Source organism: Bufo gargarizans, chromosome 4 (assembly GCF_014858855.1).
Source record: "Bufo gargarizans isolate SCDJY-AF-19 chromosome 4, ASM1485885v1, whole genome shotgun sequence".
NCBI classification, from domain to species: Eukaryota; Metazoa; Chordata; class Amphibia; order Anura; family Bufonidae; genus Bufo; species Bufo gargarizans.
The window spans coordinates 189300002-189444180 of NC_058083.1; the positions used below are offsets into that span (position 1 = coordinate 189300002).

Here is a 144179-nt window from a genome sequence, read left to right on the forward strand (position 1 = left end):
GAAATCGAATATTCGTCATTATTCTTGTTATCGCGATTAATATGCGATTTAAATAATGGAGCGTCCCCATCACCATGGGAACGACTCCATATACTAGAATGTACTGTCGGATTTGAGAATTACGTTGAAATCGCAATTCGATTATTTCAAGTTATAATAATCGAATTTCGATTGTAACTTAAAGGCTACTCTCCTATTGAAATAGCAATGCGATTAATTCAAGTTATAATAATCGAATTTCGATTTTAACTTAAAGGCTACTCTCCTATTGAAATAGTAATGCGATTAATTCGTTATAAAAATCGAATTTCGATTTTAACTTAGCACTGCTATATTCCATATTCGTTAATTCTAGCCTAATATGGAATATAGCAGTGCTAAGTTAAAATCGAAATTCGATTATTATAACTTGAAATAATCGAATTGCGATTGAATTCTCAAATCCGACAGTACATTCTAGTATATGGAGTCGTTCCCATGGTGATGGGGACGCTCCATGAGCATGGAATATAGCATTACTAAGTTAAAATCGCCATGCGATTACTTCGAGTTATATTAATCGCATGGCGATTTCAACTTGGACCTGGTTTACTATATGGTTGGCTTCAATGGATTGGTAGAATTAGCGAATATGACGAATATATTCGTTATATTCCACAAAACGAAGATAACGAAGTATTCTGCATCTTCGTTTTAGCTACCTATTCGTCAACTTCGCTAATTCTAGCAATCATATAGGAAAGTTGACTATAGAGACAGCTAAGTTTAATTCGCTATGCGATTATATTACTTTGCTTTTTTTAAAATAAATAGAATAATTATAATACCTGCAGAACAGTAGGTTAGTTGGATGCACAGGGTGGCTGATACACCAAAAAGGGTGCTCTCAAACTTGCAGCGTCACCCCGCTGCTAAAAAGCAAAAGTATAAATAGGAATGATTGGGCACACCTAAGATACTTGGTAACCAATATTTATTGAAGTAGTTAAAATAATTGAAATAATTGGACAGTAATAAAAGACAGTGATAAAAGGACAGCAGTACGAATTTCGCAGCAGTGTGGATTTATAAAACTGCCACGTAATAGGACAACATTCAAAATAGAAATTGAATATGTTTGTGACCGAAAGGAGGCTCAAAATGGTCCCTAGCAAGCAATGCTGGTGATTGTGAGCCTCGTTGCGACCACAGTGGACGGAAGATGTAGATATTACAATAGCAATGAATCAGATTGAATGCTTTATATATTTAGAATGCAGTGTGGGTAAAAACATATATAAATATTAAAGTCCGGATATAACAAGTCGGGATCCCTCTGGTATTGTAACCCACTTAAAGCAGCATGGAAGTGTTTAAAAGAAATTACAGTGTTCAAAATCAAAGTTAAAGTTGCTCCGTCTCTGACCCGGCGGCGTCCCGCTTACAGTCAGAGATCGATCCAGCAGTGAGACAACAGACAGTTCAGGAACAGTCTTACCAGTGTTGGAGGGTTCTCCTGATTCGGAGATACCTCGGCCGTCTATCGAAACCCTCTTTCAATTTTATCTTTATAGTTGGATGGATCCAGCGGTAGTTTATGTGCGTCACTTGTGTGGTTGCTGCACGCGGTCCCGCTTGTTTGGCTCCAAAGATGCTGGGTTTCCAGGCTAGGTTTCAGATCGGCTCCGTTCGATACACTGGCTCAGATTGGTCCTTAAGTTAGTTAGATGCGGTGCACTCGCATAAAATTGGGGGGTCAGACCAGACGCGTTTCGGGGCTATGGTGTCCCCTTCCTCAGTGGCACTGAGGAAGGGGACACCATAGCCCCGAAACGCGTCTGGTCTGACCCCCCAATTTTATGCGAGTGCACCGCATCTAACTAACTTAAGGACCAATCTGAGCCAGTGTATCGAACGGAGCCGATCTGAAACCTAGCCTGGAAACCCAGCATCTTTGGAGCCAAACAAGCGGGACCGCGTGCAGCAACCACACAAGTGACGCACATAAACTACCGCTGGATCCATCCAACTATAAAGATAAAAATTGAAAGAGGGTTTCGATAGACGGCCGAGGTATCTCCGAATCAGGAGAACCCTCCAACACTGGTAAGACTGTTCCTGAACTGCCTGTTGTCTCACTGCTGGATCGATCTCTGACTGTAAGCGGGACGCCGCCGGGTCAGAGACGGAGCAACTTTAACTTTGATTTTGAACACTGTAATTTCTTTTAAACACTTCCATGCTGCTTTAAGTGGGTTACAATACCAGAGGGATCCCGACTTGTTATATCCGGACTTTAATATTTATATATGTTTTTACCCACACTGCATTCTAAATATATAAAGCATTCAATCTGATTCATTGCTATTGTAATATCTACATCTTCCGTCCACTGTGGTCGCAACGAGGCTCACAATCACCAGCATTGCTTGCTAGGGACCATTTTGAGCCTCCTTTCGGTCACAAACATATTCAATTTCTATTTTGAATGTTGTCCTATTACGTGGCAGTTTTATAAATCCACACTGCTGCGAAATTCGTACTGCTGTCCTTTTATCACTGTCTTTTATTACTGTCCAATTATTTCAATTATTTTAACTACTTCAATAAATATTGGTTACCAAGTATCTTAGGTGTGCCCAATCATTCCTATTTATAATTATAATACCTGATAATTATTATAATTATACTATTTATAAAAAAAAAGCAGTCATATAATCGCATAGCGAATTAAACTTAGCTGTCTCTGTAGTAAAATTTCCTATATGATTGCTAGAATTAGCGAAGTTGACGAATAGGTAGCTAAAACGAAGATGCAGAATACTTCGTTATCTTCGTTTTGTGGAATATGACGAATACATTCGTTATATTCGTTTTGTGGAATATAACGAATATATTCGTCATATTCGCTAATTCTACCAAGCCAACCATAGTAAACCAGGTCCAAGTTGAAATCGCAATTCGATTAATTCAAGTTATAATAATCGAATTTTGATTTTTAACTTAGCACTGCTATAGTCCATATTAGGCTAGAATTAACGAATATGGAATATGGCAGTGCTAAGTTAAAATCGAAATTCGATTTTTATAACTTGAATTAATCGCATTGCTATTTCAATAGGAGAGTAGCCTTTAAGTTAAAATCGAAATTCGATTATTATAACTTGAAATAATCGAATTGCGATTTCAACGTAATTCTCAAATCCGACAGTACATTCTAGTATATGGAGACGTTCCCATGGTGATGGGGACGCTCCATGAGCATGGAAGTCGGCAGAAGCGGCAACGGGCACTGACTGGAGCAGCCAGGAAGCCAGGAATCCAAAGGACAGGTAAGAACAACTTTAGGGAAGTGGGAAAGAAAAAAATATAACAATAAAAAAAAAAAAAACAATATTCAAAATATCGAATTTATATCACTATATTCGAAATATTCGCGAATTAGCGAAGTGCCGATATTCGCGAAAAAAATTTGATATTCGAATATTCGCGCTCAACACTAGTCTTCACCCCTGCTTTCCTTGTCGGTCTGCACACTTTCGAAAGCCCCAGCAGTTGGCACCTGTGTTTCGTCATCATCCGAGACGTGCTGCGATGGTCCTCCCATGTACTCATCTTGAAAGATAAGTGTTTGGGCATCGGTGAACTCAATTTATTCCACTTCTGGGGCAGGGATAGGTGGCTGTCCCTGGGAAACTCTGCTAACAGAGTCATCAAAAAGCAGAAGAGACTGCTGCATGACTTGGGGATCAGACTGCTTTGCTGATTTGCAAGGGGGTGAGGTGAAAGACTGATGGACATTGGCTGCAGGTGCCAACCCTGATCTTTCAGCAGGAGACTGGGTAGGAGACAATGTGAATGAACTGGAGCCACTGTCAGCAACCCAATCTACTATCGCCTGTACTTGTTCAGGCCTCACCATTCGTAGAGCCGCATTAGGCCCGACCAAATACCGCTGCAGGTTCTGTCGCCTACTCGCACCTGAGGAAGGGGTTTCACTTGTGCATGTAGCTGGCACAGATCGACCACGTCCTCTCCCTTCAAATACCTGAATAGAACCTCTGTATTTAAAGGGTGTATCTCACATGCCCTGACCCACACTAGGCCGCAATTAAAGATTTGTGCCCTAAATGGCTGTATTTCAAATACCTGAATAGAACCTCTGTATTTAAAGGGTGTATCTCACACGCCCCGACCCACACTAGGCTGCAATTAAAGATTGGTGCCAAAAATGGGTATTTGATTAATAACTGAATATGACAGCAGTATATAACCCTGGAATTTCACACATTCTGATGGTGCAAGGCCAGGAAATTTGTGTATTTTGCCCAAAAAAGGGTGTTTTATTAATAGAACAATATAACCCCAGTATATAAAGGGTGTATCTCACACATCCTGACCCACACTAGGCTGCAATTAAAGATTTGTGCCAAAAATGGGTAGTTGATTAATAACTGAATATGACAGCAGTATATAACCCTGGAATTTCAAACGTCTTGATGCTGCAAGGCCAGAAAAATTGTGTTTTTAAAAACCCAGAAAATTATGGCTGTATTTCTAGCTCAAATTGCATACTGACTAATCCTGCAAATGCACCAGATGTTGTATATTGTCAAAAAAGGGTGATTTTTTACAACCAGATTATTAGTGCTGTTTTTGTAGCTTGGATTTCAATGTCACAAAAACTCTGATGCATGCATAAAATGGCCGCCGCCGCCCACCTAACTGACTTGCAAAAGTTATTTTTTTTTCGGTCACTGGGCTCAGGGCAGGATAAAAAAGTTGTGCCCTGCACCCACACAACAAAATGTATGTAGATCGCTGAGTTAGATTCACGTTTTGAACAAAGATTCTCTCCCTGAAATCACCAGCCGCATCCATCTCCCTACACTAAGCACAGCAGAGTGACGTGCAGCGCTACATGACTCCAGCTTATATAGAGGCTGGGTCACATGCTACACTGGGCAATCACAGCCATGCCATTAGTAGGCATGGCTGTGATGGCTTCTAAGGGCACACAGTTAAACGCTTGTTGAATTGCAGCCTTTCAAAAAGCACCAAGAAAGCGCAGAACACCGAACTTTTACTGAAATGTTCGGGTCTGGGGTCCAAAAATCCTAAAGTTCGATACGAACCCGAACTTTACAGTTCGGGTTTGCACAACCCTAGTGGTTAGCTCTCAAAGATGCCTGGAACAGCCTCCCTGCAGAGGCCCTTCTCTTTGTTCATTCACTTAGCATTTTGCTAATTGATCAAAATAGACTAACACTTCTTTTTTCAAAGCATCCTTACTTTACAAGATTTTTCCACACCTGCCTAAAGGTCCTTTTACATTGCTCAGTTGAGCAGACGATTGTCGGGAAGGAAGTGTGCCTTCCTGGAATCGTCTGCTTGTCAATGAAGGAGACTGCTGCATTTACATACAATGATCTCCTTCGCTGTATTTTGAGAGGAGCGATAGCTACTGTAATGCCATTGCTGTTCCCCATACAGAATCATTGTTTGCCGGCAGCAGAGTGCTATTTAGACGGCACGATCTGCTTCTAGCAAGCGATGATTTAGGTGACCACACAAACTTTCTTATTACCTGATAATCAAACGTTTTGTTCGTTCATTGATAATTGTCTAGACCTTTACACCGGCAGATCATCGCTAAAGAGCATTCATACAAACGCTTGCTAATGATTATCTGCCTGATGCCCAGGCAAGGAAAAGGAACCTTAAGACTTTTGCACAGTACTGTACACACACACACATATATATAATACAGCATATACCACTACACCAGGCAGCCCTTTGGTAGTACATGATGTAGTTCAGGAAACACAGAAGGGGAGGGGGGGGGGGGCAGAGCAAACACAGTAAGGCCTAGTTCACACGAACGTATGGCTTTTATAGTTTTTTGCGGTCCGTTTTTCACGGATCCGTTGTTCCGTTTTTGAGTTCCGTTGTGTTTTCGTTTCCGTTCCGTTGTTCCGTTCCGTTTTTCCGTATGCCATGTACAGTTTACAGTAATTACATAGGAAAAATTGGGCTGGCCATAACATTTTCAATAGATGGTTCAGAAAAAACGGAACGGAAACGGAAGACATACGGATGCATTTCCGTATGTGTTCCGTTTTTTTTGCGGATCCATTGACTTGAATGGAGCCACGACCCGTGATTTACGGCCAAATATAGGACAAGCTCTATCTTTCAACGGAACGGAAAAACGGAAAAACGGAAACGGAAGGCATACGGAACACATTCCGTTTTTTTTGCGGAACCATTGAAATGAATGGTTCCGTATACGGACCGTATACGGAACACAAAAAAACGGCCCGTACACCCGCAAAAAAAACGTTCGTGTGAACTAGGCCTAAGGCTTGGCATTGATTGTCCTTATTAGCTTCTCCTTCACAGTGTGACTGCCACACACTGAACTCCTGTGATCTGTCAAGTCCTGACCAGGGGTGTAACTAGAGCCCTATGGACAAATATAGGACCTGGTCCCTCCTTTCCTATAAAACTCATTAGCATTGCTAGGATCCACAAAGTTAAATGTTCCTCTTTCCAATATTTTTTTTTCCTATATATGATAATGCACCTCTAATTCATACAGTGATACGGTTACAAATAATAACACTCTTTATGTAACAAATGTTTTTTTTATACATTTATTTTCCTGCCTAAGCCTGAAATGCAGTCTAGCAGGTGTTCTTTACAAAAATAGGAAATACAAGAGTGTGTTATCAGAATCATTTCTATCACATCTACTTTGGAAGTGTTGTTGATTCTTGAACAACTTCTACAATAGGAATATTTTCAGTAATTGGAATATTCATGGCTGGACCAGGGCATTGGTCTGATACCGAGGCCTTCTCAGGGAAAGGGCGAATAAATGATTTAGATGGTTTTCTTTCCTGCTTCTTATCTGGTTTTGCTCCTTCAACCTTCTTTTCTTGATCTGGAGTAGCATCCGTAGTTGGTGCTTCATTTCCAGAAAGATATGTAATTGTGCCAACTGGTTTAGGTGGATCTGATGGAGGACCATAAGGCCTTTGTGGCTGGCCATGATGATGCTCATAATTGTGTAGATTCTCATGATCGTGCTCATGCTCGTGACTTTCACTGTTATGGTCATGATCATGTTTGTGGTCATGTTTATGTCCATGTTTGTCCCCATGCTTAGTGTGCCCATGTCCATGTCTGTGGCCATGCTTTTTTCCTCTTTCCCTGTCTCCTTTCTTTCCATGATCTTGTTTGTCTGCACCATGGCCTTCATTATGTTTCTGCTGTTCCACAACAGCCACCTAAACATAAGGACAATATTATTTTCACATAAAAATACTGTTCAAAAGTCACTCTAACCTGATGACTTGTATTATTTAAAATACAGATATGATGTAATAAGATCAAAGTGAAATACAAGCTAAAATATGCACTGTGAAGTCTTGATTACATTTGGTTTTACAGGCACCATAGTGAACTTTAATAATGGATGAGCAAAGAGTTATTGATCATATTAACACAATAAATTGGCCAAACACATGCAGAAATGTTGCTTGGAGCCTAGTGTTTTAGTAGTAATAATTGAACAGAATATGCATGTCCATAAAAGTGCCCCCAACTTATTGTCACGGCCATGGCTATGACCGTGACTCTCAACCGCATGCGATTGTCAGCGGTTTGGTTTTGTTGTCAATCACAGGTGAGGGCAGTGGTATTTGCCTCACCTGTGGTTGCCGCTGACAACGTATGTATGTGGCAGCTTTCCTGCTGTGCATGCGGTTGCACCTAGCAACCTCTATGTTAGGTATGAGTATTGTGTTCACTGTGTTGTATGTCTGTGTGCACTCTGTGTAGTGTGTTGTGTGCACTGACACTCTTCCTGCACTATGGTTGCCCGTGGCAACGTTTGGTGATGTGTACATGTGGTGGCAGTGTCCCGGCCTTTGGGCTGTCTCCCAGGACACGGTTGCCACCCATGTCGTTGCCAGCGGTAACAACCACACAGTGTGTTGCTACAGTTGGACACTTCCTCTTTAAGTTGGTGTTTTCCCTTCTGTGGTGTTGGAAGGGTTAACTCCCTTCCCAGTGTGTGTGTGTGTGTCACTGGGTGTGTCTGACTGTGGGGTGTGGCTTCTTGGCCTATAAAGCCTCACTGTTAGCATGACTCAGTAGGTTGCTTCAGCCATGCTTGCTGGAGCAGCCTCCTGTGACCTCCATCTACCTTACCAGTGAGAGCCACCCCTGTGGTCATAAAGTATTGTTGCTATGTTTAAGTTTGGCTGTGTGTTTATGTAGTTTGTTATATTCTGTTGGGACCTTCCTATGTATTTGGTGCAGCGTACGGTTCTGGATTCCTGTCTGCTCAGGGATCCAGTCAGCAAGGCTGTGGCAGGTTGGCGGAACTTCTCATTCGCCTGCCATTCCCGTAAGGCTGTTTATGTCCCCCTTTTCCCAACAGCTTGGCCATTGAGACTCCTGCTCCTCCGTGCCTAGGAGGAGTAGGTCGTCTTACCCAGCTCCTAGCTCAGGGACCTGCGGAGGGTAAGTCAGGGCGCCGAGGTTCCTGCGCATGGGTCCTCCTACCATCAAGGTCGGCCCATGCAGGTAGGAGTTAGGGTCAGGTTAGGGATGCGTGAGGAGGTGACCTGCTCCCTATCCTGTTCTCATGGCCGAGTAGCCACTACATCATCTGGCATCACACGGCTGAGGGTTTCCCCCATCCTCAGCCGTGACACTTATTTACTGGTATACTGGTTAATAGGACAAAACTGAAAAATACCCTTTACCACCACTACATGGGCTGATGTAAATAATGAAGAGATGGCAGTGCTTGTGCAAGTTCACCAATCTGATATTGCCGTCTACTCTATTCCACTGAATTACCAAAGTCTTTTCTATGTAGATCAAGATTATAAGAAAAAATATATATTGTTCCATCAATGACTTCTTAGTTCTTTTCCATTCAAGAAGAACTGGATCTTTTGTACTGCCGTGGAGTTAAAGCACAGACAGTCTGCCCTGAATATCTCACAATCTTACTGCGCTCAATACTTGTTTCATATTACTGATACATTGCTTTATTTCATATACCTCTGGTTCAAATATTTCACAGGTCACTTTTAGCACATTCTTTTCATCTGGAGTGCTCCAGTGTGCTACAGCCATACTCTTACAGTAGCCAGTATGCTAGAGAAAAAGGAAACAAAATAAATATATTAAATCTAGCAGCTAACAAAAAAAGAAAACACACTAGTAGAGTTGAGCGAACACCTGGATGTTCGGGTTCGAGAAGTTCGGCCGAACATCCCGGAAATGTTCGGGTTCGGGATCCGAACCCGATCCGAACTTCGTCCCGAACCCGAACCCCATTGAAGTCAATGGGGACCCGAACTTTTCGGCACTAAAAAGGCTGTAAAACAGCCCAGGAAAGAGCTAGAGGGCTGCAAAAGGCAGCAACATGTAGGTAAATCCCCTGCAAACAAATGTGGATAGGGAAATGAATTAAATTAAAAATTAAATAAATAAAAATTAACCAAAATCAATTGGAGAGAGGTTCCATAGCAGAGAATCTGGCTTCCCGTCACCCACCACTGGAACAGTCCATTCTCAGATATTTAGGCCCCGGCACCCAGGCAGAGGAGAGAGGTCCCGTAACAGAGAATCTGTCTTCATGTCAGCAGAGAATTAGTCTGCATGTCATAGCAGAGAATGAGGCTTCACGTCAGCCACCACTGCAACAGTCCATTGGCATATATTTAGGCCCAGCACCCAGGCAGAGGAGGGAGGTCCCGTAACAGAGAATCTGTCTTCATGTCAGCAGAGAATTAGTCTGCATGTCATAGCAGAGAATGAGGCTTCACGTCAGCCACCACTGCAACAGTCCATTGGCATATATTTAGGCCCAGCACACACACAGGCAGAGGAGAGAGGTCCCGTAACAGAGGATCTGGCTTCATGTCAGCAGAGAATCAGTCTGCATGTCATAGCAGAGAATGAGGCTTCACGTCAGCCACCACTGCAACAGTCCATTGGCATATATTTAGGCCTAGCACACAGGCAGAGGAGAGAGGTCCCGTAACAGACAATCTGGCTTCATGTCAGCAGAGAATCAGTCTGCATGTCATAGCAGAGAATGAGGCTTCACGTCAGCCACCACTGCAACAGTCCATTGTCATAAATTTAGGCCCAGCACCCAGGCAGAGGAGGGAGGTCCCGTAACAGACAATCTGGCTTCATGTCAGCAGAGAATTAGTCTGCATGTCATAGCAGAGAATCAGGCTTCATGTCAGCCACCACTGCAACAGTCCATTGGCATATATTTAGGCCTAGCACACAGGCAGAGGAGAGGTTCATTCAACTTTGGGTAGCATCGCAATATAATGGTAAAATGAAAATAAAAATAGGATTGAATGAGGAAGTGCCCTGGAGTCCAATAATATATGGTTATGGGGAGGTAGTTAATGTCTAATCTGGACAAGGGACGGACAGGTCCTGTGGGATCCATGCCTGGTTCATTTTTATGAACGTCAGCTTGTCCACATTGGCTGTAGACAGGCGGCTGCGTTTGTCTGTAATGACGCCCCCTGCCGTGCTGAATACACGTTCAGACAAAACGCTGGCTGCCGGGCAGGCCAGCACCTCCAAGGCATAAAAGGCTAGCTCTGGCCACGTGGACAATTTAGAGACCCAGAAGTTGAATGGGGCCGAACCATCAGTCAGTACGTGGAGGGGTGTGCACACGTACTGTTCCACCATGTTAGTGAAATGTTGCCTCCTGCTAACACGTTGCGTATCAGGTGGTGGTGCAGTTAGCTGTGGCGTGTTGACAAAAGTTTTCCACATCTCTGCCATGCTAACCCTGCCCTCAGAGGAGCTGGCCGTGACACAGCTGCCTTGGCGACCTCTTGCTCCTCCTCTGCCTTGGCCTTGGGCTTCCACTTGTTCCCCTGTGACATTTGGGAATGCTCTCAGTAGCGCGTCTACCAACGTGCGCTTGTACTCGCGCATCTTCCTATCACGCTCCAGTGCAGGAAGTAAGGTGGGCACATTGTCTTTGTAGCGTGGATCCAGCAGGGTGGCAACCCAGTAGTCCGCACAGGTTAAAATGTGGGCAACTCTGCTGTCGTTGCGCAGGCACTGCAGCATGTAGTCGCTCATGTGTGCCAGGCTGCCCAGGGATAAGGACAAGCTGTCCTCTGTGGGAGGCGTATCGTCATCGTCCTGCCTTTCCCCCCAGCCACGCACCAGTGATGGACCCGAGCTGCGTTGGGTGCCACCCCGCTGTGACCATGCTTCATCCTCATCCTCCTCCACCTCCTCCTCATCCTCGTCCTCCTCGTCCTCCAGTAGTGGGCCCTGGCTGGCCACATTTGTACCTGGCCTCTGCTGTTGCCAAAAACCTCCCTCTGAGTCACTTCGAAGAGACTGGCCTGAAAGTGCTAAAAATGACCCCTCTTCCTCCTCCTCCTCCTCCTCCTCCTGGGCCACCTCCTCTTCCATCATCGCCCTAAGTGTTTTCTCAAGGAGACATAGAAGTGGTATTGTAACGCTGATAACGGTGTCATCGCCACTGGCCATGTTGGTGGAGTACTCGAAACAGCGCAACAGGGCACACAGGTCTCGCATGGAGGCCCAGTCATTGGTGGTGAAGTGGTGCTGTTCTGTAGTGCGACTGACCCGTGCGTGCTGCAGCTGAAACTCCACTATGGCCTGCTGCTGCTCGCACAGTCTGTCCAGCATGTGCAAGGTGGAGTTCCACCTGGTGGGCACGTCGCATATGAGGCGGTGAGCGGGAAGGCCGAAGTTACGCTGTAGCGCAGACAGGCGAGCAGCAGCAGGATGTGAACGCCGGAAGCGCGAACAGACGGCCCGCACTTTATGCAGCAGCTCTGACATGTCGGGGTAGTTGTGAATGAACTTCTGCACCACCAAATTCAGCACATGCGCCAAGCAAGGGATGTGCGTCAAATTGGCTAGTCCCAGAGCTGCAACGAGATTTCGCCCATTATCACACACCACCAGGCCGGGCTTGAGGCTCACCGGCAGCAACCACTCGTCGGTCTGTTGTTCTATACCCCGCCACAACTCCTGTGCGGTGTGGGGCCTGTCCCCCAAACATATGAGTTTCAGAATGGCCTGCTGACGTTTACCCCGGGCTGTGCTGAAGTTGGTGGTGAAGGTGTGTGGCTGACTGGATGAGCAGGTGGAAGAAGAGGAGGAGGAAGCCGAGAAGGAGGAGGTGGCAACAGGAGGCAAAGAATGTTGCCCTGCGATCCTTGGCGGCGGAAGGACGTGCGCCAAACAGCTCTCCGCCTGGGGCCCAGCTGCCACTACATTTACCCAGTGTGCAGTTAGGGAGATATAGCGTCCCTGGCCGTGCTTACTGGTCCACGTATCTGTGGTTAGGTGGACCTTGCCACAGATGGCGTTGCGCAGTGCACACTTGATTTTATCGGATACTTGGTTGTGCAGGGAAGGCACGGCTCTCTTGGAGAAGTAGTGCCGGCTGGGAACAACATACTGTGGGACAGCAAGCGACATGAGCTGTTTGAAGCTGTCTGTGTCCACCAGCCTAAATGACAGCATTTCATAGGCCAGTAGTTTAGAAATGCTGGCATTCAGGGCCAGGGATCGAGGGTGGCTAGGTGGGAATTTACGCTTTCTATCAAATGTTTGTGAGATGGAGAGCTGAACGCTGGCGTGTGACATGGTTGAGACGCTTGGTGACGGAGGTGGTGGTGGTGGTGTTGGTGGTACATCCCCTGTTTGCTGGGCGGCAGGTGCCAACGTTCCTCCAGAGGCGGAGGAAGAGGCCGAGGCGGCAGCAGCAGAATAGGCCGAGGCGGCAGCAGCAGAAGAGGTAGCAGGGGGAGCCTGAGTGACTTCCTTGGTTTTAAGGTGTTTACTCCACTGCAGTTCATGCTTTGCATGCAGGTGCCTGGTCATGCAGGTTGTGCTCAGGTTCAGAACGTTAATGCCTCGCTTCAGGCTCTGATGGCACAGCGTGCAAACCACTCGGGTCTTGTCGTCAGCACATTGTTTGAAGAAGTGCCATGCCAGGGAACTCCTTGAAGCTGCCTTTGGGGTGCTCGGTCCCAGATGGCGGCGGTCAGTAGCAGGCGGAGTCTCTTGGCGGCGGGTGTTCTGCTTTTGCCCACTGCTCCCTCTTTTGCTACGCTGTTGGCTCGGTCTCACCACTGCCTCTTCCTCCGAACTGTGAAAGTCAGTGGCACGACCTTCATTCCATGTGGGGTCTAGGACCTCATCGTCCCCTGCATCGTCTTCCACCCAGTCTTGATCCCTGACCTCCTGTTCAGTCTGCACACTGCAGAAAGACGCAGCAGTTGGCACCTGTGTTTCGTCATCATCAGAGACATGCTGAGGTGGTATTCCCATGTCCTCATCATCAGGAAACATAAGTGGTTGTGCGTCAGTGCATTCTATGTCTTTCACCGCTGGGGAAGGGCTAGGTGGATGCCCTTGGGAAACCCTGCCAGCGGAGTCTTCAAACAGCATAAGAGACTGCTGCATAACTTGAGGCTGAGACAGTTTCCCTGGTATGCATGGGGGTGATGTGACAGACTGATGGGGTTGGTTTTCAGGCGCCATCTGTGCGCTTTCTGCAGAAGACTGGGTGGGAGATAATGTGAACGTGCTGGATCCACTGTCGGCCACCCAATTGACTAATGCCTGTACCTGCTCAGGCCTTACCATCCTTAGAACGGCATTGGGCCCCACCATATATCGCTGTAAATTCTGGCGGCTACTGGGACCTGAGGTAGTTGGTACACTAGGACGTGTGGATGTGGCAGAACGGCCACGTCCTCTCCCAGCACCAGAGGGTCCACTAACACCACCACGACCATGTCCACGTCCGCGTCCCTTACTAGATGTTTTTCTCATTGTTATGGTTCACCACAACAACAAATATATTATTTGGCCCAATGTATTGTATTCAAATTCAGCGGGATATAAATTTGAGGCCTAGTATTTAGGCGCTGGGTGACCGGTATGGATTTAGTGACAGAATTAGACTTGGAAATGCACAGAAGCGTGTGTGTGAAGTTATTCTGAATGACCCTATGTGCACCTTCAATATGATCTACCCTTTTAGGGATAGATTTCAAATAGCTCTGATATAGCAGAAACGACTAAATTATGAAATTGCTAAATTGGGAATTGTATTTCAACCCAGAACAAAAAATGTGCTTTGACGGACACTAAATAACTTTCCCAGCCACAACAGGACAGCGGTAACGAGAGATTTAGCGGGATATAAATTTGAGGCCTAGTATTTAGGCGCTGGGTGACAGGTATGGGTTTAGTGACAGAATTAGATTTGGAAATGCACAGTAGCGGGTGTGTGAAGTTATTCTGAATGACCCTATGTGCACCTTGAATATTATATACCCTTTTAGGGATAGATTTCAAATAGCTCTGATATAGCAGAAACCACTAAATTATGAAATTGCTAAATTGGGAATTGTATTTCAACCCAGAACAAGAAATGTGCTTGAACGGACACTAAATAACTCGCCCAGCTACAGCACTAAGGACAGATTTAGCGGGATATAAATTTGAGGCCTAGTATTTAGGCGCTGGGTGACAGGTATGGGTTTAGTGCCAGAATTAGACTTGGAAATACACAGTAGCGGGTGTGTGTGAAGTTATTCTGAATGACCCAATGTGCACCTTGAATATTATATACCCTTTTAGGGATAGATTTCAAATAGCTCTGATATAGCAGAAACCACTAAATTATGAAATTGCTAAATTGGGAATTGTATTTCAACCCAGAACAAGAAATGTGCTTGAACGGACACTAAATAACTCGCCCAGCTACAGCACTAGGGACAGATTTAGCGGGATATAAATTTGAGGCCTAGTATTTAGGCGCTGGGTGACCGGTATGGATTTAGTGACAGAATTAGACTGGGATATGGCCAAAAAATAAACAGACTATTGCTGTTTAAATGCACTTGGTGTGACAGCTTCACCCTGATGTAGGCTTTAGCCAAAAAACAACCACACCATTGAGGGTTAAATGCACTTGGTGACAGGCGCAGCTTGCCCCTGATTTAGTATATGGCCAAAAAATGAACAGACTATTGCTGGTTAAATGCACTTGGTGTGACAGCTTCACCCTGATGTAGGCTTTAGCCAAAAAACAACCACACCATTGAGGGTTAAATGCACTTGGTGACAGGCGCAGCTTGCCCCTGATTTTGTATATGGCCAAAAAATGAACAGACTATTGCTGGTTAAATGCACTTGGTGTGACAGCTTCACCCTGATGTAGGCTTTAGCCAAAAAACAACCACACCATTGAGGGTTAAATGCACTTGGTGACAGGCGCAGCTTGCCCCTGATTTTGTATATGGCCAAAAAATGAACAGACTATTGCTGGTTAAATGCACTTGGTGTGACAGCTTCACCCTGATGTAGGCTTTAGCCAAAAAACAACCACACCATTGAGGGTTAAATGCACTTGGTCGCAGCTTGTGCTGGCGCACCACAAGACACAAAATGGCCGCCGATCACCCCAGAAAAATGTGACTGACAAACGGTCTGTGCAGCCTAAAAACAGTGAGCAATTGAGGATCAGCAGCTCAATGATCCACAGCTGCAGATCGATCAGTTAATCAAGTCCTTTGGAGGAGTTAATCTGCCTAATCTCGCCCTACTGTCGCAGCCGCAACCTCTCCCTACGCTAATCAGAGCAGAGTGACGGGCGGCGCTATGTGACTCCAGCTTAAATAGAGGCTGGGTCACATGGTGCTCTGGCCAATCACAGCCATGCCAATAGTAGGCATGGCTGTGATGGCCTCTTGGGGCAAGTAGTATGACGCTTGTTGATTGGCTGCTTTGCAGCCTTTCAAAAAGCGCCAAGAAAGCGTCACAAAAGCGCGAAGAAAGCGACGAACACCGAACCCGAACCCGGACTTTTACGAAAATGTCCGGGTTCGGGTCCGTGTCACGGACACCCCAAAATTCGGTACGAACCCGAACTATACAGTTCGAGTTCACTCATCCCTACACACTAGTGCTAGTACAAGTAATCTGTTATTAGGCTTTTTTCACACTTGCACAAGAGATCCGGCAGGCTGTACCCTGATGGATCTCTGTGCATTCCAGCATTCCCAGAAGATTGAAAGTCTCCGTCTGGCCCCATTAATATGCCGAGCAGCTGTTTTCTTCCGTCCGAATCTCTGCATATTTGCCAGAATATGGCTGGATCTCTGGCAGTCCCCATTATATTTAATGGGGCCGAACTGAGACTTTCAAGATTCCGGCAATGCCAGAATGCAGAACGATCTGGCAGGATGTTCCCTGCCAAAACAGCCTGCAGGATCTGTAGCACTAGTGTGAAACTAGCCTTAGCTGATGCATCTGCTCATTTTGCATGGAGCACTACAAAGCATTACATGGCATCAATTGAAATCAAAATGACTCAGTGGATTTCAGTGGACAACTATTAATCCAATAGAACCTCGGGTGCCACAGTTGTTAAGAGAGGCATCGTAGACCTGCAAGATTTCTTATCAACACTGACACAGAAACCCCAGTCTACCAAAACAGTAGCCTCTCATACAGAGAAGCTTTCTATTCTAGCACATAGAGGGGAACATATGAACATAAAAGAGCATATGTACTGGTATTGTCCTGATAGCTCAATCCCCTTTAGCCCCTTTTTCGACTTGTGCCATAAATCTACAGCGCAAATTGGGGCTTTAATGATGGTGCAGGCTCAGAAACTGAACGGCACCACAGCCACTAGATGCTTACTATCAGTTGTATTGTGCGGAGGTAGGATTAGTACACAGTTCCATTCAGTGTTTAGCCCTTTTATTACTGTTCTAATGCACATTATGGCAAGAAACACTCAACTAAGTAAAGTCAGTCCAATTAATAGTCCAGAATTACTTAAAGACATGAAGCACGGTGGCTCAGTGGTTAGCACTGGTGCCTAGCAGCACTGGGGTCCTAGGTTCAAATCCGACCAAGGACAATATCTGCATGGAGTTTGTATGTTCTCCCTGTGTTTGTGTGGGTTTCCTCTGGGTACTCCGGTTTCCTCCCACACTCCAAAGACCTACTGATAGGGACCTTAGATTGTGAGCCCCATTGGGGACAGTTGGATGTTAATGTCTGTAAAGTGCCATGGAATATAGTAGCGCTATATAAGTGCATAAAATAAATTAATAATGAAGGTCATTTAATCTGGAAAATTTCCCAAACTTCGAAGGTATCCTCATATGCAGTCATGAAAACCTTTAAATTCTATGATGAAATGGGCTCTCATGAAGACTTCCCCAGGAAAGGAAAAAGTTCATTAGAGTTACCAGCCTCAGAAACTGCAAATTAGCAGCACCTAATCTACAATACAGACCAAAAGTTTGGACACACCTTCTCATTCAAAGAGTTTTCTTTATTTTCACACTGAAGGCATCAAAACTATGAATTAACACATGTGGAATTATATACATGTGAAACAACTGAAAATATGTCATATTCTAGGTTCTTTAAAGTAGCCACCTTTTGCTTTGATTACTGCTTTGCACACTCTTGGCATTCTCTTGATGAGCTTCAAGAGGTAGTCACCTGAAATGGTTTTCACTTCACAGGTGTGCCCTGTCAGGTTTAATAAGTGTGATTTCTTATGGGGTTGGGACCATCAATTGCGTTGTGGAGAAGTCAGGTGGATACACAGCTGATAGTCCTACTGAATAGACTGTTAGAATTTGTATTATGGCAAGAAAAAAGCAGCGAAGTAAAGAAAAAACTAGTGGCCATCATTACTTTAAGAAATGGTGACACTGTTGGGGATTTATTCAAAATTGAAGGCATACTGAACCAGCATGGCTACCACAGCATCTTGCAGTGGCATACTATTCAATCCGGTTTGCGTTCAGTTGGACCATCATTTATTTTTCAACAGGACAATGACCCCAAACACACCTCCAGGCTGTGTAAGGGCTATTTGACCATGAAGGAGAGTGATGGGGTGCTGCGCCAGATGACCTGGCCTCCACAGTCACCGGACCTGAACCCAATCGAGATGGTTTGGGGTGAGCTGGACCGCAGAGTGAAGGCAAAAGGGCCAACAAGTGCTAAGCATCTCTGGGAACTCCTTCAAGACTATTGGAAGACCATTTCAGGTGACTACCTCTTGAAGCTCATCAAGAGAATGCCAAGAGTGTGCAAAGCAGTAATCAAAGCAAAAGGTGGCTACTTTGAAGAACCTAGAATATGACATATTTTCAGTTGTTTCACACTTTTTTGTTATGTATATAATTCCACATGTGCTAATTCATAGTTTTGATGCCTTCAGTGTGAATCTACAATTTTCATAGTCATGAAAATAAAGAAAATTATTTGAATGAGAAGGTGTGTCCAAACTTTTGGTCTGTACTGTACATCAATGCAGAGATCAAGTACCAGACACATTCTGGCCTTTATGGTCTGCAAAGAAGCTTGTACTAAGAAGCAAAAACAAGAAGGAGAAGAGAATGTCTTCACCAAGAAACACAAGGAATGGACAGTAGACCAGTGGAAACTGTACTCTCCATTTTTGATGAGTCAAAATTTGGGATTTTTGGTTCCAATCACCAAGTATTGGTGTTCTGTGAGATGCACTAAAGGTGAGTGGATGGTTTCTACATTTGTGGCTCCCACCATGAAGCATGGAGGAGCAGGTGTGATGGTGTGGGGTGCTTTCAAAGGTGAAACTATTGGTGATTTATTCAAAATTAAAGACACACTTAACCAGAATGGCTACCACATACCACAGCATTCTGCAGTAACATGCCATGCCATCTGGATTGCGCTTAGTAGGACCATCATTTGTTATTCAAGAGGACAATGACCACAAACAGATATAAGGGCTATCTGACCAAGAAGGAGAGTGATGCAGTGCTGTTAGTTTACATGGCCCAAGGGAGATGGTTTGGGATGAGTTGACCCACAGAGTGAAGGAAAAGCAGACAAGTGCTCAGCACATTTAGGAAGTCCTTCAAGACTATTTGAAGACCATTCCAGGTGACTACCTCATGAAGCTGATTGAGAAAATGCCAAGAGTGTGAAAAACTGCCATCAAAGCAAATGGGGTTACTTTGAAGAATGTAACAATATTTTTATAATAATATTTTTTTTTTTTGCTTACTACAAAATTCCATTTGTTCCTTGGAATGTAGAAAATAAAAAAATAAAAACCATTGAATGGAAAGGTGTGTATATATAGTGTGTGTGTGTGTGTGTGTGTGTATGTGTGTGTGTATGTGTATATATATATATATATATATAACAAAAGTAAAACAGCAGCACTCTTTAGGTTGCCAGCTGCAAATCCCACTTGAATTCCTGGACCAGGAATAGTAGAACATTGAATTCCTGGACCAGGAAGAGTAGAACAAAATCGGTGAAATGAGGGCAAGCTTGACAAAGGCTCCATTGAGAGAGCTGAAATGCTGCATTGCTGTTAGGTGTAATAAAAGCCACCTTTTTCACCACAAAACTGGAGTGCTGCCCTCATTTCACTGATTATATTTATATATATATTTATATATATATATATATATATATATATATATATACACACACATACACACACATATTCCATATTCACTGAAGAGACGGAGCTTTGTTGTGGTACTAATTATGTATTTTAAATAATATTCTGATTATTTTCTGTAATTATAACTTAGTATTAGTTAAAATTAGTTAACATTCTTAAGATCTTCCCATTATTGACCCTTCTAATTCTTTAGTGTATATCAGCACTATTGTTTGCATACCATTTGTCTTCCAGTGATGGAATGAGGTCTCTGCACATAGATGTAAGGTTAAAACAAAGTATTTATTAAAGATGGAATAGAATCACTATGGGTCGTGATGGGGTTAGGAACCGCAGCATCTCATTTCCCAATAGATTTGGCACTTTCCAAGTTGTGAGGACAGCTCCTGTTGTGCGGTCGACCACATGTAAAACATGCCTGTTCACTTGTGTCTTCTGACCGCAGTGGTTATACAGTTGATCAGCTGCTGTATATGTTTAATATATTTTACCATGGATATCACTATTTGAAGCTAATCAGAATGCTAAAGAACCACGAAAATTCACCACCGTGCTAACAATAGTCCATGAATGATGGCAGACAAAAATCACATCGTAAACACATGACAATACATGTGGTAACCACATGCGGGCAGCCACATGCAGTCCTTAACTGCAGGATGACCACATGGCAGTGCCATTAGGTTGTACCCCAAGAAAGTTGATAGAGATGACAAGAAAACTAGAACCTAACTTGTATTACCATTTTATTTGTTATATACTTACTGCAAATTCACAGTCCAGGGAGTTACACAGGGAAAAATCTTCAGCTGATTTGTTACAAGTAGACTCAAGAATTGTAAATTCCACATGGTAAGCTGTTCCTGCAACTACCTAAGAAGAAATAGTGAACATGAGTATGTATGTCATTAGAGGATGGGACTTGATGCAAAACCCTTGAAATGTAGAAGTATCTAACGCAATGACCAAGTTTAGACTTGTTATGGGGAACAGCCCAAATGGCACAACCATCATGCACATGCAATCACATTAAAAACACATGTTAATGCATATAGATTTATGGTGATTTATGGTTTTCCATTTTAGCTGTGGTTGAGCATGAGTGCTGCTGCTCGATTCTAAGCTTCTTCTGTCATCAATGCCCCATAAGCATTGAATGAGGAGCAGTGCTCCTTCTTGACTGCCACTCAAACTCCTCCTCGCTGTGGTCATGTAGTGAGGAGGAAGAGGAGACTTGAGACCCCCATTCTAGTGATTGTTGGGGTCCAGCAGGGGAGCCTGGAGCAGTCATACATTTTTTACCTCTCCTGTGGATAAGTGATAAATCTCCTTAAGGGGAAGAAACTGTTACATTAAAAGGTTGGAAATGTCACAATGATACCAACACTTATAGAAACCCAATCCAACATCTAGAAAACACGGAGGTCTATTTTACAAGGTAACAACCAACCCAAATAGCTAGAAAAAAACTGAAGACATTTTAAAAAGCCCCAAATTGCTATGGACAATTATATTACTAAAGGACAAAGATCAGTATGCGAAAATGTACCTGTTTGAGATAGATATGTGATTACAACCTATATTACAAGCTGGTCATACTTATATATATAATGACGCCCAAACTAAATAGAAGCTAAATTGAATAATGGTACATCTTAAAAAGATATGTCTTTAATGATTAAATTTAAAATAATTGGCTCAACAGTAAACATTGTATCAAAAAACCTCTCTTGGAGGACAAAAATTATTCCCTGCCAACCTCGGTGAACTGGTCAGGTTTGAAAAAATTGTGGAGCCAGGCGGTGTGAACACTGGCCCACTCGGAGCACACATCACTGTGAGTAGTGGGAAGACAGTTTGGGACTTGGTGTCACCCTTATTCGGCAAGGGGTACCATCTTTATGTGGACAATTTCTACACAAGTGTGGCCCTCTTTAGGCATTTGTTTCTAGAACGGATTGGCGCCTGTGGTACCGCGCGAACTAGTCGCGCGGGCTTCCCCCAACGGCTCGTTAGCACCCGTCTTGCAAGGGGGCAGAGGGCCGCACTGTGTAACGAAGAACTGCTCGCGGTGAAATGGAGAGACAAGCGTGACGTTTACATGCTCTCCTCCATTCACGCAGACACGACAATACAAATTGAGCGAGCAACCCGTGTCATTGAAAAGCCCCTCTCAGTCCACGACTATAACCTCCACATGGGAGGGGTCGACTTCAATGACCAGATGTTGGCTCCGTATTTAGTTTCCCGACGCACCAGACGCTGGTATAAGAAGGTGTCTGTATATTTAATTCAATTGGCTCTGTACAATAGTTTTGTTCTCTACAGTAAGGCTGGGAGAACTGGATCCTTCCTCAAATTTCAGGAAGAGATCATCGCGAACCTCCTGTATCCAGGAGGTTCCGTGGCCCCATCCACCAGTGTAGTTAGCCGTCTACACGAGCGACACTTCCCCAGTGTCGTTGCTGGTACCTGAAACCGACCGCCACCCCGAAAAAAATGTCGTGTCTGTAGCAGGAGTGGAATAAGGCGTGACACCCGCTATTTCTGTCCTGACTGTCCCGACCACCCTGCCCTATGCTTAGGGGAGTGTTTCCGAAAGTACCACACACAGGTACACCTAGCATAGGGATCATATCACCAGGATAGGCACACAGGGCTATTAGGGCCCATTCACTCACAGCTGCTGCAAACGTCTCCTTTCACATGGGACAAAGTGCATAACGCACTTCGCAACATCTTTGGGCGATTTGCGCTTTGCACATTGACCCATGGGGAAGGAGAGGTTTGTTCTATAGAGGTAAAAAAACAAAAAACAAAAAAAAAAAAAAAAACAGGTAAGCAAACAGGTTAATGTTTAGTTCCAAAAGTTAAAGTTACATGTTCTGTTCCAAAGTTAATAAAATTATTGCGTTGTGGCCTGTTTTTTTTTTTTTTTTTTTTTTTTACCTTCCAGGTGGACCAACCGATCTACTAGCTGCAGCACCGATGTGCATTCTGACAGAAGCATTGCGCTGCTGTCAGATTACACGCAAGTCGGTGTATGCGGCGCTGCAAGACGGGATTTTCTCCTCTGCAGTGACAGATACGTTTGCCGAGGCATACGAGCTGAGGAGGAGGCGGCGTTCCTATGCTTTGGCAAGCACTTTGTATATATATATATATATATATATATATATATATATAAAAAAAAAATCCCGGCAATGATTTATTCATCCACATCGATTGATGCGAATGGAGAAATCTGGTTTGCCAGGGCATACGAGCTAAGTGGGTATGGATGTAGGGCGGAGCTCCTATGTCCTGGCAGACGCCTTTCCCCTCCATTTTTTTTTTTTGGCAGAGATTTTTTCATCCACATTGATCGATGCGAATGAAGAAATCTGTGCCGTTCATTTTTTTCTTTCAGCCCAGAGGCTGAACGGAAAAAAAAATCTCATTACCTGTATGCTCAATATAAGGAGGATAGCAGAAACTCCTAATGCTGGCCATACATGTAATGATTGCGGAGACCCTCAAATGCCAGGGCAGTACAAACACCCCACAACTGACCCCATTTTGGAAAGAAGACACCCCAAGGTATTTGCTGAGGGGCATATTGAGTCCATGAAAGATTGAAATTTTTGTCCTAAGTTAGCGGAAAGTGAGACTTTGTGAGAAAAAACAAAAAAAAAATCAATTTCCGCTAACTTATGCGAAAAAAAAAAAAAATTCTATGAACTTGCCAGGCGCCTCATTGGATACCTTGGGGTGTCTTCTTTCCAAAGTGGGGTCACATGTGGGGTATTTATACTGCCCTGGCTTTTTAGGGGCCCTAAAGCGTGAGAAGAAGTCTGGGATCCAAATGTCTAAAAATGCCCTCCTAAAAGGAATTTGGGCACCTTTGCGCATCTAGGCTGCAAAAAAGTGTGACACATCTGGTATCGCCGTACTCAGAAGAAGTTGGGGAATGTGTTTTGGGGTGTCATTTTACATATACCCATGCTGGGTGAGATAAATATCTTGGTCAAATGCCAACTTTGTATAAAAAAATGGGAAAAGTTGTCTTTTGCCAACATATTTCTCTCACCCAGCATGGGTATATGTAAAATGGCACCCCAAAACACATTCCCCAACTTCTCCTGAGTACGGCGATACCAGATGTGTGACACTTTTTTGATGCCAAGGTGGGCAAAGGGGCACATATTCCAAAGTGCACCTTTCGGATTTTGCAGGCCATTTTTTTTACACATTTTGATTGCAAAGTACTTCTCACACATATGGGCCCCTAAATTGCCAGGGCAGTATAAATACCCCACAAGTGACCCCATTTTGGAAAGAAGACACCCCAAGGTATTCTGTGAGGGGCATGGTGAGTTCCTAGAATTTTTTATTTTTTGTCGCAAGTTAGTGGAATATGAGACTTTGTAAGAAAAAAAAAAAAAAAAAAAAACATCATCATTTTCCGCTAACTTGTGACAAAAAAAAATAATTCTAGGAACTCGCAGTGCCCCTCACGGAATACCTTAGGGTGTCTTCTTTCCAAAATGGGGTCACTTGTGGCGTAGTTATACTGCCCTGGCAATTTAGGGGCCCATATGTGTGAGAAGAACTTTGCAATCAAAATGTGTAAAAAATGGCCTGCAAAATCCGAAAGGTGCACTTTGGAATATGTGCCCCTTTGCCCACCTTGGCAGCAAAAAAGTGTGACACATCTGGTATCGCCGTACTCAGGAGAAGTTGGGGAATGTGTTTTGGGGTGTCATTTTACATATACCCATGCTGGGTGAGAAAAATATCTTGGTCAAATGCCAACTTTGTATAAAAAAATGGGAAAAGTTGTCGTTTGCCAAGATATTTCTCTCACCCAGCATGGGTATATGTAAAATGACACCCCAAAACACATTCCCCAACTTCTCCTGAGTACGGCGATACCAGATGTGTGACACTTTTTTGATGCCAAGGTGGGCAAAGGGGCGCATATTCCAAAGTGCACCTTTCGGATTTCACCGGTCATTTTTTACAGATTTTGATTGCAAAGTACTTCTCACACATATGGGCCCCTAAATTGCCAGGGCAGTATAACTACGCCACAAGTGACCCCATTTTGGAAAGAAGACACCCCAAGGTATTCCGTGAGGGGCATGGCGAGTTCCTAGAATTTTTTATTTTTTGTCGCAAGTTAGTGGAATATGAGACTTTGTAAGGAAAAAAGAGAAAGAAAAAAAAATCATCATTTTCCGCTAACTTGTGACAAAAAATAAAAAATTCTAGGAACTCGCAGTGCCCCTCACGGAATACCTTGGGGTGTCTTCTTTCCAAAATGGGGTCACTTGTGGCGTAGTTATACTGCCCTGGCAATTTAGGGGCCCTAATGTGTGAGAAGTACTTTGCAATCAAAATCTGTAAAAAATGACCGGTGAAATCCGAAAGGTGCACTTTGGAATATGCGCCCCTTTGCCCACCTAGGCTGCAATAAAGTGTCACACATGTGGTATCGCCGTACTCAGGAGAAGTTGGGGAATGTGTTTTGGGGTGTCATTTTACATATACCCATGCTGGGTGAGAAAAATATCTTGGTCAAATGCCAACTTTGTATAAAAAAATGGGAAAAGTTGTCTTTTGCCAAGATATTTCTCTCACCCAGCATGGGTATATGTAAAATGACACCCCAAAACACATTCCCCAACTTCTCCTGAGTACGGCGATACCACATGTGTGACACTTTTTTGCTGCCAAGGTGGGCAAAGGGGCACATATTCCAAAGTGCACCTTTCGGATTTCACCGGTCATTTCTTACACATTTTGATTGCAAAGTTCTTCTCACACATTTGGGCCCCTAAATTGCCAGGGCAGTATAACTACCCCACAAGTGACCCCATTTTGGAAAGAAGACACCCCAAGGTATTCTGTGAGGGGCATGGTGAGTTCCTAGAATTTTTTATTTTTTGTCGCAAGTTAGTGCAATATGAGACTTTGTAAGAAAAAAATAAAAAATAAAAATCATCATCATTTTCCGCTAACTTGTGACAAAAAATAAAAAGTTCTATGAACTCACTATGCCCATCAGTGAATACCTTAGGGTGTCTACTTTCCGAAATGGGGTCATTTGTGGGGGTTTTCTACTGTCTGGGCATTGTAGAACCTCAGGAAACATGACAGGTGCTCAGAAAATCAGAGCCGTTTCAAAAAGCGGAAATTCACATTTTTGTACCATAGTTTGTAAATGCTATAACTTTTACCCAAACCATTTTTTTTTTTTGCCCAAACATTTTTTTTTTATCAAAGACATGTAGAACTATAAATTTAGCGAAAAATGTATATATGGATGTCGTTTTTTTTGCAAAATTTCACAGCTGAAAGTGAAAAATGTCATTTTTTTGCAAAAAAATCGTTACATTTTGATTAATAACAAAAAAAGTAAAAATGTCAGCAGCAATAAAATACCACCAAATGAAAGCTCTATTAGTGAGAAGAAAAGGAGGTAAAATTCATTTGGGTGGTAAGTTGCATGACCGAGCGATAAACGGTGAAAGGAGTGTAGTGCCGAAGTGTAAAAAGTGGCCTGGTCATGAAGGGGGTTTCACCTAGCGGGGCTGAAGTGGTTAAAGGACCAGTCACCTCTAAGATCAGTTGATAGAAAAAGAAAAAGAAAAAGAAACAAAGAAACACTATCCCAACGCAGGCACCAGATCATCAGGGGACTCAAGTATAAACTGGACCACAGGTAAGTAACGACAGGCAGTATGTGCCTATATCAGCATTTCATGTGAGGCTGAAGCAGCATGAGACACAATCCTATACAGTATACAATAGGCAGTACTTAGCTTGCTGGAACTTCAAATTGGGTCCATGGTCCGCACCTATCCTGCGTATGGCAGTGGCAGCGGGTTATTCGCGCTGGCGTCCTTTTTAAAGGCGCGCGCGTCAAATAGACTCCTCCCCCCCGTTCCATGTGATCCGTCACGTGACCTGTGACGCATCGGGTCGCGTCACTCGCTACCGTCACGTGATCAAGGGCGGTCCATGCAGATGCGGCAATAGCACTCTCAGTGATTGGTCGCATAGTCGGAGGGGGCTGAGTCATCTGGGTTAACTATAGGTGGCGATACGGAGGTGAGCCACTCCTACTCCCCACCTTACACCCACATTCCTGACAGGTCAGGTAAGGGTGCGTCACTCCTTAATGTCATGGGAGGCGCAACCCAAGGTATTTAAAAACAGGAAACATGTTGCGATTTGAATGGCCAATAAGTAGGTGGTATAGAGATGCTTGACCCAAACATACAGTGTGAACAGGAACATAAAGGTATATTTAGACAGCTCTACAGCTGTAGTTAAGAGTCGCAATAATCAAGGTCCCCATGTGTACTTTCAAGATGTCGCACAGATGGAGAGTTATGAGAACTGCAAATGTATGAGTGAAATTCCAGTATGAGGGGTGACGATGGATTAAACCTACAAACGCTCGACTAGACCTATTACCCAATTAAATATGTCTGTATGCTCAGTGGACTACAAGTCTCATACTTATAGACATAGTGGGTATATAGTGATTATAGTAGGTATGTGATGAGGGGCACTGGAGGTAGTAAAAGACTAGTGCGTGGATCTAGATTCCTCAATGAACGAGCTGAATGAAAGCTGCTCATTGAGCCCTGTAGGATGGGAAGTCTTTAGCTCAAAGATCCACCACGTCTCCCGCTGTAATATCCTCCTGTCCCAGTTGCCTCCTCTCTTCGGCCGAGGGACTGATTCAATACCCATAAAGGTGATGCCTTTCGGGTTGCCATTATGGCTGATTTCAACGTGTTTGGCGAGGGGGGTATCCCTTTTGTTCCTAATGTCTCCGAGGTGTTTCCCCACCCTCCTACGAAGTTCCCTTGTGGTTTTACCCACGTACTCTAATCCACAATGGCAGGTCGCCTTATAGATGACACCCTGAGATCTACAGTTCAAAAAATTCCTGATACTGTAGGTCTTATTGGTGGTATTACTTTTGAAGGTGCCTCCTTTTTTAATGAACGGGCAAGCTACGCAGCCACTACAGCGAAAGCAACCCACCGGCGGTTTTAGCCAGCCGTCTGTGTGGTCGTTGGTCTCACTGAAGTGGCTGCGTATAATTCTGTCACGTATCGACCGACCCCTACGATACGTAATGTTAGCACGGGGTGCAACCACATCCTTAACATCTGGATCAAGTAACAAGATGTTCCAATGTTTTGAAATAACATCTCGTACCTCTTTGGCTGCCCCATCAAAGGTTCCAATCAGACGTATCTGTTTGTCACCTTTGTCTGTCTTATTGGGGTGCAGCAATTCACATCGACTCCTGGAGCATGCCTTCTGATATGCTGCCCTCAGGGTCGAGTCAGGATAACCCTTTTCCTTGAATCTTGTCCGTAGGTCGTCGGCTTGTAGTTTAAAATCTCTCATACTGGAACAGTTCCTCCTCATTCTTAAATACTGTCCTGTGGGGATACCTTTTTTAAGGGGGAGAGGATGATGACTATTCCAATTCAGAAGAGCATTGGTGGAGGTAGGTTTTCTGTAAGTTTTAGTATGAATCTCCCCTCCTCTCCCTCTCATGATAACCACATCCAAAAAAGGTAAAGTGTCCTTTTGGACCTCTGACGTGAATCGTAATCCCACTTCATTAATGTTGAGGCTGTCAACAAAGTGTTGTAGTTGATCAGCCTCCCCATTCCATAGTAGGAATATATCGTCGATGAACCTGACCCACGTCCCCACCTGTGTGACGACGTGGGCCAGCGAATCACCGAAGACAACATTCTCCTCCCACCAGCCCAGGAACAAGTTGGCGTACGATGGGGCACACGGACTCCCCATCGCCATGCCCCTGAGCTGGTGGTAGAATGCCCCATTAAACAGGAAGTAATTCGATGTCAATGTGAATTCCAAGAGTTTGATGACCAAATCATTATGAGCATAAAATTGTCGGCCCCTAGTCATAAGAAAGGTCTCAACTGCTCTCACACCCAGATGATGTGGGATTGAGGAGTACAACGCCTCTACGTCTATAGAGGCCAACCAAGTGTTGACATCAATGCACACACCCTCCAGGCGCCCGAGAAGGTCGCTAGTGTCCCTAATGTAGGACGGTAAAGTCTTCACAAAAGGGGCCAGGATGAAATCAAGGTAGATACCCACATTTTGTCCCAAGCTATTCACTCCAGCAACTATGGGTCTCCCCTTGAGAGGTGTTGTTCCCTTGTGGACCTTGGGAAGACTATAGAAGGTCGGGATTGTGGGATACTTTTTGAATAGAAAATCAAACTCTTCTCCTGAGATCAAGCCAGCAGATCTGGCCTCCCCCAGGATGTTTTTAAGTGTTGTTTGATAACCAATTGTGGGATCACCTTTAAGTCTTTCGTATGTGTCTTTATCCTTCAGCAAATCAAGGCATAGATTTTTATAGTCTGAAGTGTCCAGAACCACCACATTGCCCCCTTTGTCAGAGGATTTAATTGTGATGGTCTTGTCACTAGCCAGATTTTCTATCGCCTTGTATTCCTCTTTGGAGCAATTGAATCTGGGTTTCTCCAGAGTCATTTTCTCCAAATCTCGCGACACTTGGTTAAGAAATACATCAATGCAGGAAGGGTCCCCAGTTGGTGGTATTCTAGTAATTCTATTTTTTAAAGTAGTAAAGGGTCCTTTATCCTCCTGCATAGTGCAGTCACTCAGGTTAAACAGTAATTTGACATCCTGTAGAATATCAGAGGGAATTCCCAATTCTTTGCTCTCCCGTCTACTGATCAAGGAAAAGTGTTTATGCCATTTGAGTTTTCTGGCAAACAAACTCAAATCCTTGATCCAATTGAACAAGTTAAAGAAAGAAGTGGGTACAAATGATAAACCTTTGCAGAGAATTGCCATCTCTGCTTGTTCAAGTTTACGTGATGACAGATTCAATATCTGCCCACACTGTTTTGACTCGATGTTGTTGGGGTTACAGGTTCTTTGCGGTTTCGCAAGTAATAGGGAATTCCTTGGTCTCGTCTGTGTGGTCGTTGGTCTCGCTGAAGTGGCTGCGTATAATTCTGTCACGTATCGACCGACCCCTACGATACGTAATGTTAGTAATAGGGAATTCCTTGGTCTAAAAAACGTGCACCACTGTTGTCATATGAACCACGTGACCCACTATTTTCATAGGTACCCCGTGGTCCTCTACCCCTTCTGCGTCCGCGACCTCTCCCTCGATTTGGTTGACCACCCTCCTTTTCACCTTCAGAAATGTCAGTTTCACTGGAAGAGATATCAGAATCTAGTTTTCCTGTTCCTTTTTGGGGACCGCGTTCAATAGTGATATAGTCCACAGCAGGCTTTAGGGGGCCCGTTTCCCCAGTGTGCAGTTCTCAGCCCTCCTGCACGGCACAAAGCCTCAGATCCCAAAAACAGAGACATCTCTGCTGAGCCCAGCTGCCTATTTAAAGACAGCCAGGTGCTGCCAAAACCTGGACCGGCACTTAAACTCGGGTCCGGTATTTGACCTCACCTGGCTGGAAACCAGCCCAGCCGCACATGCTGGTAGGGAAATGCCTTGTCACAATTTTATCATATTACTGTGTAGATGCTATCATAAAATGAATGCACCCAATACGAGCACCCAGATCATGGATTTAACTGGGATTTAGGTGACTTTTACATGGTCAGTGTTTCTTTACTTGGTCAGTATGCATCAGTAGCTGTTAGCCAAAACCGGATTTGGAACCCCCAGAGATAGCGTATAATACAGAAATGTTTTCCTCGTCTGTGTTTGGGACACATTCTTGGTTTTGGTTTCCAAATACTGATAAAAATTACTGACAGTATGTGCTAACTTTTTCCTGAACCTGCTCACATTGTGGTCCCCATTGTGTTGTATAAAATGCACCATTCAAAAAAGAAATGTCAGTTGTAAATGTCATCTACTACAACAGAAATATAATACACATTATTTTACTTATTCCAAACCTACACTTATATATTACCATTACATGCTACTAGGGTTAAAACCATATTAGTGGCGGTAAAAACTGTATCATTGTAATTCTTACATTTTGCTGTTCATTGTGGCTCCATGCCATCTGTCATATTTGAAAGTGACATGTGAGCTGCAACATTTGGGGATCACTGTTCTTATGAAGAAATAGATATTCACTTAAATATGTATATGAGGTGATATCTTCTTGCATATTTTTACCTGTGCTTGAGTGACAATTTAACAGTATATCCCTGATTTCTTCATTTGGTGTCACAAACACATCGGTAGTACATTGACCTCCTTGCTGAAAAAAATACATTTGATAGAAAAATGATTAAATATCCTTGCCCAAAATCCTTGTCACAAAGCATTTTCTACATCTTTCAAACCAGCATCTAGATCTGAATACTTTTGGAATTGCATATAATTAAATATTTAGTATAGACAGTGAGCTATTCAATAAAATATATCCACATATTGCAACTGCTGTTTTTTTATTTATTTTTTGGTCCAAAGTGCTCAGTTAAAACCTTCAATTGTCACCAGCGATATGTTCTGTTAGAAGCTGTGGCAGCTGCAGAGAGAGAGCTACAGCAGAAAGGACACATCCCCTGAGCTGCCCGGCTGAAGATAATCTAGCAGAGCAATTGGAGAAGTGAATATGGAGATCTCTGGATCCATGTGATGTACAGGGCTGGTTGTAGCTTTGTTAGGGTACTTTAACACTTGCGTTATTCTTTTCCGGCATTGAGTTGAGTCCTAGGGGCTCAATACCGGAAAAGAACTGATCAGTTTTATCCTAATGCATTCTGAATGGAGAGCAATCGGTTCAGTATGCATCAAGTTGTCCTCAGTTCAGTCTTTTTGCCTTTTCAGGATGGAGATAATACCGGAGCATGCTGCGGTTTTATCTCCAGCCAAAATTCCACAACACTTGCTTGCATTGAAATGCATTAATGCCAGATTCAGCCCCGAGTGTTCCAGCAAAACGGATCCGGCATTGCGGTCTGCGCATGCTCAGACCGCAAAAAGAATTTTAAAAAAATTATTGCCGGATCCGTTTGTCCCCGGATGACACCGGAGAGATGGATCCGGCATTTCAATGCATTTGTCAGGCGGATCAGCATCCTGATCCGTCTGACAAATGCCATCAGTTTGCATACGTTTTGACGGATCCGGCAGGCAGTCCCAGCAACGGAACTGCCTGCCGGAATCCTCTGCCCCAAGTGTGAAAGTAGCCCTATTATCACATACTATTTGATGTCTGATTTTTTTTTTTTTACATCAGTCATGGCATAACCCCTTTAATGGAACTGCCAACTTGCAGTAAATAGATAGATGTTCTGTCACACGCCACAGAAGAGTAAAGAATGATAAAATAAGGCAAACTGGACTGAGGTCCCCTAAAGCTGGCCGAACCCATTGATTTCTGCTACATCAGTAGAGGATCCAATGTCCATGGGGCAATATCATGGGGCTGTTCTGAGAAGCTACAGTACAAGAGCAGAGACATATGTGGGGGTTGGGATTAGATGTAACCACCATTCTTCCACTCTGCTTTTGATTTTACCCAGTAATCATCATGGAGCGGCCTTAGGGTTCAGTATTTTCAGTGTCACATTATTCTGGTACATTTCTTTTTCTTTCATATTCACATTTGCTTTAGAGATTTTGCACAGGGTTAGAAGGATACTACTGCTTGGGGCATGGTTAGGGCAGAAGGGGGCAACCAGGGCATGTGCTCTGTATGCTGATTGACAGGAGAGGGACCAAGCTACTTTGACTGGGTCAGGGTGAGGGCAGTGAATGGAACCTTTGCCCCAGATTATGGAAAACCTAGCCCAGCTCTACTATTTGTGTTACATAGCTAAGGATAGGTGCATACTGCATTTGGGCATTAAGCCCACCTGATGTATACATCTAATGTACCATAGACTTCTGTTACAAAGTAGAGAAAAAGTTAAATTAGCATTACCGCATAAAAAGATTTTATTTAAAATTCATTAAAAAACGTGTTTCGATATACACTGAAAAAAATATATAAACACAACACTTTTGGTTTTGCTCCCATTTTGCATGAACTGAACTCAAAGATCTGAAACATTTTCTACATATACAAAAGACCCATTACTCTCAAATATTGTTCACCAATCTGTCTAAGGCTCCATTCACACATCCGCAATTCCGTTCCGCATTTTGAGGAACGGAATTGCAGACCCATTCATTTCTATAGGGCCGCACGATGTGACATGTCCGGTGAGTATGCTGGCCATGCAAGAACTGGGATGTTTTCGGCTTCCAGGTATTGTGTACAGATCCTTGCAATATTGGGCCGTGCATTATCATGCTGCAACATGAGGTGATGGTCATGGGTGAATGGCACAGGATCTCATCACGGTCTGTGCATTCAAAATGCCATCAATAAAATGCACCTGTGTTCGCTGTCCATAACAGACGCCTGCCCGTACCTTAACCCCACCGCCACCATGGGCCACTCGATCCACCATGTTGACATCAGCAAACCGCTCACCCACACGACGCCAAACACGCTGTCTGCCATCTGCCCTGAACAGTGAAAACCGGGACTCATCCGTGAACAGAACTCCTCTCCAACGTGTCAGGCGCCATTGAATGCGAGCATTCGCCCACGCAAGTCGGTTACGACCTAACTGCAGTCAGGTCGAGACCCCGATGAGGACGGCGAGCATTCAGATGAGCTTTCCTGAGACGGTTTCTGACAGTTTGTGCAGAAATTCTTTGGTTATGCAAACCGATTGTTGCTGCAGCTGTCCGGGTGGTTGGTTACAGACGATCATGGAGGTGAACATGCTGGATGTGGAGGTCCTGGGCTGGTGTGGTTACACGTGGTCTGCAGTTGTGAGGTCGGTTGGATCTACGGCCAAATTCTCTGAAATGCCTTTGGAGAGACGGCTTATAGTAGAGAAATGAACATTCATTGCACGGGCAATAGCTCTGGTAGACATTCCTGCAGTCAGCATGCCAATTGCACGCTCCCTCAAAAGATAGGTGTGGGTCCCACCCCTGAGACTCACTCATATCTCCATAACAGGGCCTTGAATTGAATAGGGAGCAACTGCACATGATGTACTCTCTATACACTTTCATTGGACTTCCGAAAACGGCCAAGTGGGTACACTCGGATATTTTGAGATGATCCATAACAGGGAATGCAGGGTAAACACGCATATGTGCCTTCTCTGTTCACTTCGGGGCTCCATTCTGGAGATAGGAGCAGGTCCCAGAGGTGGGACCCACACCTATATGACAATTGTGGTATAGCCTAATAAATGATATCCCATATAGGTGCCATACAGGAATACCATCTTATGGGCAAGTTAGACAGGATAGGAAAAGCTTCCTGTGTATCTAGTTTTTTATTTATTAGGATGGGTGTTCCACAATGATACTGTGAGGGTGAGAATGTGGTGTAATATCGCCAGACAGGGCTGATCAGGCGCCACTGTTCAGTGTTCTGGAAGGAACAGTTACATCCTATAATAGTCAGCAATACATAGCTCTGGAAAATAAAGAAACGCTTACTAATGAGGTTTTAAATAACACACATTAAAGGAGTTTTCCGGGGTTTTAATACTGACGGCCTGTCTTCAGGATTGAAGTGAATGGAAGCAGCACTGCAGTTAGCAGCTCAGCCCACTACAGAATGGGAGGAGATGTGTAGTTCTGGAGCTGGAGCAACTCTGAATCAGCCGGTTGGTGGAGGATCAGCTGGAGGATACGCCATCAATATTAAAATCCCAGAAAACCTATTGCTATTCACTAAAAAGTGGATGTGAGTAAGAATAAAATCTAAGAACTTTATTGGTATACACTAAAAGCCCCAAAAAAGTCAGTGATAATTTAATTCATTGAAAAAGTCACTGGTCCTCAGAGGGGAGCGATCATAGTATGGATACAATAATATCAACAAGCTGCATGAAACACAACTATGTATCAAGAAGCAATAGCAGCATCTCAATTACAATTGTCATGTATCCCCATCCATATGCTAGCTTTTCTAGTCTACTGCTGGATTGTTGCTCCTCATAAAGGATTGTTCTATATATGGGAGAAATGTTGATGCTTTCAACCTTCCAATGATGTCAAGATACAAAGCGCATCGTGGAACAGTTGTTACTCACCTGTTGTTTGGCCGTTATAACATTTTCAAGGTCAAAGTGGAATTGGTGGTTTCCTATTCTGTTAATTTTTTCGATTGCCGACTTCATTATTGGTACCAACAACTCACTGTTTGTGTCTATGACTAGGGATGAGCGAACTCGAACTGTATAGTTCGGGTTCGTACCGAATTTTGGGGTGTCCGTGACACGGACCCGAACCCGGACATTTTCGTAAAAGTCCGGGTTCGGGTTCGGTGTTCGTCGCTTTCTTCGCGCTTTTGTGACGCTTTCTTGGCGCTTTTTGAAAGGCTGCAAAGCAGCCAATCAACAAGCGTCATACTACTTGCCCCAAGAGGCCATCACAGCCATGCCTACTATTGGCATGGCTGTGATTGGCCAGAGCACCATGTGACCCAGCCTCTATTTAAGCTGGAGTCACATAGCGCCGCCCGTCACTCTGCTCTGATTAGCGTAGGGAGAGGTTGCGGCTGCGACAGTAGGGCGAGATTAGGCAGATTAACTCCTCCAAAGGACTTGATTAACTGATCGATCTGCAGCTGTGGATCATTGAGCTGCTGATCCTCAATTGCTCACTGTTTTTAGGCTGCACAGACCGTTTGTCAGTCTCATTTTTCTGGGGTGATCGGCGGCCATTTTGTGTCTTGTGGTGCGCCAGCACAAGCTGCGACCAAGTGCATTTAACCCTCAATGGTGTGGTTGTTTTTTGGCTAAAGCCTACATCAGGGTGAAGCTGTCACACCAAGTGCATTTAACCAGCAATAGTCTGTTCATTTTTTGGCCATATACAAAATCAGGGGCAAGCTGCGCCTGTCACCAAGTGCATTTAACCCTCAATGGTGTGGTTGTTTTTTGGCTAAAGCCTACATCAGGGTGAAGCTGTCACACCAAGTGCATTTAACCAGCAATAGTCTGTTCATTTTTTGGCCATATACAAAATCAGGGGCAAGCTGCGCCTGTCACCAAGTGCATTTAACCCTCAATGGTGTGGTTGTTTTTTGGCTAAAGCCTACATCAGGGTGAAGCTGTCACACCAAGTGCATTTAACCAGCAATAGTCTGTTCATTTTTTGGCCATATACAAAATCAGGGGCAAGCTGCGCCTGTCACCAAGTGCATTTAACCCTCAATGGTGTGGTTGTTTTTTGGCTAAAGCCTACATCAGGGTGAAGCTGTCACACCAAGTGCATTTAACCAGCAATAGTCTGTTCATTTTTTGGCCATATCCCAGTCTAATTCTGTCACTAAATCCATACCGGTCACCCAGCGCCTAAATACTAGGCCTCAAATTTATATCCAGCTAAATCTGTCCCTAGTGCTGTAGCTGGGCGAGTTATTTAGTGTCCGTTCAAGCACATTTCTTGTTCTGGGTTGAAATACAATTCCCAATTTAGCAATTTCATAATTTAGTGGTTCCTGCTATATCAGAGCTATTTGAAATCTATCCCAAAAAGGGTATATAATATTGAAGGTGCACATTGGGTCATTCAGAATAACTTCACACACACCCGCTACTGTGTATTTCCAAGTCTAATTCTGTCACTAAACCCATACCTGTCACCCAGCGCCTAAATACTAGGCCTCAAATTTAAATCCCTCTAAATCTCTCGTTACCCACCGCTGTACTGTTGTTGCTGGGCAAGATATTTAGTGTCCGTCAAAGCACATTTTTTGTTCTGGGTTGAAGTACAATTCCCAATTTAGCAATTTCATAATTTAGTGGTTTCTGCTATATCAGAGCTATTTGAAATCTATCCCTAAAAGGGTATATAATATTGAAGGTGCACATAGGGTCATTCAGAATAACTTCACACACACGCTTCTGTGCATTTCCAAGTCTAATTCTGTCACTAAATCCATACCGGTGACCCAGCGCCTAAATACTAGGCCTCAAATTTAAATCCCTCTAAATCTCTCGTTACCCACCACTGTACTGTTGTTGCTGGGCAAGATATTTAGTGTCCGTCAAAGCACATTTTTTGTTCTGGGTTGAAGTACAATTCCCAATTTAGCAATTTCATAATTTAGTGGTTTCTGCTATATCAGAGCTATTTGAAATCTATCCCTAAAAGGGTATATAATATTGAAGGTGCACATTGGGTCATTCAGAATAACTTCACACACACCCGCTACTGTGTATTTCCAAGTCTAATTCTGTCACTAAACCCATACCTGTCACCCAGCGCCTAAATACTAGGCCTCAAATTTAAATCCCTCTAAATCTCTCGTTACCGCTGTACTGTTGTAGCTGGGAAAGTTATTTAGTGCCCGTCAAAGCACATTTTTTGTTCTGGGTTGAAGTACAATTCCCAATTTAGCAATTTCATAATTTAGTGGTTCCTGCTATATCAGAGCTATTTGAAATCTATCCCAAAAAGGGTATATAATATTCAAGGTGCACATTGGGTCATTCAGAATAACTTCACACACACGCTTCTGTGCATTTCCAAGTCTAATTCTGTCACTAAATCCATACCGGTCACCCAGCGCCTAAATACTAGGCCTCAAATTTATATCCCGCTGAATTTGAATACAATACATTGGGCCAAATAATATATTTGTTGTTGTGGTGAACCATAACAATGAGAAAAACATCTAGTAAGGGACGCGGACGTGGACATGGTCGTGGTGGTGTTAGTGGACCCTCTGGTGCTGGGAGAGGACGTGGCCGTTCTGCCACATCCACACGTCCTAGTGTACCAACTACCTCAGGTCCCAGTAGCCGCCAGAATGTACAGCGATATATGGTGGGGCCCAATGCCGTTCTAAGGATGGTAAGGCCTGAGCAGGTACAGGCATTAGTCAATTGGGTGGCCGACAGTGGATCCAGCACGTTCACATTATCTCCCACCCAGTCTTCTGCAGAAAGCGCACAGATGGCGCCTGAAAACCAACCCCATCAGTCTGTCACATCACCCCCATGCATACCAGGGAAACTGTCTCAGCCTCAAGTTATGCAGCAGTCTCTTATGCTGTTTGAAGACTCCGCTGGCAGGGTTTCCCAAGGGCATCCACCTAGCCCTTCCCCAGCGGTGAAAGACATAGAATGCACTGACGCACAACCACTTATGTTTCCTGATGATGAGGACATGGGAATACCACCTCAGCATGTCTCTGATGATGACGAAACACAGGTGCCAACTGCTGCGTCTTTCTGCAGTGTGCAGACTGAACAGGAGGTCAGGGATCAAGACTGGGTGGAAGACGATGCAGGGGACGATGAGGTCCTAGACCCCACATGGAATGAAGGTCGTGCCACTGACTTTCACAGTTCGGAGGAAGAGGCAGTGGTGAGACCGAGCCAACAGCGTAGCAAAAGAGGGAGCAGTGGGCAAAAGCAGAACACCCGCCGCCAAGAGACTCCGCCTGCTACTGACCGCCGCCATCTGGGACCGAGCACCCCAAAGGCAGCTTCAAGGAGTTCCCTGGCATGGCACTTCTTCAAACAATGTGCTGACGACAAGACCCGAGTGGTTTGCACGCTGTGCCATCAGAGCCTGAAGCGAGGCATTAACGTTCTGAACCTGAGCACAACCTGCATGACCAGGCACCTGCATGCAAAGCATGAACTGCAGTGGAGTAAACACCTTAAAACCAAGGAAGTCACTCAGGCTCCCCCTGCTACCTCTTCTGCTGCTGCCGCCTCGGCCTATTCTGCTGCTGCCGCCTCGGCCTCTTCCTCCGCCTCTGGAGGAACGTTGGCACCTGCCGCCCAGCAAACAGGGGATGTACCACCAACACCACCACCACCACCTCCGTCACCAAGCGTCTCAACCATGTCACACGCCAGCGTTCAGCTCTCCATCTCACAAACATTTGATAGAAAGCGTAAATTCCCACCTAGCCACCCTCGATCCCTGGCCCTGAATGCCAGCATTTCTAAACTACTGGCCTATGAAATGCTGTCATTTAGGCTGGTGGACACAGACAGCTTCAAACAGCTCATGTCGCTTGCTGTCCCACAGTATGTTGTTCCCAGCCGGCACTACTTCTCCAAGAGAGCCGTGCCTTCCCTGCACAACCAAGTATCCGATAAAATCAAGTGTGCACTGCGCAACGCCATCTGTAGCAAGGTCCACCTAACCACAGATACGTGGACCAGTAAGCACGGCCAGGGACGCTATATCTCCCTAACTGCACACTGGGTAAATGTAGTGGCAGCTGGGCCCCAGGCGGAGAGCTGTTTGGCGCACGTCCTGCCGCCGCCAAGGATCGCAGGGCAACATTCTTTGCCTCCTGTTGCCACCTCCTCCTTCTCGGCTTCCTCCTCCTCTTCTTCCACCTGCTCATCCAGTCAGCCACACACCTTCACCACCAACTTCAGCACAGCCCGGGGTAAACGTCAGCAGGCCATTCTGAAACTCATATGTTTGGGGGACAGGCCCCACACCGCACAGGAGTTGTGGCGGGGTATTGAACAACAGACCGACGAGTGGTTGCTGCCGGTGAGCCTCAAGCCCGGCCTGGTGGTGTGTGATAATGGGCGAAATCTCGTTGCAGCTCTGGGACTAGCCAATTTGACGCACATCCCTTGCTTGGCGCATGTGCTGAATTTGGTGGTGCAGAAGTTCATTCACAACTACCCCGACATGTCAGAGCTGCTGCATAAAGTGCGGGCCGTCTGTTCGCGCTTCCGGCGTTCACATCCTGCCGCTGCTCGCCTGTCTGCGCTACAGCGTAACTTCGGCCTTCCCGCTCACCGCCTCATATGCGACGTGCCCACCAGGTGGAACTCCACCTTGCACATGCTGGACAGACTGTGCGAGCAGCAGCAGGCCATAGTGGAGTTTCAGCTGCAGCACGCACGGGTCAGTCGCACTACAGAACAGCACCACTTCACCACCAATGACTGGGCCTCCATGCGAGACCTGTGTGCCCTGTTGCGCTGTTTCGAGTACTCCACCAACATGGCCAGTGGCGATGACACCGTTATCAGCGTTACAATACCACTTCTATGTCTCCTTGAGAAAACACTTAGGGCGATGATGGAACAGGAGGTGGCCCAGGAGGAGGAGGAGGAGGATGAGGAAGAGGGGTCATTTTTAGCACTTTCAGGCCAGTCTCTTCGAAGTGACTCAGAGGGAGGTTTTTTGCAACAGCAGAGGCCAGGTACAAATGTGGCCAGCCAGGGCCCACTACTGGAGGACGAGGAGGACGAGGATGAGGAGGAGGTGGAGGAGGATGAGGATGAAGCATGGTCACAGCGGGGTGGCACCCAACGCAGCTCGGGTCCATCACTGGTGCGTGGCTGGGGGGAAAGGCAGGACGATGACGATACGCCTCCCACAGAGGACAGCTTGTCCTTACCCCTGGGCAGCCTGGCACACATGAGCGACTACATGCTGCAGTGCCTGCGCAACGACAGCAGAGTTGCCCACATTTTAACCTGTGCGGACTACTGGGTTGCCACCCTGCTGGATCCACGCTACAAAGACAATGTGCCCACCTTACTTCCTGCACTGGAGCGTGATAGGAAGATGCGCGAGTACAAGCGCACGTTGGTAGACGCGCTACTGAGAGCATTCCCAAATGTCACAGGGGAACAAGTGGAAGCCCAAGGCCAAGGCAGAGGAGGAGCAAGAGGTCGCCAAGGCAGCTGTGTCACGGCCAGCTCCTCTGAGGGCAGGGTTAGCATGGCAGAGATGTGGAAAACTTTTGTCAACACGCCACAGCTAACTGCACCACCACCTGATACGCAACGTGTTAGCAGGAGGCAACATTTCACTAACATGGTGGAACAGTACGTGTGCACACCCCTCCACGTACTGACTGATGGTTCGGCCCCATTCAACTTCTGGGTCTCTAAATTGTCCACGTGGCCAGAGCTAGCCTTTTATGCCTTGGAGGTGCTGGCCTGCCCGGCAGCCAGCGTTTTGTCTGAACGTGTATTCAGCACGGCAGGGGGCGTCATTACAGACAAACGCAGCCGCCTGTCTACAGCCAATGTGGACAAGCTGACGTTCATAAAAATGAACCAGGCATGGATCCCACAGGACCTGTCCGTCCCTTGTCCAGATTAGACATTAACTACCTCCCCATAACCATATATTATTGGACTCCAGGGCACTTCCTCATTCAATCCTATTTTTATTTTCATTTTACCATTATATTGCGATGCTACCCAAAGTTGAATGAACCTCTCCTCTGCCTGTGTGCTAGGCCTAAATATATGCCAATGGACTGTTGCAGTGGTGGCTGACATGAAGCCTGATTCTCTGCTATGACATGCAGACTAATTCTCTGCTGACATGAAGCCAGATTGTCTGTTACGGGACCTCTCTCCTCTGCCTGGGTGCTGGGCCTAAATTTATGACAATGGACTGTTGCAGTGGTGGCTGACGTGAAGCCTGATTCTCTGCTATGACATGCAGACTGATTCTCTGCTGACATGAAGCCAGATCGTCTGTTACGGGACCTCTCTGCTCTGCCTGTGTGCTAGGCCTAAATATATGCCAATGGACTGTTGCAGTGGTGGGTGACGTGAAGCCTCATTCTCTGCTATGACATGCAGACTGATTCTCTGCTGACATGAAGCCAGATTGTCTGTTACGGGACCTCTCTGCTCTGCCTGTGTGCTAGGCCTAAATATATGCCAATGGACTGTTGCAGTGGTGGGTGACGTGAAGCCTCATTCTCTGCTATGACATGCAGACTGATTCTCTGCTGTCATGAAGCCAGATTGTCTGTTACGGGACCTCTCTGCTCTGCCTGTGTGCTAGGCCTAAATATATGCCAATGGACTGTTGCAGTGGTGGGTGACGTGAAGCCTCATTCTCTGCTATGACATGCAGACTGATTCTCTGCTGACATGAAGCCAGATTGTCTGTTACGGGACCTCTCTGCTCTGCCTGTGTGCTAGGCCTAAATATATGCCAATGGACTGTTGCAGTGGTGGGTGACGTGAAGCCTCATTCTCTGCTATGACATGCAGACTGATTCTCTGCTGTCATGAAGCCAGATTGTCTGTTACGGGACCTCTCTGCTCTGCCTGTGTGCTAGGCCTAAATATATGCCAATGGACTGTTGCAGTGGTGGGTGACGTGAAGCCTCATTCTCTGCTATGACATGCAGACTAATTCTCTGCTGACATGAAGACAGATTCTCTGTTACGGGACCTCTCTCCTCTGCCTGTGTGTGTGCTGGGCCTAAATATATGCCAATGGACTGTTGCAGTGGTGGCTGACGTGAAGCCTCATTCTCTGCTATGACATGCAGACTGATTCTCTGCTGACATGAAGCCAGATTCTCTGTTACGGGACCTCTCTCCTCTGCCTGTGTGTGTGCTGGGCCTAAATATATGCCAATGGACTGTTGCAGTGGTGGCTGACGTGAAGCCTCATTCTCTGCTATGACATGCAGACTGATTCTCTGCTGACATGAAGCCAGATTCTCTGTTACGGGACCTCTCTCCTCTGCCTGTGTGTGTGCTGGGCCTAAATATATGCCAATGGACTGTTGCAGTGGTGGCTGACGTGAAGCCTCATTCTCTGCTATGACATGCAGACTGATTCTCTGCTGACATGAAGCCAGATTCTCTGTTACGGGACCTCTCTCCTCTGCCTGTGTGTGTGCTGGGCCTAAATATATGCCAATGGACTGTTGCAGTGGTGGCTGACGTGAAGCCTCATTCTCTGCTATGACATGCAGACTGATTCTCTGCTGACATGAAGCCAGATTCTCTGTTACGGGACCTCTCTCCTCTGCCTGTGTGTGTGCTGGGCCTAAATATATGCCAATGGACTGTTGCAGTGGTGGCTGACGTGAAGCCTCATTCTCTGCTATGACATGCAGACTGATTCTCTGCTGACATGAAGCCAGATTCTCTGTTACGGGACCTCTCTCCTCTGCCTGTGTGCTAGGCCTAAATATATGCCAATGGACTGTTGCAGTGGTGGCTGACGTGAAGCCTCATTCTCTGCTATGACATGCAGACTAATTCTCTGCTGACATGAAGACAGATTCTCTGTTACGGGACCTCTCTCCTCTGCCTGGGTGCCGGGGCCTAAATATCTGAGAATGGACTGTTCCAGTGGTGGGTGACGGGAAGCCAGATTCTCTGCTATGGAACCTCTCTCCAATTGATTTTGGTTAATTTTTATTTATTTAATTTTTATTTTAATTAATTTCCCTATCCACATTTGTTTGCAGGGGATTTACCTACATGTTGCTGCCTTTTGCAGCCCTCTAGCCCTTTCCTGGGCTGTTTTACAGCCGTTTTAGTGCCGAAAAGTTCGGGTCCCCATTGACTTCAATGGGGTTCGGGTTCGGGACGAAGTTCGGATCGGGTTCGGATCCCGAACCCGAACATTTCCGGGATGTTCGGCCGAACTTCTCGAACCCGAACATCCAGGTGTTCGCTCAACTCTATCTATGACATGAAAGCATCCCAAGCAAGGGCGATTGACAGCCGGCACAATCGGCTCTATAACTGCAAGTATTGTAAATACATGAATTAGCTTATAAGAGTTAGCTGTCTTCTACACTTCCCCATGTACCCAATACAGCACTTGACATTACTTATAATTAACAGGGCTGGAGAAAGGCTTTGCATGGCCCTGGAAAACATGTTTTGTTCAAGCTAGCTTCCACATGCCATAAAATATCTAATATTAACACCTACATATTGACACACAATGCCCACATAATACTGGCACGAAACTATAATGATTCCACTGCATAATGTCTTAGTAACAGACCTATATAGTGCAGTGTTAAATATCCAAGTGTAACTGCCATTCTGTTTTTATTTGTGTAATGTATAGGGGCAGTGATACTGACCATTTTTGTAATATACTTTAATTACTGAAATCATACATTTCTATTAGAAAAATAGCTCTAAAGCGTCCCATTTTGAGCCTTAGGGCCCTTTCACACTTGCGTTGTCCGGATCCGGCGTGTACTCCACTTGCCGGAATTACACGCCGGATCTGGAAAAACGCAAGTGTACTGAAAGCATTTGAAGACGGAGCCGTCTTCAAAATGCGTTCAGTGTTACTATGGCACCCAGGACGCTATTAATGTCCTGGTTGCCATAGTAGGAGCGGGGAGCGGGGGAGCGGTATACTTACAGTCCGTGCGGCTCCCGGGGCGCTCCAGAATGACGTCAGAGCGCCCCGTGCGCATGGATGACGTGTTCCATGTGATCACGTGATCCATGCGCTTGGGGCGCCCTGACGTCACTCTGGAGCGCCCGGGGAGCCGCACGGACTGTAAGTATGCTGCTCCCCCGCTCCCCACTACACTTTACCATGGCTGCCAGGACTTTAGGGTCCCGGCAGCCATGGCAACCACTCTAAAAAAGCTAAACGTCGGATCCGGCAATGCGCCGAAACGACGTTTAGCTTAAGGCCGGATCCGGATCAATGCCTTTCAATGGGCATTAATTCCGGATCCGGCCTTGCGGCAAGTGTTCCGGATTTTTGGCCGGAGCAAAAAGCGCAGCATGCTGCGGTATTTTCTCCGGCCAAAAAACGTTCCGTTCCGGAACTGAAGACATCCTGATGCATCCTGAACGGATTTCTCTCCATTCAGAATGCATTAGGATAATCCTGATCAGGATTCTTCCGGCATAGAGCCCCGACGACGGAACTCTATGCCGGATCCGGACAACGCAAGTGTGAAAGGGCCCTCTGCTCCTCTGTCTTCTGTTTACATAACACAGTCAGTGTTAGCAAGTCTCCTCTGTTATGTAAACAGAAGACAGAGGAGCGCTGCTAAGGCTACTGTCACACTGGCGTTTTTACTGGATCCGGCAGGGCCCAGCAAAAACGCTTCTGTTACTGATAATACAACCATCTGCATCCGTTAGGAACTGATCCAGTTGTATTATCTTACTCCGCATCCCATGATGGAAAGAAGACTGCAGCATTCTGCGGTTTGCTCTCTGATATGAGAACGTAACACAATGCACTTTGGAGCATTCCGTTCTGTTCAGTTACATTTTTTTACCCTATTGACAATGAATGGGACAAAACAGAAGCGTTTTTCTCCGGGAATTGAGATCCTATGATGGATCTCAATACCGGAAAATATAAACGCTAGTGTGAAAGTAGCCTTATGCTCAAATGGGCCATTTTAGAGCAATTTTTCTAATAGAAATGTATGATTTTAGTAATTAAAGTATATTACAAAAATGGTCAGCATCACTGCCCCTATACATTACACAAACAAAAATAGAATGGCAGTTACAAAAAGGGGTATTCCCTTCATTCATATCCCCAGGAGGAGAAAGAATAGAGAGGTAGTGTCACGGCTGTGTCATTGTCTGGTGTAGTGGACCATGACACTTTTGCCGTGCATGCTTGTTGCTGGTGGCAACATGATGTTTTGCATGCGTTGACATTTCCCCTTTAAGTTGTGTATCCCTTCCCATCCTGGTGTGTTCGGGGTTAAGATGTGTGCTTGGTGGAGCTGGGTGTGGCCTCTGGCTCTTCTTATCCAGTGTTGTGAGCCTGAAGGTCAGATGGTTGTTTGCCTGTATATGTGTAGGAGCTCTGCTCCTTTCTGGATGTGTCATCTTACCTGTGTGAGGGCATCCTAGTTGGACATTGTTTGTCTCCCTTTGTCTCCTTTCCCCTCCTCACCTGTTATGTTGTTTGGTGTGGTTTATGTTGGGGTTTAGTTGTTTATGTCATGTCTGATGTTCCATGTCAGGTCGGTTTGGTGTTGTGATCTGCATGGATGATTGATATTTTCCCCTGTCTGTTGTTACCTCCGAAAGGGGGTCCTATTGGTTTCCCGGAGGGGTGAACCTAAAAGATATTTGCAGCCTTGCCTGGAGCCACCTTGCATCGGTGTCCGCATGGGGGTCCAGGTTGTTTTGGTGTTTTTCCATCTTTGCTGCGGCAGGTTAAGTGTTTGATGTTCTATTGTTTCTCCAGGTGCTTACCTGCCATTCAGTTGCTGCTGATTCTATCTTTTCCCTTCTGTTACTAGGCCGTTGGAGACTCCGGTTTTTCTGTTTCCTTGAGGAACCGGTTGTCTCCTATCCCTGACCTCTATGCAAGGGACCGTTAGGGTCAGTAGGATCCAGGTTCGAGTGTATGAGCCCTTCCACCTTTAGGGCGTTCATTTGGTCAGGAGATCAGGGTCAGGATTAGGGCGGCTATAGGAGGTGACCAGCTCCCTATCCCTGTTTTTGGGCTTAGTAACAGCTCTAATTATACGGTGGGGGTTTCCCCCACTCCCCACCATGACAGGTAGGTGCTCTCTCTATTCTGTTCTCTGGGAGTTAACGTGCACATATGTTTCTGCTCCTATAGAAGTAAATAAAGAAAGCTGCACATATGTGCACCTACCTCTTCATTTATCCTATGCCTGGATTTGGGTCAACAGGAGGGTCAGGGTTTGGGGGACCAACATAGGTTTGGCCCCAGAAGTGTGATGCACACTTAGGCCTCATGCAAACGACTGTATGTAGTTTGCGGTCTGCCAAAAATGGATCCGCAAGAAATACAGATGACATCTGTGTGCATTCCTTATTTTGAGGAACGGAACAGCTGGCCCCTAATAGAACAGTCCTATCCTTGTCTGTAATGCGGACAATAATAAGACATGTTCTATTTTTTGCTGAACAGAAATACGGACATACGGAAACGGAATGCATACGGAGTAACTTCCATTTTTTTTTGCGGACCCATTGAAATGAATGGTTCCGTATACGGTCCGCAAAATAAAATGGAACGGACACGGAAAGAAAATACGTTCGTGTGCATGAGGCCCTAGGGATCGAATACTTTTTTACAGTGAAAGGATTACAGTTGTGGAGATCTTTTCTTCACGCTTTAAACACGTCTTGACCTTAAAATGGACACCAATGTGGCCTATACACATAAATGTAATTTCTGCTGGATTATAAAACCATCTGAGAGTTACTAGACTGCCTTTCACTCCAGATGTCGGAGAAAGAAGGATTGGGCATGTTGGATTTCGGTATGCCTGGTTCCTTGTTCCCCTGGGATATAAGCTGCTGCCAGAGATGTCTGTCAGCAGCTTATTCTCTTCTCCATATAGAAAGCGAGGGATGACTAGGATGAACTGAAGTGTATGACCAGCTTTAGCCTCGTACAATCAGCACTCTGTCCCTCTTTGTGACATATGTTTGCAGTCTTTTTGTGATGCATTATATAATCTGTTGGTTCTCTGTACTTAATGTAACCAAACTTAGAATAATAATAAAGATGTTCACCTCGTTCTTCTGGTAGTTTTGGCTGCTCCCCTGAAAAAAGCACACAGTTATCTTCTCACTTGGTAACCAAACTGAATCTTATTTTATAGTTTACTGTGAAATTGCAAGTTATCATCCCATCATGTCTAGCAAGTCTATGGAACTGCCTGAACAAGAAAGCACCAAGGAACAAACTTTCTTTTGATCATCGCCCACTCCAAACAACCCACCGACCAGCCAGCAAACCAGCTTGTCTGATCGTATCTTTTATACACACATAAAAAGCTCTCTGGTTGGTAGCACATAGCCTTATGAGAAATCGTGCTGTCAACAGTATGCAAACTAAACGGTGACGAATGCTTGTACTTTTAGTTTGCATCAACTTCTTATATTGGCACTCATTTAGGGCCAGGATCAGCATGTGTAAAACCACCCTAAAGTAAGGGCCAGGGTTATCTGGGTAAGGCTGGTGAAGCCACTGCTCATCTCTGGTTGCATATACTGTCTTCTTCAGTGAATAGACAGAGGAGAGCTGGACCACCAAGGAGGTAAATAGCACAAAATGCATAAATATGATGTAAAAAAGTGAATTTGAAGAAAAAAAAAGATGAAAGAAAATGTCAGAGTTGTGTAAAGGGGTATTCCCATCACAGACAATGGGGGCATATTGCTAGGATATGCCCCCATTGTCTGATAGGTGCGGGTCCCAACTCTGCTCCCATTCATTTCTATGGGGCAGAGTTGGGATCCGCACCTATCAATGGGAGCATATCCTAGCGATATGCCCCCATTGTCTGTGATGGGAATACCCCTTTAACTCCTATTTTGGGATGTCAGGATGCAGTGATTTTTCTGTCAATGTAGCTGTAAGAGAGATTGTTTTATTGTGGGAGGGATCATTTACTAACATTGTTACCATAAATAATAGGATAAAGGGGTTTTCAGGAAGTACAATATGGATGGCCTATCCTCAGAATGGGTCATCCATATCATATGACTCCTGGCACCCCCAACAATCAGCTGTTTGAAGAGGCCACAATGCTCTGGAGAGTGCTGCTGCCTCATGCTAGGCCAGGGACATCATGTACAGACGTGGACAAAATTGTTGGTACCCTTTGGTCAATGAAAGAAAAAGTCACAATGGTCACAGAAATAACTTTAATCTGACAAAAGTAATAATAAATTAAAATTCTATAAATGTTAACCAATGAAAGTCAGACATTGTTTTTCAACCATGCTTCAACAGAATTATGTAAAAAAATAAACTCATGAAACAGGCATGGACAAAAATGATGGTACCCCTAGAAAACACAGAACATAATGTGACCAAAGGGACATGTTAATTCAAGGTGTGTCCACTAATTAGCATCACAGGTGTCTACAACCTTGTAATCAGCCATTGGGCCTATATATATGGCTCCAGGTAATCACTGTGTTGTTTGGTGATATGGTGTGTACCACACTCGACATGGACCAGAGGAAGCAAAGGAAAGAGCTGTCTCAAGAGATCAGAAAGAAAATTATAGACAAGCATGTTAAAGGTAAAGGCTATAAGACCATCTCCAAGCAACTAGATGTTCCTGTGAGTACAGTTGCACATATTATTCATAAGTTTAAGATCCATGGGACTGTAGCCAACCTCCCTGGACGTGGCCGCAGGAGGAAAATTGATGACAAATCTAAGAGACGGATAATCCGAATGGTAACAAAAGAGCCTAGAAAGACTTCTAAAGAGATTCAAGGTGAACTTCATGCTCAAGGAACATCAGTGTCAGATCGCACCATCCGTCGTTGTTTGAGCCAAAGTGGACTACATGGGAGACGACCAAGGAGGACACCATTGTTGAAAACGAATCATAAAAAAGCAAGACTGGAATATGCCAAACTACATGTTGACAAGCCACAAAGCTTCTGGGAGAATGTCCTGTGGACAGATGAGACAAAAATCGAAGTTTTTGCCAAGGCACATCAGCTGTATGTTCACAGACGAAAAAATGAAGCATATCAAGAAAAGAACACTGTCCCTACTGTGAAACATGGAGGAGGCTCTGTTATGTTCTGGGGCTGCTTTGCTGCGTCTGGCACAGGGTGTCTTGAATCTGTGCAGGGTACAATGAAATCTCAAGACTATCAAGGAATTCTAGAGAGAAATGTACTAGCCAGTGTCAGAAAGCTTGGTCTCAGTCGCAGGTCATGGGTCTTGCAACAGGACAATGACCCAAAACACACCGCTAAAAACACCCAAGAATGGCTAAGAGGAAAAAATTGGACTATTCTAAAGTGGCCTTCTATGAGCCCTGACCTCAATCCTATTGAGCATCTTTGGAAGGAGCTGAAACATGCAGTCTGGAAAAGGCACCCTTCAAACCGGACACAACTGGAGCAGTTTGCTCATGAGGAGTGGGCCAAAATACCTGCTGAGAGGTGCAGATGTCTCATTGACAGTTACAGGAAGCGTTTGATTGCAGTGATTGCCTCAAAAGGTTGCGCAACAAAATATTAAGTTAGGGGTACCATCATTTTTGTCCATGCCTGTTTCATGAGTTTATTTTTTTACATAATTCTGTTGAAGCATGGTTGAAAAACAATGTCTGACTTTCATTGGTTAACATTTATAGAATTTTAATTTATTATTACTTTTGTCAGATTAAAGTTATTTCTGTGACCATTGTGACTTTTTCTTTCATTGACCAAAGGGTACCAACAATTTTGTCCACGTCTGTATGTTCATTGGTCACATGGCTTATGTGTAACTCAGTTTCATTCAAATGAATGGGCCTGGGCTGTAGGACCAAGCACAACTACTATGCAATGTACGGGGCTATGCTTGGTGTGCTATGAGGAGGATGCAGGTGCTCGGCTTCTTCAAATAGCGGGTGCAGGGAGTCAGACCCCACTGATTGGATACTGATGAGCTATCTGGAAGATTGGTTCTTAATGTTGCACTCCCAGAAAACACCTTTCATTTTATTGTATGGGCTGTTACAATGGCAGTAATTATGTATGTTTGTATTTTCAGGCAAAAAAATAAACTTGCAAGAGGAAGAAAGTAGTTTTTTTTTTCTTTGAATTTGTTTTCAGTACACTTAAACATAAGAAAGCCACAAATTATGGCAAATGCACCTCCACTGCTTGCCAGATTTGCTATAATTTTCAAACCAAAATTTGTATACATGAAAGCTCAAGTCTACGCCAAACTCAAGCTATCGTAGATTTGATTTTCTGGTGCACGGAGAAGAGACACGGCTCTAAGGTGCATCTCGTTCCAGTGGTCTTGAATGGATCCCCTCCCCACTTGTGTAGTCATTCATAGTTAACTGTCTCTGTGTACTAGGAATGGAGTTGTTGGGTTTAAATAAAACCCTTGGATTACCCCATTAGAGCATCTGTGATAACTGAGGTGTTCTCTGAATTAGCGATGACTGCAATGTTTCATGAGCAATTATTTTATGGCTGCCCTGGCTAGCACCCCTGATTATGGGGACTCTCAGAAGCAGGACCCAATTATCCATATCATGGTTGATGCCGCATTGTACATACCTATTGTATCAGAACAATGGTGGTTAAAGATACCCCCACGTTTTATTTCCGTGTTGACTAGAACATGTGCTGAGCATTCACGATAGTCCTAGACAGAGAAGAAAAGATGCCTTAATGAGACTGTATGTGATTAGTCTTGTCTGTGGATGGTGCCTGCTATTGTCTCACCATCCCGCTGACTAAGGCCCCTTTTACACGAGTTCCACGCGTCGGACTCGCAGCATGTGTCAGTGAGAGCGCCCCCTCGTCCTGACCTCCCAGCACTGACTGTGTCGCATAGCATTATATTGATTTATGATGCTAAATAACCCTTAGAGGTCTGGAATGTATTGGATAACACTGACAGCATTATGTCAGTATTATCCAATACATTCTAGAACGGTAAGGGTTACATAGCAACATAAATCAATATGATGCTATGTGACGCCATCAGTGCTGGGAGGTCAGGAGCTGCCGCATACTCGTGCTGCAAGTCCGGAGCGTGAAACTCGCTCATGTGAAAGGGGCCTTAAAGGGGTTATCCAGGAAAAAATATTTATGACTTAGGATAGGTCATCAGTATCAGATCTACAGGCGTCTGAAACCCGGGACCTTCACCGAACAGCTGTTAGAAGAAGCCTTGAGCGCTTCAGTCTCTTCCTAGGCCAGTGACATCACTGTACATCGGTCACATAGCCTGGTTGCAACTTAGCCCTACTAAAGTCAATGGGGCTGGGCTGCAATACCAAGCAATGCCACTATACGATGTATGGCGGTGTCCTTGGAAAGCCTGCATCACTCACCAGAGCTCCGGTAAGCGCAGTGTCGCCCTGAAACAGCTGATCGGCAGGGATGCCAGGACTTGGCCCCCACTGATGTCATAGTGATGACTGATTAACATTATCCTGGAAAAGTTAATCCCTTTAAAGGGATTGTGAGGTTGAGCTGCAATAGGAGACATATCCAATGGATAGCAATAATACGGTTTGTGGAAAAAACACACATCATTTTTCTAATCTTATACGACTCTTTTAAATGTGCTATAAATTATACAAATATTCATATTTTTTACTTCACATAAAATGTGTATGGTTGTTTTATTACATACATACAATATATATTCTGATAATCTGAAATCACAAATAATAAAAAAAAATAAAAGCTTGTGAAGTGATCCAGACTTACCGCTCCATTATCTTTGAAGGCACATATTTTCCAATTTATACCATTATTCACTTCACACACACTTTCCTGTATCTTGAATTTGATGAAAATGTGTATCTGGCTACCTTCCTCCTATATGTTCTTTCTTTATACTGAAAAAAGTAATACAGACAGATGCCGCTTTCTGCTCCCTGTTCTGACTGTAACACAACTCCCATTTTCTCACTTAAAGGGGTTGTCTTCAGAAAATAGCATTTATCATGTAGAGAAAGAGTTACCCTTTAATTGTTGCATTCCTCATAAAATAACAGGGAAACAATTTTTTCCTATAATTCTATGCTCCATTCTTCTGTTATTCCTACTAGAAATGTATGACTAAATTGACAACTGGATGTTAGCAGTTGTAGGCGTCTCCCTACACAGTCTAATACAGTGCTGACACTGTCAAAGTGTATAGGGGCAGACCCACGGGGCCCCATAGCAAAACTTAGAATGGGGCTCCACAACACCATGACCACCTTAGGTAGCAAGATTATGAAAAGCCTATGTTTATGCTGGTTTCTTATTGCACAGGGATAATGCACAAAGTGATGGTGGAAATAATATGCACAGTGATGTTACAGCACAGGCATAATGTTCACAATACAGCAATCAGGCTCACAGTAATATCACAATAGTATGATTGATTTCTGTATATCACTATACATATTTTCTATCAGTGATGTCACAGCACAGAGATAATGCATAAAGTAATGCAATCCTCCATTGTCCATATACAGTCATGTGAAAAAATTAGGACACCCTTTGAAAGCATGTGGTTTTTAGTAACATTTTTAATAAAAGGTTATTTCATCTCCGTTTCAACAATACAGAGAGATTAAAGTAATCCGACTAAACAAAGAAAACTGAAGAAAAGTCTTTTCAAGATCTTCTGTAAATGTCATTCTACAAAAATGCCTATTCTAACTGAGGAAAAAGATAGGACACCCTTGCCCCTAATAGCGAGTGTTACCTCCTTTGGCTGAAATAACTGCAGTGAGACGGTTCTTGTAGCCATCTACCAGTCTTCGACATCGGTCTGAGGAAATTTTACCCCACTCCTCAATGCAGAACTTTTTCAGCTGTGAGATGTTTGAGGGGTTTCTTGCACGTACAGCCCTTTTCAAGTCACCCCACAGCATCTCAATGGGATTCAAATCTGGACTTTGACTTGGCCATTCCAGGACTCTCCATTTCTTCTTTTTCAGCCAATCTTTGGTTGATTTACTAGTATGTTTTGGGTCATTGTCATGTTGCATGGTCCAGTTCCGCTTCAGCTTTAATTTTCTAACTGATGGTCTCACATGTTCTTCAAGCACCTTCTGATACACAGTAGAATTCATCGTGGATTCTATGATGGTGAGCTGACCAGGTCCTGCTGCAGCAAAGCAGCCCCAAACCATGACACTTCCACCTCCATGCTTCACAGTTGGTATGAGGTTCTTTTCTTGGAATGCTGTGTTTGGTTTACGCCAAACATGTCCTCTGCTGTTGTGTCCAAATAATTCAATTTTGGACTCATCTGTCCAAAGAACATTATTCCAGAAGTCCTGGTCTTTGTCAACTTTATCTCTGGCAAATGTCAGTCTGGCCTCGATGTTTCTCTTGGAAAGCAAAGGTTTCCTCCTTGCACACCTCCCATGCAAGTTAAACTTGTACAGTCTCTTTCTGATTGTAGAGGCATGTACTTCTACATCAACAGTAGCCAGAGCCTGCTGTAGTTCTCGAGATGACACTTTAGGGTTTTTGGAGACCTCTTTTAGCATCTTGCGGTCTGCTCTTGGGGTGAACTTGCTGGGGCGACCAGTCCTGGGCATGTTGGCAGTTGTTTTGAAAGCCCTCCACTTGTAGACTATCTTCCGGACAGTGGAATGGCTGATTTCAAAATCTTTTGAGATCTTTTTAAATCCCTTCCCAGACTCATAGGCTGCTACAATCTTTTTTCTGAAGTCCTCTGACAGCTCTTTTGCTCTCACCATGGTGCTCACTCTCACTTCAACAGTCAGGAGCACACCAAACTAAATGTCTGAGGTTTAAATAGTGCAAGCCTCATTCAACATGCAGAGTAACGATCTACTAATTATGTGCACCTGGTGTGATATACCTGTGTGAGATCTGAGCCAATTTAAGAGGGAATACATGTGAGGGTGTCCTATCTTTTTCCTCAGTTAGAATAGGCATTTTTGTAGAATGACATTTACAGAAGATCTTGAAAAGACTTTTCTTCAGTTTTCTTTGTTTAGTTGGATTACTTTAATCTCTCTGTATTGTTGAAACAGAGATGAAATAACCTTTTATTAAAAATGTTACAAAAAACCACATGCTTTCAAAGGGTGTCCTAATTTTTTCACATGACTGTACATCACTATTCCTGGGTACAGATGCCCTCCCTTAGTTATTGGGCCCATGTAGCAGCTACTAGGCCTGCTACCCTGGTAGTTACACCCATGGACAGATCCCTTGCACCCAGTTCTTGTAGTAGATTGTGACAAAATTTGTCTTAAATTTTGTTGTGCAGTTTGGCGCAACTAGTTAAAAAAAAATCCACTGTGTCTAGTTTACGAAGTGGGCGTGGCTTATTGGGAAAGGGGTGTGGCATTGCTGGAAAATGCGGCAGAGCTATGGCGGGTGCAGAAATACCAGACACACACCAGCCCCGGTGCCCATCTGTCACACAAACAGGCACCACAGTGAATTCCCACCTGTGTGATTGCCATCTAAACAACTCCATTAGAAAAGTCAACCTCATTTTCAGTTGCAGAAATTTCTGATCTGCTGCATTACTATCAGTAGTCTTGAGCGAATAGAGCTTCAGATCATAGATCCAAAGTCGATTCGTTAAAAAAGTGTTGTTTCCATACAGCATTAAAATGTAAGGGCTCTGCGTAGCCAAAATTCCTCTCAGATAAAGTTGCGCGAGACTTTGATGAATGACTTTGGTATTCCTATCTGCGTATTTAAAAACATTTTAAAATAGGAATCCGAAGTGGGTTTTGGTACCGAGGTACCAGCCAGTAGGTACCAGCCAGTACCAGCCAGAAGCCAACTTCAAATTCCTATTTTAAAATGTTTTTAAGGCCTCATGCACACTGCCATTGCCCGGCTGTGGCCGTGTTGCGGCCCACAAACAGCGTGTCCGCAATTTGCGGGCACCGACCGTGTGCTCCCTGCATCACGGATGCGGACCCATTCAATCCGTCTGTGCCTCCCCACCGCAAAAAAAATAGAACAAGTTTAGTGTGCGGACGGATCACAAGCCCATTCAAGTTAAATGGGTCTTAATCCGTCCTGGCTGCCATACGGATGTTGCCCATGCATTGGGGACCGCAAATTGCAAATTCACTAATACCGTTCTGAAAAAAAGACGTATGTATAGATGAGTGAATCGAAGCTGAAAAATTAGATTTGCACCGAATCCGAATTTGCTCACCCTTCGTGGTACCGAATCAAATTTTTTCCTAAAATGGCTGCTCCACGTGTGAGGACATGGAGAAAGGAACTCTGGGAAGGCGGGATCACCCATAATGCCATGTATGCAGCCAATCAGCAGCCAGCCAGCCCTGTGATGTCACAGCCCTATAAATAGCCTCAGCCATCTTGGCCATTTTTCAGTGTACTAGAAACAGTGCTAGAACAGTGCTGGAAAAAACTTAATTGTGCTAAAAAAAAATGATTTACAAGTGCAGGGAAAGATTGTCTAAGGTGTAGGGAACGGATAGGGAGGAATCATTCCACAGCATTTATGTTGAACACGGTTCAGTAGGGAAGGTTACAGCCTGGGTAATAGGAACAATCCTATTATACCTTGCTGTACTCACTGGGCACCCAAATTGCCATTATACTGCTCTGTAATTCCAGCAAACCGTTCTTGTTATTGGGGTGTTACAGCCATTAACAGGGTTTATTACAAGGAAATATTTCTACGTCTTATTTGCCCTTGTGCAGTTATATGTTCAAAAGCTTTTTTTGGCTTGTATTAGTGGGGAAAAGGGGCTTATTAGCCATTGTGTGGTGAAGTGCTAAAATTACAGCACTTTTTGTTGTGTATTAGTGGCAAAATAAAAATATATTTGTCGTTCAGCGGTGTAGTTATATGTTCTAAAGCCTTTTGTGGCGTGTATTAGTGGCAAAAGAAAAATATATTTGCCGTTCAGCGGTGCAGTTATGTGTTCTAAAGCCCTTTTTTGTGTGTATTAAGTGTGAAAAAAGGCCTTATTAGCCGTTGTGTGGTGAAGTGAGAAAATTTCAGACTTTTTTGGGGTGTTTTTAATTTCCTTTTTATTTAATTATTTGATCTAACAGTATGTCAGACAGAGAAGTGCCAGGCCCTGCACAGAAGAGTGGCAGAGGCCTAAATGTTTCTGGCGCAGCAGAGTAAGGGGCCGTGGCAGCAGGAGTCACTTTGAGAGGCCTGAGCTCCCAGTGTTAGCTAGCGATCATGTCTTGACCAGCAAACCAGCAGATCTTGAATGGTTGACTGGATCTTCGACTTCGTTGCAAGTGACATCAGACACCCCCAGCCAAGAGTCAGTGGGTTCATCAGACACAACCCTTAGTTGGCATTAAGTATTGTATGCTGCAAGCTCAGCTCCACTATACAGTGAGGACGAGCTACTAGAAGACAGTCAGCAGCTACTGGCAAGCCAAGATGTGGAGGAGACATCCGCCGCTTCCTCCACTAGGCGGGCAAGTGATCAGGAGAGTGGCGTGGGAGCTGGTGTTGTGAGCAATCAGGCTCCTGACCCAGAAACGGTTGAGGAGGACATCAGTGACGTGCAGACAGTACTCGATGATGATGATGTAACTGATCGCACTTGGGAGAAGGGGCGTCATCATCATCGGGAGAAGAGGCAGCAGCGGAGCCAGCAAGTTGCTAGCGTGGCCGGGAGTCAGCAGGGTGGCAGCAGTGGGAGGTCGGAAGCCAAATGTGCCCGGGGTAGACCACCCACTTCGCAGGAGCCTACCTGCCCAGGAAGTAGCGGTGCATGGGTTCACAGAGGCAGCGGCGGTAGCAGTCAGTCAGTGCATAGTGTTGCGGGTAAAATCACCTACTTGGCGGTGTGGCAGTTTTTGGGTAAGCCACCAGAGGAGGTGAACATGGCCATATGTAGAATCTGTGGGCAGAAGGTGAAGGGTGGCCAGGGTGTCAATGTTGGCACCACGGCCCTGCGTCAACATATGCAGCGTCACCATAAAGTGGCCTGGGAGAACAGTGGCCCTGATGTGGTGGTCCAGCCTGCCGCAGCAACCGCTACATCATCCAGTGGCACGCAGCTGATTTCAGGCAATCAAGGCTCCACCACCTCAGCCGAAGAGAGCTGTCTGTCCTTCCCATCATCTGCTGGTCCTGATGCTCCTGCTCCTCACCTTCCTACTCCTTGTCAGTCATTCCGTCAGCAATCGATCACTGAAGCGATTGCCAAGAGACAACAGTGCGTGCACTCATCCAATGGCGCAAAAGCTAAACGTGCTTCTGTCCAAGTTTCTGGTGCTGCAGTCCCTCTGATGGCTTGTGCCAAGCCGAGGTATATAGTCCCAAGCCATCATTTTTCTGCCAAAAAGGCAGTACCAGCACTGCACACACATGTAGAACAGAAGGTGGGTCAGTTCTTGAGCCTGTCGGTGTCTGCCAAAGTTCACAGCAGCGCCGACGTGTGGAGCTGTAACTACGGTCAGGGACAATACATGTCCTTTACGGCCACTGGGTGAATGTGGTTCCTGCACAGCCACACCAGCAACTTGGCCAGGTGATGCCGCTTCCGCCTCCACGTTCTCACGCTGTTGGTCCTGCGACAATGTCCGCCTCTGCCTTCTCATCCTCCACCATGTCCTCAGCCTCCACTGCAGGGACAATTCACAGTGCCCCTCCAGCATACCACAAGTGCAGGGCACGGCTGTGTTACGCTGTTCTGCACCTCATTTGCCTGGGCACACCCTCCTTGAGCTGCAGTGGCAGAACGGCATCCCCCAACATAGGTTGATATGCGACATTTCCTCCCATTGGAATTCCACCCTCCATATGTTGGACCGACTATACGAACAGAGAAAGGCCATAAACGATTTCTTGATGATCCAAGTGGACAGGAGTACTCCCCTGAGTAACTTCGATGTCAGCCAGTGGCAGCTCATGCGTGACACCTGCCTTTTGCTCAGGCCCTTTGAGGAGGCCACATTATTTGTCAGTCGCCAGGACTACAGGATGAACAATGTCATTCCACTGCTTCATGTCCTGGAACAGATGCTGGTAAATCTGGCTGGTCAGGGGACTGGAGACGTGGCACCTAGATCTCATGGCCACATGAGCCCTGTGGGGGATGAACTTGAGGAGGACATTGGAGCACAAGCAATTTGTAGCGAAATGGGTGGTTTTTATACACAGGTGACAGGAGAGGAGGAGCAGCCAGAGGAGCTACAGCATTCGGCAGAGGGATGACTTCTGGCTCTCCACGTTGTTGGGCCCTCGCTACAGGTCCAAAATGGCGACCTTTTTACACCCACTGAGAGGCAGGACAAACTGAACTACTATAGAGACATCCTATGTAGTCAGTTGGCCACTACCTATCTGCACCATCGTCCATCCTCTCGCATGTCTGACCGCGGGGCCCTCTGCGCTCACGTTCCACTGCCATGGCTGCTGGGGAGGGGTGGGGTGGCAGGAGCAGTACCAGCTCCATCAGCAGCAGCCTGAGTCTAGAGTCGCTGATGAGCAGCTTTCTTAACCCGCATAGTGAAGAAGCTACTCACCAGCAGCTAGACATAGAGCAGGACCTGAACCAGCAGGTGGTGGCATACTTGGACAGCACCCTGCCACCCCACATTGAAGATCCGCAGGACTACTGGGCAGCCAAACTGGATTTGTGGCCGCAACTGGCAGAGTTTGCCCTGGAAAAGCTGCCCTGCCCGGCCAGTAGTGTGGCATCAGACCGGGTGTTGAGTGCGGCGGGGGCCATAGTTACCCCAAAAAGAACTCGCCTGTCCACCCAAAATGTGGAGAGACTGACCTTTGTCAAGATGAATCAGGCATCTATCAGCCACCCACCAATGCCTGATGCATCAGGCTAGATCATCCATGGTGTCACACCAACACTTTGACAAAAGAGACTGGTTTATTTTGGCTACCTGCCTCAGCTACTATTTTGATGCTGCCACCCACCAAATGCCACACATATGATGCCAAGTGCTTCTTCTTACACCCACCATCGTCAGCAGGTACTGTTATTGTCATCCACCTCCCCACTTTGCCACCGGGTCACTCTGTGGTCTCCTGATGCTGCTGCCACCTCCATACTCTGTCACCTTGCCACTCTGTGGTCTCCTCATGCTGCTGCCACCTCCACACTATGTCACCTTGCCACTCTTTGGCCTCCTGATGCTGCAGCCACCTCCACACTATATCACCTTGCCACTCTGTGGTCTCCATCTATGTGGAATCAGCTGACAAAGGTGTAAAAAGACTGCTCTTCTTCTTGGCGCTAAGATCGACCTGTAAGGCTCAGTTCACACTTGAGTTATTTAATCAGTTTTGGCCCTGTGACTGCCCAAATAAGTGAAGTGTGCAGTGATTCTAAGAGCCACGCCTGTCATCTGCGTGTCATACTGACTCACAGTATTATTTCACTACCACAGCAGTCTCCCTATGCATGTTACTGCAAGGCACAGTGTTCTACACCACTATAACAGCTCTCTGCAGCCAGGAAATAGCAGTTTTTTAACTCGATTTGCCGCAAATACATTCGGATCGAACCAAATTTTTTCAGAAAATTCAGCGAATCGGCCGAATCGAATGTTTGAAAAATTCGCTCATCTCTAATTGTATGGGGGCTGTTGGGCTGTAAAAACATATAAAATTAGACTATTTTTTGATGGCCAGAACTCGCAGTCCTTTAACAACAACATATTGTGTCATTGTTCTGAAAACAGCCTTGTGACATACGGCCGTGTGAATATAATCTTAGGGTACGGTCACACGGTCAGGTTTCCTGATGCAGTTTTGGAAGCCAAAATCGAGAGTGGATCATAAAAGGAGGGAAAGCATAAGGGCTCATGCACACGAGCGTGTGTGCCCTCTATGCACATATTGCGGACCACAAACAGCGGGTCTGCAATATACGGGCACCGGCCATGTGCACTCCGTATCATGGATGCGGCCCCATTGACTTGAATGGGTCTGCCATCCGCAAGATACGGAGCAGTGCGGTGCTGAGGAATGGATCGGAAGCAAAGCGATTCCACGTGCCTCCGCAACGCAAAAGAATAGAACAACGTATCTTGTGGATTGCAGACCCATTCAAGTGAATGGGTCCGCAATGCACGCGTTCTGGCCGGGTGCACGCTGTTTGCGGATGCGGGCTACCAATCCATGCATCAGCACCGCACCCCCCCCTATCTTGTGGATTGCGGATCCAGTCAAGTCAATGGGTCCATATCCGTAATACGAAGTGCTCACGGCTGGTGTCTGTATGTGGCATACCTGATTTTTATGGTCCGCAACATGAGCATGGGGCACACGCACTCGTGTGCATGAGCCCTAAAGGACAGATAGGACTTCTCTTTTTGTTGAATTCACTCCTGGTTTTGGCTTCCAAAACTGCATCAGAAAACCTGACCGTGTGGTCGTTCTCATAGGGTCATATAGGAAACTAAGGCTCCTTTCACACTGGCGTTTTGGCTTTCCGTTTGTGAGATCCGTTCAGGGCTCTCACAAGTGGTCCAAAACGGAACAGTTTTGCCCTAATGCATTCTGAATGGAAAAGGATCCACTCAGAATGCATCAGTTTGCCTCCGTTCAGTCTCCATTCCGCTTTGGAGGCGGACAACAAAACACTGCCTGCTGCGTCCGTCTGACGAAACTGAGCCAAACGGATCCATCCTGACACACAATGTAAGTCAATGAGGACGAATCCGTTTTCTATGACACAATCTGGCACAATAGAGAACGGATCTGTCCTCCATTGACTTTTTAATGTTGTTCAAAACGGATCCGTCTTGGCTATGTTAAAGATAATACAAATGGATCCATTCTGAACGGATGCAGACGTTTGTATTATCTGAACGGATCCGTCTGTGCAGATCCATGATTGATCCGCGCCAAACGCGAGTGTGAAAGTAGCCTTACATTTTGAGCCACCTTGCCAGCCTTTCCTACCTTTTTGTTGGCCTCTGTGATTCTGTACAGGACAAACTGGTTCCCAGATGCTTTATTTTCATTGATGAACTGCAGCACCTCATCCGCTGCTAGAAAGACATTCGGGTCATCGCAGTCTGCTTCTTCAGTACTAGCCTGGTTCGCAGAACCTAGGAGACAGTAGGAGCAGAGGAGCACAACAGGCAAAAACCTCATTTCGGCCTCTGATTCCCTGGACTGATGGATAGTGCAGAGGAGATTGTGGACATGTGGCAAACATTGGGAGGGACAGAAGGCAAACAAAGTGTAGTGTCCCACTAGGTAAAGGTGGGCACTGCACAGGTTAATGTGTTGCATTGCATTAAATGTCATGTGCATGTTTTTCCCTGTTTTATCTGGGTGTCAGGCCTGTCAGGGTGTAGTTTAGCCTCCCAGACGTTAGAGGGAGCTGGAGAGCCCTAGTTACATATAGGAAGGCCCACAGGGAAGTGTTAGTTCATTCCAGGGGACTAGAGGAGTCACCTCGTCCACCTGAAGCTAGGATCAGCTCAGTAGAGATACCCCAGTTGCAGGAACCAACCTCCTGGGAGAAACCTACAGTTATCCACCTGATAGGAGGAGGCGACCCAGGGTAAGCAAAGTGACCCTGATGGGCAGAGGATTTTAGGAATCATAGCAAGGAGTATAATACCTGAGGAAGGAAGTAACCAAGGATTTAAGCCACCCATTTAGGCATCCGGGCCTTGGGAGATATAAAGCCAGAGCAGGAGTTCTATAAAAGACAGTGTACATTGATTCTGAGGAAAGGTACAACCTGCTGCTGAGTGCTTGTGGAATTTACCCTCAGCGTATCTTGCATGACTATTGCCTGCCATATTGTGAATAAGCCCCTTTGTGGAACTTTAATCTGAAGACTGTGCTACACCTGCTGTACAAAGTTGGATTGTTCAGTAAAGTTACGTTTTGGTTCACTATATACTTGTGTACCTTCATCATTCCAACCGGCGTGCCACCGTCCAAAGGCACTGGCGTCACGAATACCACAGGGACCTTACCCCAGGCACACAAAATACCTGTAACATCCAGGGCACCTCAACTACCATCAGGCCTGGTCCCTATCTACAGAGCGTGCCCCAGAGGAACTGTGTCTACCTCTCCTTCACTGCCACGCGCCTGCCCAGGGTTCTTCAAATATAGTGAGTACCCTCGATTGCCCATAACCGTGACCTCACTTCGTCATACCCTGCAGGTCTGGCGTGTTGCAAAAGCATTGGACAGAGAGCAGTCAATGAACTCTATTGGCAGATGCTACCCAATCCGCACAATGCAAACAGCTCTGTGCGGGGGCTGTGCAGTCCTTGAAGGTTGTGTGGATCACGTAACAGGGTCCACAGCGTATAAAGTTGTGCAATATCAATACCAGTGCTGGAATAATATATACTGCTACGTACCTTCAACGTTTAGAAAATCTCAAAGAGGGATAATGTGTGCAGCGGTCACAGCACACCGCCATGCCTCTAAGGCTACTTTCACGTATGCGTCTTCCTTTCCAGTGTTGAGATCTGGCACTAAACATAATCCGGCAGTAAAAAAAAATGTAAGTCAATGATGCTGGATCCGTTTTCAAACAGAAAAAAGCCGGATCCAGCGCCCATTGACTTACAATAGTGTTAGTGCCAGATGCGGTTTGTTCATTTTCAATTTAATGCAACCACATATAAACAGAACGGATGCAGCCGGTTGTATTAAATCAAACTGAAGCGTCTTATGCCAGATCTCAAAAACGGAAAGGAAAGTAGCATCATTCCTCCCTTAGCATTCTACACACCCAGTCCCCTTAATGCCCCCACATAGAAATGATTCCCCCTTTGTGTCAGCACACATCAGTAATGCCCACACTGTGCACCCTTCACAGTAGTCATGCCCATATGTGCCCCTTCATGATAGTTATGCCCATATGTGCCCCCTTCATAGTAGTTCTGCCCATATGCACCCTTCACAGTAGTAATGCCCACATTGTGCCCCTTACAGTAGTTATGCCCATATGCCACCTTTCATGGTAGTAATACCCACACTGTGCCCCTTCACAGTAGTTATGCCCACATTGTGCCCCCTTCACAGTAGTAATGCTCACATGTGCCTCTTTCACAGTATTTATGGCCAGATATGTGCTCTCTTCATGGTTGTTATGCCCCCTTACAGAAGTTATGCCTAGATATGTGCCCCCTTACAACACTTATGCCCAGATATGTGCCCCTTCACAGTAGTTATGCCTAGATATGTGCCACTGCCCCCTCACAATATTATGCCCTGATATGTGCCCCCTTCACAGAAGTTATGCCTAGATATGTGCCCCCTCACAGCAATTATGCCCAGATATGTGCCCCGTCACAGTAATTATGCCCAGATATGCCCCTTTCACACTAATGCCTAGATGTGCCCCTCACAGTAGCTATGCCAAGATATGACTCCTCACAATAGTTATGCCCAGGCATGTTCGACTTCACAAAAGTTCTGCCCAGGTATGTGCCACCTCACAAAAGTTCTGCCCAGATCTGCCCCCTTAAAGTAGTTATGCTAAGATATGCGTCCCCTTCACAGTAGATTTGCCAAGATGTGCTTCCTCACAGTTGTTATGCCCAGATATGTGCCCCCTTACAGAAGTTATGCCTAGATATGTGCCCCCTTACAACACTTATGCCCAGATATGTGCCCCCTTCACAGTAGCTATGCCTAGATATGTGCCCCTTCAAAGCACTTATGCCCAGATATGTGCCCCTTCACAGTAGTTGTGCCCAGATATGCCCCTTTCACACTAATGCCTAGATGTACCCCTCACAGTAGTTATGCCCAGGCAGGTGCGACTTCACAAAAGTTCTGCCCAGGTATGTGCCACCTCACAAAAGATCTGCCCAGATCTGCCCCCTTAAAGTAGTTATGCTAAGATATGCGTCCCCTTCACAGTAGATTTGCCAAGATGTGCTTCCTCACAGTTGTTATGCCCAGATGTGTGCCCCCTTACAGAAGTTATGCCTAGATATGTGCCCCCTTACAACACTTATGCCCAGATATGTGCCCCCTTCACAGTAGCTATGCCTAGATATGTGCCCCTTCACAGCACTTATGCCCAGATATGTGCCCCTTCACAGTAGTTGTGCCCAGATATGCCCCTTTCACACTAATGCCTAGATGTGCCCCTCACAGTAGTTATGCCCAGGCAGGTGCGACTTCACAAAAGTTCTGCCCAGGTATGTGCCACCTCACAAAAGTTCTGCCCAGATCTGCTCCCTTACAGTAGTTATGCTAAGATATGCGCCCCCTTCAAAGTAGATTTGCCAAGATGTGCTTCCTCACAGTATTTATGCCCAGATATGTGGCAGCATGGTGGCTCAGTGGTTAGCCCTTGTGCCTTGCAGCGCTGGGGTCCTAGGTTTGAATCCAACCATGGATAACATCTGCATGGAGTTTGTATGTTCTCTCAGCTTCACCATTCCAACTACTATGTGCAGGATTTATGTGGAAATACACTTGAAATAGTTAAAACACACTGTAATCTTAACAAAAGTCATATTGAGCCCATATTTTCACATCTACAATTAATTGTTATATAGTTGTCTTTAAAAACCCTTGACTCTTAGGCCTCGTCCACGCATCCGTATTTTCTGCGGACAGCACACGTACCCATTGATTTAAATGTGTCTGTTCACATTTCAGTATTTTTTTCTGACAGTGGGTCAGTGAAAAAAATCACAGGCATGCACTACTTTGATCCATGATGCGGACCAAGCACGCCCATAGAAGTCTATGGGTCCGTAAAAATAACGGACATACCACGGACGCATTTTATCACGGACATGTCACTGACACGGAAATGTGGACAAAACCTTAGAGTGACTACACATTTATATGCAGAAAATCTCCATGAAATAGGCACCAAAACCGTACAAAAAACCCCCATAAACCTGCACTATTTATCTCATTTTTTTGTGTTTTTTTTTTTGCATTTTTGTGCGTTTTTGGTGCGGATTTGATGCAGATTCTCCGCAGATCTCATCCATCTATTGAAAAGGGTGAAATCCGCATAAGAAAAATGCAACAACAATTGACAGGCTGCAGATTTTTAAATCAGCACAGCAGGTCAATTTCCGCACATGTTCATGAGGTTTATCTAATCTCATACACTTTACTGGTAATGTGTTATGTTGCGGTTTTTCCATATGAAAATCTCTCCAAAGTGGCGCGTTGTTACTACAGTTGAGCGGACACCTGGATGTTCGGGTTTAACGGGTTCGGACGAACTTGAGAAAAAAGTTCAAGTTCGGGACCCGAACTTGACCCCGAACCTGAACCCCAATGAAGTCAATGGCGACCCGAGCACTAAGATGGCTGTAAAAATGTCATGGCTAGAGGGCTGCAAATAGCGTCAAAATGTGGTTAAGAGCATGGCAAGTGCTCTGCAAACAAATGTGGATAGGGAAAGCATAAAAGTGTGACAACTTTTCAAAGTTTAAAGGGAGTCTGTCACCACATTTGAGCCTATTAGACAGATTCTATAGCGTTATATGTGCCACCCAGAAGTTTAGAATGGTACCTTTGTTGCATATACCGGAGTCTTGTTTCAGCCAAAAATGAACTTTGTAGATTCTGCAAATGCGCCCTCTCAAGTGCCCAGGGCGGCGTCTCAATCTTCCGATCCCAAGACCGAACCTCCCCAACGGCTCATAACCCCGCCCTCCGTGTGCCTCTGCCCGCCCATTTACGCTGGGCGTAATTTGTTAATTTCACCAGAAAATGTAACTGACAATTATTATTTTTTATTTTTTTTAACCTCTTCCAGACAAAGGGCGTACAGGTATTCCCTTATGTCCTGGTACTTAAGGACCTGTACGCCTTGTGTAATTTCGATCACCGCCGCGCGGCGGACGGCGATCGGAACCCCGTGCCTGCTGAAATCATTGAGCAGGCACCTGGGGCAAATGTGCCGGGGGGGTCCTGTGACCCCCCCATGTATGCGATCGCAGAAAACCGCAGGTCAATTCAGACCTGCGGTTTTCTGTGTTTCAGGGTTATTCGGGTCTCTGAAGACCCAATAACCCGGAACAGGATAGTGATGGTGGTGTAATTTCACCCCACCAATCACCATCTAGCGATCCTGAGAGGTGATGGTGACATCACCTCTCAGGATCGCCTCTGAATGGTTGATGGGCGGGACGGCGCGAAATTCAAATGATGTAAGTGCTCCTGTAGTGTCCCACTAGGTAAAGGTGAGCACTACACCAGGGTTAACAGGTCTATTGCTTTAATGTGATGTTAAATGTTCATTTTCCTGTATTATCTGGGTGTCAGGCCTGTTAGGGTGTAGTTCAGCCTCCCAGACGTTAGAGGGAGCTAGAGAGCCCTAAGTATATATAGGTAGGCCCAGACAGGGAAGAAGTAGTTCAGTCCAGGTGGCTAGAAGTGTAACCTAGTCAGCCTGAAGTTCCTGAGTCTAAGTTTAACTCAGAAGAGTAACCCCAGTAGAAGAAGAATTTGCCTCCTGGGAGAAACCTGCAGCCACCTTCAATCCAGCAGATCCAATACAACCAGCTCAGATAAGTAAGCTGATGGGCAGATAAGAGCAAGGGTCAATACGGGAGGAAGATTAAGTACCAAGGATTAAAGCCAGCATTTAGGCATCCGGGCCTTGGGATACAGCCAGGGGCGTAACTAGAAGTGACTGGGCCCTACAGCAAATATTTGTAAGGGCCCCCCTCAGCGCGCTTCGCACCTCCCTCCTCCTGTGTAAACCCCACTCCTTTGGCACAGTGTAGCGGTATACTGTATATTGTGTGGCACAGTATAGAGGTATACTGTATATTGTGTGGCACAGTGTAGCGGTATACTGTATATTGTGTGGCACAGTGTAGAGGTATATTGTGAGGCACAGTGTAGCGGTATACTGTATATTGTGTGGCACAGTGTTGAGGTATACTGTATATTGTGTGGCACAGTGTAGCGGTATATTGTGAGGCACAGTGTAGAGGTATACTGTATATTGTGTGGCACAGTGTAGCGGTATACTGTATATTGTGGGGCACAGTGTAGAGGTATACTGTATATTGTGTGGCACAGTAGCAGTATACTGTATATTGTGAGGCACAGTGTAGAGGTATACTGTATATTGTGGGGCACAGTGTAGAGGTATAATGTATATTGTGGGGCACAGTGTAGCGGTATACTGTATATTGTGTGGCACAGTGTAGAGGTATACTGTATATTGTATGGCACAGTAGCAGTATACTGTATATTGTGAGGCACAGTGTAGCGGTATACTGTATATTGTGGGGCACAGTGTAGAGGTATACTGTATATTGTGGGGCACAGTGTAGCGGTATACTGTATATTGTGTGGCACAGTAGCAGTATACTGTATATTGTGAGGCACAGTGTAGAGGTATACTGTATATTGTGGGGCACAGTGTAGCAGTATACTGTATATTGTGAGGCACAGTGTAGAGGTATAATGTATATTGTGGGGCACAGTATAGAGGTATACTGTACATTGTGGGGCACAGTATAGAGGTGATAAAGCCGCCCTAAAATTAGGGCATTTAAGATACACCCTGGTGTTCCAAATCAATGTACCCTCAGGGGGTTAATATCCATGCGTGGTTGAGAGACTGGACACTGACACAGAAGTTGGTCAAAGCAATCTCTAACTTTATTATATGGGAGTAAGCCGTATATACATCTTCAGAAGAGGGCAGTTCTCTCTGAGGCTAAAACATTGTTTCATTGGTCAAAAAGGAAAAAGTGATAAGAGAAACAGAGATAACACTTCAACATCTGCGCAGTGGGTACCACTTTGGAATGTGAACTAATGTAAACATCTAGGTGGTCGCCATTTTGTAATGGCCGACAATCTAACAATAATACTGCATACGTCATATGTGACACTTCAAAGAGGTGCTTCTCTATAGGCAGTGAATAATATATATCATCAAGCCATATAATTGGCTTACGCCTTCCACCACACTCTGTAGGATACCTGTAGAAGGATGAGAAATCAGACACTTCCCACAGCACAGCTCTTTGCCCCCCTCTCCCTTCTCCAGCTTGAGACAAAGAGAGAGGTGTGGGAGGAAGGCACTTGGAAAAAGAAAAAGTTAACTCATTACAGTCCTAGATATACAAAAAATATAGAATAAAATTCACACATCTTTAACAGTCCCCCCTTGAATTTCATTCTCTCCCTAAACCTAACCATCTGTCCCAATGCTCGGCCTCCTCTTCACCAGCTTCCACGACAAGTCATTCCTAGCGAACAACCTCCCGTGACACTGGATTTGAGCACGGGGAAGTCAGATGATCTTTCCCTAACCGGTGTTAACATTATATGGGGGGACTGGAGGTCATCAGTGCTCCTGATTTTCTGGATCGAAGTCTTCATACACTTCTCCCATCATCATCTCTGGTGCAGCCTCATCAACTGCCTTGTTGAACAATTTCTTTACACAGGGAATAATACAGCAGATAATTAGAACAAGCAAAATCAAAACAACGATGATGATGATACCAATTTGCAACAACATCTGCTTCCAATTTTTGAACCAATTCTCTAGCCCTTCTGCCCATGAATTGTCTATTCCTGAATTCCTTTTTAATTCTTCTGATAGTGAGGTCAATCCCTTTAAAGCCCTCATGACCTGCCCATTGGGCCCTAGATTATCGGGTATGACAGTACAGCAGGTTTCTCCTATCATTTTGCAAACTCCTCCTTTCTCTGCCAGCAACATGTCCAAAGCCATTCTGTTCTGGAATGCCATAGTACTGGTGGGACCCAATTGTTCTATTATACCTTTCAGGGCATCCCGAGTGTAATTCACAAAGCGTTGCTGGTTATAGTAGATATAATTTATCCAATCCACATTTTTGTTTACCACAATTATTGGGAATATAGATTCAAATCCTGCTGCAACTTGATTCTGTGCCTTAAATTCATCAGGGACCCCCCTTGGGACTCCAATAGCATCTATATATACATGAGCGTCCAAACTACCACCTGGAATAGTCTCCCGTTTTTCCCTTGTCCCTATGTGCCCCTGGGATCTCGGAGACTGCTGTATCTGACTTACAACCTTCCTCCAATCAGGGATATTGAAAATATGGAAGGGCATCAATACCATGGCTAATGCACACTGACCATGCCATTGTACTTCGATTTTTGTTCTCAATTTCATGTCTGCACATATCCATATTATATCTCCTAGAGCCTGGGTTTGATTCACCAAATGTATTTTATACTCCTGTCCAGTGGTATTTACTATCTCACCACAATAGCCTTCTGGGAATTTTCCCATCTCCTTTCCTTCCTTGCCCTCTATCTCAAAACAAGTGTAGTTGCCCTTGTATATAGTAATACCAACTATCTTGGGCCCTTCATTCAGAAGAGGGTACTGGTTTTTTCATCGTTCACAGGCTATCTCATTAGATGTGGAGTTGGTGTATAGGCCAAGGAAACAGGTGAAATGATCTCGAGGGAGATGCAGAGGAACGGTACCTAGGTGGGGCCGGGCTGCAGCACAAGTTATACACGCACTCCTATTGGCCTGGGCTGTAGTATATCTCACCCAATCAAGCCACACATTACGATCTGCAAAGCCAGTTTCTGTGACTAAGGTTTCTTTCACTGTATAGGGTTTCCTTCCCTCCTGACTGCGAGCAAGGGATAGTAAGGGGTTTCCAGGGGTTGGAGTGGGGCCAATGAACCTACTTGCCAAATCCTTTAGGTAGAACTGCCCCCAAGGTGCATAGTTTCTATAATTTGACGGGTATCTTCTGAGTACGTACATGCCCAGATCTGTCCTTTGTGGGTTCTGCAATGTTAGGGTCAGGGGGTAACATTTTTGGGGACCCTTGCAAGTTATAGGTATTTGGATATAGCTGACAACCACTGGGCCGAGTTTTCCCCACATTTCTGTCAAATAAACGCATTCTATGTATCAGGTTCTTTCCCGGTTTATCCTTACTTTTTAAAGCCTTTTGGGGCCTATATCCCCAATCTTCCCCTGTGTTAGTGATGACATTAGACCAGGAGGAACAGTAAGAGTTACCTGCTTCAGTAACACAGATATAGTATTGGAACAGTTTATACTCCTGTATGGTCATCAAATCATAACATCTGCAATCAGCAACATCACAGTAATCAAAGTCATATACTTGAAGTTCTTTGGTTAAGTTGACCCAGAAGACTAAAGGACTTCTGTCTGAATGTGGTTCCCAAAAATGACATTTCAGCGGAGGTTTTGGGCACACATCTTTGTAGAAACATTTGTCTGAGCTTACATAACCCCCCCATATGATGAATAGAATGAAAAAGGATATCATCATTGTTCAGGAGGTGGGTCAGGATTCGTGGTTCTTTTACAATGGGATGCGTGTATCCAAGTCTTTTTTCCCTCAAGTTTCACTGAGGTAGCTGTGGTGAGCAGTACTTGGTAAGGCCCCTCAAATCTGGGTTCCAGTGTCTTTCTGACGTGTTTCTTTACCAGGACCCAGTCTCCGGGCTGCAACTTGTGACTTCCAGGAATCTGTTCAGGATCTGGAATTGAAGAAAAAACTCGAAAATGTAGATCAGTCAAATGTTTACAAAGAGCAATCACATAATCAGCTAGACAGTCATACTGTAATGCAAGCTGTTCTGGAAAATACTGTCCTAGCTTAGGGGCACTACCAAATAGGATCTCAAAGGGGGATAGTTTCTCTTTTCCCCTGGGAGTATGGCGAACACTGGCCAGGGCAATTGGAAGGGTTTCTGGCCATGGTTTGCCAGTCTCTTGGGCCATCTTCAGCATCTTTAGTTTCAGAGTACCGTTCATTCTCTCTACTTTTCCGCTGCTTTGTGGTCGGTATGGTGTATGAAAGGCCAAGTGCGTTCCCAGAGCTGTCCATATTTCCTCTGCAATGTCCGCAGTGAAAGCAGTCCCTTGATCACTCTCGATCACTTCAGGTACCCCGAACCGGCAAACCACCTCGTTCAACAACTTCTTCACAGTAGTTTTCGCTGTCTGGTTCTTCACGGGGTAGGCTTCTGGCCATCCAGAGAACATGTCTACAACCACCAAAGCATAATGGAACCCCTGTGCAGGGGGCATTTGGATGTGGTCGATTTGGATCCTTTGGAAAGGGTACAAGGGTTTTGCTAGGCACTTTGTGGGAACCTTCTCCAGCTTCCCTGGATTGCACTTGGCACAGACCATGCAGCTGTTCACATATCGAGAGGTGTAAGTGGAGATGGCGGGTGCAAACCATATGGAGGATATGAGATTGTTCATGGCTGTCTTCCCTAGATGTGTGGGTCCATGGGCCCAACAGACTACATTTGGATATAAACTTCTCGGTAGGCACAGGAGGTGGCCCAGTCTCCATATTCGATCTTCATCTGGGCCAGCATCTTTCCGAGCCCACACCTCATACTCATCATCTGTAGCCTCACGTTGTCTGTCTTCCAAGATCTCCTTAGTGAGGAAGAATCCCTTTGGAATTCCACCGTCTTTCCTGGCCACTTTACCCGGAGCGAAAGCCATTATGGTGCTGAGATCCTTCATTTCCCTCACTGCCGCTTCTTTAGCTGCCTTGTCTGCTAGAGCATTCCCCTGGGCCTCTGGAGTTTCTGCTTTTGAATGGGCTTTGATCTTCAAAATCGCAGCTTGTATGGGGAGGCTTAGAGCTTCCATCAGTGCCTGCACAGCTTCCGCATTCTTCACAGGTGTGCCTCCTGCTGTCAGAAACTTCCTGCTTTTCCATATTGGTCCAAAATCATGGGCTACTCCAAAAGCATAACGTGAATCAGTATAGATGTTTGCAGTTTTCCCTTCTGCCATCTTGCAAGCCTCAGTCAGAGCTATTAATTCAGCCTCCTGTGCTGATTTATCCGGTGGAAGGGGTTGTTGCTGTAATACTGTTTCCATTGAGGTAACTGCATATCCTGTGTGGAATTTTCCTGTTGCATCTGCGTATCTAGATCCATCCACAAACAGTGTCAAGTCCGGGTCCAGAATAGGAGTTTCTTTGATGTTCCATAGGGGCTCAGTTTCTTGTTCAATTAATTGTAGGCAGTCATGGGCTTCCCCGTGATAAAACTCATCATCTGAGTATGTGGCATCAATGTTGTCATCCTTCCCTTCTTGAGTCCCCCCTTGAGGGAAAGGAAGGAGTGAAGCTGGATTGAGGACATGGCATCTGCCGATAGTGACCGTATCTGGAAGTAAGAGAGAACACTGCATTCTGAGATGTCTAGGCTGCAGACAAGTGTTTTGGCTGAGTCTGCTGAAGGATGGCTGATATGTCATGAGGGGCCAGGATTTGAAGTGAATGACCCAGGACAACATCAGCTGTTTTGTCCAATAGCAAGTGACATGCATGAATGGCTCGGATACATGATGGACTTCCTCTGGCCACTGGGTCAAGTCTGGCTGAGTAGTAGCCCAGAGGGCGACTGCGGCCTCCATGTAGTTGGGTTAGCACACCTGTGGCATATCCTTGACGTTCCATGACATAGAGTCTGAATGGTAAGTTGTAGTTCGGGAGGCCCAAGGCTGGAGAGGATATGACTGCTTGTTTTAATAGTTCAAAGCATTGTTTTGCCTCAGAGGTGAGGTAGAAAGGCTGAGTAGGAACACAATCATACAAGGGCTGCATGAGGATTGAAGCATCCAGAATCCATGGTCGACAGTATGAGATGAGTCCTAGAAAGGCTTGAAGTTGTTTTGGTGTTGTAGGCTCAGTCATCTTCATAACCGCTGTTTTCCTATCTTCAGTCAGGTGTTTAGCCCCAGGGCTGAGACAATGGCCCAGGAAGACCACCTTGTCCTGACACCACTGTACTTTCGCAAGACTGACCTTGCATCCTTGTTGAGCCAAGAAGAGTAGTAGTGCAACAGAAGCTTCTCTGCATGTTTGTGCAGTGTCAGCACACAAGAGCAAATCATCCACATATTGCAGGAGTGTCACTGTATCATGCTCCATTCTCCATTCATCCAGTATGGAAGACATGGCTTTACTGAACTGAGAAGGACTGTTCTGTGCTCCTTGGGGCATGACCGTCCAGGTATATTGGCATCCAGCATGTGTGAAAGCAAAAAGATATTGACTGTCTGGATGAAGTGGCACTGAGAAGAAGGCATTTGCCAAATCAATTACAGTGAAACGGGTGGCTTCTGGAGGCACACATGACAAAAGGGTATATGGGTTTGATACCACTGGTGTTTCCAGGACTGTAACTTCATTGACAGCCCGTAGATCTTGTACCATACGATAAGTGTCTGGCTGTCCTTTTTTCCCCTTCTTTTTAACTGGGAAAAGGGGCGTGTTACACGGAGAGGTTGTTTTAATTATTGCTCCCTTTTCTTGGAATGCCAAGATTTGCTTAGTCACCGCATCTATTTGTGCCACTGACAATGGATATTGGGGTTTACGTGGTAGGATGGCACCTGACTTGAGCGTGACTACTACCGGCTGGACCTTTAGTCTTCCAATATCTTGTGGTCCTGAGGACCATAGATGGGGAGGTATCAGCTTCATCACATCTGATGGGATGGCTGTTCCAGATATCTCATCCTGTATTATTTGTAGGGCAGCAAGCATAACTGTCTCTTCTGGTTGTAGGAGCGAAGAAAGTGTAATTGTTCCGTCTTCATGGAACTGGATGTTTGCTTGCATTTTTTGGAGTAGGTCTGCCCCCAAGAGATTGAGGGGGCAGGTAGTAGACACTACAAATTGTGACAGGACCGTGGGAGAAAGGACTAAACCTGAGGACACAGGCAATGGTTTAGTCAGCACAGATGTTCTTGCCTCTCCATCAATGCCAATACATTGTACAGTAATATTGTCCAGAAAGGACGGGTCATAGATCTCTTCAAGTCGGAGCACACTTCTGGCTGCACCAGTATCCACAAGAAAGGTGTGTGGGTTCCCCCCCACCTGCAGCTGCACAGTTGGTGTAGGGCCACACTGGGGAGGACACAAAGCCATAGTATTAATGGCCTCTCCGACTTGTGGATCTGGCTTGCCCCCGTCCTATGGTTGATTTGGGGCTGCCCCCATTTGTTGAACTGCCTGGGCAGTTTGGGCCGGTGCCCAAGGAAATTGGGAAGGTCTCCTCTGCCCCTCCCTTGGCCGATGTGGGCATTCCCGTTTGAAATGTCCCTGTTGTCCACATCCATAGCAGGTGATACGGGCCCTCCAGGCCGGATCCTGAAATCTGTCTTCTGCTCCCCTGGGCCCTTCCCTGCTAACCATAACAGGATTAGTTCGAGGGGCCACCTCAATGCTTTTTGCTATTAATACAAGTGTTTCCAGGTCAACCGTCCGATACTCAGGGCGGGCAATTTTTAAGGCTTTTTGGATTGGTATTTTTAGCCCATCCACGAAGGCACTGGATAACATCCTTACTTGCACTGTATCATTACGATTGAATCCTAGATCCCGGAACATCTGTTCCATCCTGTTAGCAAATTTTTCTACGGATTCAGTTTTGTCCTGCTTCATGTCTTGTATCTGAGTAGCTTGATCAGCCAATCTCCCCCTTGCCCATTCCTCCAACTTCTGACTAAACTCCTCCCCTGACTCATATGTCTTTAAGTGTTCTTCTGATGCATACGGTGGGAGATTCAATTCACGCTGCATGGTGGGCCAGAAGGAGTCCCCTGCTTTGATTTGTACCAGCCCAGACAAGTCCCTCCATGCAGCTGAATGCGTCTTCCTTATCTGCTCTATTGCTCTGTAGAAAGGCATAGGGTGCAGTTCTGGATCCGGGAGTGAGTTCACTAAATTTGTGGCTTGGGTGGGGCTAAACGTAACATATCTTCCTCCTGTTTTATACTCCTCACTGGACCTGGCTGTTGAGGTCTGGGCTTGTCGTGTTAGGATGTCTATTTGTCCAGACAGTTTGGCTACCATCAGATCCAGTTCCTTCTCTTTCTCAACTCTGGACATATCATCCAACTCAGGTGGTTCCTCATCTCCTGCACCTGTACTCTCCCTGTCCTCATCGTCTGTTCTCTCATTAGATTTTGCAGCTCCTGTCTTCCTCACTCCTCCTGCCCCCATCATGATTGGCACCACTGGTTTCACTCTTTGTGACACTCCCTTTCCTGGTACGTAGTAGGTGCCGTCAGAATTTATGACTGGACATATGGGCGCTGGCAGGGGGGGCATGGGCTGAGTTGGCTCCTTTGTTTCCCCAAAGGAGATGAGAGGCGGTACATTATTATCTGCAGCCACAAGGGGGGGAGCTGAGGGGTTTGCAGCTACTGCTATCAGAGAGGAGGTGCTCCAAGGCCTGGGGGCTCCACATGCCAGGCAAGCGTTATGTGTATCTGGATTTTTCTGCCTGCATACATCACAAACCCACCCCTCTGGTCTCTGTTGGGGGTGGGCACTTTTCAACAGGGGCTGCAAGTTATTTTGTCTGTGAGCACCATGATAGGGTGGTGGCTCATCTGGTCCCACAGTATACATATACATCTTTGTTTTTTCATCCCATCTTTCTGTCCCTCAAGTTGCCATAAATCGACTTGCCGCTCGGTGCCATGCCTGTGCTGCACCTAATAATCCTTCATCACTCAGCTTTCCCCGACATCGCTGTACCAGTCTTTTCAATAGTTCAACATTCAATTCTCCATTAATATCACATCCTGCAATCTTCATTAACTTCTTATAATTTTTCACATGTTGACTTCCTTCTTCTCTCGCTACAAGCTGAGGAGCAGTATATTCTCCTCCGTGTGAGTGGGCCTGACCCATCTTAACAACAGTATTTCAGACTGACACAAACACAAAACAGAGGAGTGATCAGCACCTTTAACCCTTTCCTCCACAGACAAAGGATTCACCCTCCCCTCTGGTTGGCTCAAATCTGACTATCACGTCTGACTAGTCAGCCGGGACTCCCCGCACGTCTTCCCCAAAACCAGAGGTCAGGCGGGCTCCGTCGCGTCTTCCTGGGGTTCAGGTCAGGTAGTCTCCGCAGTCTTCCCCTGATCAATGAGTCATGTGGAACTACCGTCTTCCTGGGGTTCAGGTCAGGTAGTCTCCGCAGTCTTCCCCTGATCAATGAGTCATGTGGAACTACGCATCTTCCTGGTCAGGTCAGCCGGAGTTCCTTGTCCCACACCTCGGCGCTACAGCGCCCCCTTCCCAACCAGGAGGTTACTGTCCCCTCCCTTTGTCTGTGGTTTTACCGTCTGTGCTCAACTCACTCCTCACATAAATCACAGACACACACAAAACATATACACACCAGAGTGATCTATGCTTTCAGACTATTGGTTCAATAGACTCTAAGCTTTCAGCATTACAGCTGACTACTATACTCACATCGGTACCACCTCACAGCAGACTGAGCTATCTGAGCATGACGAAGTAAATAGCAGAAAGGCAGATAAGATAAAAAGTTTTCTCACCTTTCTTTGAGGCTGCAGTCCTCTCCCCTCTGCCGTTCGTCAAGCTCAGGGCCCGTCTTGTCAGCTGTTTGATGCTACGTTCGCTCAGAGTCCCATCTGGGGTGCCATTTGATAAAGCCGCCCTAAAATTAGGGCATTTAAGATACACCCTGGTGTTCCAAATCAATGTACCCTCAGGGGGTTAATATCCACGCGTGGTTGAGAGACTGGACACTGACACAGAAGTTGGTCAAAGCAATCTCTAACTTTATTATATGGGAGTAAGCCGTATATACATCTTCAGAAGAGGGCAGTCCTCTCTGAGGCTAAAACATTGTTTCATTGGTCAAAAAGGAAAAAGTGATAAGAGAAACAGAGATAACACTTCAACATCTGCGCAGTGGGTACCACTTTGGAATGTGAACTAATGTAAACATCTAGGTGGTCGCCATTTTGTAATGGCCGACAATCTAACAATAATACTGCATACGTCATATGTGACACTTCAAAGAGGTGCTTCTCTATAGGCAGTGAATAATATATATCATCAAGCCATATAATTGGCTTACGCCTTCCACCACACTCTGTAGGATACCTGTAGAAGGATGAGAAATCAGACACTTCCCACAGCACAGCTCTTTGCCCCCCTCTCCTTTCTCCAGCTTGAGACAAAGAGAGAGGTGTGGGAGGAAGGCACTTGGAAAAAGAAAAAGTTAACTCATTACAGTCCTAGATATACAAAAAATATAGAATAAAATTCACACATCTTTAACAGAGGTATACTGTACATTGTGGGGCACAGTATAGAGGTATACTGTACATTGTGAGGCACAGTATAGAGGTATACTGTATATTGTGTGGCACAGTGTAGCGGTATACTGTATATTGTGGGGCACAGTGTAGGCTATATGTGCATAACATAAACATACTCCACATGAACACTTACAGTTACTTGGCTTGGCCCTTGGGGGTCTCGGACGCCACTTCCACACTTTGGCCGGGGGCTCGGCGGAGCTGATGTTGTGTTTTATCCTAATGAGAAAGATTTTATAATAAGGATTTGGAGAAGGGGCAGAGGGATAGCAGAGCAGGGAGAGGCTGGTGCTGCTACTAGGGGGTCATACCATGGGGCAGTAATAAAACCCACCATAATGCCCCCCCCAGTAGTAATAATTCTCCTTATAATGTGACAGTGCAAAAAATACCCCCTTGTAATGCCCCCAGTTGAGCTAATGTCCCCATAGTGCCCCCATAATGTGCCAGTATAAAATACCCCTATATAGTGCCCCCAGTAAATTCCCCCATAGTGCTCCTCTCCCCCCTTCCTGCTAGTGCCCCCCAAAATGTACCAGTATAAAATGCCCCATATATAGTGCCCCAGTAGTTGCCCCTCAGTGTCCGGCCTCTGATAGGCTGCCGGCCTAGTGTCCCCCATAATGCCCCCCAATAATGTGCCAGTAAGTGCCCCCCATCATGTGCCAGTATCAAGTGCCTCTCCCCCCCCCCCCACATGTCCCAGTATCATAGTGCCATCTCCCCCCATGTGCCAGTATCAAGTGCCTCTCTCTTTCCCACCCCCCATGTGCCAGTATCAAGTGCCTCTCTCTTCCCCCCATGTGCCAGTATCATAGTGCCATCTCCCCCGCAAAAAAGTGCGAGTATTAAGTGCCTCTCCCCCCCATGTGCCAGTATCATAGTGCCAACCCCCCCCCCCCACATGCCAGTATCAAGTGCCACTCTCCTCCCCCCCATGTCCCAGTATCATAGTGCCATCTCCCCCCCCCCCCACTAAAAAGTGCCAATATCAAGTGCCTCTCTCCCTCCCCCCTCCCCATGTGCCAGTATCAGGTGCCTCCCCCCCCCCATGTGCCAGTATCAAGTGCCTCCCCCCCCCTATGTCCCAGTATCATAGTGCTATCTTCCCCCCCACCACAAAAAAAGTACCAGTATCAAGTGCCTCTCTCCCTCCCCCCCCCCAATGCCAGTATCAAGTGCCTCTCTCCTCCCCCCCATGTCCCAGTATCATAGTGCCATCTCCCCCCCCACTGAAAAGTGCCAATATCAAGTGCCTCTCTCCCTCCCCCCTCCCCATGTGCCAGTATCAGGTGCCTCCCCCCCTCCAGGTGCCAGTATCAGGTGCCTCCCCCCCCTATGTCCCAGTATCATAGTGCCATCTTCCCCCCCCCCCACCACCACCACAAAAAAAGTGCCAGTATCAAGTGCCTCTCTCCCTCCCCCCCCCCAATGCCAGTATCAGGTGCCTCTCTCCTCCCCCCCATGCCAGTATCAGGTGCCAACCCCACTCCCCCCCATGTGCCAGTATCAGGTGCCTCTCCCCCCCCCCATGTGCCAGTATCAGGTGCCAACCCCCCCCAGGTGCCAGTATCAGGTGCCAACCCCCCTCCCCCCATGTGCCAGTATCAGGTGCCTTCCGCTCCCCCATGGCAGTAACAGTCGGGTATTAAAAAAAAAAAATAATAAACACTTCTACTTACCTCCATGTCAGCGATGCGATGTCCTTATATGGACTCAGTGCTTGTATTTCAGAAAAGAGTCTGCTGGGATTCGAACCCACAACCTTCTGCTTCAGAGCAGCTAACCACTAGACCATACGAGCTGCCTTGAGGCTGACTGAAAAAATATGAGACTTCTACTGTTATAGCTGGCTAAGTGTACATCTATACACATGGCAGCTGCTCATATATAGAGATGTAGCAGAGCTGAATGTGCTGAGACAGCTGTCATATACAGATATAGCAGTATCTCAGATATATCTCTATATGACAGCTGTTCCAGCACACTCAGCTCTGCTATATCTCTATATATGATAGCTGCCCCAGCAAACCCAGCTCTGCTACATCTATGCATATGACAGCTGCCCAAACACACCCAGCACTGCTATATCTCTATATGACAGCTGTCCCAGCACACTCAGCCCTGCTATATCTCTATATATCACAGCTGCCCCAGCAAACCCAGCTCTGCTACATCTATACACATGACAGCTGCCCAAACACACCCAGCACTGCTATATCTCTATATGACAGCTGCCCCAGCACACTCAGCCCTGCTATATCTCTATATATGATAGCTGCTCCAGCACAACCAGCCCTGCTACATCTATATATCTCTAAGTATTGCTATACAGTAGATAGATATATAGAGATATAGCAGAGCTGAGTGTGCTGGGGCAGCTGTCATGTGTATAGATGTAGCAGAGCTGGCTGTGTTTCGGCAGCTGTCATGTGTATAGATGTAGTAGAGCTGGGTTTGCTGGGGCAGTTGTCCTATATAGAGATATAGTAGAGCTGAGTGTGCTGGTGCAGCTGTCATGTGTATAGATGTAGCAGAGCTGGGTGTGTTTGGGCATCTGTCATGTATAGATGTAGTAGAGCTGGGTTTGCTGGGGCAGCTGTCATATATAGAGATATAGCAGAGCTGAGTGTGCTGGTGCAGCTGTCATGTGTATAGATGTAGCAGAGCTGGGTGTGTTTAGGCATCTGTCATGTGTATAGATGTAGTAGAGCTGGGTTTGCTGGGGCAGCTGTCATATATAGAGATATAGCAGAGCTGAGTGTGCTGGGACAGCTGTCATATAGAGATATAGCAGTGCCTGGTGTGTTGGGGGCAGCTGTCATGTGTATAGATGTAGCAGAGCTGGCTGTGTTTTGGCAGCTGTCATGTGTATAGATGAAGTAGAGCTGGGTTTGCTGGGGCAGCTGTCATATATAGAGATATAGCAGAGCTGAGTGTGCAGGGACAGCTGTCATATACAGATATAGCAGTGCTAGGTGTGTTTGGGCAGCTGTCATGTGTATAGATGTATATTTTTATTTTTTTACCAGTTAGTTGTAATGCAGCCTTTATGGCTGTGAGGGTAAATGCTTTGCCACTGATTCACTGATAGATTGGAGGTTGTGGGTTCAAATCCCAGACCAGGAGACTTTAGCAGACAGTAAAATTAGATCACACTAGCGGCTGTGAAGGGGCCCTGAACACGATATTTAACTAACTTGAAAATAAACTGTCACACACGCTGCTGGGGCGCCGGGCCCCGAAGCAGCTGCTTCCCCTGCTTCCCCGGTAGTTACGCCACTGGATACAGCCAGCCAGAATAGCTGTGGAGATAGTGCAGCCTGGTCTGTGAAGCATTAACTGTTTACCCTCCAAGTATCTTGCAAGATTATTACCTGCCAGTATTGAGATAAGCCTGCTTGTGGAGCATTTGCGCCATGCGCAAAACCCGGGCATTGTACAAAAAAGTTGCGGTCTACTTGGTACAGGTTGCCATGTACAACTCTTTTGTGCTGTCCCAGAGCGCTGGCAACACAGGGACATTCCTCCAGTTCTATGAGGCAGTCCTCAAGGCCCCGATCTTTTCGGACCGGGAAAGAGCAGGCCGGAGTACCTCAGGAACTGTAGGCGCCGGATCGTCCCTGGCCAACACTTTCCAGGTGTGGTCCCCCATACTGGAAAGAAGGGACGAACCCAAAAAAAGTGCAGAGTGTGTCGCAGGAGGGGGATACGGAAGGACACCACTAAAACCGTCCACTCATCCCGCAAAAAATGAGCCCCCACATAAGATAATCGGATAAAAAAAATGACACTTAGACTTTAGAGATACAAAAAAAAATGTTTGTATCAAAAAGGAAAATATAGTCAAAAACCTAAATAATTGTAAAAAAAAAGTAGACTTATTAGGTATCGTCGCGTCCATAAGAATCTCCTCTATAAAAATATCCCATGACCTAACCCCCCAGATTAACACAGTAAAAAAAAAATGCTGCCCAAACCGCTATTTTTGGCACTTTTCCATTTCAATCCGTTTTTTCCGGTAACAAAATAAGGGTTAACAACCAAACAAAAGTTTATATTTATTACCCTGATACTGCAGTTTACAGAAATGCCACATTTGTGGTCGTAAACTGCTGTATCAGTAAAAGGCAGGGCGCAAAAGGAAAGGACCGACATGGTTTCTGGAAGGCCAATTTTGATGGCCTTTTTTATTGACACCATGTCCCTTTTGAAGCCCCCCTGATGCCCCCTAGAGTAAAAACTCCCTAAAAGTGACCCCATCTAAGAAACTTCACCCCTAAAGGTATTCAAAACTGATTATACAAACTTTATTAACCCTTTAGGTGTTCCTCAACAGTTAATGGCAAATGGAGATCAAATTTCAGAATTTCAATTTTTGGTAACCTTGCCTCACAAAAATGTAATATAGAGCAACCAAAAATCATATGTACCCTAAAAATAGTCAAAAAAAATGCCACCTTATCCCGTCGTTTCCAAAATGGGGTCATTTTTAGAGAGTTTCTACTCCAGGGGTGCATCAGGGGGGTTGAAACAGGACACGGTGTAAATAAACCGGTCCATAAAAATCAGCCCTCCAAAAACCAAACGGCGCACCTTTCCCTCTACGCCCCGCTGTGTGGCCGTACAGTAGTTTACGGCCACATATTGGGTGTTTCTGTAAACGGCAGAGTCAGGGCAATAAAGATACAGTCTTGTTTGGCTGTTGACCCTTGCTTTGTTAGTGGAAAAAATGGGTTAAAATGGAAAATTAGGCAAAAAAATGAAATTTTCTAATTTCATCCCCATTTGCCAATAACTCTTGTGCAACACCTAAAGGGTTAACGACGTATGTAAAATCAGTTTTGAATACCTTGAGGGGTGTAGTTTCTTAGATGGGGTTACTTTTAGGGAGTTTCTACTCCAGGGGTGCATCAAGGGGGTTGAAACAGGACACGGTGTAAATAAACCGGTCCATAAAAATCAGCCCTCCAAAAACCAAACGGCGCACCTTTCCCTCTACGCCCCGCTGTTTGGCAGTACAGTAGTTTACGGCCACATATTGGGCGTTTCTGTAAACGGCAGAGTCAGGGCAATAAAGATGCAGTCTTGTTTGGTTGTTAACCCTTGCTTTGTTAGTGGAAAAAATGGGTTAAAATGGAAAATTAGGCAAAAAATTTTTATTTTCTAATTTCATCCCCATTTGCCAATAACTCTTGTGCAACACCTAAAGGGTTAACAACCTATGTAAAATCAGTTTTGAATACCTTGAGGGGTGTAGTTTCTTATATGGGGTCATTTTTGGGTGGTTTCTATTATGTAAGCCTCACAAAGTGACTTCAGACCTGTAGTGGTCCCTAAAAATTGGGCTTTTGTAAATTTCTGAAAAATTTCAAGATTTGCTTCTAAACTTCTAAGCCTTGTAACATCCCCAAAAAATAAAATATCATTCCCAAAATAATTCAAACATGAAGTAGACATATGGGGAATGTAAAGTCATCACAATTTTTGGGGGTATTACTATGTATTACAGAAGTAGAGAAACTGATACTTTGAAATTTGCTAATTTTTCCAAATTTTTGTTAAATATGGTGAATTTCACCCGAAAATGTAAATGACAATTTTTTTTTAACCAGCCTACTTGGTATAGCAGTGGTACTATACACCCACAAATGTGTTAATTTCACCACAAAATGTAACTGAAATATTTTATTTTTTTCTTACCGGTCTACTAGGTATAGCAGTGGTACTATACACACCAAAATTGGTGAATTTCAGCCCAAAAATGTTTATGACAATTTTTTTTTTTTTTAACCGGCCTACTTACTAGGTATAGCAGTGGTACTATACATCCAAAAATTGGTGAATTTCAACCGAAAATGTAAATTACTTTTTTTTTTTAAACCTGTCAAAACGAAGATAACAAAGTATTCTCCATCTTCGTTTTTAGCTACCTATTCGTCAACTTCACTAATTCTAGCAATCAAATAGGAAACTTGACTATAGAGACAGCTAAGTTTAATTCGCTATGCCATCATATTACTTTGCTTTTTCTTAAAAAAATTGAATAGTTAAATACTTGATTATTATAATGATTCTATTTATAAAAAAAAAAAGCAATGTAATATAATCGCATAGCGAATTAAACACAGCTGTCTCTATAGTAAACCTTCCTATTTGATTGCTAGAATTAGCGAAGTTGACAAATAGGTAGCTAAAACGAAGATGGAGAATACTTTGTTATCTTCGTTTTGAGGAATATGATGAATACATTCGTCATATTCGCTAATTCTACCAAGCCAACCATAGTAAACCAGGTCCAAGTTGAAATCGCAATACGATTAATTCAAGTTATAATAATCAAATTTCGATTTCAACTTATTACTGCTACATTCCATATTCGTTAATTGTAGCCTAATATTGGAATATAGCAGTGCTAAGCTGAAATCGAAATTCGATTATTATAACTTCAATTAATTGCATTGCGATTTCAACGTAATTCTCAAATCCGACAGTACATTCTAGTATGGAGACGTTCCCATGGTGATGGGGACGCTCCATGAGCACGGAAGTCGGCAGAAGCGGTAATGGGCAGTGACTGGAGCAGCCAGGAAGTCAGGAATCCTAAGGACAGGTAAGAACAACTTTAGGGAAGTGGGAAAGAAATAAATATAACAAAAAAAAAAAAAAGAATATTCAAAATATCGAATTTATAGCACTATATTCGAAATATTTGCGAATTAGCGAAGTGCCGATATTCGCTAAAAAAATTCGATATTCGAATATTCGCTCTCAACACTATTTATGAGGTGGAGTTCCATATGGAGTAGGAGTTTGAGGAGGCGGTGGACGTAGCGGTGTAGGTGGAAGCGGCGGTGGAGGAGGACGAGGTAGCCAACACTGGTTTTTGGTTTTAATTTTATTTTTTAAAATTAGGGTACACTCTAAAAGAGTGTGAAATATCCAAAATACAAGAATGAACAATTGCGCTGCAGTATAACAATGGTTAGTTAGTGCCGGTATACATGTCTATTCTGCACAAGGTACGGACAAGTCCTGAGGGATCCATGCCTGGTTCATTTTAATGAACGTGAGCTTGTCCACATTGGCTGTGGACAGGCGGCTGTGCTTGTCTGTGATGACGCCCCCTGCCGTGCTAAACACACGTTCAGATAATACACTGGCTGCAGGGCAGGCCAGCATCTCCAAGGCGTAAAGGGCAAGCTCAGGCCATGTGCCCAATTTGGAGACCCAGAAGTTGAAGGGGGAAGACCAGTCATTCAGTACGTGTAGGCGTGTGCACACATACTGCTCCACCATGTTGGTAATATGCTGCTTCCTGCTAAGACGTTCCATATCAGCTGGTGGTGCTGGTTGTTGTGGCGTGCTGACAAAGCTTTTCCACATTTCGGCCATGCTAACCCTACCGTCTGAGGTGCTGGCGGTGCCCCAGCTGCGTTGGCGACCTCTTCCTCGTCCTCTGCCTTCGCCTTGTGCTTCCACTGTGCCCCTGCTGTCAGGTGGGAATGCCACCAGCAGCACGTCTACCAGCATGCGCTTGTACTCGCGCATCTTACGATCACGCTCCAGTGACAAAATTAAGGACGGTACGTTGTCCTTGTAACGGGGATCCAGCAGTGTGCTCGGTCCCTTGCTGCGGTGGGCAGTAGCAGGTGTACTGTCTAGAGGACTGCCGCTCCGCTTTTGCACCCTGCTTCCTCTTCTGCTGTGCTGGTGGCTCTGTGCGACCACCGCCTCTTCCTCTGAACTACATAGGTCACTCGCATGACATTTATTCCATGTGGGGTCGAGGACCTCATCGTCCTCCACATCATCTTCCACCCAGTCTTCACCCCTGCCTTCCTTGTCAGTCTGCACACTTTTGAAAGCCCCAGTAGTTGGCCCCTGTGTTTCGTCATCATCCGAGACGTGCTGCGATGGTCCTCCCATGTACTCATCTTGAGAGATAAGTGGTTGGGTACCGGTGCACTCAATCTCTTCCACTTCTGGGGCAGGGATAGGTGGATGGCCCTGGGAAACCCTGCTAACAGAGTAATCAAAAAGCAGAAGAGACTGCTGCATGACTTGGGGCTCAGACTGCTTGGCTGATTTGCAAGGGGGTAAGGTGAAAGACTGATGGACATTGGCTGCAGGTGCCAACTGTGGTCTTTCAGCAGGAGACTGGGTGGGGGACAATGTGAAGGAACTGGATCCACTGTCAGCAACCCAATCTACTATCGCCTATACTTGTTCAGGCCTCACCATTCGTAGAGCCGCATTAGGCCCAACTAATTGCCGCTGAAAGTTCTGTCGCCTACTCGCATCTGAGGAAGGGGTTTCACTTGTGCGTGTAGCTGGCACAGATCGACCACGTCCTCTCCCTGCAACAGGAGCTCCACCAGCAGCTCCACATGACCTGTGCCACGTCTCTTATTTGACGCTCTCCTCATATTTCTCGAATTTTGGATCTTGCCCTAAATGGGTGTTTAATTAATAGTAGAATAGAACGACAGTATGTACAGGGTGAATCTCACATGCCCTGAACCATACTAGGCCTTATTTTAATTTTGTTTAGCCAAAATGGCTATATTTCAAATACCTGAATAGAACCCCTGTATTTAAAAAGTGTCTCTCACAGTGACATATGCAGCAAAGGCTGCCAATTAAACTTTTTGTTTGCCCAAATGGGTGTTTGTTTAATAACTGAATATGGCAGCAGTATATAACCCTGGAATTTCATACATCTTGATGCTGTAAGGCCTGAAAAATGTTGTATTTATTAATAGAAGAATATAACCCCTGTATATATAGGGTGTATCTCACACGGCCTGACCCACACTAGGCCGCAATTAAAGATTTGTGCACAAAATGGCGGCATTTCAAATATCTGAATAGAACCCCTGTATTTAAAGGGTGTATCTCACAATGACATACGCAGCAAAGGCTGCCAAATAAACCTTTTTTTGCCCAAACGGGTGTTTGTTTAATAACTGAATATGGCAGCAGTATATAACCCTGGAATTTCAAACCTCTCGATGCTGCAAGGCATGAAAAATTGTGTATTTTGCCCCACAAAGGGTGTTTAATCAATAGAAGAATATAACCCCTGTATATATATGGTGTATCTCACACGGCCTGACCCACACTAGGCTGCAATTAAAGATTTGTGCACAAAATGGCGGTATTTCAAATATCTGAATAGAACCGCTGTATTTAAAGGGTGTATCTCGCAATGACATATGCAGCAAAGGCTGCCAAATAAACTTTTTTTTTGCACTAATGGGTGTTTGTTTAATAACTGGATATGACAGCAGTATATAACCCTTTAATTTCACATGTGCTGATGCTCCAAGGGCTATAAAATGGTGCATTTTGGCCAAAAAGTGTGTTTTTAAAAACCCAGAAAATTATGGCTGTATTTCCAGCTAAAATTGCACACTGACTAATCCAGATGTTGTATATTGCCCAACAGAATATAAAAGCTGTATATAACATTTGAATTTCACATGTCCAGATGCAGCTAGGGATGTAAAATAGTGTATTTTGCACAAAAAGGGTGTTTTAAAAAACCCAGAAAATTATGCCTGTATTTCTAGCTAAAATTGCACACTGGCTAATCCTGCAAATGCACCAGATGTTGTATATTGCCAAAAAAGGGTGATTTTTTTTACAACCAGATTATTAGTGCAGTTTTTCAAGCTTGGATTAGAATGCCACAAAAGCTCAGATGCAGTGCTGGTGCACTGAGCTTGCATAAAATGGCCGCCGCCGCCCACCTAAATATCAAACGGATAAAAGTTGTTTTTTTTTGGTCAATGGGCTCAGGGCAGGGTAAAAAGATTGTGCCCTGCACCCACACAACTAATTGTATGTAGATCACTGAGTTAGATTCTCTCCTATTATCTCCCTGAAATCACCAGTCCAGCAGCATCCTCTCCCTACACTTGTAACAGCAGAGTGATGTGCAGCGCTACGTGACTCCAGCTTATATAGAGGCTGGGTCACATGCTGCACTGGCCAATCACAGCCATGCCAATAGTAGGAATGGCTGTGATGGCTTCTAAGGTCAGACAGGTAAACGCTTGTTGATTGGCTGCTTTGCAGCCTTTCAAAAAGCGCAGAGAAATCGCAGAACACCGAACCCGAACCTGAAATTTTACTGAAATGTTCGGGTTTGGGTCCGGGGTCCAAAAATCGTAAAGTTCGGTACGAACCCGAATTGACATGCTGCAGATTTACAATTTGCACCACAGGTCAGTTTACGCTATGATTTTTGTATGGAGCGTGGGGATAAAATTTCTTAAAATCTCATTCACTTTGCTGGTAATGTGTAAACCCATCCTAAATGTGGAATCTGTGCTACACTGTGGACTGACCGCTGCATTTACAGCAGATCAGTATGTTTTTACATCTACTATGCAGCGTATGCTGTAACTGCTGCAGTCAGTCCACGGTGTAGCACATATTCCACAGTCAGACTGGTTGTCAAAGGTTGACCTTTGAAATTTTGCTGCATATAGCTCCCACTTTTTCTGCATGGAAACAGTGTCAAATATGTTCTGAACTGTGGTATTTGGTTCTACTGGGGCAGTATATTGTTCTGTACTGTGATATTTGGTTCTGCTGAGGCAGTATTTTGTGCATTACTATGTTATTCTGTTGGCCCCACGTACTAGTGTTGGCCACTTTTAGTTTTTTCCAGGACCACGTAAAATTCCTAGTTTGCTTCTGGTCAAAGTTATTTTAGAAAGGGGGAAGGGGGCAGCTGATGACTCTAGAACAAGGCATTTTTGTTTGATAAAATAGATTACAAAGTTTCTTATACTTGCTTGTACTATTGATTTATGCAGAGTTGTGTGAAAAGGTAGTGAATCTTTAAGGCTACTTTCACACTAGCGTTCGGAGCGGGTCCGTCTGATGTTTCATCAGACGGATCCGCTCCTATAATGCAGACGTTTGCATCCGTTCAGAACGGATCCGTCTGCATTATAACTTATAAAAATGTCTAAGTGTAAGGGTCTATTCACACATCCGTTGTTTGTTTCCTGATCTGTTCCGTTTTTTGCTGAACAGATCTGGACCAGATCAGGACTCATTCATTTTCAATGGGTCCTGAAAAAAAACGGACAGCACAATGTCAGATTTTTTTTCAGGACCCATTGAAAATGAATGGGTCCAGATCTGGTCCAGATCTGTTCAGCAAAAAACGGAACAGATCAGGAAAGAAACAACGGACGTGTGAATGGACCCTAAAAGTAGCCTGAGCGGATCCGTTCAGACTTTACATTGAAAGTCAATGGGGGGCGGATCCGCTTGAAGATTGAGCCATATGGTGTCATCTTCAAGCGGATACGTCCCCATTGACTTCCATTATAAGTCTGGACGGATCCGCTCGCCTCCGCACGGCCAGGCGGACACCCGAACGCTGCTTGCAGCGTTCAGGTGTCCGCTCACTGAGCGGAGCGGAGGCTGAGCGCTGGCAGACGGATGCATTCTCAGTGGATCCGCCTCCACTGAGAATTCATTAGGGCCAGACGGCTGCGTTCAGGGCCGCTTGTGAGCCCCTTCAAACGGAGCTCACGAGCGGACACCTGAACGCAGGTGTGAAAGGAGCCTAAGTCTTATTCAGATTTTTCCTTTATGACATGCATTGAAGGTGACAAATACTGCTAATTTTTGTTTCATAAATGTTTATTGTTGCTCTATATAACATATATAGTAGACAGATGCTGTTGCTCTAGATTATTTAAAAAGACAATCTTGAACAATTTGTGGTAATTCTACCATTGGTTCACCTGGACATCTTTTCAGTTTTGATTGTTCACTTGGAAATTCTATATTATCAAACTTTCCATGCTTCCCAGGCTTTTCATATTTTTGAGGTTGGTGGACAATGGTAGGATGTGGAACACACTCTCCCACAGCAGAAAGATAGTAAATCTCAACTGAACCTTTTGATCTTTTTTCAAAAGTTTTTTTATCAGATTGTTCTTCGGATGAGCTGCTATCCTTAGATGCAGTATGATTGTGGTGATCATGATGATGATGATGGTGGTGGTGAGGATGGTCATGATGGTGAGGATGGTCATGATGGTGAGGATGGTCATGATGGTGAGAATGATTATGATGGTGAGGATAATGATGATGGTGATCATGTCGGCAACGATGATGTTTATGACCCCTGTGGAGTGGGCATCGCCCATGCTCACAATTGCCAGGTGCCTCTTTGCCTTTTCCTGCCTCCCCAGCACCTTTTTGCATTTCTTCTGCTGCATCTGCGCCTGGGACTGTGGTCTTTTCTTCTCCTTGTTTATTATTTGATCTATCTGGTCCATGACCACAAAGCCGATGTCTATGATCATCATAGTCTTTATCAACCTGAAAAGAAAAATCATATTCAGGCTTTTGTTTATTTAAAACAAAATATTTATTATACTAAACAAATAGATAAAATCAATTTAAAGGGATTTTCCGCGAGTTTAATATAGATGGCTTATCCTAAGGAAAGGTCATCATTATGTGATCAGTGGTGGTTCAACTCCTGGCACCCTTGCCGATCAGGACCCCCTTTAGTAATTTTCTAGTTTTAATCCATTATAGATAAATTGCTGTATAATAAAAAGTCATGGGAAGCTAAAATATTTTGGGGTCATTTATCAAACTGGTGTAAAGTAGAACTGGCTTAGTTGTGCATAGCAACCAATCAGATTCCACATATCATTTACAAAGGAGCTGTCAAAAATTATAGATGGAATCTGATTGGTTGCTATGGGCAACTAAGCCTGTTCTACTTTACATCAGTTTGATAAATTACCACATTTGTCTACCAATTCCTTACAATTTAAAAACCGTCTAGTTGTTGTCAGTGAATGGAAACATTCTCATTGACATCTTGAGGCAAAAATCTGCTAAGATCATAACCAACTGACATAGGTGCACAGCTTATTAGGCTAAGTCTACGCAACGACATTTTGTTGCACTAATGTCGCGCGACAATTTTTATAATGGCAATCTATGGTGTCGCACTGCAACATGCAACATTCTGCGACTGCAACGCAACAGTCACAGAAAATCCATTCGAGATGGATTTTTCTGCGACTGTTGCGTCGCAGTTGCAGCATGTTGCATGTTGCAGTGCGACACCATAGATTGCCATTATAAAAATTGTTGTGCGACATTGGTGCGACAAAATGTTGCGCTACAAATGTTGCAGTGTAGTTGTGCCCTACCTGTCGCGCGACAAATGTTGTCGTGTAGACCTATCCTTAAAGTTTTGCAGCGGTTTTGTGTCCGGTCACAAAACGGAATGCTGCCGGAACAGAAGAGATCGTGATGCATACTGAACAGATCTCTTTCTATTCAGAATGCATGAGGACTAAACTTATTTTTTTTTTTTTGTGGTATTGAGATCCTCTGCCATATCTCAATACCGGAAAACAACAACGCAAGTGTGAAAGTAGCCTTACACCAATCATTAGGCCTATTACACACAGGTTTTTTTTCAGCATTTTAAAACACATAGTCTATTACACCAAGAGTTTGAGATGTGTTTTATGGTGTTTTCATTTTGCCATGGAGGCAAAAAACAGAAAAAACCCTATACTCAGACATGCTGCTTTTGATAAAAACATTAGTCAGCAGGGTTTAGCTCAGAAAAGGAAGCCAACAGCACTGTGAAACACTGTGAAAGTGGCCTAATGCTATATTCACATGCTACGGATTTGTTGCACATATTTCTGAGATTAAAAGTCATTTCCATTTATTCTGGTTATTAAAGGTTATCCCCTATCCCCTGGATATGACAGAATAGGGGATAGCTAACTGATCTGTAGGGTTCCAACAGCTGGGACCACCTCTGATCCCAATGGAGTGCCGCTCCATTCATTCTATGGACTTTCTGGGACTGTCAGAGACAGCCGAGCAGCACCATAGAGAATGAATGGAGTGGCGGGGAGCATTTAGGTTATTTTCTCATGAATTACAAAATTTGGAAATAAAACAAAAGTATGGCACTCTCTGCTTCTAGGGAAGACAACATTCTGCAGCATACAGAAGGCTTATGAATGCCATAATGTAAGGCATAATGCTGCCATATAACACACAACTTTACTATGTGCATTGAATCCGCCAATACCATGAGATGTCAGTTGCAATGGCTAATTTTGACTGACCTTTGTTTGAAATATCAGCAAGAGCAATCGTTTGGCCAATCACTTTTTGTATTTCTCTACTATTCTGAGTGAAAGGCTTCCCGAGTAAAAAAAACAACCCACATGTCTAGTTCAAAATGTGACTGATTATCAATTTGAAGCATGTACACAGCTTACCCTTGGGTTGTAGATTTCACAGGACACGTAATACTTTTCTTGCCTTTCTGGTGTGTGGTAAACACCTCCTGTGCAGAAACCAACATGCTGTGGAAAAGAACACCTCAGTTATGTCTGCTGTTTATTACTTTGGTATTTGCAGCTAACAATCTCTTTTTTTGTCTCTACTATCTGACAAACATACCATGCTGAAACCTATAGCAGACTGACCCCCATATGTTGGTGCGGTCAAATAATTATTTTTTTCCCCAGAAGCCATAAATTCAAGGTGATGTTTAAAGGGAACCTGTCATGTTGAACATGGTATCTGAGCTGAAGGCATCATGTTATAGAGCAGGAGATGCTGAGCAGAGCAGTAGTTTTATGGGAAAAAATTCAGTATAACTTGTTAGGCTACATGCACACGGCCATTTTTAGCACCAGTGATAGTCTATGGGGCTATTCACATGGCCATTTTTTTTAACAGCCAGTGAATAGCGTCCGTCCAAAAATAGGACATGTTTCACGGCCGGACGGACCCCATTGAAATCAATGGGACCGTTTTTAACGGCCAATTGACAGGAATGCACCCGTCTAACGGCCGTTAAAAACGGGTACACAGGCCATTTAGGGGTTAAAAAAACAAAACCTCACCTCATCCACTTGTTCGCGGTGTGGCAGTCTCTTCTCTCTTCATTGAGCAGGACCTACCGAAGGACCTGCCATCTGCGTGGTGATGCAACCATCTGGGAGAGCGCAGTGACGTCATCACGCACCTTCGGCAGGTCGGGTTCTGTGAAGAGAGAAGAGACTGCTGCAGCGCGAGCAAGTGGATAAGGTGAGGTTTTTTTGTTGTTGGGGGGGCTGCGGGACACTATGGGGGCATTATATAAACCATGGGGGACATTATAAAGCTGGGGGCCCTAAAAAAAAAAAGAAACACATTATGGGGGACATTATTTAAGATGGGGACCTAAATTGGGGGCATTATAAAAGCTAGGGGCGGTTAAAAAATTTTTATATACACTGTGGGGGACGTTTATTTAGCTGGGGGTCTACATGGGGGCATTATAAAAGCTGGGGACACTATAAAAAAATTATATACACTGTGGGGGACATTTATTTAGCTGGGGCCTACAGGGGGCATTATAAAAGCTGGGGACACTATAAAAAAATTATATACACTGTGGGGGACATTTATTTAGCTGGGGGCCTACATGGGGGCATTATAAAAGCTGGGGGCAGCAAAAAAAATAAATTCCTACAGTGTGGGGAACATTATTTTTGCTGGCGGCCTACCATCCTGTGGGTGTTCTCAGAAGGGTGGGTCAAATTCATAAATTTTTTAACGGACATGAAAAACTGATGCAAAATGGCCATGAAAAACTGACAGTGTGTCCATTTTATTGTCGTGTGCATGAGGCCTAATTCAGTCATATAAATTCTGGCTGATTCTGAGCTTTGAAGTCAAGGAGGTGGTCCTATTAGTGTATCGGTATACACAGTCATAGAGGGAAGGCTGGCAATCATTTCAATACATTTCTATTCCACAAACCCTTAAATGGGTTCTCCATGAATTCATCAAATAAATTTATTGAAAATACTTAAATACTACTTTGTTATAAATGGTCGCCATCCTATTAGTGCACACAAAACCTGTCCTAATCACACAGGCGGACGTTACTTCACAACACTGAGCTAAATAACTGCCTCCTCTCTGCTGATAAGATCTTCAGCTGAATCTCTGCGGGAATGGAGTTCATAAGGAGATATGAAGTACAGAGAGGATGCTGTTATAGTGTAGTATATATTGAGGGTAGCTGCCTCTTTTAGATTGAGCACTACCCGCTCATCTGCCTGGGGCTTCTGAGCAGAGTATATATGTAGCTGGTTCCTACACTGCCCTAAATATTGTAGGATTAGTCAAGCCCAGGAGAGGCAGTTAGTGTTAGGGACCCATCTGCAGAAGCCACCTTGACGCCTGGTAGATGGGCCCTACACACATTTGATCAAAAATGTGCGCAAAGAGCTTGTATTTTTTTCATTAATAGTAGGTATAATACCACTATTTCCCAGTTTTATTGTTTGTACAGAGAGGACGGACAGGGCAGACTGTGGTAATGTGGGTCTGTGGTAACAGACTGCATACAAGTGCTGCTGCTCATTAGTAACATCCCCACCCTCCTCTCTGTACTTCATGTCTTCTTCAAGTAGGAGAGGAGGATGAGGCAGCTCTTTACCTTAGGCCTCTTTCACACGGGCGTCTTATTTTGGGCCCGGATAAGAGGCGGGTGCGTTGCGGGAAAATGCGTGATTTTTCCGCGCGAGTGCAAAACATTGTAATGCGTTTTGCACTCACGTGAGAAAAATTGCGCATGTTTGGGATTGATGTTCTGAAGATTGTATTATTTTCCCTTATAACATGGTTATAAGGGAAAATAATAGCATTCTGAATACAGAATGCATAGTATAATAGTGCTGGAGGGGTTAAAAAAAAATAAAAAAAAGTTAACTCACCTTCTCCTCTTGATCACGTAGTTCCCGGTCTCTTCTTTACTAGCTGTGGGCTAAATGACCTGTGGTGACGTCAGATCACATGCTCCAATCACATGATTCATCACTGTGGTGATGGAGTATGTGATCTGACGTCACCACAGGTCCTTTAGCCCACAGCTCATCATTCAAGAAGTAAAGAGATCGGGAACTACGTGATCAAGAGGAGAAGGTGAGTTAACTTTTTTTATTTTTTTTAACCCCTCCAGCACTATTATACTATGCATTCTGTATTCAGAATGCTATTATTTTCCCTTATAAACATGTTATAAGGGAAAATAATACAGTGAATAGACTGTCACCTAGCAACCATGCGTGAAAATCGCACCGCATCCGCACTTGCTTGCGGATGCTATGCGATTTTCACGCACCCCATTCCCTTCTATGGGGCCTGCGTCGCGTGAAAATCGCACAATATAGAGCATGCTGCGATTTTCACTCAACGCACAAGTGATGCGTGAAAATCAACGCTCATGTGCACAGCCCCATAGAAATGAATGGGTCCGGATTCAGTGCGGGTGCAATACGTTCACCGCACGCATCGCACCCGCACAGAAAACTCGCCTGTGTGAAAGGGACCTTAGTGTTGTGAAGTAACTTGTCCACCTGTGCAACAGGTTTTGTGTGCACTAATAGGATGATGGCAATTTTATTTCCCCCGATGATTGCTCCCTAGATAAAATGAGTCATTATAACTAATGAAATGTATTTAGGAATATACTTATAATATGGTAATATTAAAGTGTTTTTTTGTAATTTTATGAATACCCATAGAATCCCTTTCCACTTTCCTGAGTGGTGGTTAAAGACAGCCAGAACATTCTCACCTAAGTGTTATTTGGACTTAATAATGGAATGACGTTCAAATTTTGAGGCATACTTTCACTTGTGTGTGAATAAACTCTAAGGGGGCCATTTAGGAACAAATATATGCCACTTTTGGCATATATCTGTCACAGATTGCGGTGCAAAGGTTATTTGTTCCGCAATCTGCGACTTTTTCCCCATTTTCACTGCTCACGACAGGTCTAAAAAAGGGGGCAAGGCGTGGGCGGGTAAAAGGGCGGACCAGCTGGCCCGTCTCATTTATCATTTTCTGCGTCTGTTTTAATGTAGAAAATTGTCTAAATTTACAGCAGCAAGGGAGCTGGCTTAGATTTAGACAAGTATAAAGTCTGCCTACGTTATAGTTAACTGCTATGGACATCTTTTTATGATTTCATTTTACTCATTGGTCTTTATTAAAATTTGTCAGCAGTTTTAACGATACATGCGGTCAAACATCATTTGAGACTATCTTTCCTGAGTTCTGTCAGGTGATATGACAGCTCATGTAGAGGGCTTATTGTGATCTCCTGACCTCATAAACACTCTATAAGCCATATTCTTATCAGTTTGCTAAGAGTTTAGCTAGAATTAGTGTTTATGAGGTCAGAACATCACAGATAAGACCTTTACATAAGCCATTTTTCATTCATAAAAAATGTATTCGTTTTAGCAATCGTATAGCGGACTTTGTGTGTGTGCAATATACAAACGTACACACATTTTTTTCCTTTTTGCTTTCATAAAAAATGTAAAAATATAGGTATTCAGTTTAGCTACATTCAGTAATATTTATGAAAAAAATGTAAAAAACCCCAAAAGCTTAAAATGTCCAAATTTCCCCAATATGAAAAGCTTAAATGGTTATTGTGACTACAGCCAAGCCTTACAGAAACCCATTATTTATAACCACCCAAAGCACCACCACCCAATATATAATTTAATCTTGTGCTGTTCTGGTATCTCGATCACAAATCCCCATGTCCATGTTTCGGCCAAGTTAAACGTTACTGCGCGTTGGTTTCTCACCCTATATAATCCTGTTAGTGGACCGGGCTTATATCAAACGAGAAGCTGGTGGCAGTCTTCCCGGGCGGAGGAAGCACTGTTTCACTGGGGCAGTGAAAAGGGTCCCTCCGCTTGTTGCCTCTCTGTGTCCATGTGGACAGGAAGAGTCTGTGAACATTGTACCAAGCTGACCTTACCTGCTCCTCAGGGATGGCGTAACGTCATGCCTTGGTAACCAGTATACCGTATCTCACTGGCTCTACGTATTTGACGTCCGGCGGCAGCAAGGTGCGGTATTCGTCACATAATGAATGGCCCGGCCATGATGTCTGATAATTTTTGATTGAACTGGGGAATGGCCTAGACCTCCTGCAGGGAAGTTTTCCTGCAGGATCTGAATGGAGGTGTGAAATTGTATGCAAGTGGCCTGCTTGGTCAGTACCTCCTGTGGAGTTCTCTGACCTCTGCTATCTGGCTGTACTTTGAAGCAGGGGCCCCCTGTGGAGTTTGATTTCCTCTGCCCACTCCTGGAGCATATGGCAGGAATGAAATCATACTCCATATTCCTCACAGTCATCATAAAAAAGTCATTTTAAAGGAGCTTCTAATGTTTTAGCACGGTGCAACATCTGCAGTATAGTGCCCTAGAACCAGCACTGAACAAGCACTGTGTCTACAGATAGGAAACACGATGCTGCATCCTGTTCTGGCCCTAGTGAATATGTGACCGCCGGGCCCAGAGACTGCAGGAGCTGCCAGGCCTTCCTAGACGTCAATCAGCTCTGCAGTAAATCTGTACTGTGCCACTGCACAACCTCAACCCTAGTTACAGGAGAAATCAAGAGTAAAAAAATAATAAAAAAAAATGTAATGGTAAATGTCCCTAAAGGTCTTGTATGACCTTATGGGGGACACAAAGTGTAAAAAATAAAAATGTTTTTATAAAAATTACATTTTCAAGTCTAAAAAAGTGCCCTTTTCCGTAATCAAGTCATTTAAAAATTGAAAAAAATTGAAAAAATAGACATATTTGGTATTGCAAAATTATGCTGAAAATGGTGTTACAAATATTTTTCTTTTCAAAAGTACTCTTATTGTGTAAAACAAAAAAATAGACATATTTATCGCCACGTCCGTATCAACCGTCTGGGGACAAAACAGATTTTTTGTGCCCTTGGTCTCCCAAAAACATAATATCAAGTCAGCAAAAAGTCTTATGTACCCCCAAATAGTACCAATAAAAATACAGTATGTCCTGCAAATCGCAAGTCCTTAGACATCTATATTGGCAGAAAAATAAAAATGTTATGGATGTTAGCATATGGTGATGCAAAATACAAAATATTTTTTTATAAAAAGTGATTTTATTATGCAAAATAGTATAACATGAAAAAAACTATAAACCTTTGGCATCGCCATAATCATATCAACCTGCAGAATAAAGTTATCATATCATATGTATCACATAGTGAACCTCATAAAAAATAAAAGTAATAAATAAAAGTAAAAAACATTGACAACATTTAAATTTTTGCCCACCTCACCTCCCAAAAAATGAGATAAAAAAAAGATCAGGAAGCCAAATGTACCCCAAAATAGTGCCAATAAAAACAACAGCTTGTCCAGCCAAAATAAGCACCCACACAGCTCAGTCAACAAAATAATAAAAAAGGTATGGCTCTTAAAAAACATTTAAGCAATTTCTTTTCATGCGGCTCCTTCCCTTCTGAACCCTGGCACATCCCCAAACTGCAGTTTTAGACCACATATCGGGTGTTTCTGTATTCAGTAGAAAATAGGATGAAATTGTGGAGTGATTTTCTCCTGTTATCCCTTGTGAAAAAGAAAGTTTGGGCCCATTTTCTTATTAAAATTTTATTTTATTTTTTTAATTTTCACAGAGTTTTATCAATTCTATGAAGCTCTTCTTGGGTCAAAGTACTTACTACGCCACTTAAAAATTCCTTGGGTGGTGTAGTTTCCAAAATGTGGTCACTTTTTGGGGGTTCCCACTTTATGGGTACCTCAGAGCCAACATGGTTTGGGTAACATGACGCCCAAAAACCATTCCAGCACAATCTGCAATGCAAAAACCATATGGCACTCCTTGGTTTCTGAGCACTGTTATGTGCCCATATAGCAGTTTATGACCAGATATGGAATGTTTCTGTAAACTACAGAATCAGGGTAATAAATGTTGAGGTTTGTTTTGTTGAGGTTTGATTATCTGCAAAAATAAGGGAAATTTGAAAATTTCACCTCCATTTTACTTTAATTCCTGTGGAGTAACAATTCTAAAATTAGTTTTGAATCACTTGAGGGGTGTAGTTCATTTATGGGTGGTTTCTTTTATGTAAGCTCCTCAAAGTGACTTCAAAACTGAATTGATTTTGGAAATTTTCTTGAGAATTAAAAAAATTGCTTCTAAAATTCTAAGGCCCCTTGCAGACGAGTGTGCCGGATTCAGAACATACTGCGATTTTCACGCAACGCACAAGTGATGCATGAAAAACATCGCTCATGTACACAGCCCAATTGAAATGAATGGGTCAGGATTCAGTGCGGGTTGAATGTGTTCACGTCACACATTTCACCCGGGCGGAAAACTTGCCCATGAGAAAGGGGCCTAAGCCTTCTAAAGTTGTAAATAAAATAAAAAAAACATTACCAAAATGATGCTAACATAAAGTAGACATATGGTAAATTTTAAGTCAAACATGACCATGGCATTTGAGCATGTGCAAACCCGATAGCACACGCTTCCGGGTACGCTCCCTCCGCCAGCCAGAACTTGTATGAAGCAGCCTCTGTCATAGAGTATGACAGGAGGCAGCTGCATAGTGTTTCCTATGAAGCCCCTGTCTGTAGCAGGGCTCCATCTCCACAGGAATCTAGTCAATTTCTCATAGACTCCAATGCTAATGCGTTAAAGTCTATGATAATAGCAATCTAATGACTACTTGTTATATTTATCTATGGGAACTATAAAAAAGTGTAAAAAAATTATGTTTTTAACATAAAAAAATGAAAATAATATAAAAATTCAAATCACCTCAATTTCCCCAAAATAAAAAAAAGCACATCATGGGTATCACCACGGGTGAAAACACCCATACTATAAAAATATCTTTCCCATATGGCAAACTGCGAAACGGAATAAAAAGTGGACAATTCAGTTTTAGGGGTTAGAATATGGTGATGAAAAAATAAAACTGATTTTTTTCCAAGGTATTTACTATTTTATCAGTATCAAAATGCAAGAAACCCACCGGGTTCATTCTGACCTGCAGAATGAAAGTACCGGTAACTGGTTAGTTTTATCACACATCGAACGTTGTAAATAAAAACCCTGTAAAACTGTGGTAGAATAGCTTTTTTTTTCTTCAAGAGGATAGGTCATCAGTAAAAAAATTCTCTGAAAACTCTTTTAAATCTCACGATCAAGTGCGTGTCATGATTCATTTGGAGTCTTTCATTTATTAGAGACAACAAGAAAAGAATGAATGGTGATGTGGTAATTTGTATCAACCCCTCTCAGTATGTCTAATGCCCCCTCATGTGGAGAACATAGACAGCACAGAACCGTGATTCACTGACTTGTGAACAAGCCCTTACAGTATTTTGTGATAGTACATTAGTAAAATATAAAGCTGCAACTATATAAAGGATCAAAAGAATATGAAATAATACAACTTACTGCATCCTTGTCTGCACGGAACACGCAATCATCAAGATTTACATCAGCTTGTGTTCTCAAACACTCAGTTTCCTTTATGATGAATTCCAAGAAATACGATTGGCTGAACACATACTAGAAAAGAAAAAAAAGACTACATTATATAAAAAGCAGTCATAATGGAGTTGTCCTTTATTCTTTATTGTCTATTGTATTTTAGTTTTCTTTATATTGAGCAGTTAGCTATATGTATGTATGTATTTATGCTCAACGCTGTTTCTTTCACGTATACTGTTATGGATTTACTGGATCATACTAGTAAGATAAGGTCCATTGACAGTTCTACTATCATCTCTCTTTTTCTATACCAAGCTGGTAAGGAAACTAAAGATACAACCAGAGCACTCACCATCATTTTTATAATTGTGAATGCACTAGCATAGCCAAATACTGCAAGCACCAGTTTTTGTTGGGCAGAATGCTGGCACTAGTAACATAGTATATAAGGCCGAAAAAAGAAATTTGTCCATCCAGTTCGGCCTGTCATCCTGCAAGTTGATCCAGAGGAAGGAAAAAAAAAACTGTGAGGTAGAAGCCAATTTTCCCCACTTAAGGGAAAAAAAAATTCCTTCCCGACTCCAATCAGGCAATCAGAATAACTCCCTGGATAAACGACCCCTCTCTAGTAGCTATAACCTGTAATATTATTACACTCCAGAAATACATCCAGGCCCCTCTTGAATTCCTTTATTGTACTCACCATCACCACCTCCTCAGGCAGAGAGTTCCATAGTCTCACTGTTCTTACCGTAAAGAATCCTCTTCTATGTTTGTGTACAAACCTTCTTTCCTCCAGACGCAGAGGATCTCCCCTCGTCACAGTCCTGGGGATAAATAGATGATGGGAGACATCTCTGTACTGACCCCTGATATATTTATACATAGTAATTAGATCTCCCCTCAGTTGTCTTTTTTCTAAAGTGAATACCCAATGTTGATAATCTTTCAGGGTACTGTAGTCCCCCCATTCCAGTTATTACTTTAGATGCCCTCCTCTGAACCCTCTCCAGCTCTGCTATGCCTGCCTTGTTCACAGAAGCCCAGAACTGTACACAGTACTCCATGTGTGGTCTGACTAGTGATTTGTAAAGTGGTAGGACTATGTTCTCATCACGGGTATCTATGCACCTTTTGATGCACTGTTTTTTACAGCTTAGTTTGCTGTTCACTAAAATTCCTAGGTCCTTTTCCATGTCAGTTTTAGCCAGTGTTTTACCATTTAGTATGTCCCATGTGCATAACCTTACATTTGTCAGTGTTAAATCTCATCTGCCACTTCTCTGCCCAAGCTCCAATCTATCCAGATCCATCTGTAGCAGTGTACTGTCCTCTTCCGTGTCAATTACTTTGCACAATATTGTACTGTGCAAGCCTTCTACAAGATCATTAATAAATATATTGAAGAGAATAGGGCCCAATACTGACCCCTGAGGTACTCCACTAGTGACAGTGATCCAATCGGAGTGTGTACCATTAATAACCACCCTCTGTTTTCTATCATTGAGCCAGTTACTTACCCACATACAGACATTTTCTCCCAGTCCAAGCATTCTCATTTTGTATACTAACCTTTTATGCGGTACAGTGTCAAATGCTTTGGAGAAGTCCAGATATACGACATCCATTGATTAGCCGCTGTCAAGTCTAGAACTTACCTCCTCATAGAAACTGATTAAATTAGTTTGACATGACCGATCCCTCATGAAGCCATGCTGATATGGCGTTATTTTTTTTATTTTCATTGAGGTTTTCCAAGATAGCATCTCTTAGAAAACATTGGCCTATAGTTTCCGGGCTCTGTTTTTGGACCCTTTTTGAATATTAGCACTACATTTGCTATGCGCCAATCCTGTGGAACATTCCCTGTCACTACTGCTGGAAAATGACCGAATTCCCGTTGGGTCCCATTATAGTCAATAGGTTTTGGTGGTGCTCCAGCCTTTTCCAGCTATGCTGGATACAATGAACTGTGGCAGGCAATTCCTCTGCTGAAACAGTCTGCCGGAAGATTTGTGAAAATATCCTAAGTAGAACAAAAATTCTGTGCTGATAATTTTATATCTTAATAGGGAACCTAAGGTTTCCAATACAGACGTCCAAATCAGTAAGCTGCTCCTGAGCTGTAGAAATCTATGTTCTATAAGCAACTCCCAGTGACTGTAGGTAGACATATTTATGTCTTTAGGCAGTGTGTTATTAAAATATTTTGCAATTTTTTTGTTAAACATTTTTTTTCTGAATTTTTCATGATTTTTATTTAAAAATATCTAAACATGCAGTTTTCACACTGGCCACTAGGCCTAATGGCGATACTTCCTCCTCTTAATACAGGTAACTTTTCAGTATCTGTTGCGTTATCATAACAGGCAGGATTAGAATGACAGATCACCTTAGTATAGATAACACAGGATCCGCCATTCACAACAAGTGAGATCACAGCTTATCACATTCCTGTCACATGCCTAGAAAATTCTCCCATAGAAGTCAATGAGAGCAGCTCTAGTCTATTTGTGTCTATGGCCCATGTGGCTGTTCTCAAACAGGAAGTCTTGACATATTTTATGCCTTGTAGCCAGTGTGAAAACTGCAGGATTATAGGAATATTTTAAAATATAGATAGTGACAGGGAAAAAATGTTTTACCAAAAATTCTAAATAAATACGTTTAACATAAAAAATTGATTTGGCCATGTAAAGGGAACCAAGGGATTTGGAGCACTAAATGAGCTCTACATTTTGGACCTAAAAATGTCATAGAAGTCAGGGGCCTTGTAAACCCCCCCCCCCCCCCCCCCCCCCCCCCCCCAAAGCCTGCACTTATATTAAATGCTGCTTCTGGCAGAACCAGTAAGATCACAATCCCCTGCAATACAGTAGTATTGCAGTGTATTGTACAAGCAATCAGAATATGCCAACACAAAGCATTACTTTTAAAGTTTTATAGTAGTGATATATACCAAAAACTATTGAATGTATATTATTATCACTGTTATTACTGTAAACGTACTGACCAGAAGATTAAATAGCATCTGTCTGCAGATTTGTGCCTTTCAAACTGGCTGACCTGTTCCATGTGCACTTGGCAGCTGAAGGCATCTCTATTGGTCCCATGTCCCATATGTGCCTGCATTTCTGAGAAAAATGATGTTTCAATATATGCAAATGGGCCTCTAGGAGCAATGGGGGCATTGCCATTACACCTAGAGGCTCTGCTCTCTCTGTAACTGTCATGTCTTCTGCACTTTGATTGACAGGACCAGGCAGTGTAAACATCATCATGCCTGGCCCTGCCAATCAAAGTGCAGAGGGCATGCAAGTTGCAGAGAGAGCAGAGCCTCTAAATGTAACGGTAACCCTCTTGTTGGTCCTAGAGGCTCATTTGCATATATTTAAACATCATTTTTCTCAGGAATGCACACACATATGAACATGGGACCAACACAGATGCCTTCATCTGCCAAGCGCTCATCAAGAGATCAGCCAGTGTCATAGGTACAAATCTGCTGACAGATGCCTTTTAAGGTTATTAAGTCCTTTTTACCATATAGTGAATGCTGCAGAAAAGAAAAAAGAAAACCCAAAAAACAATAATGCAATTGTGTTTTTTTTTCTATTTCACCTGACTTATGTAAAACAAACACACACAAAACACACACAATGTACTATATGGAATATTTAACAGTAAAAAATACAATTCATAAAAAACTCATAAGATAAAAAACATAAAGATAAAACCATTTAGGGTTTTTGGAAGGCAGGGAAAGAAAAACTTGGATTGGTCCAAGAGTTTAACTTGTATTATAGTGCATATAGCAATGTGTCCCGTGCTCATATGATCTTATGACTCGTGTTTCGGAGGGCATATGGTCTCGTGCAAGGACCCTAAAGGATCTTTGCAGAGAGCAATTATTACCTTATTATTTACTGTGCAGCAATGTTGGCCCTTGCAGTATTTGCACAGGGGTGAGCCGTGTACACTGAAGTGTGGGCACGTGCAGTATGTTCGCCCTACGCATATCCTGCATGAATGATTGACGTTACAGTGCACACAGTACCCTCCACATGACTTACACCCTAAGGCCCCTCATATCTGTGGCTTCTAGACACTGGCTGGAGACTGGCTTGTGCAGCTTTATGTGCAGTATATAGTTTTTCTAAAAGATGGCTGGACTATTGTACCTCTAGCTCCTCATAGATTGTAAGCTCTTGTGATCAGGGCTTTCACTCCTGTTAGACTTTTTAATTAGTTGTGTCACAATGTAATGCCTGATCTGGTTTCTCAATTGATTGTGTCAGAAATAGACAAGGCTGCATGCAAGTAAGGAGCTTCCATGCATAGCTGCATCTTACCTGTGTTCTCACTCTTTCAATTTCATCCACTTTGAAATGATGCGTCTTATTGCTGTCTTCATTAAACTGCTGGATGATGCGATTAGCCTTTGCTTTTATTTCTGGGGTGATATCGGTGACTGGAGAGGGGCAGTCTGGGCAAATACGAGCAACTGCCCTAGAAGGAACTGATAATAAAAGGGTCATTGAATGAGCAGATTGATTTGACAGGAGCAGCCGACGTCCTACATTATACGTTGCTCTTACCTGTGCCAAGGGTGCAATTATAATTCAAGAGTCTCTGACTTCTCGATGGCTTGGATATGAAAGTGATGACTTTACAGTGACCATATACCTGGAGCATACAAGTATAGAGCTTGTAAAGTATTCTTGTTTCAATGCATATTTTTAGAGATGAGTTTAGAACAATGGAGAAGCTCGGTGATTACACAAAGAGTTGGCAAGAAAAGCTCTATGTTCATATATGGAAGGTTATGCACCTGGACTCAGGAAACAACATGTGCAGTTTTGTTTTTCTTATGGCTCTATGCTGTGCCGTTCTGTTATTATTTCTACAAGAAGTTATGAATGAATAGCCAGCAGTCTGCAGTGATGGTAACGAGGGGTGGTAACCAGTTGGGGGGGGGGGGGGGGGGTGTACCTCCACAGACTCACTCCATTCAATCAGTGCTTCCATGTTCAGACTGTGGTGACAGGTCCTCTTTAACCACTTCAGCCCCCCTAGCTTAAACCCCCTTAATGACCAGACCACTTTTTACAATTTTATATCAAGACACGGAGGCTCATATTTGCTTAACTCTTTCTTTACTGGAATTTAGCAGCAAAGACAATTGAAGAAAAAACCATAAGAGTAACCATGGTAACAACTCCACCCCTTCTACCCCTATATAAGGGACATCTCTGGCTGGACACTTCCTCTTTCTTTGCTGCTCCAGCAGATAAGTACCTTGATTATTTTCTCTATACTAGGTTTTTTAGTGGTATTATCATTATTATCTTTATTATTCTTATTCTTTTAGTACTTGGAGATATTTTTGCCCTTTTATGTTTTAGGGCTCTTGTGTCTGCCCTATTTGTCCCCACAGCTTCCCACTGTATTTTCCCCCTCCCCGTTTCGGTTTTTATATGGTCCGTTTACTTGCACTTCCCTTTAGTCCTTTTGCCATCTTATCAAATTGCCGCCTATTGTTTTTTCTTCATCCCGGCTCGCTGCACATTCCCTCTGTGGTCTGGGCGGTCTTGCGGCCATTTTTTTCTCCCCCCCCCCTTCTCCTTACCTCTCCCTTGTTCCCGGCCTTCGCGCGCTTTGTAATCTCGCGAGGTGCGGGATTTTTCAGCCGCAGCCTTGCTTGGTCTCTCCGGCGCCGAGATCTCGCGATTCGGGGCAAGATTTGCGGACGTCATCTTGCCTGACACTCCGCTCATTGGCCCTTACACTAGGGAGGTGCAGGCTTGTGCTAGCCACTCCCCCTCTAGTGTCCGTTTCCCTCAGTGCCTCCGGCATTTTCTTCTGAGTCGCACTACTGTTCGCTTTCTCCATCTCTTACGTCGGTGTTTGCTGTTGGGGTGACTAACTCCTTCAGTTTAATAGTTCACTATGTCTACTGTTCCTGCCTCCCCGGCCGTTTCTATTCAGGATAGACACTCAGGTCAGGTACCTACCCCCACTTCTCACAGAGTTAATGAGACCTCTACCCCTGTGGCTCAGGCTTCAGGCTTGCAGCAATCTATTTCTGATGCTATAGTTGCTGCAATGGGGACCATGTCAGCTTCTCTGACTCAATCAATTTCACAGGCCCTCATGTCTCACCCTGTTTCTGATATGCCCCCTCCTGCCTCCAGAACACTCATGAATGATGGCTCTGTCCCATCAATTGACTGCGCAAATAAGTCGCGTAAAAGAGCTAACCCGCGCCCGGCAGAAAGGGCACGATTATGGAAAACCGCCCGGGCTCTTCCGGAGCCGGTTTCTGATTCAGACGCAGAGTCTGTTGAGGAGGCTTTTGAAAATTGGTCCAATCATTCAGGGGATGATTTAAATGATATAGCAGTTGACCCTGCACTTGAAGGCCCGTCTCTGACAACGGGTGTCATAGCTGAACCTACGTTAGACGTCAAAGACGCAATTATTGACCCTATGGGGGACCCCCTTTTTAACCCTGACCAGTTGTATCACCCACGGTCCTCGGAGTGGCTTCCCGCCACCCACGTGACCCAGTATCTGGAAGCTAGAATCCGCACGCCTCTATCTAAAGAGGCCCGCAGCAAGCTTCGGGCTGAATGCCCTCGTCCCCTTATCCCTAATAGGATATGTGAAACCCCTAGCGTTGACCCTAAGGTGGTCCAATTCCTAGCTAAATCTGGGTTTAACCCACGCAAGGGGCTTGACTCTGCCTTAAAAGCGTGTCAAGATAAACTTCTGGATGTCACTGGCCCTCTCGCCAACATTTTTGATTTAGCCGAGGCTGCTAGAATGGCCGGCACGCAGGTAGATCCTGAAGACCTTAGTGGCTGGGCCCAAAGGGCCATATGTTTGATAGGCAACGTGAATACTTCCATTGCCATTGAGAGGAGGAAAGCTATTTTAATGAAGATTGAGCCCAAACTGGCCAATTTGTCCCTATTTGAATCGGGTAAAGAAGCTCAGGGCCTCCTCTTTGGGGATCCTTTCATAAAGGAGCTAGGCAAATATGTAGGGGCCTTTACGGCTCTTGATAAGGCGCAGAGCTCAATGCGCCGTGTTTTCCAGCCTCGTTTTTCCTCCAGGGCCGGCAGTCTCAGGGGCCGACTGTCCGGCCGCTCCAATTTCCAGCCCAGAGGCACAGGCAGAGGCTCCTTTAATTATCGTCAGTCCCTCCAGGACCCCAAATACCAGCCTACCTTCTTTCCTTCACAAGGAGGTTTTTCCCGCTCCAGAGGTTTCCGAGGCGCTCCAGGATCCAGACGCCCGTATGATAAGTCATCTCTGTGTGCCATATCCCATTTCACATCAGGTTGGGGGAAGACTCCATCTCTTTTCCCATGCGTGGTCAAGGATAACCTCAGATCAGTGGGTCCTCTCCACGGTTCAGGGGTTCATCATCGAGTTGGTGTCCACCCCAACGAACCTCCCTCACATTCAGAGTTTTCCTTGCTCAAACCTAACCCAGTCCCTCTTGGACGCGGAGCTTGCATCACTTTTCCAGAAACAGGCGATAGAGTTATCTCCCGATCCTCATTCAGGAATACTAAGCAGTATCTTCCTGGTCCAGAAAAAGGGTGGCCAATTTCGTCCAGTCATAAACCTCAAGCAGTTGAATGTCTTTGTTCGTTACAGACATTTCAAGATGGAGGGCATCCATCTGTTGAGGGATATGCTGCAACCAGGAGACTGGTTTGTAAAATTAGACCTGAAGGATGCATATCTCACAGTCCCGGTGGCTCCGGCATCCCGCAGCCTCCTTCAGTTTCATTGGAAAGACCAAATCTGGCGCTTTACTTGCCTCCCGTTTGGTCTGTCCTCCGCACCATGGTGCTTTACAAAACTCATGAAACCAGTGGTGGCCTGGCTCAGAGGGAGGGGGATTCGTCTGATTATTTATTTGGACGACATCCTGATTATGGCCCAAGGTCCTCTCCTTCTGCTTGGTCACCTGAGGTTGACCAAAGACCTTCTTCAAGACTTAGGATTTATTCTCAATCTGGAGAAGTCTTGCCTCATTCCGGCCACGTCCATAGAATTCCTAGGGTTTACCATAGATTCTGGGAGTCAAACGCTCAGCTTGCCTGCAGTCAAAGCGATCCGCAAAGAGATTCGTCATTCTCTCGCCCTCCCACAGGTTTCCCTTCGTCAGCTAGCTCGTCTGATAGGTCTTCTTTCCTCGTCCATCCAGGCGATCTTCCCAGCTCCTCTCCACTATCGAGCTCTTCAGAGGCTCAAGATCGCTCACCTCAGAGCGGGGGCCTCATATTCGGACACTCTGGTTTTGGATACGGAAACCAGACACGAATTGGTGTGGTGGATCCACAACTTGGCAGTGTGGAACGGCCGTGCCATTTTTGGCCCACACCCGGACCTGGTCATCGAGTCGGATGCCAGTCTCATGGGCTGGGGAGCCCATTGTCAGGGGATATCCACGGGAGGAGCATGGTCCCCGGACGAACTGCACTTGCATATCAATGCTCTCGAGCTCTTAGCGGGGTCCTTTTCGATCCGCAGCTTTGCACAGGACTCGGTTCGAGCGTGTATTCGTTTACGGATGGACAATATCTCCGCTGTCCGTTATGTGAACTGCCTGGGTGGGACACGTTCCAAGGTTCTATGTTCTCTAGCCAAAGACTTTTGGGAATTTTGCCTTTCCAGGGGAATATCGGTTGTGGCCGAATACCTTCCAGGACTCCACAACACTTTGGCCGACTGGAGTTCTCGCTGTCTTTCAGATTCCAGCGACTGGAAGTTGGATTCGACGGTTTTCCAAGATATTCTATATCTTTGGGGTCCGTTATCCATCGATTTATTCGTGTCCCGTTTGAACACTCAACTCCCCAGATTCTTCAGTTGGCGTCCGGACCCGGAGGCAGAAGCGGTGGATGCCTTCCTCCAGCCCTGGGGGGAATCTCTTCTCTACGCCTTCCCTCCGTTCGCACTCATCCCACGGGTGCTTGCTCACATTTGTCACCAACAGGCTCAGTTAGTCTTGATAGTGCCATACTGGAGGACTCAGTCTTGGTTCCCCCAGTTACTGAACCTTTTGTCGTAAGGGAGCCTCGGCTCTTACCGTCTTTTCCTCGGCTTCTACTCGACCCTTATGGTCGTCCTCACCCTCTACTTCTAGACGGATCGCTTCTTCTTCTCGCATGTCGAATTTCAGGGGTTCCTGGGATTCCTCAAGTTTTTCGGTGGCGACTAGGCAGCTATTGGAATCTGCATGGGCTCCGGGCACTAGACGAGCCTATCATGCCTCATGGGACGTCTGGTGTCGTTGGTGCGGTCCACGGGACTTGGATCCCGTACAAGCTCCTGTAACAGAGATTCTTCGAATCCTCACTTCACTCTTTGAGGCGGGGAAGGCTTTCCGTACTCTCAACGTGTACCGTTCTGCCATTTCTTCCAGGCATGCCGGTTTTGACGGGTTCCCCGCCGGCCAACATCCCTTAGTGTGCAGATTGTTACGCGGTTGCCGGTTAGCTCGGCCTCCTAGACCTCGTTTTACTTCCACTTGGGACGTTGCTACAGTTCTCAGATTTCTGGAGTCTTGGCCTTCCAACTCTTTGTTATCTCTTCGTCAACTTTCGGCCAAGTTAGTAACCCTTCTTTGCTTGATTTCGTGCAAACGGGTCTCGGACGTCCGCGCTCTAGATTTTGACGCACGCTATTTTACTCCGGATGGGGTTCTGTTCAATATATCTAGACGTACTAAGACGGGTATTAAGTCCGTTTCTTATCCGTCTTTTCCTTCGTCTCTGCAGTTATGTCCGGTGGCTTGCTTGCGGGAGTATGAAGCTCGCACGCTGCCTTTCCGCGATGGAAATGCCCTTCAGCTTTTCATTTCCTTCCGTCGCCCTTTTTCTCCGGTTACCAGTGTCACTCTGTCCCGTTGGGTTAAATGGATCTTGTCCCTTTCGGGTATTGACACATCCATATTTACCGCGCATTCGGTGCGCGGGGCAGCGGCTACCTCTATGTCCATAGCTGGTGCTCGTTTGGAGGATGTTTTAAGACTGGCGGATTGGTCCCGAGTCGCTACCTTTCGAGAGTTCTATTTTAGACCGGTTCCTCATGCTTTTTCCTCTGTGATTGCTCAGCTTTAAACTAGCAAATATGAGCCTCCGTGTCTTGATATAAAATTCAGGATTTTCCTAAGTTATGACGTAAAGTCATGATTTTATGAAAGACACGGAGGCGAGTATTTCCCACCCGTTAGTTCTTTTACCCATCCCACAGATTTTTGGTATTTCTTAACTATCGCTTGTTTTAACTTTAACGTTATTATTTGTGTATTCATTTATTTATTGATCCGTGTTTAAATTCTCGGATCCGGATACTTATTACTATATTACCATGATTTCTCATTTTTTCCTCCGTCAGATTTCTCCAGAAAGATCGCTTTCTACCAACGGTTCCCAGGTTGATGCACCTTTGTCGTCCGTCTTCTGATACTCACCTGCCAGAGGTTCCGTTGGCTATTCCGCGGCTGATGTTCCGGCTGCTGTTGTCCGTTTCAGGGTTCAGTTTTTCGCCGTTTGAAGACTGCAAAGAAAGAGGAAGTGTCCAGCCAGAGATGTCCCTTATATAGGGGTAGAAGGGGTGGAGTTGTTACCATGGTTACTCTTATGGTTTTTTTCTTCAATTGTCTTTGCTGCTAAATTCCAGTAAAGAAAGAGTTAAGCAAATACTCACCTCCGTGTCTTTCATAAAATCATGACTTTACGTCATAACTTAGGAAAATCCTGAATTCTGCACTACACTAATTTCACGGTTTATTGCTCGGTCATACAACTTACCACCCAAATGAATTTTACCTCCTTTTCTTCTCACTAATAGAGCTTTCATTTGGTGGTATTTCATTGCTGCTGACATTTTAACTTTTTTTTATATTAATCGAAATTGACCGAAATTTTTGCAAAATAACGACATTTTTCACTTTCTGTTGTAATTTTTTTTAATTAAAACTACATTTCTATATAAATTTTTCTCTAAATTTACTGTTCTACATGTCTTTGATAAAAAAAAATGCAATAAGTGTATATTTATTGGTTTGGGTAAAAGTTATAGCGTTTACAAACTATGGTGCAAAAATGTGAATTTACGCACTTTGACTTTCTGAGCACCTGTCATGTTTCCTGAGGTTCTACAATGCCCAGACAGTAGAAACACCCCACAAATGACCCCATTTCGGAAAGTAGACACCCTAAGGTATTTGCTGATGGGAAGAGTGAGTTCATGGAAGTTTTTTATTTTTTTGTCACAAGTTAGCGGAAAATGATATATTTTTTTTCTTCTTCTTACAAAGTCTCATATTCCACTAACTTGTGACAACATATTTTTTTTACATGAACTCACCATACCCCTCACGGAATACCTTGGGGTGTCTTTTTTCCAAAATGGGGTCACTTGTAGGGTATTTATACTGCCTAGGTATTTTAGGGGCCCTAAAGCGTGAGAAGTAGTTTGGAATCTAAATGCGTAAAAATGCCCTGTGAAATCCTGAAAGTACTCATTGGAATTTGGGCCCCTTTGCGCATCTTGGCTGCAAAAAAGTGTCACACATGTGGTATCCCCGTACTTAGAAGAAGTAGGGCAATGTGTTTTGGGGTTTCTTTTTACATATACCCATGCTGGGTGAGATAAATATCTCTCTAAAAGACAACTTTTCACATTTTTTTAAACAAAGTTGACATTTGACAGAGATATTTCTCTCACCCAGCATAGGTATATGTAAAAATACACCCCAAAACACATTCCCCTACTTCTTCTGAGTACGGCGATACCACATGTGTGACACTTTTTTGCAGCCTAGGTGCGCAAAGGGGCCCAAATTCCAATGAGTATCTTTTAGGAGGGCATTTTTAGGCATTTGGATTCTCATGCTTTAGGGCCCCTAAAATGCCAGGGCAGTATAAATACACCACATGTGACCCCATTTTGGAAAGAAGATACCCCAAGGTATTCCGTGAGGGGCATGGCGAGTTCATAAGAAGTTTTTTTTGTTTTGGCACAAGTTAGCGGAAATGGATTTTTAAAAGTTTTTTTCTCACAAAGTCTCCATTTCCGCTAACTTGCGACAAAAAGTTCAATCTTTCATGGACTCAATATGCCCCTCAGTGAATACCTTGGGGTGTCTACTTTCCGAAATGTGGTCATTTGTGGGGTGTGTTTACTGTTCTGGCATTTTGGGCAGGGCTAAATTGTGAGCAACCCTGTAAAGCCTAAAGGTACTCGTTGGACTTTCGGCCCCTTTACGCACCTAGGCTGCAAAAAAGTGTCACACATGTGGTATCGCCGTACTCAGGAGAAGTAGGGCAATGTGTTTTGAGGTGTATTTTTAAATATATACCCATGATGGGTAAAAGTTGTCTTTTAGATAGATATTTCTCTCACCCAGAATGGGTATATGTAAAAATACACCCCAAAACACATTGCCCTACTTCTTCTGAGTACGGCGATACCACATGTGTGATACTTTTTTGCAGCCAAAGGGGCCCAAATTCCAATGAGTACCTTTTAGGAGGGCATTTTTAGGCATTTGGATTCCAGACTTCTTCTCACGCTTTAGGGCCCCTAAAATGCCAGGGCAGTATAAATACCCCACAAGTGACCCCATTTTGGAAAGAAGACACCCCAAGGTATTCCGTGAGTGGCATGATGAGTTCCTAGAAAAAGAATTTGGGCAAAAGTTAGCAGAAAATGATTTTGTAAGAGAAAAAAAAAAAAAAACATTTTCCGCTAACTTTTGCCCAAAAAATAATATTCTAGGAACTCGCCATGCCCCTCACGGAATACCTAGGGGTGTCTTCTTTCCAAAATGGGGTCACTTATGGGGTATTTATACTGCCCTGGCATTTTAGGGGCCCTAAAGCGTGAGAAGAAGTCTGGAATATAAATGTCTAAAAAATTTTACGCATTTGGATTCCGTGAGGGGTATGGTGAGTTCATGTGAGATTTTATTTTTTGTCACAAGTTAGTGGAAAATGAAACTTTGTAAGAAAAAATAAAAATTCTGCTAACTTGTGCCCAAAAAATAATCTTCTATGAACTCACCATGCCCCTCAAAAGTGATCTTTATAGCGCCGCAGCGATTTTACAGTGTTTTTGCAGTGATCAGTAAAAAAAAATTCTGTCACTGCGGTGGGGCGGACTTAACGCAAGTGTGCGCACAAGATCAGGCCTGATTGGGCGAACACTGCGTTTTTTGTAGAGCCTATAGAACACGTCCTATTCTTGTCCGCAATTGCGGACAAGAAAAGTCATTTTCTATATAATTCTGGCAATGTGCGGATCTGCAAAATGCGGAAAGCACATTGCCGGTGTCCGTGTTTTGCAGATCCGTGATTATCGCGTTTTGCGGATCCACGGATCCGCGAAATACATATGGACGTCTGAATGGAGCCTTACAGGGGGGTGATCAATGACAGGGGGGTGATCAGGGGTTAATAAGTAGTTAATAAGTGACAGGGGGGTTTAGTGTAGTGTAGTGTTGGTGCTTGGTGCTACTTATTACAGAGCTGCCTGTGTCCACTGGTGGTCGATCCAAGCAAAAGGGACCACCAGAGGACCAGGTTGTAGGTATATCAGACGCTGTTAACAAAACAGCGTCTGAAATACCTTTCAGGGGTTAAAAATCACATCTACAGCCTGCCAGCGAGCGATCACCGCTGGCAGGCTGTAGATCCACTCGTTTACCTTCGGTACGTCAGTCTGCTCTGATCAGTGTAGGGATAGTATGCAGCTGCTGCTGTTAGGGCGAGATTAGGCAGGGATTTACTCTTCCAAAACACTTAATGAAGTGATCGATCTACAGCTGTGAATCATTCAACCTCTGCTATTTAAATGCTCACTGTTTTTAGGCTGCCCAGAGCGTTTTTCTGTCACTTTTTTCTGGGGTGATCGGCGGCCATTTTGTGTCTTGTGGTGCGCCAGCACAAGCTGCCACCAAGTACATTTAACCAATAGTGATTTTTTTTTTTTTGCTATATCCTATATCAGGGGCTTGGCTGTGCTTACTATTTTATTGAGGGGTGAAATACAATTGCCAAAATAGCAGTACCCTAAATCTGGTGTTTCAGCTGTGGCTAGCCAATTGTAATACTGTCTGCTGTCTAGCAAAGGATATATTTTTTCTGGGTTGAAATACAATTCCCAAATTAGCAATTCCCTAAATACTAGGCCTAAAATTTATATTCAGCTAAATCTGTGTTTATTGCTGTGGCTGGTCAATTCATTTAGTGTCCGCCAAAGCACAGTTTTTGTTCTGGGTTGAAATACAATTCCCAACTTAGCAATTCCCTAAATCAGTGGTTTCTGCTGTATCAGGCCAACTTTAAATCTATCCATAAAAGGGTATATTAGATTGAAGGTGCGGATAGGGTCATCCTCAATAACTTCACACGCTACCGTGCATTTCCAAGTCTAATTCTGTCCGTAAACTTATACCTGTCATCCAGCGCCTAAATACTAGGCCTAAAATTTATATTCAGCTAAATCTGTGTTTATTGCTGTGGCTGGTCAATTCCTTTAGTATCCGGCAAAGCACAGTTTTTGTTCTGGGTTGAAATACAATTCCCAACTTAGCAATTCCCTAAATCAGTAGTTTATGCTGTATTAGGCCAAGTTTAAATCTATCCATAAAAGGGTATATTAGATTGAAGGTGCGGATAGGGTCATCCTCAATAACATCACCTGCTACCGTGCATTTCCAAGTCTAATTCTGTCTGTAAACATATACCTGTCATCCAGGGCCTAAATACTAGGCCCACAATTTATATTCAGCTAAATCTGTCGTTACTGCTGTGCCTTTATTAGTGTAATACGGTACCTAAATAGATAGCCAGATAGTGTTAGGTGTCTGTAATAAAAGGCCTGAATTTGAATACATTGGGCCAAATAATTTTTTTCTTATTGTGGTGAACGGTAACAATGAGGAAAACATCTAGTAAGGGACGCGGACATGGTCGTGGCGGTGTTAGTGGACCCTCTGGTTCTGGGAGAGGACATGGCCGTTCTGCCACAGCCACACGTCCTAGTGTACCAACTACCTCAGGTCCCAGTAGACGCCAGAATTTACAGCGATATTTGGTGGGGCCCAATGCTGTTCTAAGGATGGTAAGGCCTGAGCAGGTACAGGCATTAGTCAATTGGGTGGCCGACAGTGGATCCAGCATGTTCACATTATCTCCCACCCAGTCTTCTGCAGAAAGCTCACAGATGGCGCCTGAAAACCAAGCCCATCAGTCTGTCACATCACCCCCATGCATATCAGGGAAACTGTCTGAGCCTCAAATTTTGCAGCAGTCTCTTATGCTGTTTGAAGACTCTGCTGGCAGGGTTTCCCAAGGGCATCCACCTAGCCCTTCCCCAGCGGTGGAAGACATAGAATGCACTGACGCACAACCACTTATGTTTCCTGATGATGAGGACATGGGAATACCACCTCAGCACGTCTCTGATGAAGAAACACAGGTGCCAACTGCTGCGTCTTTCTGCAGTGTGCAGACTGAACAGGAGGTCGGGGAGAAAGACTGGGTGGAAGACGATGCAGGGGACGATGAGGTCCTAGACCCCACATGGAATGAAGGTCGTGCCACTGACTTTCAGAGTTCAGAGGAAGAGGCAGTGGTGAGACCGAGCCAACAGCGTAGCAAAAGAGGGAGCAGTGGGTAAAAGCAAAACACCCGCCGCCAAGAGACTCCGCCTGCTACTGACCGCCGCCATCTGGGACCGAGCACCCCAAAGGCAGCTTCAAGGAGTTCCCTGGCATGGCAGTTCTTCAAACAATGTGCTGATGACAAGACCAGAGTGGTTTGCACGCTGTGCCATCAGAGCCTGAAGCGAGGCATTAACGTTCTGAACCTTAGCACAACCCGCATGACCAGGCACCTGCATGCAAAGCATGAACTGCAGTGGAGTAAACACCTTAAAAACAAGGAACTCACTCAGACTCCCTCTGCTACCTCTTCTGCTGCTGCTGCTGCCTCGGCCTCTTCCTCCGCCTCTGGAGGAACGTTGGCACCTGTCACCCAGCAAACAGAGGATGTACCACCAACACCACCACCTCTGTCACCAAGCATCTCAACCATGTCACACGGCAGCGTTCAGCTCTCCATCTCACAAACATTTGAGAGAAAGCGTAAATTCCCACCTAGCCACCCTCGATCCCTGGCCCTGAATGCCAGCATTTCTACTACTGGCTTATGAAATGCTGTCATTCAGGCATTCAGACAGCTTCAAACAGCTCATGTCGCTTGCTGTCCCACAGTATGTTGTTCCCAGCCGCCACTACTTCTCCAAGAGAGCCTTGCCTTCCCTGCACAACCAAGTATCCGATAAAATCAAGTGTGCACTGCGCAACGCCATCTGTGGCAAGGTCCACCTAACCACAGATACGTGGACCAGTAAGCACGGCCAGGGACGCTATATCTCCCTAAATGCAAGTGAAATGTAAATGTAGTGGCGGCTGGGCCCCAGGCGGAGAGCTGTTTGGCGCACGTCCTTCCGCCGCCAAGGATCGCAGGGCAGCATTCTTTGCCTCCTGTAGCCTCCTCCTCCTACTCGGCTTCCTCCTCCTCTTCTTCCACCTGCTCATCCAGTCAGCCACACACCTTCACCACCAACTTCAGCACAGCCCGGGGTAAACGTCAGCAGGCCATTCTGAAACTCATATGTTTGGGGGACAGGTCCCACACCGCACAGGAGTTGTGGCGGGGTATTAAACAACAGACCGACGAGTGGTTGCTGCCGGTGAGCTTCAAGCCCGGCCTGGTGGTGTGCGATAATGGGCGAAATCTCGTTGCAGCTCTGGGACTAGCCGGTTTGACGCACATCCCTTGCCTGGCGCATGTACTGAATTTGGTGGTGCAGAAGTTCATTCACAACTACCCCGACATGTCAGAGCTGCTGCATTCAATCCTTTTTTTATTTTCATTTTACCATTATATTGTGGGGCAACCCAAAGATGAATGAACCTCTCCTCTGTCTGGGTGCCGGGGCCTAAAAATATCTGACAGTGGCCTGTTCCAGTGTTGGGTGACATGGAGCCTGATTCTCTGCTATGACATGAAGCCTGAATCTCTGCTATGGGACCTCTCTCCTCTGTCTGGGTGCCGGGGCCTAAAAATATCTGACAGTGGCCTGTTCCAGTGGTGGGTGACATGAAGCCTGATTCTCTGCTATGGGACCTCTCTCCTCTGTCTGGGTGCCGGGGCCTAAATATCTGACAATGGTCTGTTCCTGTGGTGGGTGACGTGAAGCCTGATTCTCTGCTATGCCATGAAGCCTGATTCTCTGCTATGGCACCTCTCTCCTCTGTCTGGGTGCCGGGGCCTAAATATCTGACAATGGCCTGTTCCAGTGTTGGGTGACGTGAAGCCTGATTCTCTGCTATGACTTGAAGCCTGATTCTCTGCTATGACATGAAGCCTGATTCTCTGCTATGGGACCTCTCTCCTCTGTCTGGGTGCCGGGGCCTAAATATCTGACAATGGCCTGTTCCAGTGGTGGGTGACGTGAAGCCTGATTCTCTGCTATGACATGAAGCCTGATTCTCTGCTATGACATGAAGCCTGATTCTCTGCTATGACATGAAGCCTGATTCTCTGCTATGACATATAGCCTGAATCTCTGCTATGGGACCTCTCTCCTCTGTCTGTGTGCCGGGGCCTAAAAATATCTGACAGTGGCCTGTTCCAGTGGTGGGTGACGTGAAGCCTGATTCTCTGCTATGACATGAAGCCTGATTCTCTGCAATGGGACCTCTCTCCTTTGTCTGGGTGCTGGGGCCTAAATATCTGACAATGGCCTGTTCTAATGGTGGGTGACGTGAAGCCTGATTCTCTGCTATGGGACCTCTCTCCTCTGTCTGGGTGCCGGGGCCTAAATATCTGACAATGGCCTCTTCCTGTGGTGGGTGACGTGAAGCCTGATTCTCTGCTATGCCATGAAGCCTGATTCTCTGCTATGGCACCTCTCTCCTCTGTCTGGGTGCCGGGGCCTAAATATCTGACAATGGCCTGTTCCAGTGTTGGGTGACGTGAAGCCTGATTCTCTGCTATGACTTGAAGCCTGATTCTCTGCTATGACATGAAGCCTGATTCTCTGCTATGGGACCTCTCTCCTCTGTCTGGGTGCCGGGGCCTAAATATCTGACAATGGCCTGTTCCAGTGGTGGGTGACGTGAAGCCTGATTCTCTGCTATGACATGAAGCCTGATTCTCTGCTATGACATGAAGCCTGATTCTCTGCTATGACATATAGCCTGAATCTCTGCTATGGGACCTCTCTCCTCTGTCTGTGTGCCGGGGCCTAAAAATATCTGACAGTGGCCTGTTCCAGTGGTGGGTGACGTGAAGCCTGATTCTCTGCTATGACATGAAGCCTGATTCTCTGCAATGGGACCTCTCTCCTTTGTCTGGGTGCCGGGGCCTAAATATCTGACAATGGCCTGTTCTAGTGGTGGGTGACGTGAAGCCTGATTCTTTGTTATGACATGAAGCCTGATTCTCTGCTATGGGACCTCTCTCCTCTGTCTGGGTGACGGGGCCTAAATATCTGACAATGGCCTGTTCCAGTGGTGGGTGACGTGAAGCCTGATTCTCTGCTATGACATGAAGCCTGATTCTCTGCTGACATGAAGCCTGAATCTCTGCTATGACATGAAGCCTGATTCTCTGCTATCACATGAAGCCTGAATCTCTGCTATGACGTGAAGCCTGATTCTCTGCTATGACATGAAGCCTGATTCTCTGCTATGACATGAAGCCTGATTCTCTGCTATGACATGAAGCCTGATTCTCTGCAATGGTACCTCTCTCCTCTGTCTGGGTGCCGGGGCCTAAATATCTGACAGTGGCCTGTTCCAGTGTTGGGTGACGTGAAGCCTGATTCTCTGCTATGACATGAAGCCTGAATCTCTGCTATGGGATCTCTCTCCTCTGTCTGGGTGCCGGGACCTAAATATCTGACAGTGGCCTGTTTCAGTGGTGGGTGACATGAAGCCTGATTCTCTGCCATGAGACCTCTCTCCGATTGATATTGGTTAATTTTAATTTATTTTATTTTTATTTTTATTCATTTCCCTATCCACATTTGTTTGCAGAGGATTTACCTACATTTTGCTGCCTTTTGCAGCCCTCTAGCCCTTTCCTGGGCTATTTTACAGCCTTTTTAGTGCCGAAAAGTTCGGGTCCCCATTGACTTCAATGGGGTTCGGGTTCGGGGTGAAGTTCGGGTCGAGTTCGGATCCCGAACCCGAACATTTCCGGGAAGTTCGTCCGAACTTCTCGAACCCGAACATCCAGATGTTCGCTCAACTCTATTTACAACGGATCCTTCCCATTCCAGTGAATGTATTGTAATTACAAGAGACAGGACGCACTGGTAATTTTGAAGAGGAAGTCTTCAAACAGCTGATCGGTGGTGTTGCCGGGAGTCAGATCCCCACCAATCTGATATTGATTGCCTATTCTGAGGGTAGAGCAGCAATATTAACCCACTGCTCAAGTAAAATAGATGTATTGATGGTGAATATTATAAACATAACTACAGACAATGAGCTAGTGCAGATGTCAGAATGCTGACTGCCATATGCTACCCTAAGATTATATATTTTTCTACTAGCTAGCACATTCACCTGTTGTGTAACACACAAGACATTATAGATGTTTGCTGGTATTTGTTATTATCAGCTTATCGATAAGTGGCATGGCTCTCTGGTGGTCTCTACTTACAATTTCATGGAATGAAATGTCATCATTGCTACACTCTTTCCACGATTTCCCACTCAGGACAGAGCATTTTGTTTCAACCACATCCAGATCCATATAGTAGATGAAACCTCCATGTTGTGTCACTGGCTAAAATTAGAAAAAAAAAGAAAAAAAAAAGAGAGAATAAAAAATACAAATTAAAAAAGACAGCAACAAATAGAAGTCATTGAGTTGTTTTCTCTCATTCAGTTGTTCTTTCTTTCAGTGATTTCCAACTATATTTGTTATATCTGATGACCGCCATTATAATTGTCTGAGGGGTTGCTGTTCACCAGTATTCCCAGGACTTGGTCACAACCTCTATGGGAACTGTAATAGCAATCATTCCCGTCAGTCACTTTTGTAGAAAAAGAAGGCATAAGAGGAGAAATGTATAATACAACACAGGTTTGGTAATGGATCCCATTGGAATCAGGGGCACCATCCAGATAATATCTAATTACAATGGCCACCCTATAAGGTACCTTTCATACTACATTTCAGTGTGCTTGTGAGTGTATATTCTAAGGCAAATATATGTTGACTTATGACCTGTGTGAAGTTGGCACCCCATGTTCTTAAATTTCAAAAAGAAATACACCATTCGTTTGTGCTGCGTTTGTGCTGAAAAAATGAACATTTGCGCCGCTTTTGTTTACGAGATATTGCGCGCTTGATTTTCTGAAACCCCGCCCACTTTCCACCCCATGTTTTTACATTTCAAAAATAAATACACCATTCGTTTGTGCTGGTTTGTGCTGCAAAAATAACTTTTGCGCCACTTTTGTTACCGAGATTTTGTGTGCTTGATTTGAGGAAACCCCTCCCACTTTCCACCCCATGTTTTTAACCCTGACTCTAGACCCCCCAGGTGTGCTGCAGCTTGCCCCCCCCCCCCCCACATCTTTTTTTGGGGCACAAGCATATTATTTTATTTTTTTCTGTGTACGCTGACTGTCCTTTTTTTTGTCTGTTAGGTTTAGGGTAAGTTTGCGAACACCCGTCCCCCCACACACACGCACACCAAATAAAGTTTATCACGCACACACACACTCCCCTATGGCCCGCCGGATGTCATTGGCTAAGGAGGCATATGCCCAGCTTGCCTCCGAGTCCGAGAGCCCCAGTGAGGACTAGGATGACCCCACATTCCTTTTGTCATCCGCATCCTCCTCATCTAGCGATGATGATGAGACCCCAAGGAGGCAGAGACGCCGCCAGGCGGAGCAAGGGGACCGCCATGCTAGGGACCCTGTGGCCCACACTAGTACGAGAAGCTCTGGGGCTCGTACTAGTTTTCCTGCCCACCAGTTAAGTCCACCGGAGCCCCCTACCGGTGAACTTGTCTGGTATACCCAAGAGTGCTTTGAGCCCGTGATTGCTGATTTTGTAGGCCAACCAGGAATCCAGATTTCCACAGTGGGCTTCACTGAATACGACTACTTTAGTCTTTTTTTCAGTGACCACTTTGTGAATCTGATGTTGGAGCAGACGAACCTGTACGCCCAACAGTTCATTGCTCAACACCCGGGCTCCTTTTTGGCTAGGCCCGGTGGCTGGACTCCGGTCTGTGCAGCCAAGATGAGGACATTTTGGGGCCTCGTGCTGCATATGGGCCTAGTCAAGAAACCTAGTGTCAGGCATTACTGGAGTGGGAATGTCCTCTACCAGACCCCACTTTACAGTACGGCCATGACACGTACCCAGTTTGAGGCCATCCGGAAATGCCTGCATTATGCAGATAATGCAGCATGTCCCCCCCAAGGTGATCCTGCCTGTGACCGCCTGTACAAAATCAGGCCGGTCATCAATCACTTTGGGGCCAAATTTGTGCAGGCCTATATACCTGGAAGAGAGGTCGAGGTTGATGAGTCTCTCATTGCTTTCAATGGGAGACTCATTTTCCGCCAGTATGCTCCCTCTAAGCGGGGAGGTATGGCGTGAAGCTGTACAAACTTTGTGAGAGTACCTCAGGGTACACTTACAGTACAAGTTTCGTGTGTACGAGGGGCGAGATTCCCATATTCAACCCCCAGAATGTCCCCCCACTCTGGGTGTTAGCGTGAAACCTTATGCACCCACTGCTAGATAAGGGTTACCACCTGTACGTGGATAACTTTTATACTAGTATCCCCTTGTTCCAGTCCCACGCTGCCAGATCCACGTCTGCTTGTGGGACCGTGCGGAAAAATAAACGGAGCCTCCCTGCCCACCACCTCCAGGTACCTATCCCCAGGGGTGAGACCCGTGCCCTTACCAGTGGAAACCTGTTGCTGGTCAGATATAAGAACAAGAGGGATGTCCTTGTACTGTCCACAATTCACAGTAACAGCATCACCCCTGTCCCTGTGCGAGGTACCGCGGCAACGGTCCTTATGCCCGATTGCATCGTCGACTGCAATTTGTATATTGGAGGAGATTGATCTCTCTGATCAAGTCCTCAAGCCATATAAAGCCATGCGCAAAACCCGGGCATGGTACAAAAAAGTTGTGGTCTGCTGGGTGCAGGTTGCCTTGTACAACTCTTTTGTGCTGTCCCGGAGCGCTGGCAACACAGGGACATTCCTTCAGTTCTATGAGGCAGTCCTCAAGGACCTGATCTTTTCTGACCGTGAAAGAGCAGGCCGGAGTACCTCGGGAACTGGAGGCTCCCGGATCGTCCCTGGCCAACACTTTCCAGGTGTGGTCCCACATACTGGAAAGAAGGGACGGACGCAAAAAAGGTGCAGAGTGTGTCACAGGAAGGGGATATGGAAGGACACCACTACTCAGTGTGACACGTGCCCCGATCATCCGGGCCTCTGCATTATTGGTTGCTTCAGGGAGTACCACACTTCCATGGAGTACTAAATTTATGTTACCCTTCCCCAATTTAGCCACTGACAATCGGATAAAAAAATATGGTTCTCAGACTTGAGACACTAAAACAAAAAACATTTTAAAAAAAATATTTAGTAAAACTAAAATAAATGACCTAACCCCTCAGATGAACATGGTCAAAAAATAAAATAAAAACGGTGGAAATTTTTTTTTTGTCACCTTACATCACCGTTTTTATTTTATTTTTTGACCATGTTCATCTGAGGGGTTAGGTCATGGGGTATTTTTATAGAGCAGGTTCTTACAGATGCGGCGATACCTAATTTGTCAACTTTTTTTTTTTTTTTTTTTACAAAATATTTTAGAATTTTCTTTTCGTTTTAGTGTCTCAAGTCTGAGAACCATAGTTTTTAATCCGATTGTCAGTGGCTAAAATGGGGAAGGGTAACATAAATGTAGTACTTCATGGAAGTGTGGTACTCCCTGAAGCAACCAATAATGCAGAGGCCCGGCTGATCGGGGCACGTGTCACACTGAGTAGTGGTGTCCTTCCGTATCCCCCTCCTGTGACACACTCTTTTTTGAGTCCGCCCTTCTTTCCAGTATGGGGGAACCACACCTGGAAAGTGTTGGCCAGGGACGATCCAGACGCCTCCAATTCCCGAGGTACTCTGGCCTACTCTTTCCCGGTCAAAAAAGATCAGGTCCTTGAGGACTGCCTCACAGAACTGAAGGAATGTCCCTGTGTTGCCAGCGCTCCGGGACAGCACAAAAGAGTTGTACAAGGCAACCTGCACCAAGTAGACCGCAACTTTTTTGTACCATGCCCGGGTTTTGTGCATGGCATTGTATGGCTTGAGGACTTGATCAGGGAGATCAACTCCTCCCATATACCGATTGTAGTCGACGATGCAATCGGGCTTGAGGACCGTTGCCGCGGTAGCTCGCACAGGGACAGAGGGGATGCCGTTACCGTGAATTGTGTACAGTACAAGGACATCCCTCTTGTCCTTACATCTGACCAAGAACTTTATTTAGGTATTTATTAAAATCGTGGCAATCTACCACATGATGATCTCATCAGGCTATGTCTGGAAGGATGGCTCACCCCACAATTGTATGGGTGCAGCCACTGCCTCCACATGTGTAAGTCTGGATAAATCAGGATTATATTGTCTGTATGGATATCCTGATAAATTGCCCAGACACACTGAGAGAGAATACTTTCTAGATGAGCTGGATCTGTTTAGGGTATATCAATATCACGAGCTATATCTAGTGGCAACTGTAACAATATGTTGCAACAATGTAATTCAAATAGCAAGTATAAATAGTGGTGATTGGGATAGATAAGTAGCGGGTGAGAGCTTTTTTATTATTTAAACTCTATTTACAACCCTGCTTCTCTTAATCTCTAATATCCCATCACTATTTTATCACCAGCTATATGACGAGTGGCAACTGTAACAATGTGTTGCAACAATGTAATTCAACTAGCAAGTATAAATAGTAGTGATTGGGATAGATAAGTAGCGGGTGAGAGCTTTTTTATTTAAACTCTACTTACAACCCTGCTTCTCTTAATCTCTAATCCATCACTATCTTAAACAAAGGTGGACTGTCCCTGCCTATTCATGCGTCTTCTCGACGCGTTTCTATATCATGTAATACCAGTGACATGTCTTCAGGAGCAGAGTTACAATAAGCATTAGTGCAGTTCATCTAATCTATTTATCAGAACTTGCACTATGCTTGCTGGTAGAGAACGCTGCACGCTCCTGTTTGCGCGTGTGCAGCTCAAGAGACACCGGCACCGGCCTCCAGCACTTGTTTGCGGCGGTAGTGCACTGGGCGGAGCTTCCTCGGCATGCGGTTACGTCACCAAAAGGGGTAAGACGTACTGTTGCTCCGCACTGTCTAATCTCATTTGCTAACCGCTATCATGGGTAAACTTTCATGGGCAAGAATTGCCTGCCATATAAGAGGAACACTGAAAATTAGGGCCAACTCCAGAGGTGACTATAGGACAATTATAGCCAATACAAAAGTGAATATAATCACATTGCCAATATCATGTATCGTCCTTTGAAAACACTAGTGATATATTAGATGACAATGTGATGATCAGAGGATATAGGGAATACCACGTATATATAAGGGTTTTGGATCTACAGACCCACATAACTGCCAAACTGCATATGCATGCGGTCACCAATATCAACCCATATTACTGAGGTGGTATTTCAGGTTTCCCATATATTTCAATGTCTAGATGGTATAGTGACTAACAAGTGACTGTCATGTTATTCCCATCATGCGTAACTGTATGAATTGAAATTTTGGGAGAAAATCCTTTAAATGAAACAGGTGTAGGATATATAGTCATTTAGACCAAATGGTTTTACTGTTCTAAGTGTAAAAATCCATTGGGCCTCTTTCCTCAGTAGCAGATTGTCTATATCCCCGCCTCTCGGAGATCCTCTGACATACTCAATGCCCTGAAAAGATATGCATTGTTTCACTCCTGGATGACATTCCGTGACATGTTGAGAAATAGGCGTATCATCCTCGTTAGTAGGGATGAGCGAACTCGAACTGTATAGTTCGGGTTCGTACCGAATTTTGGGGTGTCCGTGACACGGACCCGAACCCGGACATTTTCGTAAAAGTCCGGGTTCGGGTTCGGTGTTCGTCGCTTTCTTCGCGCTTTTGTGACGCTTTCTTGGCGCTTTTTGAAAGGCTGCAAAGCAGCCAATCAACAAGCGTCATACTACTTGCCCCAAGAGGCCATCACAGCCATGCCTACTATTGGCATGGCTGTGATTGGCCAGAGCACCATGTGACCCAGCCTCTATTTAAGCTGGAGTCACATAGCGCCGCCCGTCACTCTGCTCTGATTAGCGTAGGGAGAGGTTGCGGCTGCGACAGTAGGGCGAGATTAGGCAGATTAACTCCTCCAAAGGACTTGATTAACTGATCGATCTGCAGCTGTGGATCATTGAGCTGCTGATCCTCAATTGCTCACTGTTTTTAGGCTGCACAGACCGTTTGTCAGTCACATTTTTCTGGGGTGATCGGCGGCCATTTTGTGTCTTGTGGTGCGCCAGCACAAGCTGCGACCAAGTGCATTTAACCCTCAATGGTGTGGTTGTTTTTTGGCTAAAGCCTACATCAGGGTGAAGCTGTCACACCAAGTGCATTTAACCAGCAATAGTCTGTTCATTTTTTGGCCATATACAAAATCAGGGGCAAGCTGCGCCTGTCACCAAGTGCATTTAACCCTCAATGGTGTGGTTGTTTTTTGGCTAAAGCCTACATCAGGGTGAAGCTGTCACACCAAGTGCATTTAACCAGCAATAGTCTGTTCATTTTTTGGCCATATACTAAATCAGGGGCAAGCTGCGCCTGTCACCAAGTGCATTTAACCCTCAATGGTGTGGTTGTTTTTTGGCTAAAGCCTACATCAGGGTGAAGCTGTCACACCAAGTGCATTTAACCAGCAATAGTCTGTTTATTTTTTGGCCATATCCCAGTCTAATTCTGTCACTAAATCCATACCGGTCACCCAGCGCCTAAATACTAGGCCTCAAATTTATATCCAGCTAAATCTGTCCCTAGTGCTGTAGCTGGGCGAGTTATTTAGTGTCCGTTCAAGCACATTTCCTGTTCTGGGTTGAAATACAATTCCCAATTTAGCAATTTCATAATTTAGTGGTTTCTGCTATATCAGAGCTATTTGAAATCTATCCCTAAAAGGGTATATAATATTCAAGGTGCACATTGGGTCATTCAGAATAACTTCACACACACCCGCTACTGTGTATTTCCAAGTCTAATTCTGGCACTAAACCCATACCTGTCACCCAGCGCCTAAATACTAGGCCTCAAATTTATATCCCGCTAAATCTGTCCTTAGTGCTGTAGCTGGGCGAGTTATTTAGTGTCCGTTCAAGCACATTTCTTGTTCTGGGTTGAAATACAATTCCCAATTTAGCAATTTCATAATTTAGTGGTTTCTGCTATATCAGAGCTATTTGAAATCTATCCCTAAAAGGGTATATAATATTCAAGGTGCACATTGGGTCATTCAGAATAACTTCACACACACCCGCTACTGTGTATTTCCAAGTCTAATTCTGGCACTAAACCCATACCTGTCACCCAGCGCCTAAATACTAGGCCTCAAATTTATATCCCGCTAAATCTGTCCTTAGTGCTGTAGCTGGGCGAGTTATTTAGTGTCCGTTCAAGCACATTTCTTGTTCTGGGTTGAAATACAATTCCCAATTTAGCAATTTCATAATTTAGTGGTTTCTGCTATATCAGAGCTATTTGAAATCTATCCCTAAAAGGGTATATAATATTCAAGGTGCACATTGGGTCATTCAGAATAACTTCACACACACCCGCTACTGTGTATTTCCAAGTCTAATTCTGGCACTAAACCCATACCTGTCACCCAGCGCCTAAATACTAGGCCTCAAATTTATATCCCGCTAAATCTGTCCTTAGTGCTGTAGCTGGGCGAGTTATTTAGTGTCCGTTCAAGCACATTTCTTGTTCTGGGTTGAAATACAATTCCCAATTTAGCAATTTCATAATTTAGTGGTTTCTGCTATATCAGAGCTATTTGAAATCTATCCCTAAAAGGGTATATAATATTCAAGGTGCACATTGGGTCATTCAGAATAACTTCACACACACCCGCTACTGTGTATTTCCAAGTCTAATTCTGGCACTAAACCCATACCTGTCACCCAGCGCCTAAATAGTAGGCCTCAAATTTATATCCCGCTAAATCTGTCCTTAGTGCTGTAGCTGGGCGAGTTATTTAGTGTCCGTTCAAGCACATTTCTTGTTCTGGGTTGAAATACAATTCCCAATTTAGCAATTTCATAATTTAGTGGTTTCTGCTATATCAGAGCTATTTGAAATCTATCCCTAAAAGGGTATATAATATTCAAGGTGCACATTGGGTCATTCAGAATAACTTCACACACACCCGCTACTGTGTATTTCCAAGTCTAATTCTGGCACTAAACCCATACCTGTCACCCAGCGCCTAAATACTAGGCCTCAAATTTATATCCCGCTAAATCTGTCCTTAGTGCTGTAGCTGGGCGAGTTATTTAGTGTCCGTTCAAGCACATTTCTTGTTCTGGGTTGAAATACAATTCCCAATTTAGCAATTTCATAATTTAGTGGTTTCTGCTATATCAGAGCTATTTGAAATCTATCCCTAAAAGGGTATATAATATTCAAGGTGCACATTGGGTCATTCAGAATAACTTCACACACACCCGCTACTGTGTATTTCCAAGTCTAATTCTGGCACTAAACCCATACCTGTCACCCAGCGCCTAAATACTAGGCCTCAAATTTATATCCCGCTAAATCTGTCCTTAGTGCTGTAGCTGGGCGAGTTATTTAGTGTCCGTTCAAGCACATTTCTTGTTCTGGGTTGAAATACAATTCCCAATTTAGCAATTTCATAATTTAGTGGTTTCTGCTATATCAGAGCTATTTGAAATCTATCCCTAAAAGGGTATATAATATTCAAGGTGCACATTGGGTCATTCAGAATAACTTCACACACACCCGCTACTGTGTATTTCCAAGTCTAATTCTGGCACTAAACCCATACCTGTCACCCAGCGCCTAAATACTAGGCCTCAAATTTATATCCCGCTAAATCTGTCCTTAGTGCTGTAGCTGGGCGAGTTATTTAGTGTCCGTTCAAGCACATTTCTTGTTCTGGGTTGAAATACAATTCCCAATTTAGCAATTTCATAATTTAGTGGTTTCTGCTATATCAGAGCTATTTGAAATCTATCCCTAAAAGGGTATATAATATTCAAGGTGCACATTGGGTCATTCAGAATAACTTCACACACACCCGCTACTGTGTATTTCCAAGTCTAATTCTGGCACTAAACCCATACCTGTCACCCAGCGCCTAAATACTAGGCCTCAAATTTATATCCCGCTAAATCTGTCCTTAGTGCTGTAGCTGGGCGAGTTATTTAGTGTCCGTTCAAGCACATTTCTTGTTCTGGGTTGAAATACAATTCCCAATTTAGCAATTTCATAATTTAGTGGTTTCTGCTATATCAGAGCTATTTGAAATCTATCCCTAAAAGGGTATATAATATTCAAGGTGCACATAGGGTCATTCAGAATAACTTCACACACACCGCTTCTGTGCATTTCCAAGTCTAATTCTGTCACTAAATCCATACCGGTCACCCAGCGCCTAAATACTAGGCCTCAAATTTATATCCAGCTAAATCTGTCCCTAGTGCTGTAGCTGGGCGAGTTATTTAGTGTCCGTTCAAGCACATTTCTTGTTCTGGGTTGAAATACAATTCCCAATTTAGCAATTTCATAATTTAGTGGTTTCTGCTATATCAGAGCTATTTGAAATCTATCCCTAAAAGGGTATATAATATTCAAGGTGCACATAGGGTCATTCAGAATAACTTCACACACCCGCTACTGTGCATTTCCAAATCTAATTCTGTCACTAAACCCATACCTGTCACCCAGCGCCTAAATACTAGGCCTCAAATTTATATCCCGCTAAATCTCTCGTTACCGCTGTCCTGTTGTGGCTGGGAAAGTTATTTAGTGTCCGTCAAAGCACATTTTTTGTTCTGGGTTGAAATACAATTCCCAATTTAGCAATTTCATAATTTAGTCGTTTCTGCTATATCAGAGCTATTTGAAATCTATCCCTAAAAGGGTAGATCATATTGAAGGTGCACATAGGGTCATTCAGAATAACTTCACACACACGCTTCTGTGCATTTCCAAGTCTAATTCTGTCACTAAATCCATACCGGTCACCCAGCGCCTAAATACTAGGCCTCAAATTTATATCCCGCTGAATTTGAATACAATACATTGGGCCAAATAATATATTTGTTGTTGTGGTGAACCATAACAATGAGAAAAACATCTAGTAAGGGACGCGGACGTGGACATGGTCGTGGTGGTGTTAGTGGACCCTCTGGTGCTGGGAGAGGACGTGGCCGTTCTGCCACATCCACACGTCCTAGTGTACCAACTACCTCAGGTCCCAGTAGCCGCCAGAATTTACAGCGATATATGGTGGGGCCCAATGCCGTTCTAAGGATGGTAAGGCCTGAGCAGGTACAGGCATTAGTCAATTGGGTGGCCGACAGTGGATCCAGCACGTTCACATTATCTCCCACCCAGTCTTCTGCAGAAAGCGCACAGATGGCGCCTGAAAACCAACCCCATCAGTCTGTCACATCACCCCCATGCATACCAGGGAAACTGTCTCAGCCTCAAGTTATGCAGCAGTCTCTTATGCTGTTTGAAGACTCCGCTGGCAGGGTTTCCCAAGGGCATCCACCTAGCCCTTCCCCAGCGGTGAAAGACATAGAATGCACTGACGCACAACCACTTATGTTTCCTGATGATGAGGACATGGGAATACCACCTCAGCATGTCTCTGATGATGACGAAACACAGGTGCCAACTGCTGCGTCTTTCTGCAGTGTGCAGACTGAACAGGAGGTCAGGGATCAAGACTGGGTGGAAGACGATGCAGGGGACGATGAGGTCCTAGACCCCACATGGAATGAAGGTCGTGCCACTGACTTTCACAGTTCGGAGGAAGAGGCAGTGGTGAGACCGAGCCAACAGCGTAGCAAAAGAGGGAGCAGTGGGCAAAAGCAGAACACCCGCCGCCAAGAGACTCCGCCTGCTACTGACCGCCGCCATCTGGGACCGAGCACCCCAAAGGCAGCTTCAAGGAGTTCCCTGGCATGGCACTTCTTCAAACAATGTGCTGACGACAAGACCCGAGTGGTTTGCACGCTGTGCCATCAGAGCCTGAAGCGAGGCATTAACGTTCTGAACCTGAGCACAACCTGCATGACCAGGCACCTGCATGCAAAGCATGAACTGCAGTGGAGTAAACACCTTAAAACCAAGGAAGTCACTCAGGCTCCCCCTGCTACCTCTTCTGCTGCTGCCGCCTCGGCCTATTCTGCTGCTGCCGCCTCGGCCTCTTCCTCCGCCTCTGGAGGAACGTTGGCACCTGCCGCCCAGCAAACAGGGGATGTACCACCAACACCACCACCACCACCTCCGTCACCAAGCGTCTCAACCATGTCACACGCCAGCGTTCAGCTCTCCATCTCACAAACATTTGATAGAAAGCGTAAATTCCCACCTAGCCACCCTCGATCCCTGGCCCTGAATGCCAGCATTTCTAAACTACTGGCCTATGAAATGCTGTCATTTAGGCTGGTGGACACAGACAGCTTCAAACAGCTCATGTCGCTTGCTGTCCCACAGTATGTTGTTCCCAGCCGGCACTACTTCTCCAAGAGAGCCGTGCCTTCCCTGCACAACCAAGTATCCGATAAAATCAAGTGTGCACTGCGCAACGCCATCTGTGGCAAGGTCCACCTAACCACAGATACGTGGACCAGTAAGCACGGCCAGGGACGCTATATCTCCCTAACTGCACACTGGGTAAATGTAGTGGCAGCTGGGCCCCAGGCGGAGAGCTGTTTGGCGCACGTCCTTCCGCCGCCAAGGATCGCAGGGCAACATTCTTTGCCTCCTGTTGCCACCTCCTCCTTCTCGGCTTCCTCCTCCTCTTCTTCCACCTGCTCATCCAGTCAGCCACACACCTTCACCACCAACTTCAGCACAGCCCGGGGTAAACGTCAGCAGGCCATTCTGAAACTCATATGTTTGGGGGACAGGCCCCACACCGCACAGGAGTTGTGGCGGGGTATAGAACAACAGACCGACGAGTGGTTGCTGCCGGTGAGCCTCAAGCCCGGCCTGGTGGTGTGTGATAATGGGCGAAATCTCGTTGCAGCTCTGGGACTAGCCAATTTGACGCACATCCCTTGCTTGGCGCATGTGCTGAATTTGGTGGTGCAGAAGTTCATTCACAACTACCCCGACATGTCAGAGCTGCTGCATAAAGTGCGGGCCGTCTGTTCGCGCTTCCGGCGTTCACATCCTGCTGCTGCTCGCCTGTCTGCGCTACAGCGTAACTTCGGCCTTCCCGCTCACCGCCTCATATGCGACGTGCCCACCAGGTGGAACTCCACCTTGCACATGCTGGACAGACTGTGCGAGCAGCAGCAGGCCATAGTGGAGTTTCAGCTGCAGCACGCACGGGTCAGTCGCACTACAGAACAGCACCACTTCACCACCAATGACTGGGCCTCCATGCGAGACCTGTGTGCCCTGTTGCGCTGTTTCGAGTACTCCACCAACATGGCCAGTGGCGATGACACCGTTATCAGCGTTACAATACCACTTCTATGTCTCCTTGAGAAAACACTTAGGGCGATGATGGAAGAGGAGGTGGCCCAGGAGGAGGAGGAGGAGGAGGAGGAAGAGGGGTCATTTTTAGCACTTTCAGGCCAGTCTCTTCGAAGTGACTCAGAGGGAGGTTTTTGGCAACAGCAGAGGCCAGGTACAAATGTGGCCAGCCAGGGCCCACTACTGGAGGACGAGGAGGACGAGGATGAGGAGGAGGTGGAGGAGGATGAGGATGAAGCATGGTCACAGCGGGGTGGCACCCAACGCAGCTCGGGTCCATCACTGGTGCGTGGCTGGGGGGAAAGGCAGGACGATGACGATACGCCTCCCACAGAGGACAGCTTGTCCTTATCCCTGGGCAGCCTGGCACACATGAGCGACTACATGCTGCAGTGCCTGCGCAACGACAGCAGAGTTGCCCACATTTTAACCTGTGCGGACTACTGGGTTGCCACCCTGCTGGATCCACGCTACAAAGACAATGTGCCCACCTTACTTCCTGCACTGGAGCGTGATAGGAAGATGCGCGAGTACAAGCGCACGTTGGTAGACGCGCTACTGAGAGCATTCCCAAATGTCACAGGGGAACAAGTGGAAGCCCAAGGCCAAGGCAGAGGAGGAGCAAGAGGTCGCCAAGGCAGCTGTGTCACGGCCAGCTCCTCTGAGGGCAGGGTTAGCATGGCAGAGATGTGGAAAACTTTTGTCAACACGCCACAGCTAACTGCACCACCACCTGATACGCAACGTGTTAGCAGGAGGCAACATTTCACTAACATGGTGGAACAGTACGTGTGCACACCCCTCCACGTACTGACTGATGGTTCGGCCCCATTCAACTTCTGGGTCTCTAAATTGTCCACGTGGCCAGAGCTAGCCTTTTATGCCTTGGAGGTGCTGGCCTGCCCGGCAGCCAGCGTTTTGTCTGAACGTGTATTCAGCACGGCAGGGGGCGTCATTACAGACAAACGCAGCCGCCTGTCTACAGCCAATGTGGACAAGCTGACGTTCATAAAAATGAACCAGGCATGGATCCCACAGGACCTGTCCGTCCCTTGTCCAGATTAGACATTAACTACCTCCCCATAACCATATATTATTGGACTCCAGGGCACTTCCTCATTCAATCCTATTTTTATTTTCATTTTACCATTATATTGCGATGCTACCCAAAGTTGAATGAACCTCTCCTCTGCCTGTGTGCTAGGCCTAAATATATGCCAATGGACTGTTGCAGTGGTGGCTGACATGAAGCCTGATTCTCTGCTATGACATGCAGACTAATTCTCTGCTGACATGAAGCCAGATTGTCTGTTACGGGACCTCTCTCCTCTGCCTGGGTGCTGGGCCTAAATTTATGACAATGGACTGTTGCAGTGGTGGCTGACGTGAAGCCTCATTCTCTGCTATGACATGCAGACTGATTCTCTGCTGACATGAAGCCAGATTGTCTGTTACGGGACCTCTCTCCTCTGCCTGTGTGCTAGGCCTAAATATATGCCAATGGACTGTTGCAGTGGTGGCTGACGTGAAGCCTGATTCTCTGCTATGACATGCAGACTGATTCTCTGCTGACATGAAGCCAGATCCTCTGTTACGGGACCTCTCTCCTCTGCCTGTGTGTGTGCTGGGCCTAAATATATGCCAATGGACTGTTGCAGTGGTGGCTGACGTGAAGCCTCATTCTCTGCTATGACATGCAGACTAATTCTCTGCTGACATGAAGACAGATTCTCTGTTACGGGACCTCCCTCCTCTGCCTGGGTGCTGGGCCTAAATATATGCCAATGGACTGTTGCAGTGGTGGGTGACGTGAAGCCTCATTCTCTGCTATGACATGCAGACTAATTCTCTGCTGACATGAAGCCAGATTGTCTGTTACGGGACCTCTCTCCTCTGCCTGTGTGTGTGCTGGGCCTAAATATATGCCAATGGACTGTTGCAGTGGTGGCTGACGTGAAGCCTCATTCTCTGCTATGACATGCAGACTAATTCTCTGCTGACATGAAGACAGATTCTCTGTTACGGGACCTCTCTCCTCTGCCTGTGTGTGTGCTGGGCCTAAATATATGCCAATGGACTGTTGCAGTGGTGGCTGACGTGAAGCCTCATTCTCTGCTATGACATGCAGACTAATTCTCTGCTGACATGAAGACAGATTCTCTGTTACGGGACCTCCCTCCTCTGCCTGGGTGCTGGGCCTAAATATATGCCAATGGACTGTTGCAGTGGTGGGTGACGTGAAGCCTGATTCTCTGCTATGACATGCAGACTAATTCTCTGCTGACATGAAGACAGATTCTCTGTTACGGGACCTCTCTCCTCTGCCTGTGTGTGTGCTGGGCCTAAATATATGCCAATGGACTGTTGCAGTGGTGGCTGACGTGAAGCCTCATTCTCTGCTATGACATGCAGACTGATTCTCTGCTGACATGAAGCCAGATTCTCTGTTACGGGACCTCTCTCCTCTGCCTGTGTGTGTGCTGGGCCTAAATATATGCCAATGGACTGTTGCAGTGGTGGCTGACGTGAAGCCTCATTCTCTGCTATGACATGCAGACTAATTCTCTGCTGACATGAAGACAGATTCTCTGTTACGGGACCTCTCTCCTCTGCCTGTGTGTGTGCTGGGCCTAAATATATGCCAATGGACTGTTGCAGTGGTGGCTGACGTGAAGCCTCATTCTCTGCTATGACATGCAGACTAATTCTCTGCTGACATGAAGACAGATTCTCTGTTACGGGACCTCTCTCCTCTGCCTGGGTGCCGGGGCCTAAATATCTGAGAATGGACTGTTCCAGTGGTGGGTGACGGGAAGCCAGATTCTCTGCTATGGAACCTCTCTCCAATTGATTTTGGTTAATTTTTATTTATTTAATTTTTAATTTAATTCATTTCCCTATCCACATTTGTTTGCAGGGGATTTACCTACATGTTGCTGCCTTTTGCAGCCCTCTAGCTCTTTCCTGGGCTGTTTTACAGCCTTTTTAGTGCCGAAAAGTTCGGGTCCCCATTGACTTCAATGGGGTTCGGGTTCGGGACGAAGTTCGGATCGGGTTCGGATCCCGAACCCGAACATTTCCGGGATGTTCGGCCGAACTTCTCGAACCCGAACATCCAGGTGTTCGCTCAACTCTACTCGTTAGTAATGTTCAACAGATGTTCTCCAATACATCTCCTAAACTCCCTCTTGGTTTTGCCTACATATTGTTTTTGGCAAATGCATCTAGCCACATAAACCACCCCTACCGTTTTGCAATTTATGAAGGACCTGATGACAAAATCCCGTCCTGTGGTTGTGCATTTGACTATGTTGCCCTTTTTAATGGCTTTACATGCAACGCACTTGCCGCATTTAAACGTGCCGGGTGGTCTATTTGGTAACCAAGTGGGTTGTATTGGGGGACTATATAGGCTGTGCACCAGTTAGTCTCTAAAATTACTCTCTCTTCTATACGTAATAAGTGGGGATTCACTTATAAAATGTCTGACTATCGGGTCTCATTTGAGGATACTCCAATTCTCCCTGATGATATTCCTGACCTCCTTGTTGGCCTGATCATAGGTACCTATAATTCTAATTTTATTGTCCGTCGTTCTTTGTTTGGGGACCAGAAGGTCATCTCTATTGCTGACTGAGGCATGTTGATATGCCTCAGCAAGACAGGGGCCAGGGTATCCTCTCTGACTGAATCGTTTTTGCAAGTCAGAGGATGCTTTTTTTAAATCCACCCATTCTGAACAATTCCATCGGGCTCTTTGATATTGCCCCTTCGGTATTACATATTTTAGTTTAGTGGGATGTGCACTCTCCCATCTAAGCAGAGTGTTTTTAGACGTTGGTTTCCGGAACATCTTGGTAATGATTTTCCTGGATCCGTCAATACTGATGGACAAATCCAGAAATGTCAACTGAGTACTATTGCCCTCACTCGTAAAAAATTGGCCCAAATCATTTTTGTTGAGTTCCATCACAAACTCATTAAAGGCCGTGCTGGTGCCATTCCACAGAATGAATACGTTGTCTATAAATCTAAGCCATAAGATAATAGACAACGTCCACTGTTTCATAGCCTTGCTGAATACACATTCTCTCTCCCACCAGCCCAGGTAGAGGTTGGCATAAGTCGGAGCACATGGACTTCCCATGGCCACTCCCCTGAGCTGGTGGTAGAACTTGCGATCAAATGTGAATACATTATGGCTCAAAATAAATTCGAGCAACTCGATCACAAAACCATTGTGATTAGCCAGATGCGATCCCCTTTCAGTGAGGAAGGCTCCCACTGCCTGGCAACCCCTATCATGGGGTATCGAGCTATAAAGAGCCTCTACATCAAGGCTTGCCAGTAGGGTACCCGGATCACAATAGATGTCATTAAGGCGTCTCAGGACATCCATGGAATCTCTGACATAAGATGGAAGGTTTAAGACAAAGGTTCTTAGCACCTCATCTACATAGAGACTGATTTTTTTCAGTCAAACCATTGATTCCATACACAATGGGCCTACACTTCAAGGGGCTCAGCCCCTTGTGGATCTTTGGTAGGCTATAAAATGCTGCTGTTACAGGATATTCTGGTAACAGAAAAGCATATTCCGTCTTGTCCATGAGGTGTTGTTGCATAGCTTTATTTAAAATGCCTTTTAATTCATGCTTAAACACTTCCATCGGATTGTGTTCCAGTCGCTTACAACATATTGTTACAGTTGCCACTAGACATAGCTGGTGATATTGATACACCCTAAACAGATCCAGCACATCTAGCAAGTATTCTCAGTGTGTCTGGGCAATTTATCAGGATATCCATACAGACAATATAATCCTGATTTATCCAGACTTACACGTTTTTCAAGTGTGGAGGCAGTGGCTGCACCCATACAATTGTGGGGTGAGCCATCCTTCCAGACTTAGCCTGATGAGTTCATCATGTGGTAGATTGCCACGATTTTAATAAATACCTAAATAAAGTTCTTTTTAAGCGTTTATTCAGGCAGTTAAATACATACTTCATATATACGCAAAATCTATTCCACAGTTAAATCTTATATCTGATCAGCAACAGGTTTCCACTTGCAAGTGCACGGGTCGCACCCCTAGGGATAGGTACCTGGAAGGGGTGTGTAGGGAGGCTGCGTTGATTTTTCCGCACGGTCCCACAAGCGGACATGGATCTGGCGGCAAGAGACTGGAACAAGGGGATACTAGTATAAAAGTTATCCACGTAAAGATGGTAACCCTTATCTCGCAGTGGGTGCATAAGGTCCCACACAAGTTTCCAGCTAATACCCAGAGTGGGGAGACATTCTGGTGGTTGAATACGGGAATCTCGCCTCTCATACGCACACAATTTGTAAGTGCACCCTGAGGTACTCTCACAAAGTTTGTACAGCTTCACGCCATACCTCCCAGCTTAGAGGGAACATACTGGCGGATAATGAGTCTCCCCTTGAAAGCAATGAGAAACTCATCAACCGCGACTTCCCTTTCAGGTACATAGACCTGCACAAATTTGGCCCCAAAGTGATCGATGACCGGCCTGATTTGTACAGGCAGTCATAGGCAGGATCACCTTGGGGGGGACATGCTGCATTATCTGCATAATTGTAAAGTGGGGTCTGGTAGAGGACGTCCCCACTCCAGTAATGCCTGACACTAGGTTTCTTGACTAGGCCCATATGCAGCGCGAGGCCCCAAACGTCCTCATCTTGGCTGCACAGACCGGAGTCCAGCCACCGGAGTCCAGCCAAAAGGAGCCCGGATGTTGAGCAATGAACTGTGGGGCGTACAGGTTCGTCTGCTCCAATATCAGATTCACAAAGGGGTCACTGAAAAAAAGACTAAAGTAGTCGTATCCAGTGAAGCCCACTGTGGAAATCTGGATTCCTGGTTGGCCTACAAAATCAGGAATCACGAGCTCAAAACGCTCTTGGGTATACCAGACAAGTTCACCGGTAGGGGGGTCCGGTGGACTTAACTGGTGGGCAGGAAAACTAGTGCGAGACCCAGAGCTTCTCATACTAGTGTGGGCCATAGGGTCCCTAGCATGGCGGTCCCCTTGCTCCGCCTGGCGGTGTCTCCGCCGCCTTGGGGTCTCATCATCATTGCTAGATGATGATGAGGACGCGGATGACAAAAGGAAAGTGGGGTCATCCTCGTCCTCACTGGAGCTCTCTGACTCGGAGGCAAGCTGGTCATATGCCTCCTTAGCTGAGAACATCCGGCAGGCCAAAGGGGAGTGTGTGTGTGCGTGATAAACTTTATTTGGTGTGCGTGTGTGTGGGGGGGATGGGTGTTCGCGAACTTACCCTAAACCTAACAGACAAAAAAATAAAAAAAGGCCAAAAAATTTGAAATATATATATTTTTAATTCAAACTCACTGATCGACCGTCCGAAGTTGATCAGCGGTGGGGTGTGCGATGCGCTAACAGTGGCCGGACGCTAAGAGTCCCGGCCACAGTCAGCATACGCAGAAAAAATAATAATAATATGCTTGTGCCCCAAAAAAAGTTGTGGGGGGGGGGTCAAGCTGCAGCACACCTGGGGATCTAGAGTCAGGGTTAAAAACATGGGGTGGAAAGTGGGAGGGGTTTCATCAAATCAAGCATGCAATATCTCGGAAACCAAAGCTGCGCAAACGTTCATTTTTGCAGCACAAACGCAGCACAAACAAATGGTGTATTTATTTTTGAAATTTAAGAACATGGGATGGAAAGTGGGCGGGGTTTCAGCAAATCAAGCGCGCAATATCTCGGAAACCAAAGCGGTGCAAACGTTCATTTTTGCAGCACAAACCAGCACAAACGCAGCACAAACGAATGGTGTATTTCTTTTTGAAATTTAAGAACATGGGGTGGAAAATGGGCGGGGCTTCATAACAATCTAACGCGCAATATCTCAGGAACCGAATCGGCACAAACGTTCATTTTTGTGGCACAAACCAGCACAAACGCAGCACAAACGAATGGTGTATTTCTTTTTGAAATTTAAGAACATGGGGTGCCAACTTCACACAGGTTGACTAATGACATATTTTTGTATATGTTTTATATGTTATTTTTTTATACCCGTGCAAAGGACCCAGCTTTGCACGGGTATATTTCATCTATTTCATTTAATGTTTGTGTATGTCATTAAAAGATATCGACAGTATCCTCCTTAAGAGTGACCTCTACAGCACCCTGTCCCTTAACACTGACCTCCATAGTGGACCATCCCCTTAACTATGACCTCCACAGTTCCCTGTCCCCTTAACAGAGACCTCCACAGTGCCCGACCCCTTATCAGTGAACTCCACAGCAGCCTGCCCCTTTAACAGTGACCTCCACAGCGGCCGCCCCTTCATTAGTGACCTCCACAGTACCCAATTCCCCTTAACAGTGGCCTCTAAAGCTATCTTCCCCTTAACACTGACCTCCATAACAGACCGTCCCTTTGACTGTGACCTCCACAGTTCCGTGTCCCCTTAACAGAGACCTCCACAGTTCCCGCCCCCTTAGGTGACAAGACGTCCGGTTTTAGACTCCCTGTCCTCTGTCCGGCACCGGACCTGGACGGACACAGGGATGTTCTTTTGAACAGCTCACTCTCAGACAGCATCACTGTGCTGTCTGAGCATGAGCTGCAGGGAGAAAGTCACCCTTCCTCGATCCCCTGCAGCTGACAGAAGTTGATTTTTACCTTCTTTTTTTCAATCCCCGTTGACTGCGGAGTGGGAGGGGGTGTGGCTTAGAGGGACCTAGTGGTGTGGTTTTAAGTCCGTCTTTTGAGCCCATTCAGGCCACCCTACCTGCCCCTGAACTGTGACCTCCACAGCCCTCTGCTCCCTTAACAGTGTCATCCATAGCACCCTGCTCCTTTAAAGCTGACCTACAGCATTACAGCAGTGAGGAAAAATGGCTGGGTTGTTATGGAAACCTGGTGTAAAACTGTGTGTATGTGGAGACTAAGGACCTGCAAGCTTCTATTGGCTGATAAGGGACATGTGACAGTGTGTATCGCAGTTGGGGTATGAAGAGAAAGACCTGCAGGCTTCTTTTGGCTAATGTAGGTCATATGATGTGCTATATTTGCATTTTTTGGGAATATCTCAGGAATGGTACGTCCTAGAGAGCTGTGACCCCCACAGTAGCAAGGGATGTGTATGCCAAGTTTCTTTGAAATCGATAGTTGCGTTTTTGAGTGATCGCGGAACATACATACAGTACATACATCCTTCTTATATATATATATATATATATATATATATATATATATATAAAATGAAAAAATTGGACTGCACTCCAGACGGTTCCTTATGGTAAAACGAGTGAAGTTTATTCCCACATGTGATAGCAGCAAAAAAGCGACGTTTCGGCTCAACATGACTTCCCTTTCAGGTACATAGACGCTTGAGAAAGGCTCATGTTGAGCCGATTCTCAAGCGTCTATGTACCTGAAAGGGAAGTCATGTTGAGCCGAAACATCGCTTTTTTGCTGCTATCACATGTGTGAATAAACTTCACTCGTTTTACCATAAGGAACCGTCTGGAGTGCAGTCCAATTTTTTCATTATATTGAAGTGGGTAATTTCCAGTTGCCGTACTTGGACTTTGCACCCACCAACAAGGTAGTGCTGCCAGTTATTTTTTGTCTGTATATATATATATATATATATATATATACACCTCTCAGGCTATGAGCTGAGCGCTGCAATTGGCCAGCGCTACAGCCTGGGAGAAGGAGACGCCTGCAGGCTTCACCCAGTTGAGCCAAAAATCAGTTGAGCCGAAGATACCGGAGCCTATACTGGGAGAATGGAGCGGCGCCCAGGGATAATAGTAAGTGCAGGGAGATCCCTGGGTGCCGCTCTCCATGTCTGTATGCTTAGTTTAGATTTTTTTTATTGTAGTGAAAGGTCCTATTTAATGTCCTCCTATATCAGTCATAGTGTAAAATAGCATAGAAACTTGTAATTAATTTTCTGTTTCTACTAACACCTACAAAAAACCTACATGTTTTTGCTATTATATCCATTTATGTTGTAATTAAACGTAAATATATTACTATTCCTTAAATTTAATATTAATAAAACGGACAGCAGACTTCAGTTCAATGTGATTTGCTGTGCAGGTAAACTTACTCAATTATATAAACTAGTTATAACACGAAAGTCAAATCCAGCTCTGTATATTTCTATAAACCTATACAAACCTACTTAAAAAATTTTGATTTGTAGTTGTTAAAGGAGATATTAATTATTGATATTTATGCAAATCTCGATAATTAATATTCATAAATAGGCGTAATCGTCTTGTGATGACTCCGCCTATTTATGCCTTAATGAATAACAAATCACTGCTGATTGACTTACGCTAATCACTAACTACCCTAACTGCATGCGCCTTACTGACTACCACTAGTTAATCACACGCTACACAATAGGTATAAATGACAAAGTATTTATTAATCTTACAGAATACACAAGTAATACAGTGCCAACAATATTCTACCTCTACGGCGGTGATTCCTTGCAATTATAAAGGATTTATAATGTTTATAACTATATATCTATAACAAAGGGATAGATAGATATTGTTATAACAATACACCATAATATAGATACATACACTAATACAATATACTAACACGGTTCTAACTACACTACACAGCACAATCCCAAATTCCACCCCACATAGTATTCATACACATAAATATCAGTAACCCACCCGCCTTACTAATCACTGTCCCTACGGGGTAAAAGGGGTTACTTTCAGATACTGCTGGGGTAAGCAGGACGGGTAAGAGACACCGGAGAGCAGGGGATGTGAACGCAGGGGATGTGAATACTTGGGACAGGGGAAGGTAAGGGTAACCAGGGGCATAGGGGATTAGGGGATTGTATGGGGGGCAGTAAAGGTATGGGGGGGAATAGGGGAACCAAGGGACTAATGGGGGAAAATAAGGGAGAGATGATATAGGGTAGGAGAATTCTATAGGGTTAGGAGGGTGTATAGGGGGGTAGATAGGGTATAGGAGGGTGATCGTTGGTGGTATAGGGGGGTAGATAGGGTATAGGAGGGAGTCTGATCGTTGGTGGTATAGGGGGGGTGATACTTATGATTTCTTGCTCGTTGTCCAGGGGGGGCTCGTTTGTCCAGGGATGATTCTCCAGCTGGGGTGGTCGTCCTGACTACTCCAGCGTAGCGCTGCCGGACTATTTAAGTCCAGCAGCGCTCGCTCCCGAGGCCGCCCGTCCCGCGGCGCGCATGCGCGCCGCCGGCCCGAACACGTGCTGGGGATAGTTAAATACCAAAAGGCATCGGATCTCTATTGATCCTATGCCTTTTGATGTCACCAGAGGCTGGACATGATTGTCCAGCCATCTGGTGACCTTCCTCATCCCCTGCAGGGATGCAGGAGGAGGGGGGGGTCACATATTGTCTGATACTATATGTGTATGGATGCTTGGGGCACATCCATACACATATATATCTATATCCATATATATCTATCTACTACATATACCTAGTGAGGGGGGGGGATCATATGTATATTCATTGATGTTTGGGGCACATCCATGAATATACACCTACACACAGGGCACAAACATTAAGCCCATCAATACATATATCTATACATATACACGGAGATGTAGGCCGAAAAGGGGCCTATATACATCTCCGTGCATATCTATAGATCCCACCTGGACGAGCCTATGGACAAGGGCTAATATATATGTATATATGTCAAGGCATATATACATATATATTTAAATATGACACTTCCCTCAACAGTAGTATAAACTGGATATTATAATCATTATATTTTATCAAATTTATCAAAGATGGCATGGTTTCTCACCTCTTTGGCCATGTATTTTTATGTTGATATGTTTATGTGAAGAGGAAACCCAATTCAATTTGTTTTTACCATGTCATTGCTATAGGATGGTCACTTACCTCCTGCTGGACAACCGACTTAACTCGCACTGGTCTAAACACAAATCCCTCATCGCGATGTTCGTTGATAAGGTTCATTGCCACATCTGTTTCAAATTGTGTTTCATTGCAATCTAGAGCGATTATATTAGGAAATGGAGGGCTTGTGGCAGAACACAATGCCACCAATAAGGCTATTATTACAAACTGCTCCATGTTGATCAAGTCCTGCAAAACTAATGTGTGGCCTGATCAACCGTATAGCTTCCAATGCCCTGTATTATATAGCTCTTAATTGTGGACACTGGCTTTTATCCCTGAACTTTTTGTTAGGGAACTACAAATAAAAGGTAAATGATTAGTCTGCTTGATTTGAGAAATACTGCCACTATCTATGCAGGACTGGTGCCCATTTTATTATCTATGGTAAACAGACTTGCTCAACTGCTTTCTAGTTATCTTTAACCAACCAGTCAACAAGACAAAAAACTGAAAGCTGAACAAAAAAATGAGGTAAAGGATGTGACCGCTGAATTACATGTGAGTAGAGTTGAGCGAACACCTGGATGTTCGGGTTCGTCCCGAACTTCGTCCCGAACCCGAACCCCATTGAAGTCAATGGGGACCTGAACTTTTCGGCACTAAAAAGGCTGTAAAACAGCCCAGGAAAGGGCTAGAGGGCTGCAAAAGGCAGCAAAATGGAGTTAAATCCCCTGCAAACAAATGTGGATAGGGAAATGAATTAAAATTAAAATAAAATAAATAAAAATTAACCAATATCAATTGGAGAGAGGTCCCATAGCAGAGAATCAGGCTTCGTGTCACCCACCAAATACTATGAAGATAGGCGCTAAAACAAAATAACAATCACTTTATTAAGTATTCTGTGTTAAAATAGAGGGTGTCCACCTATCAGTGCCACGATCAGCACTGACTAATATTTAATAGTTGAGAACAACCTACATCTATATCCAGGACTACTACCCGGAAGGTGCGTAGGTCTCACAAACTAAACCCACCAACACATAAGGGGGCTCAATTCACCACAGGGTCCAATGCGAGCAACCCGGGTGAAAATACTATCTAGGAGGATTCCTGGTGCTGTGAAAACCACCAAGTAACACTCCTAACAGCGAGTGTAGGCGCGCATACACTCACTGCACCAAGATAGTAACGGTGCAGGATTGCGGCAGAGCATTAACCATTACTCCAATAGTGGTATATGGAGCAAGGATTGCCCTGACACCCACCACTGGAACAGGCCATTGTCAGATATTTTTAGGCCCTGGCACCCAGACAGAGGAGAGAGGTCCCATAGCAGAGAATCAGGCTTCACGTCACCCACCACTGGAACAGGCCATTGTCAGATATTTTTAGGCCCTGGCACCCAGACAGAGGAGAGAGGTCCCATAGCAGAGAATCAGGCTTCATGTCATAGCAGAGAATCAGGCTTCATGTCATAGCAGAGAATCAGGCTTCACGTCATCCACCACTGGAACAGGCCATTGTCAGATATTTTGGCCCTGGCACCCAGACAGAGGAGAGAGGTCCCATTGCAGAGAATCAGGCTTCATGTCATAGCAGAGAATCATGCTTCACGTCACCCACCACTGGAACAGGCCATTGTCAGATATTTAGGCCCCTGCACCCAGACAGAGGAGAGAGGTCCCATAGCAGAGAATCAGGCTTCATGTCATAGCAGAGAATCAGGCTTCACGTCAGCCAAAACTGGAGCAGTCCATTATCAGATATTTAGGCCCCGGCACCCAGACAGAGGAGAGAGGTCCCATAGCAGAGAATCAGGCTTCATGTCATAGCAGAGAATCAGGCTTCATGTCAGCCAAAACTGGAACAGTCCATTGTCAGATATTTAGGCCCCGGCACCCAGACTGAGGAGAGAGGTCCTATAGCAGAGATTCAGGCGTGGGCGTGTCTGGTATCTGCAGCCACAGAGTGAGGAGGTGTTTCCACTGAGCTCCTGAAACTTCCAGTGCGGGCCTCTCTGGGGAGTTT

General features: G+C 45.0%; 3 protein-coding genes and 1 long non-coding RNA gene across 5 annotated transcripts; all 4 read right to left on the reverse strand.

Annotated features, from left to right (window-relative positions):
* Positions 1-6654: 6654 nt before the first annotated feature.
* LOC122936385 (zinc transporter zipt-7.2-like) lies at positions 6655-30811 on the reverse strand. The gene is made up of 3 exons (XM_044292568.1): positions 30732-30811; positions 9061-9156; positions 6655-7271 (listed from the first exon to the last, which is right to left on the reverse strand). The coding sequence occupies exons 2-3, from the start codon at positions 9133-9135 to the stop codon at positions 6732-6734; spliced, it is 615 nt and encodes a 204-aa protein (XP_044148503.1). The 5' UTR covers positions 9136-9156; positions 30732-30811; the 3' UTR covers positions 6655-6731.
* A 12240-nt stretch (positions 30812-43051) lies between these two features.
* LOC122933729 lies at positions 43052-50463 on the reverse strand. The gene is made up of 3 exons (XR_006388542.1): positions 50375-50463; positions 46856-46885; positions 43052-43096 (listed from the first exon to the last, which is right to left on the reverse strand). It is a non-coding gene; the product is annotated as an uncharacterized LOC122933729 (long non-coding RNA).
* Positions 50464-69628: 19165 nt separating this feature from the next.
* LOC122935303 lies at positions 69629-71943 on the reverse strand. Its single transcript, XM_044291069.1, has one exon. The coding sequence runs from the start codon at positions 71941-71943 to the stop codon at positions 70045-70047; it is 1899 nt and encodes a 632-aa protein (XP_044147004.1). The 3' UTR covers positions 69629-70044.
* Positions 71944-88566: 16623 nt separating this feature from the next.
* On the reverse strand, positions 88567-142448 carry LOC122934945 (fetuin-B-like). Of its 2 annotated transcripts, XM_044290622.1 has the most exons (7): positions 142188-142443; positions 119091-119216; positions 103917-104004; positions 103671-103837; positions 99283-99396; positions 91221-91307; positions 88567-89271 (listed from the first exon to the last, which is right to left on the reverse strand). In XM_044290622.1, the coding sequence occupies exons 1-7, from the start codon at positions 142380-142382 to the stop codon at positions 88636-88638; spliced, it is 1413 nt and encodes a 470-aa protein (XP_044146557.1). In that variant the 5' UTR covers positions 142383-142443; the 3' UTR covers positions 88567-88635. The 2 variants fall into 2 exon arrangements, with proteins under 2 accessions (XP_044146557.1, XP_044146558.1); XM_044290623.1 differs by lacking the exons at positions 88567-89271; positions 91221-91307 and adding an exon at positions 91840-91992 and having other exon boundaries at positions 142188-142448.
* Between the last annotated feature and the right edge of the window lie 1731 nt (positions 142449-144179).

Bases quoted from the DNA above. Each gene is read 5' to 3' on its own strand.
- LOC122936385 (XM_044292568.1), bottom strand. From the start codon at position 9,135: ATGGCTGTAGCACACTGGAGCACTCCAGATGAAAAGAATGTGCTAAAA. The intron at 7,272-9,060 runs GTATATGAAATA...CCTTATGTTTAG, and splicing joins GTGAAATATTTGAACCAGAG to GTGGCTGTTGTGGAACAGCA.
- LOC122935303 (XM_044291069.1), bottom strand. From the start codon at position 71,943: ATGCAGTGTTCTCTCTTACTTCCAGATACGGTCACTATCGGCAGATGC.
- LOC122934945 (XM_044290622.1), bottom strand. From the start codon at position 142,382: ATGGAGCAGTTTGTAATAATAGCCTTATTGGTGGCATTGTGTTCTGCC. The intron at 103,838-103,916 runs GTAAGAGCAACG...TTTTATTATCAG, and splicing joins TAATTGCACCCTTGGCACAG to TTCCTTCTAGGGCAGTTGCT. The intron at 91,308-99,282 runs GTAAGTTGTATT...TCTTTTCCACAG, and splicing joins TCCGTGCAGACAAGGATGCA to CATGTTGGTTTCTGCACAGG.